The 144,179-nt window shown below is 37.2% G+C and overlaps 2 protein-coding genes across 5 annotated transcripts; one reads left to right on the forward strand and one right to left on the reverse strand.

The window, feature by feature from the left end:
* Positions 1-24,220: 24,220 nt before the first annotated feature.
* On the reverse strand, positions 24,221-40,709 carry APIP (APAF1 interacting protein). The gene is made up of 8 exons (XM_013959321.2): positions 40,415-40,709; positions 35,197-35,297; positions 32,591-32,639; positions 31,111-31,228; positions 30,470-30,605; positions 27,650-27,817; positions 26,947-27,069; positions 24,221-25,665 (listed from the first exon to the last, which is right to left on the reverse strand). The coding sequence occupies exons 1-7, from the start codon at positions 40,475-40,477 to the stop codon at positions 26,970-26,972; spliced, it is 735 nt and encodes a 244-aa protein (XP_013814775.1). The 5' UTR covers positions 40,478-40,709; the 3' UTR covers positions 24,221-25,665; positions 26,947-26,969.
* A 70-nt stretch (positions 40,710-40,779) lies between these two features.
* Positions 40,780-112,047, forward strand: PDHX (pyruvate dehydrogenase complex component X). Of its 4 annotated transcripts, XR_010884134.1 has the most exons (12): positions 40,780-40,918; positions 53,797-53,880; positions 58,825-58,925; positions 70,030-70,235; positions 72,934-73,032; positions 78,150-78,333; positions 79,904-80,051; positions 88,904-88,962; positions 95,203-95,361; positions 99,969-100,033; positions 101,512-101,841; positions 112,034-112,047. XR_010884134.1 is itself a non-coding variant. In XM_067296291.1 (11 exons), exons 1-11 carry the CDS (start codon positions 40,780-40,782, stop codon positions 101,774-101,776), a joined length of 1,509 nt encoding a protein of 502 aa, XP_067152392.1. In that variant the 3' UTR covers positions 101,777-104,097. The 4 variants fall into 4 exon arrangements, 3 of the variants coding, with proteins under 3 accessions (XP_067152392.1, XP_067152393.1, XP_067152394.1); XM_067296291.1 differs by lacking the exon at positions 112,034-112,047 and having other exon boundaries at positions 101,512-104,097; XM_067296292.1 differs by lacking the exons at positions 40,780-40,918; positions 112,034-112,047 and adding an exon at positions 41,459-41,636 and having other exon boundaries at positions 101,512-104,097.
* The last annotated feature ends 32,132 nt before the right edge of the window (positions 112,048-144,179 follow it).

Raw genomic sequence — 144,179 nt, forward strand, 5'->3', positions numbered from 1 at the left:
AGGTCTCTTTAAAGTATCTCAGCTTGGGTATTCAAAACACAGGACTTTGAAATTTCTTGGTTTTCCTTCATTCTTCTTTGGCTCCAAAATGTTGTGGTTTGATGGGTCAAAATCAACTCTCAGATTTTTCTTAAGGCCATCCTACACTGTCTCAGTTAGGTTTTAACTGAAAATGGCGTTCACTGCCATTCCAGTGATCATCTAAGAAGCACTTACAGGGTCTTCCTGGACTTCAATCTGGGAATTACTGTTTTAAAGTACTCAGCCAAACTCACCAGATACTATAGACCAAATCTTTAATCTCTGCTGTTCCTGTCATTGGACTTATCAGAAGTTCAGTCCCTTAGTAACTAGCACAGAATCAGGCTGACTTCTTTTAATACAGAGCTTTCGCTTTGCTTTTTCCCCCATTGTGCCCTTGAATGTCAGGAAAGTAACTAGTTTTTGCACTATAGTGATTATTTAATCACAGATTGTTCACAAATGTTTCTTCTCCCTTCTCCTCTATATTGTGAGCATTTTGACTAGCTTCCTCTTGGGGACTTTGCTACTTCCTAGATAAGGTAACTTTATCAGTTTTAACCTTTAACATTTTACACTTTCAGATCACTTCTCTACAATTACTTTTATTGGATAGAGTTCCTTTGGTTATTTCAGCTAAGTGCTGCACTCAGTCAAGGTAAAATAATATAGAAAATAAACTCAAAAGTTTGAGCTAGGAAAAATCAAACTGTCCACGGTATTTATGTAATACTCCATGTTTTCAGGGTGTGCTTCATGCCCAATAAGTCTTCAAAACTCCAGAACAGTTTTGTGAAGAGGAAAAAAAAAAAAAAAAAAAAAAGTAGCGGCCTCCTTTCTTACCGTTCCTAATCTGACTATAATGACAGAGGAATGCAGGACAGTATGATGATGCTTGTACTGGAGAGTTTCTATTCTATGTGTAAGATAAGAAATGTCACCTGGTCACAGAAAAGGAAAATAAGAAAATAATGGGCCAGTTTTCCAACTTCATGTTAGGCGAAATTCATAGCATGTCAGCAATGTAATCTTTCTTTTTTTTTTTTCCAGTAGGCATCACAACTAAGGAAGACAAAAGATTCTGTGTGAATGAGTGAATCTTTTCTATATTGTTTTTTCTTCATGCTATATCTGAAGAACCAGAATAGCTAACAGGAGGTTAGCCACTACCACCTTTCCATGGGAACTGGCATTCAGGAGTAGATGATTCCTACATTTAAACCTTGTTCTTTGTACTAGAAGTCTGTTGATACATCACAGAAAGATTGAAAGGAATAGGTCTGTGCAGGTGCTGAATTTGGCTGCAAAGCCTTGATGACTGGTGACGGTATGCAGAAGGGCAAGAACCTATGCTGTATTTGCATAACCGACAGTTGAAAAAACAACACTTTCAATTATAAACTGAAAAGATAGTGCACAAGAAACACTGAGACAGAGATTCTTTTAATCCCACACTTTCAGTCACATGATGGGACAGGACCACACTTTGAGCCAATCTGATCATCTTCCCATAGATATGGGATTCTGCTGTGATTCCCTAATTGCTGTGGAATGCTGGTAATAACAAGCAGGGTTTATCACTTCATCTGGATTTTACAGTATTAGAATATTTTACATTTCTTTAGTCTCATTTACCATGGGGAATTTAAGTAACCTGACTAGTAAATCCACATGACCAATATTTCCTTTTCAGGAGTACACTGTAAAGACTAGGAATGCCTGAAAATGGCTTGCAGCCTTCAAATACTTAGTTATTTACTTTAACCCTGAAACTATCTCTACAGCTTGTGCAAAAAGTCTTCATCCTCACTTTCAGTAGCTTGGACGGACTCTGAAAAATTCACAGTAGAAATTTCTTTAATGGTCTAAACACAGAACAAGCTTTCTTAGGCCTTCAGAATTGTAATATATGCACACAAATATATTGCACTTTTAAGAAATACTTAAGAATTTGTATGAATACTGAGAACACAGAGAATCTCTTTCCCTGATGCTTGTTTTGTGAATGTTCTTCAGGCTCTCTGAATGCTAGCGTGGTTATTCGAACGTGCAGTCCATAGTTTAACCATTCTTTCCAGGAGCCGCTTCTGTAACATAAGGAATTCACCTGCTCCTTAGCTGATGGCACTGTGAGACTGCAAAAGATTTGAGCCAAGGCTTATATTTAGTCAAATCTGTAATGGTATAAAATCAGATTATTTATTAATACCACTTTTTTGAGTAAAATGTACTGGGATCTTTACAACAAAATGCTGGATTTCATAGTTTCGCAGAATCAAGACTTAAGATGTTAGCTTTGCTGTTGTTTCCCTGGTGAGATTTTCCACAATGTGAGTGAAAGTGTGTCATGCTGACTAATTATAAATGCTATATTATTTATCTATTTTTTTCATTCACAAAGAACAAAATAATACACGCTTGGTCTGGATGCTGATTACTAGACAGTGGCAAGGAAAGAACTGAATACATGAAAGATAAGAGGACTTTGAGTGTGCCTTGAATTCTCTCTGAGAAAGGTGCTTCACATATATGTAAGGGACAGACTGATTCTGCTTCTCATGCCATGTACCTTTATAAGTGTACAAACTACATAGTGTCCTGTTGAGGAAGAGGGAACAACTTCATAGTTCCATGAATATTCTGTTTCCTAGTAGCACAGTTACCCTTATTTCCATAAATGTATTATACATTATGACCCTAAAAATGTAAATCGGGCTCACAAAGAGGAAGTTTTGGATGGAATTGCAGCAAGCAGGTTGGTGGGAGCTTCGGATCCTGGGGGTGTCTGGATTTTGTCTCCCCCCTCACCTCCCTGTTATTCTGAAGGATCTGCACTAAAATAACCAGCTCGTTTCCCACAGTTTATTGGCCATGTGAAGAATGCTACTGACCTTAGCTGGACTGGAATGATTATTTAGCCGTTTAGCTGTGGGAGGTGACGTTACTCCAAGTTCCTTCTAGAGATCCTGGCTGTACTTCATCAGATTCCATGCTAGTGCATGTATGCATGATGAACCTATCACAGCAGTGGTTTAATGGGTATAAACAATTAAGTAATTATAAATTAATGAGCTCTGTAACTCTGGTATTATAATAACTACATTTTAAAAGGCACTACTTAGTTATAACTCGGAGATTATTTACAGGCAATAATTAAGGTCAAACTGACTTCCTCCTGTTCCACAGAGTATTTGTATGAGCAGCATGTCAAGCAATAATTAATTTAAGGCAAACCTAATTGCATATTGTACTGAAGTGTGTCATTAGCCTAGAGAATATGATCTTGTATCTATCACTGGTTATATTTTAAGCAAAAAAGACATATCTTTAAAAAAAGTGAATTGACAGAATAAGTCACACCTTAGTTATGGTATCATGTGCTTCAGGGTTTTTTTTATTCAGCCCACAGGAAAGGGAATAAAGTAACAAGAAAACAGGAAAAGGAGTATGGCATATTCCATATATGAAGCAATCTTACAAAGAAAGAACAGATGGGAAAAATTAGTGCAATCTTTTTACAGGATTATTCCCTACAGTATATTTCCCAGTGCTTTGTCTGGTCTAGTTTACAAAGATGCAAATGATGTCGGTTTTATTGCTTCCCTTAGGGGAGATTATTCCAGTCTAATAACATTCAGAGTTAGGAAATTTTACTGATGTTCAAACTGTTTTTCTTTACCTGACTTTACCCCATTGCTCCTAGTTGTAAACTCCCGCAGGCAATTCTAAATAGTTCCTCTCCTTCCTGGGTGTTCTGAGCCAAGCAATACCTAAGTATTTCTTTTAATCTTTCATCTAAGTCAGTCTAAGTGATGGACACTCAGGCCTCCAGTTTTGAACACAGTCTGATCACTGCCCTGCATTCACATGTATGTCCACGTCCACGCGGAGGTACACGTGCTTGCTAAACGGTCACCCAAGACAATGTGCCCCCTTGGTACCTGCTGAATGATGAAGCACGCTTTTGAAAATGGATTTCTTTTCCAGTTAGTGTGTGTGGGGGGAAGTCACCTGCAATGCTAAGAAAGGTGAATTTGTAGAACTGGCACAGAATCACCAAGATGGGAAGGGATCTGAGGAGGTCTCTGGTCTGACCTCCATTGCTGAGCAGATCAGGCCTCTGTCCAGTCAGGTCTTGAAAACCCAGACGGACAGAGGTTTCACAGCCTTTCCTGGTGACCTGTTCCAATGCTGAATTTTCACAGTGAACATTTCCCTCCCCCCCCCCCCCCCCCATATCCAGTTAGAACCTCATCTTATAATTGGTAGCCTTCTGGGGTTTCTTTAGGTTTGAGGTAGTGGCAAAAGGTGGCTGCATGAATTGCCAGTAAAATGTGTCATGAAAGACACACAGGCTTCTCCAGTTTGGGGTCAGATGAACATTGTGAAGTTCTTTCCTCTTTGCGGGTTTTGTTTTTCTGTCCACAGTTATTTTGTTTCTATAGCATTAAATGATAAACTTCATAAGAAAATGTGGCTTTTTGAATGACTCTCTGAGAGGATGTATGTTTAAAATAGGCTTGTGTTATAATACGACTAAATTCTAAAATGTTTTAAAAGCCACTTCACAAAATGTGGAAAAGTATCTACTGTTTCATAAAATACCAAACATTGTAATTATTGGTAGTCACACTGTGCAGTGTCACTGCACTGTTGGTATGAAAAGCGAAATCTTCTACAGGAAATGGTGAATCTTCTTTGTAATCACAATGCCTAAATCAGATCACCTCAGAGATGACACCTGTGAAGGCGGGTTGCTTTCAGACCCAGGTGTTACAACCAACTTGGTTGCTGTGCCCCATGCTTCATCCTTTTGAGGATGTTCGACCTGTGCTCCCCGTGAAGGGCACTGCCGAGCTGTTCAGAGTCCTCCTGGTGTCGTCTCACCAGCACAGACCTTCTCTTATAGTAGTTGGCCCTGGGTAACCCAGTCACCTCCCAGTGCCCTTTCCTGAAACAGGATCAATGTATTTCAGTTTTGGCAGACTTGGTTATTCCTTTGGAGTTGCGGCCATCCTGACTGGAGGTGACACTGATGAAGAGATAATACCCTTCCTTTTTGGCAACAGCAAGCGTAGTGAACAATCTTCTTTTCAGGCTGACAAGCTCCAGTTCCTTAAGCCATTTGAAGACCTCTGTTCTTCTTGCTCTCCTGGATGTCATTTCCAGTGACTGGCGTATTTGTTGAAGTGGAATTCTCAGCTTTAGGCTCAGTTTTCTAGTTAAAGTCCTACTAACACTGAAGACAAGCATTGAGGGTATCTTGTAGACTGTGTTCTGCTTTCCAAGTCCAAGGGTGGTGTTACCTTGCTGCTTGTTGTTGTTGTGGCAGCGTAACATTTACTGATGAGCAGCTTGTGATCAGGCACATCCCCTGCCTCCGTGTATTCAGAACTGTTTTCTAGGCAGTCATTCCCGATTCTGTTTTTGTAGTTGAACCCTTCCGTGTAAGTGTAGTATTGTGCACTTGATTCTATTATTAAACTGTAGTCTATTTTTCCTTTGGACCATTTCTCTGATTTCCTTATTGATAACTGTAATCATTTATGCTCTTTTTCTGAGGCTGTTCTCCAGTATCTTATTCAGAGGTAAGGATTTTGTAAAATGTAGTTGTAGTACTCCAAAACTCCAAAAGAAGATTGTGCAAATACTATGAAATAAAATTTAATCTGACATTAAAGTCGCAGTATTTTTAATAGGCAAAATAGGCATTAGTTTATGAAGCGATATATATGAAAAGGTAAATGGAACACCTGCTTTATGAACAGATGCTGTGGAAAAAAATGACTTGACATGTTCTTACAATATAAAATTTCCAAATAACAGGGATGAAGTATTTCACACAAAGGCCACCTATGAAGCCATTTCACATAATAACAAAATGAAACGACTATGTTCCAAAGAGACTACATTTGTTTTTCATTTAAAAAAATTGTTTTACAATAAGATTTTTTTTGTAGGGGTGTATGGGCATAGTTGGAACCCAAACTAATAAGTGAGGGATACTGTAATAGTCTTTTGCAGAAATATTTCAAAGGGGACAAGGTTTTGCAAAAAGCTTGGCTTCTGCCTAAGACCCAAAATAACTAGCAACACGCTTAGAGGTTTTTAACACATGTGGCTTTGGGCACTTCTAAAAATCTGCCTATAGAGGTGGGTGCTGAACTTTTGAAGAAAAAAAAACAAAACTATCCTTGAGATCTTTAGAAAATCTGGCTACGTTTTAGACAAATGCCTGTTCTATGATCTCTTGCCCTTTGATATACCAAAGCTTCTCGTGCTATTTGATGAACTGCTTGTCAGATGTTTATCGGTTTTCAGCTGGCTTTAAAAATAAAAGGGGGGTTTCTTTAGATTTTGTGGAGACGTAGATAGACTTTATACTTAGACTTAATATTTTTGAGCAGCCAGCCAAGTGATTAATCAAATTTGTCAGTCCCCTGAGAGGACCTGGAGCACATAGTCCAAAGGCAGGCCTGGAGAGCCTTTCTCACATTTCAATCCTGACTTGCATCAAGGCTTCAGAGCTTTACTAATATTAACAAGAAATATTTGCATATATTTTTCCACTACCAAATGGGGAGAAAATGCTCCTACCATTTACGGTAATGCAGGGAATGAATAGTCAGTTTGTAATGTACATTGAAGATAAGTACTATAATTCATACCACTGTAGAATAAATTGTTACCAATAAAAGAATAAGAATATGTACACTTAGATGAACCTGACATTTTACAAAGAGCTGATTTTTAAATATTATAAACAATTGCCATATTTAAAGTCCAATTTAGGTTTAGTGTAGTGTTCATTTACTAAGGTTTCTGGATGGCATTCATGTTTTTCAGGTATACTGCTTTCCTATTTTCAGTCCTGCTATTGGTAGTGTGAACCTGGAAGTTCTTTACCAGCCTCCCACCTTCTAAAATACATCTGAAGTCCTTGTGTATTTAATTAACAATGAAAAACTTATAGCCTTCCAGAATTTCTGAACATGTGAAAGCCTTATTTAAATCCAGATTGGATGGACAGCTGTATCTTGGCTGACCTGAAGGTGTCCTAAGTGAAACCCTAGGACTGCTCATTGAAGTATACCCTGCTCCAAACTCTCATGTAGTCAATTGGCAATGCCCGAAAGACTGCCTGAAAGAGCACTATTGCATCCCTTTTCAGCCTTTTTCAGTATGTAAAAATGGCCTAGTGTTCTGAACATATGCCTCTCGCTGCACTTGAGAAGGATGTTAAATATACAAGAGTAGTAATTATTTACAGCACTAGGTGGTTAACTTGCTCTTGTATCAACTACCAGTCTTATCCTGATTAATCAGTATTTAATTCTGCATTCCACATCTCTGTTGACCTTTAAAAATATTCTTTGCTACCAATCAGAAAATTGCATACAGTAGGAATTATTTTAGATCTTATTTGGATGATTAACTGCTTTGTTTTTCAACTCAGTGGGAGGGGTAGACATTTTTCAATGCATTTCTCAAAATTACATGAAAGTGGTTTCTGAGCCATGGAAGTAGCAGAACTGACTGTGGGTGCAGTGCTCTGGGCTTCATGATAGAAGAAGACATTCATACTTCTTTTTAGAAGTTATTTGTTTACTTATTCCTCAGCTCTTTTCCAAAGATTGTACAAGAGTTGCTTAGATATAGCAGCAAGGTAAAGATATGATTGCGTAGTAGATATGGTTTAGGTTGAGTTTTAATCTTTACTGAATCTTCTCACTAAATAATGAATGATATGTAGCTGATGGAAGAGATATAGGAAAGAAAGAGCAGCTGGTGTTTTGACTGATTCTATAATATTATAGTTATATTTCTAAGCTTGTGCCAGGTGCTATAACAACTCTAACTAGGTTTTATTTCATGTGGATGTAAATAAAGGTTGTGGTTAATTTCCCTGTATCCTGAAAAAAGAGTTTATAGCTGTTAGTGAAAACAATGTTATTTGAGGCCTAAAAAACTAGGAGACCTAACTATTGGAACTGTGCAGCTAAAGTAATGGGGCGCTTGAGAGGGTGACTGAGCGTCTAGGAAAGAGGTGAATTAGCAGGTTGGTTATTAAAAAAATACATATCCAGACTTTTGATGGACAATAAAGACATGAAAGCCAGGAAATGACCAAATATAGCCTTCAAATACATATGGCATGAACACATAGTGCGGACAATGATTGGAGTTAGCATGGTTGTATATTGTATGGGTAAGCCATTAATCGATTGAAAAATGCATTATAGATTCATGACATAAGCTAAGCAGTAGCAAATGCATGGCAAAATGTATAAGAAAGAGACTAAATGTAAATAAAAGTGGTGATGGGGAGAGAATGCACGTGAATTTTGTGACTCAGCTGCTTGAAAGCTTGGCTGCAGCATGCTTCATCCCTTACTGTACTGCATCAATAAAGGGAACCTGGGCAACAAATCTGGTTCAGATTCAAATCTGTGGTTAAAGGTGGCTGGTGAGGGGAAGTCCCTGACTGATGGGAGAAGGAGGCTCCTGGCCAGGACACAGGATTAACAGATGGGCAGTCAAACCTGGAAGAGCATCCGGGGAGGGTCTGGGGTAGGTGGGACTAGGGCACAGAGGGGAGGAGGGGGGAGCTGCAGCTGAGAATGGCACACATACCAGCTTTAGAAAGGCTTAATTATTTCATTCTTATGAGTTTATTAAAATTAAACATCTTAATTTAAATCTAATTTCAGTCAAACATAAATAAAATCAGATACAACTAATATGGTATTATCAGCTTACAAGTAATTGTTTCTTTCCCGCTTGCTTTTACACTTTCAGTGGAGAGAACTGTAGGCTGTGTTAGATACAATCTTGTGGAAAAGAGTTGAGATTTTGTGAAATGCAGTCACACTTTCTATTTCACAAAAAAGAATTGTTTATATTTGCTGGTTCTAAACAGCCTGTAAACCCATAAAAGGTTATAACAAATCTCACAATTTTCCCGTCTCTGTGATGATGGTTCTTGTGCAATTTGTGTTTCAACATCCAGTTTTGCTTTCTGGACTGCAGCCCTACCTGGAGCACAATCAATTTTGGGATAAACAACAAAGAGAGGATGTAATTATATATACTCACAGGAGATGAAAACTAAAACTATTTTCCAGTTTATAAATGTTAAATGGGCTAGAGTCAATTAGCAAAATTATCTTCCACCATATGCTATAGCAATTAATTTATTAGTGAGGAGTGGTCACCTCATGCAACTTCTAACCAGTTCAAATTCTTCCAGTGATAAACAGAAGTCTGAAATCTTTTCTCTCCTGCAGTACCTAGCAGCGGAAACTAGTTGCCAAAATCCATAAATCTGATGCCTTATCCCCCTCTAAATCCCTCCTCAAAACCTTTTGCCGCTGTGATGCTCATGAACCACTCCCATTAGGTAGGCAAGTAGTGAGCTGCAGTGAAGTCTGTTTGCTTCACAGTTATTCAGTCTTTCCAACCCACCCTCACCTTGTAATTTATCTGTTCCATCGGTCTCTTTTATCCTGGATGATATGAACTGTTAGATCTCTGCAGGAGCTCTTTCTTATTATTGTTTGCAAAATACCTAATTAGATTAGGTCTTTTCATTGGGGTTTCTAGGTGCAGTGATAATATAAATAGTACAATAACTTTGTAAGATTAGCATTATCTCTAACCCAAAAATCTGAAAGTGAGGCTTCAGGAGTAGATGATTTGCAGTGCACTCAGAGGAACTGAGCAGCACAGATGGCACTGGGGGGCCACAACCAAATTTCATCTGCCAAATCCTGCCCAATCATACAGAGGTATGCTAATAGATTTGGGGAGCTTCGCATATTTAAGCCTACACCACTCACTCTCAAAATGCCATTCAGACTAGGGAGTTGGAACAAAAAGTACCTCTATCATAAGATGCTTTTTATCACATCAATGAATTAATTTCCTCACACTTGGGTCTGATTTATTTGCTATTACTAGTCTCAGGTTGGACATCGTGCACAGCAAAAGCTTCCCACACTGATGTAGCTTAGGACTAAAATGCAGCCTGAGATCCCTCATGTTTGAGCCACGTGTTTTCAGTACACAAGCCTATTTTGTCGTGCAGTGAAAGGATCTCATAACAGAAGTGGAGCAAGACTCTTAATTAAACCTTACAAGAGAGGTTATAGGTCCTTAGAGGTGAAAGTTCTGGGTCATAACCCCAGCGTGGCATGGCTTTTAGCATGTCACCTTGGCTGTGATATCAATAACTGGGTCAAAACCAGCAATAAAAATGAATACCTTGTGCATCACTGAGCCAGGAGGAGAACATTATGTCTTTTGAGACCTCTGTGTAACTGGTCATACCTGTTCTAAAATGAGTACGTTCTCTGGGAAGCATTAAAAGAAAAAGACCTTACCTATGTGTCTAATCATAATAAATGACAGGCTGGGTTAATTATTACTTGGTAATTCTTTATTTAAACTTTGTACTAAGATTCATTTGCTGTAGATTCTTTCATGCAGAACATAAAAGATATAATTGTGTACAGAGTGGGCGTGGTGTTTCCCTAGGTCAAGTAAGGAATAATTTGTTTATATACTTGCCTTGTATGAAAAATATGCATGCTGTGCTTGTACATCCCAGTTTATAAGATTGTTTCCATTAGTGTTTGCATAAAGTGAGGCAAATCAGTTCCTTGGCATTTGGGGGCTACTCTTCTTCTCAGCCCAATATAGAAGGGAGCAAGAGACAGTTGTGCTTGCACAGTGCTGCAGCGACTTAATAAGCCCTTCTAGATGCAGTCTAGATCTTAATCCTTCCCCACTCCATATACCAGTACTTCTAAGTTAGTTGTCCATCTTCTTGTAGAGCTTGTTTAAAATATGTCAGGGGCCAGAATTAGCTTCCAGGCTGTCCATTAGCCGTCCCAGGGATGGAGCATACAGAATTTTGTTTAAGACCATTTTTGCTCAGATGACTGAAACTGTCTTTCTGCCTTCAAGAATACTGTCATAGACAGTACCTCACAGGATCACTTTTTTGAACCAAACTGTGTGTGTAGTTTTTATACATACTTAACAGATGTTGTTGTGCAAGGGAATTTGTAGCAGAGGCACTGGGCATGTGGAATGATGTATGTGCAGAAAAAGAGAAGTCACTTTGGAAAAGTCTGGTGATATTTTTATTACAAAATAATGCAGTGTCCTGAGAAAGGAACGCTAGTTAATTCTCAAAGGTCTTGCTTATTCTTCTGCTTGGATTGTAATCGAGTCTCCAAAGGAAACAATAGGATCTATTTGAGACTGACAGAACTAGATGTCAAAATCATAGCTAATTTCCAGCCAGGCATTAAGGACTCTTTCCAGCAAACTCTGCTCCTCACGGCTGCTGTCTTCTCTCCTCAAACTAGCTCTTTCTGCTTTTTTTTTTTTTTTTTTCCTCTTTACAGTGTTCTTACAGATTTTGAGTTAGAAGTCCCTGCTCTGTTTTCCTGGCCCTCACCTACTGTAGAAACTGGCTGTCAATCTGGTGGCATCTCCCTGTACTTGCTTTTGATTTTTAGAATAGCATAAAGCTCACTCTGCATGTGGATGGATGAATGAATTTCAGTCTTTCTTCAGGTTGACTCAAGTCAAGACCATTCACCTCAGTCATTGCTGGATGATGTCTGTTAGTAATATCTGGGCCAATACAGGTGAATAAGAGAGAAGACTAACAAAAGCCTAAATGCCATGGCGCTGGCAACTTTACAACTTTCCAGAGGGAGGAGAAGGGGAGAAAAGGAATTACCTTCACTCCAATGGATCAGGAATGATGTGCTTACTCTGCTTCTTTATATGTTGCCTGCCTATAGCAGTCATCCCTGCGTGACTGTCCTGTGGATGAAGGGAACCATGCTTTTCTAAGCTGCTAATCAGCAACTTTAATTAGCATTAAACTTGCTAGCCTCCAAGGCAACTTTCTTTATTAGTAGCACTTCTGTGCAAGTGTTTTGGGTTCACAGGCACCTACCCTGTTCTGCAGGGATCCCCGTGCTGCAGAACACTCCTCATCTCTGGAGGGCCCAGGACACTTGACAATACCACAAGAGAAACACAAGCAATTACAGAGGGAAGGAACTTGTTCTTCCAGCTAGGAAAAGTGGATGGTACGATGCTGGCCTGCCACAGGGCACTCTTTGTTTTACAGCATGGCCAGTGCTTTTTCTGCTATCAGCCATATTTAAAAGATAAATGTTTTTCTAACTTCTGCTGTTTTTTTGCCCTTTAGATACTCTTGTTCCAAGTTCCTTGTCCTATATTCTTTTCTAATGTTTTCACTTTCTGTATGTGTCTTAAGCTCCCTAATATCCATCCCTTCCTTAAGTCTTCATCATGTTTGATTTTTTTCAGTAGGCTTGCATCTTCCTCTTTCATTCCCTCTATTGTTTATTCTCTCCTACATATTCTTTCCCCTTTTCTTCAGTATTATACTTATTTATTAACTTCACTTAAGCAGTCTCAACTGAGCATGAGGTCCTATTATTTTGGTCACAATCTACAAAGCATGGAAGAAAGGAATTTTATCCCTTCCTTACAGATAAGGAAAATTTAGCTCTGGCCATTCAGAGTCTCGACCTAACCCACGTAAGGAAGTTGTGGTGTTTTGAGACTTGAGCCCATTTCTCATGAGTTCCAGGGATATAAGGCTATCTTCTCTCCCCCCCCCCCAATTTCCCCCCTGTGTGTATTCTCCTTTCCATTTTCTTCTGTACTTCTCCCGAGAGAACAACAGTTTATTCTCTATGGTTACTACCCCTTGGCCACTTTGCTGACTGGGTGTCTTTCTACCCAAATCAGTGGCAACGATCTTGGGTTACAGAATGTTTCATCAACTCCAGAATACCTGTATTGCATAACTCAAGAAAGTTGAACAGTACGCCCATCTTGAAATAACACTAGGCACAAAAGTTAATCGCATAGTTACTGCGGGGGGAAAAAAATACAAATTATCTGGTGGTAACGACACAGTGACTATCAGCAGTGGCTGTAGCTTGCTTGTTTAACTTAAGATAATGCATTCAGTGCTTGCTATGTATCAATAATCATGTAATTGACTGCTGTGCAAACAAAACTGGTCATTTTTGAAGAATACTTGCACATAAGCTAATGTAGCAAGAAAAGGTTACTCCTGCTACCTCCATAAACTTTACTGACAACGGTTATAGTTTCTTCAAAATTAAGAAAGTAGAAGGAAAAAAAAGTAGAATAAGTGCCTTCACTGAATTCCACCCATGCTCTGCTGCGAGGCAATGAAGAAAGATGCACAACTGGGGGAGGAGGAGGAAGAAAAGAGATGCTTGACTGACATGTATAAATGATTAAATCTTTTCATTTTTGTTCTCTTCCTCTGTGGTGAATGATTTGGGTGAGGGAAGGTTATCTGAATTAAATGGTGAAACGTATAACTATGCTTAGATCTACCTCACTCACAGAGTGAAAGGACCACTGTTCTGTCACTGAGTTATTACCACCTCTGACTCTCCCAACCTAAACTTCCACTTCTGAGAGCAAGGTGGAATCAGCTTCTGTCAATAGGAGTGGAAAGTAAATAAATAGTCAATGCATCTAATGATCAGACTCTAAGGTTTTAACATGGGAATGAATAGTTGGTCAATAAAAGGGGGGGGAGGGAAAAACTTCAGGCTTTCTAAAATTAAATTAGGAACCATTTTGGTTAACTTTTTTTAAAGCAGTTTTGACTCAATTCTGGCAAGTTCTTCTCCCAACAGATCTTAGCATCTGTGCTCGGATATGGACAAAAAAAAGGTCCCAGCCTAAGCCTCTAATATTAACTATACAGTAAACATATCTGCATAAGGATCAATATCAAAATAAAGTGAGGCACAAATAAGTGGCTGTTTATTCCAGTCCTTCAGTGGATACTCCTGTTCCAAGAAAAAAAACTAAGTCACTTCTTTAGACAAGAAGGCTCCAACAGTTACAAGGACAAAGTTATAGTGGTACAACTCCCTTGCCCTGACAGAACACTCTCATATGAGCTTTTTTCTTTTATTTTCAGTTCAGCTTAAACACCTTCCAGTCAAAATAAGGTAATACTTAATGCAGTAATATTATCATGTTCAAAAAGGCACAGTATACCTGTGTTACTATATAGTCTTAAAATCACTCAGTCATTTGTACACGTGTCTGCATTTGAATCAGGCCTGTAATCGTTTCTCCTAGGCAAATACCAGGATGCTGCATCTGGAGAACATGATGCAGTGTCTCAAGTGCTAATGTAACACAGCAGAGCTTGTAGAAATATTATCTGCTAGTAGTTCACAGCAGCTGTTGTCTGTCTGTAGTTAGCTGAGGTGCTTCATTATTAATGGCAATTCTAAGGGAGTTGTTATGCCATATGAAAGGGTAATGAGATTTCAATCTATTATTGAGTCATAATAGCTACAGGCACGGTGCTTTCTTTTCCAGTAGTAAGTGGTTGGAGAGCAACCTTTGGACATGTTCCTGCAGCAACACCCACTCTTCTAGGGAAAAGGATTATCAATGCAAATTGCATGGGAGTGTTTATTAAAGGTTACTAATTTGAAAAATGAAGAATTTGCAAAGGTGAATGATTGGTAAAAGCAGGTAGTCTGGTGCGGGACTAAGGATATAAGAATCACTGAAAGCAAAAGAAGTAAAGAAGCTTTTGTTAAAAGGAAGGCTTGGAAGCTGTAATTGCTCATTTCTTTAAATTTGTTTTAAACTGCCTATTCCTGCCACAGTCTTGATGCCTCTTTGGAGAGGGTGAGCACATCTGTGTCAGGCTCTCAATAAAATATACCCATTCTCACAGCCTTCAATTCTTTCTTCTGCCTGAGGGTCTTCAAATCTACATTTCCCATGATAAAAGCTATGCTGAGTGATAGTACTTTCACTTCTTCCTGTTGAATCATTTTTCTTTAGTTTACCCTAAAAAGTGGAATGCAGTTTCAAGAATCTATTTATAAATTAAATGGGGATTAGAATTCAAGTCTCTGCTCTCCCACATAAATGATCTGTTGGTTGCCTAGGGATTAATCAGTGCCCATTGCTATCTCTTTCTGATCCAGTGAATATTTTCAGAGCATCCTCAAGGGGAAGGAATGGGAGTACTCCCTACAAATTCAGAGTAACTCCATTTCCAGCTTTTTTCAGGGAGATGGGAGAAACTTGATTGAATCTCCACATTCCAAAATGGTACCAAGTTTTCATCCTTCTGAATGAGACCACTAACCGCTCAAGTACCACATGAAGGAGCTGGGACTACTTCCTTGTACTCCTCAGAAATATGAGAGTAATCCCTGCTCACATGCTTTCAAAGACAGTGCTTAGACATCTATCTATTTTTAGGAAAGGATCCTGGACTGAGATTTCTCAAACAGGAGGAGGCTCCTCTCTGCTGTGTTCTAGTCACCTAACACCTGGATAGCGTTTAAGATTAAAGACTTACCCTTGTTTGTGATGTTTGCTAGTGGCTGTTTATTCTACTTCACACCTGGTTTGTATTTTAAAAACTTACACCTTTGAATACAAAATCCTTTACAAGGAAGTTGATTACAGGCATCATGAACCTATCTCCTTTTTTGGATGGGGTATAAGTGCTTGAAAGATGTATGAGGAAATACAAAAGCTTAGCCCAAAACCTTCACAGAGCTTAAGAGGATCATTATGAGTCAAAGACCTGATACTACTTCTCTGAACAGGAGTTAATTTTATCCAACAGGGAAATCCCACCTTTATCCTCCAAAATTTCAAGCATGGAAGCCATAGTCTGGGGATGAGAGGGAGGCTGTTGGGACTTTTATACTGCTGTGCTTGCTTGGAGCTGAAACGACTCCATGGAATGCTTTAGGTGGTCCCAAGAGACTGTTCAGGTTATGGAAGCCAGTTCCCAAGGGCACCTACAAAACCTTGAGGAAGTCTTGTACCCTCTGCCCCAAAACCACTGTCTTCCCTCAGCCCCTAACACAGAGTTTGCAGCAGGATTCTCTAAGGAAGGCTTCAGCTACTTGCATTACTCCCTGTCGCTGGGAAATCATCTCTGGGATAATCTTAGCCTTTATGATATTTTAGTCCTTGTTCCCGATGTAAGTAGCCTTGAAGATGGAATTTCTTCCAGAGTGATTAGTAATATTAAAAAGTATAATTTCAGTGCACAGGTGAGCAGGTGTGAAAATACAACTCAAAAAATTATCCTGATATTGTCCTTTCCTGGCTAACAGTGTTTTAGTGAACCCTGCTATACTCCAGCTGCCTTTGTTTCTTTTAAAACAAGTTCCTTCTCTTATCTGCAGAATTTGAGCCCTGTCATTTCCATTGGACTGACTTTGGTAGAATAAAAAAAATTCTTTGAAAAAGATATTGAAAAATTTCATATACTTTTAAGGAAGAAAAATGTCCTGGTCAACAGCAATTCAGAATAGTAGCTTGAGGATTTTAACAAAATATCCAGTGGAGAAATAACCTGACTGAATCAAATATTATTTTTTTTATAAAGAGGAGGGTAATTTCAACTGTAACCACACTGATAGTCTTGGGACAGGCCATAAAGTTCTTGATCTCTCCATTAGCTTCTGAGCGCATTAAATTTGCATCTACGTCTTACAGTTTATTGTGTGATAAGCTTAATCCTATAATGGGCAATTTTCTTTTGACCTAGCTGCCATCTGCTGCACAAGGCTTAAGCCCAGGCACCCACCACTGCTTCTGCTGCAGAGCAGGCAATGCTGCTCCACAGCTATTCATCTGTCATCTTCACAAAACTTCTCCTGAGCTCTTTACAGTCACTTTTCTCTAACATGCGATTTCTCCTTTATTCATGTGCAAGATTAATTTTGTTATCTTTCCTGGTGTATTACTTTGAATACCTAGGCTTATACCTATTTCACACTGTTTTTAGCCTTCTCCTTCCTGTTTATCTTTAGCATGTTTCTCTGCTCAGCAGTCCTAATAAAACCAATGCTCATTCCTTGTGTTCATGGTGCAATCCTTTTGCCCATGTAATAAAATTTTGTGCTCCTTCTTTCATCATAAAGCAGCTACTATGTGTGGACTCTTTCTTGGAGAAATCCTTGTAAAACTATCCCCTATGCTGTTAGGATCAGTTTTGAATATGGCACAGGAAAAAAATTACAGAGAACTAGAAAGATAAGTAAGGCAGGCAGGAGCATTGCAGAGATGATTTACAGAGCTTTGCAGAATTTCTTGAAGTGAAGCTGGGAATGGCCAGCTGTTAATAGTGGTCAAGCAAGGTAGTAGTTTGGAGAAAGAAAAAAAAAATATATATTTTTTTCAGTAGACTAAATCTCCTGATAATCTATCTAGACAAGAATTTTTTTTTTGTATCCACATATGCAAAAACATGATTATGGATGGCTCAGGACTTGTGTAATGCTTTACATGACATAATGCCACAATTCTGGTCTCAGTGTTGCAGCCTAGGACCTTTATCAAGTTGGAGTTAAGCACAGACTATATATTATGGAGAGACATTAAATTTAAATGTAGCAGGGGTGAGTGTCTCCCATCCTTTGTCTCCTTGCAGGAACAGATTGGAATGTATTGTCACTTCATTTTATTGCGCAAATGATTTTGCGCAAGGGGAGTTTCAGGTTTCACTAAGTTATCAATTATTGTCTGGCCTCTGGTCTGGTCTAATTTGATTTAGTTCATTTTCTTCAATATTTGATAGTTTTGTTCTTAATATTTCCCAAATTTTAGCTGAAGTGAAGCCAGTGTTGTATTAACTACTTAAAATTTATGGACTTTTTCTTTTCCCAAATATAGCAGTCTTCCTTATTGAGTATCAGACATTTCATATAGGACAACGTATCTCAATGTAGGTTAGTGTGTGACTTCTTTCATCAGGAACATTAGACTAACTTTCCAGTCTACTGGGCTTGCACTGTTTTAATTGTAGTTAATGTACAGTTAAACACAGTACTACTTTTTAGTACATACAGTGAAGTTATTTTATTAATGCTTCTGTGGCAATAGATAGCAGTGATCATTCTGTTCATCTAACTCTATTCATCTACTAATGTTGCTACCACTGCTACTAAATGCTTTCTTATTTAGGTGTCTGAGGTGTTAATTACATTCTCTTTTCTTGCTTTTACTACAATTAAGTAAATCATTTGCTATCATAATGTTTGTCCTTCCCTCACTTTGTGTTAGAAAGATTATTCCCCTTATTCTACGGCTTGAGGCTTGATACCCTGAGCTGTCACTGAAATGTTATGGGGACTGGAGCATCTCTCTTATGAGGAAAGGCTGAGAGAGCTGGGCCTGTTTAGCCTGGAGAAGAGAAGGCTGAGAGGAGATCTTATCAACGTGTACAAGTATCTGAAGGGAGGGTGTCGAGAGGATGGGACCAGACTCTTTTCAGTGGTGCCGAGCGACAGGACGTGAGGCAACGGGCACAAACTGAAACACAGGCAGTTCCATCTGAACATGAGGAAAAACTTTTTCACTGTGAGGGTGACAGAGCACTGGAACAGGTTGCCCCGAGAGGTGGTGGAGTCTCCTTCTCTGGAGATATTCAAAACCCACCTGGATGCGATCCTGTGCAATGTGCTCTAGGTGAGCCTGCTTGAGCAGGGGGGTTGGACTAGATGATCTCCAGAGGTCCCTTCCAACCTCAGCGATTCTGTGATTCTGTTATTGAACTGTTCCTCCTCCCTCTTTTCTGTCTGTTCAGAAACAGCAGCAGCTGTCCTTTTCCTGCTCCTATGCATCTCTTTGCGTTCCCTTTCATTCTAGCCGCGGTAGGCAAACAGGACAGTAGCCATTCACTCCAGTGTGTTGTGTTGTTGTTTGTCTTTTTTTGTTTTGTTTTTTGTATTTTTTTTAAACTAATTTCCTGGCAACTGGGCATTCGGGTTCAGAAAACTTTCTCATCCAAGCTGTGTTTGTTTTTTTTTGTTTGTTTTTTGTTTTTTGTTTTTTTTTAAAAAAAGCTCCCAACCATGAACCTCTAAGCCTGTTTACATGGAGGAGGTATCAGGTGACAAGTGTGATGTACTTTACTTTGGCAATGGGATTCTCCGAATTAAAATTTAAAGCATTCAGCTGGATTTAAAATCAAACTCGGACATCAAGCCATGACTAATTATTAATCAGTTCAGAATATTTAAGTGTTGATTGATTTTTTAATTGCTAATGTACTTTCTCTTGAGGTCCTTCTGTTAAACTCCTACATGGACACTCCTTTATTTATATAGAAGTTGAATAAAATACCTGCATTATGAAATCTCATTGTTTTTGGCTATGTTTTTCATAGGTGTAGTCCTGAACCCTTATTTTTGTGGTGCATTAGATATTTCAGAAGTTATCACAACCTGAAGGCAAAGACATTAAACAAAATGATGACCCAAGAAAATGTGGTAGCTTGATTTTGAACATGTGACAAATGAAACATGTGAAAAGAATAATTTTTTTTTTATTGTATGAATTCATTTGCAGGGATTGTTAAGTTAAACTTAAAATAACCCTTTTAAAAGTTGTTGAGGATAATGAATTAACCAGGAAGAGTTAGAGCCTGCTACTGCCAGCTAGAGTGCTTGGGGACTTGAGATAGAAGCGAATGATAAGAAGCAGCTTTCATGCATTCAAATAAATTACATGTTGGGCTTGGCTTAATCCTGGCATCAGAATGATCTCTGGGGTTTTCCCTACATTATCTTAGTCTATGATTATGCAAATTTCCTTTTAATGTAGCGACTCTGTAACAGGAAATTAGTCTCATACTCACTCATATGTTCTTGCAACCAACAGACATTTGCTTGCAAAATCCTAAATAGTGTGTCTGAGGTACAGAAGGTACGTTAACCCTTTAAGTACCAACATTTAGCAAACATGCAAATAACAGGACATGCTCAGATATGTCAGGGATGTAGCAGATGAATCAGGGAAGGGATAAGTTATTTGTTGCCTAATACAAAAATATTCCTGGGTTTGAAAGTTCAATTAGAATGCAAATGGGATTAAGTTTACATTTAGTTTTGAAGATGGTATGGAAAGCAGGTGAGGGAGAAAAACATCTTACAGCAAAGCAGGATTAAAACAGAATAAGACATGGAAATGAGACAAAGCATAAAGACAAAAGAAATGTAAGCATCAGTGTTAAATACACAGCAACCAGATGAGCCCAGGTAGCTGGCCATGATCATTCATGCACGTGCATACACCTAAATTTATTGCAGTGATGTTGTTTTCTGGAACCGTATCAAAACAGGGACTGTGAGGGTAACCTGCTTTGTCTGCAGAATTGGAACTTAGGGATGGGCATCAGATGTTTTGTCCGGAAGGACAGTTTATGGAAGAATGGCATCCTTTGGGAGGGGCAGAATTAAAGTTGCAAAGGTTGTGATATTTTAGTTACAGTAGTATTAATGTGCACATTTGAGTCAGCAGGAAAGCTCAGTTCTTGATTTCTTGCTTTTCTAATACTGTGCCAGGTGATGATGTTGTGAGGTAATCTTTTTTCTTAAAAACTATGGGTTTCTTGTGTAAGAGTTCTTTTTTCAAGAAAAAAAATAGCAGGCATTTGATGTCTACCTGGAACATGCTAGTGATGAGCTAGAGACCACCACGCTAGCCCCCTCCTGCCTTTCTCCCCCTCCAGATTGAAATGCACAGAGCTAAATCTTGGGAGTTCCAGGGGAGCTTAATGAAATTCCAGCATCTAACCCTCCAGTGGGATATAGGTAGTATCTGATTCATTCAAGCTCTTTTGAAACTCCCATCAAAGTGAACAGTTTAAGGCATGACCTTAAGGTAACACTTGAATCAGCCACACAATCTAGACTTCCAGCTCTTTGCTTTAAATATAAGACCTATTCTTTCTTCTATATCCAGTGTATTCTGTTTGTAATTACCAGAAATTACCATTAGAGAAATCAGAGCTAATCTGAGGCTCATCTATGAGAGAGAATTTATGCCCAACTATTTAAATTAATTCTTGTTGAGCTAGTTTCTGGAGATTAAACTCTGTAATTTTATCTGTCACGGATGAGAGAAACTTGCTAGTACAATAGCACAATGTCTTCAAAAAAAAAAAAAGTGCTTAACTACAGAGAGAGAGTGGGTGTTTGCAAATGCTATTCAGTCAATATGAATTTCTATGATTCTGCATCAAATCAAACCTAGTTGAACATGTTTAGTCCATTTTTGGTATTACACATTAGCCAGTCACTACTTTTTTCTGATTGTGCTCTAGCACAATCTAGCAGAAAAAGTCTGAAGACAAATAGAAAAATTAATAAGTTTACTATTTGGAATTTATTTTGTTTTAAATAAATTAAAATCCTTAGATAAAGCCAACTGAAATAACTCTATTGTCATGGTTTCACTAGCATTTTCACCTCCATAATAATTTTGCAGTAGTACACTCAATCTGCTGAACCACGAGCATTCAAATTTAGTAGAAACAGGTCCCCATGCTAATGACAACAACTGAAAAATAGTGCAATTTTATTTACTGCCAGATTTATGAAGCAAATCTTTGGGCACCACCAGGATAAATGCCTAAGAGTTTTTTTTTCAGCCAGGGGGACTTAAAAACTTGCTCCCTTTGAAAATGCCAGCTAGCATTCTCCTGGGGTAACACGACTCCAGGACATGAAGCTTTAAGAATTGCCAGTCATCAAGGGACAGTGTTGGCTTAAAATTAAACCAAACATACTGATTCACTGACTTCTGTGAAAGCTTTGATTTAACTGGTATCAAAGCTCAGTCAAAGGCACTGTGATATTGTTACAAAAGTTGTCACAGCTCAGAAGGTTGTATTTGTACATAATGTGGACCTGTGGGTCACGTCTTGTATTTCGCCTTATGTGCAGGGAAAGAAAACAAACAAACCCCACAAGGATTCACCTTCCTTTCTTTAAAAGAAAAAGGGTGTGTGTGGGGGGAATCCCAAATCCATAGTAACTTACTGAAATTAGGAAAATGCTTCCTTTTTGAAGTCACTAACATATGAATCTGTGAAGCATATGACTAATAACTTCCTTCAATAGGGATAGCTTAATTTACATCAGGTCAGCGTCTTTCTACAATCTGGAAAATGATATAATCTGACTCAAATTTTAATATCAAACCATACATTTTTTTTCTGTTTCTTGATACAGAAATAATGCATCTAAAGTGCTCCAGGTTTTCTGCTGATTTGCCGTCTTCTGTAAAGATTGCTAAAAATTGGTACAAACATATTTGCCAAAAAGCGTATCAACAAAGAAATCAGGGAAAGGCTACTGATTTATCTGTGTTGTTCCACTAGTCTTTTTAGATATTAATTTTTAAACGTAGATTTTACAGTCAAAGAAAACAGAATTCCAGTTTTTCAGGCATTATAGCATAGTAGAGGTCTTATATTGGCATCATTACCTGCTTAAAGTAAGTTACAGCTGTATGACTCAATATTCCAAGATGATGCATTCTACAATTTTATTTCCTTCTTGGAAAGCAAGCATGATGTTTGCTGGGGAATTACTTTTATTGGGAAATATTGGAACTTTAGTATTTTGGATGAGCCACTTGAAATGGGAATTATGTCACTTTTACATAATACTATCTGGTGATACTAAACTTAGATAATCAGCTTCAATGCAAATGGTAAAAATATCTTGCCAGCTTAGTCTACAATTCACATCAGAAAGTGATCTAGACTTCCAAATGATAGAAATTTAGAAGCTTTAAATCATTTAGGAAACTTTAACATTTTTGTTCTACATAATTGGAGCTGAACTGTAAAAGCCTTCTGAACACTTTGGGAAACAGCGATCATGTCACAAATATATGAAGATAACAAGGTTGTGACTTTATTGATTCCTTTGTTGAGGGCCCCCACAAACAAACAGACACGAGGACAGTATATTTAGCCTATTTCCATACCACTGAATGGCGATTCTGAGTATCTGAAAGTCCCATATAAAGTAATCTAATAATAACCATAGAAAATTTGTGTTTCATGCTGATTTTTAAAAAGAACAAAGTTACCGATTGTATCTGGGTAAGGAAGTATATATTTGTAATTAACATATGACCCCAGAGGAATATATTTGGCAAAAAATACTTTTCCTTGAGTCTTCTTTTGTAGTCTTTCAACATGCACGTAGAACAAAGCAACACCAAGAAGCATAAAAACATCTTTATCCTTACAAAACATCATTATCATGAAATGAAATAATTATGTCCTATTCTGACAGCATCATCAGAATACCACAGGAATTCACTTTTTGCAGAGATTTAGCAGTTTAAAGAAAGTATCAAAGGTCACAATCAATAGATGGCAACTAAATTTCATCACTAAGTGGATTGTCACATCAATAGGTAATTTTTTTATTTTTTTATTTTTAGTAGGACCCCTAGGAAGAACATTAAGGAAAACACAGTCTGCTTTCATATCAATCATGTCTGTTATGCCTTTGAGATCTTACTTAGATGTGACTTGTGCCTGACTAGAGCAGCGGAGTATGCAGCTTGCCCCGAGCCACACTCTGATCTAAAACCCAACACTTTTAATGCAAGTTTCTGCTGCAATTCACATACCATCACAGGATACAGAGACACTGCAAAATATTTATCATTGACAAATAAATGTTTAATAATGAGAAATGTGTCAATTAAAAATACAATCAACAGCCTGAAGTAACTTAACTATCATTTCACGAGAATTAAGACCCCCCCACACACACTTTAAAGGATGCACATTGCAGGCACATCACCACTTACACCAGGGAAAGCAAATGTGTCTTAGTGTTACAGGACACAGTTCTTAAGGAAACCTGCCAGTCTGTCAGCGTAGCACTGAATATTACTCTTCTCTGTGAATTTTAAGAACAAGGTAGAATGAGCATTTGGGAAGGGACAATTGCAGGTGGACTCTGAGCTTAAAAAAAAAAAAAAAAAGCGCATGTCAGATGTGTAATGAAGCAGTAATGGAGTCTAATAGGACTCTCTCTTCTCTCAGTTTGATTTGCTATACTCCCAGCAAAGTTCAGAAGATAAACTGAATGGCAAAAAATGCCAAACATATTCAATGCTATACTTGCGTACCTAACATGTAAGGAAATCCAGAAAATATCAAAACCTGGTTACTCCTTTAAAGTAAGAATGTAACACGACAGCAGGCACTTAGCTTACACCATGATCTTTACTGCAGATGAGTTTTGTCAGAGTCTAGTGACAGATTGTTACATGGGGACACAAATAGCCACCAAGCCAAAACAACGTTTATTGTGTAAGTTCAGCACGACACAATTACCAATATTCTAACAGTATATGTTGTGCTATATTCAGTAGTCTGGCATACATAACTAAAGCAAGTCAATGCTATTAAATGGGAGGGAAATATAAGAAGTTTATTTCTGACGTCTTGATTTAGCAGAATACTTATAGGATGCCTTTCCACGAGTAGCTGAGTAAGTTAAACAGTCATTGCCATCAAAAGGAGGAGGGTCTCCCTCTTCTTTCTTCATCCCCTGTTTTAGCCATCTCCACTTTTGTCCCATCTCTGGTACTCTGGACCGATCTCTGAGCTGATTCAACTTATCAGTGACTGATAAGGAAGCAATATAGTTTTCTTTTTTTTTCCCCCCGCAGTAGTTTTCTCTTGGGTTAATGAATGAATTCACCTCATGGAAGCTCAAACAAGTGCCAGACATGATGCAAGGGAGGTGGTGGGAATGCATGGCCCCCAGCAGAAAACAGGAGGGAAAACAAGACCTCTCCCTCTGGCAGCATAAGTTGGCCAATTGGCTCTCATTCACTCTCATGTCACCCTTGGGACTAGAGTCTCAATATTCAGTCAGAAAGCTGGCCAACTGAGGCTTTGATTGCTTCCGCTGGGGGCCATTCCACGAGGTTTTGAAAGAAAATACATAGGTAAAATACATAAATACGTGAGACTGTATTTTAATGAGCTTCCTATCAGAATCATAACGTTAGATTAAATCTACTTTAGGCTGGGTAATCATAGGACATAAAAAGCTGTTTCAAAATCATAACAGTCTTAAAATCTTATTTAAAGGGTAAGGATTTACAAAGGTAAAAAATAGACAAGACCCAGAGTATTCTTTTCAGTAATAATTTCCAAATACAAGCTATAATATTGTCTCCTACTCCCTATAATGACAGTTAAAAGAGGATTAAAAATACATATGCTTAATTTCATAGAAATCTTATTAACATAGTATAAATGAATCAAGAGTTCAACCAATACTTTAAACTTTATACCAAACTTAATTTAAGGGGGGGGGGAAGGGAGGGGGGGGTCCACTTTTTTTCCTAAGTTTAAAGGCTACTCTTTCTCTCAGAAATCAAGATCCAGAGCAAGTTAAATGATCTAGCAGAGGATCAGGATTAAGAAACATGAATTTTTAAAACATGCAAACAAAATGTCACATTAATTCTCCATAGCTTTCTTCAAAGACAGTTTTTGCATCTGAATTTTCATTTCTCCCACTGTAGTCTTTGACAGTATTCATAAATAGCAATGACTGTTCAGGATTTTCTTCATTTCAACTCCCCTTTTTCTCTTTGATCGTCAAAACTGATGGGTAGCATCTGCCAATCAACTGAGTTTAACAGCACCCCCTTCTGGTTTCAGTGGTGTGACATTGAACCTGGAACTCCCATAATGATATAAGAAGAAACCTGTGTGTGAGAAAAAAAGTAAGAGAAGATATTCTGAAGCAAGGTATTTAGGCATAAGAAAAAAGTAAAGGGATATTAAAGCTATTGTGCTAGTCCAACCTTTTCAACTGTAGGGCCTGAAGAGCAATTTTGGAACCTGTCTCATGGGCTGTGTGGTAGCTCTGTGCAGGTGTGGCAGGCAGTGTGTCTTCATCCCCGAACGCAGTGGCAGCCCTCCAAATATCTGATCATGCAGAGACTCATTTGACAGCAAGCCTCCTGTCCCACTGCTTCCTCCTCCAGTGTGGGCATAATGGCTAAGGCTCCGAGTGCCTGGTTGTTCTGTGCTTATGCTGCCTAAGCAACCATTTTTCATCTCTTCTGATGCAAACATGGTGGGTGGATAGAATTATCTGATGGGCCAACTTTGTGCAGTGAGTTAGCCCATCCTGTTTAATTAGACCATGAGTTTGGTCTAGCAACTCCTTTATCATGTCAGCACTGCTATCTTCAAACTCTCTTAGATTTTCAGGAAGAGGTGCCCCAAACTCTGAAGCATTACACTACCACTGTGTTTTGCCATACTGAGCTGTAAAAAGCTTATGTGAGAATTGTTTCAGAGATCATTTTCCATCAGTTATATAATATACTGCCTGATCATATTATATATTTGCTTTTAAAAATATTGGTTCTGGGAAGTTTCTAAAATGATAATTGCTGCATTAGAAAACAAATTCATGGTAGTATCACTGTAAAAGGTAAACACATGACACTAATCAATGAAACTTAATTAAGTTGCAACCAGTCATTTCTGCTGAAGGAAAAAAAGCCACCAAATAAATAAGGAAAAATCCTCAACACCACTGAGACAGACTGAAACTGATGCCTGATCCTCCAAGATAAAGAATGAAAGTGAGTGTTTAGATATCTTTGTATACATTAGCTTCCTAGGTTGGAGTCTCTTTCCTTCACCGGCTTTTTCTTGTAACACTTGAGATACTTTAGTTTTAAAAAGATGTAAAGGAATTGCATTCTGTGCAGTACATAGTTGCTAAAATACGCACAGGACCTACTTAACTATAAATACATATCCTTTTGTTGCACTGCAAGGTAAGGGAGCATTACTTCAGGCACAGGTACAACTGCAATGTTAATAGAGCTGGGGGTGGGGGGTGAGGGGAGATGTGCAGTATTGAAGTGTCTGATCTGTACCTGTCTGGGAATGCAGACTGAATAGATGTCATCATCTGCAGTCTCTCCCTCCATATAGACCCCTTTTGATCTCAACAGATAAATTCACACCTGGATATAAATGTTGTTGCCATTTACAGGATCCCATTTTCTCCTGATGAATGTTTTGAAGGATCTAGCCCATGCTGCTTCATCTGCACTGCGATGTCGAACAGGTAATCATAACACTCGCACCTTAAAATTAAAAGGAGAAAAAGGAGAAATGTAAAGTTATGTTCAAGCTGTACCATGTTCTATGAAAATGAAAAATTTTTCTTCCTTGAGCTGTGTATCACTAATGTTATGGTCTGACTGGACAGCTTTATTATTGTTCAGTTCCACCTCTACGGTATGGGAAAGTCAGCAAGGACACTCTGGTGCCCAGCATTTTTGCTGCAAGCTCCTGACTTTCTCCATTTCCATCAGCAAATGAACTAGATTCCCAAAGCAAAGGGGACTAGGGAAGACTATACAAACAGTGGAAGGTATCATATAAAAGCAGAGACTGTGTGCAGGTTTCATATGGGAAGAGACTTGTCCATATGAAAGAAAAGTGTTGTGAACCCTATCAGCCAGTATTACTGAGAGAGAGGAAAATCAAAAGGTGAAATTACAGATGAATCCATTACCAAAATCTCCCTATGCATTCAGTGAGGCTAGAACTTATGAATGTTCTGAATTATCCACAATAGGTGAGGGGTACACACAACTTTGAGCTCATTAAAATTTTGAAGATATAATGGCAAAGGATACAGTCTTCCTAAATTGTACTCACATCGTTTTGGCTTTTTCCCATGTTTCTCCCCATACATAAACTCCATGACGTCTGACCAATACAGCACAAGAGTCTGGGTATTGTTCCATTGCACGTGCCATTCTTTCCTTGAGATCTTTCTCTTCTGGTGTATTCTCAATAATGGGAACCACTAGTGTATCATCATATCTAAATAGGAAAATAGGTGTTTGTGCATTTAGATGATACTTCCAAACACATCATTTTTTATCATAGACTTAAGATTTTCCCTGTGAAGGAGATTCTCCTTTGATTGCTTACAGTTCTTAACAGATTCTCAGCACTAGTGATTTTAAGCTCTTCTCTTGTGAGTCACTCTGACATACAAACTCTCAGCAATATCTTCCACTCCCAAACTTATGCTATGCCTGCAATATCTGAACCATACTCAAGGCATAAAAAGAAAATAACACTTTAATGTATTAGGTGTAGCTGTTTGTTCACATATCACTACTTCGTAGTCCCTTTGCAATTTTTTCAGACTTTCTTCATCCTGTATTGGCATTGTCTACAAGCTTGATCTCAGATTAAATTATTTAAAAGAATCACATCATGAAGAAGGAAATGAAACTGTTTGCTGGAGAGCAGAAAAAAATTAAATTCAGGTAGTCCAAAAAGCCCCTGGAAATAAGATTGTCCTGCTAAGGCATATAAATAGAATGAAGAGTCAACACTTGAAAAATAAATTCTCTTCTGTGATAGTGATTGGTGGGCTATATTTGATCTTAAGAGAGCTTGAGAACCCCTGTTCCAAAGACAAGATGATGCACGTTACTCAGGGAACTTGCCTAACAGTTTCTTGTGAAGGAGGACTGGGATATTTGGCATTGTTTGAACCTTAATTAACACTGGCAGAAACTTGTTTAAATAGTTTTAATAAGTCCCCAGTTCAGGTTCAGATTTATCATCAAGATCACATAGATATTTCATGGGTAGATGCTAGCACAACTTACTTTTAAAAAACACAGATAGGAAACAATGCTAAAAATAATACAACTTATACTTCATATTAGATATTCACAAAATTAAAAAAGTCTGATCCCTTACATTTTTAAATAATGATGCTTTCCCAAGGAAGTCTATAAAAATAATGAATAAAGAAAATGAAATGTTTGTAGTTTTACTTAGAATCTCATATATTCTGGCCATTAAAATTAGATTTGGAGTGTTTGCTACTCATGAGGCCAGAACAGCTAAGGGATTGGTTTCCTAGATTTTGCTTTCTGTTTGGATATGAGTTTGGAAGAACCCCACATTATTCTACATCTTGCCTTAGATAGCATGTATAAACACCATAAACTGATTCCTAATCATAACCATAGACTTCTTAACAAAAACTAATATCCATAAAGGCCACAGAAGACTGAATAGGTTTAAACTAAACAGGAATCAAGTATTTTATTGAAACAAAAGGAGACCACGTTCCGTCAAACTCTCCTATAAAATATCTTGGGAGGATTTGAGGGTAAGACTTTCAAAGCTTTTTTCCTATGGGCCTGATTCTTCTTTTTTTTCTGAAGCTGAAGGTAAAACTATTCTGGCTTCATTGGAATCATATTTAGGCCAAGGAATACTTCTGATTATCCTATCTGTAACATTTTCCTGGGCAGTTTCCAGAAAAGGTTTATGTAATCAGAAGCAATGTATTCTTAATCCCTTTTTTGAAAGATCCTATTCTGCTCTATTCCTTTTGAATTCAATTAGAGTTTCATGGGAGACAAGACAGTGGAATCAGAATCTAGGATAGACAACTATGTACATAGTGGCAACCAACTTTATTAGGAGCTTTGATTCCTTTAGTTTTTCTGTTGAATTAAAAGGGTGAGAGAGGAGAATGTGCAGATATGGAACCCAATAAATAAAATGTCTCCTGACTAACATTTAGGAATGTTTGAGAATTCAGAATGCAAATCCAAAAAAGGAAATTGGTCTTGATTTTTAAAACCAGTGTTGTTTAGACAATTCAGCATATGCTAGGATGTTTTGCCACATTAAAAGTACAAATGTTAATGCTGAGAAGAAGGTAAAACTGCAAGTCAACCAAAACTCTGAATATGCACCAGCATAAAATCTCAAGCCAAACATTTTGCTCCCTTGCCAAAGGGCAATTGTTAGTTACAAATATTAACATCAAAAAGTGGAAAGAATTTAGCATTTCAATTTTTCATCTAATTGTCCCATATTATATAGATGTTGTTTGCTGGTCTCAGTTCAACACTCTGTGGGTGGAGTCCTCAAAACAAGCCATCACACATAATTTGGAATAACTCAGCACTTACCTCAGAGTTCATCCTTGAAAAGTAATAACATTATCTTTAACGAGCTGTTTATTCTGAATTTTCTTTCAAAGTCTGTCAAGTAAAATCTGAAATCCTCTACTCTCTTAACTTGCCCTAAACTAGCACAGGCAATGATTTGTGAAGTCCACCCAAATGCTGTTTGTTCTTTATCAATCCAACCTAATGTCGGTTGGCTACCGTTTCAGCCTAACCTTGTATAGATGTGTTAATGACTCTGTTCTTGAGATTTTTGTCAGGACATAGCTCTTTATTTTGGTTGCTTCTGTAGATCGACAGACTGCAGTAACTTTGACATTACAAGATTTTATCTTGTTTCTCTTCCATAGGAATGAGACCTTCTCAGGGGAAGCCAATGACTGATTTATTACAGAGGTCATGTTACTTCTTATTTCTAATACTTTATATTACACACTTTAATGCACATAAATTACTTGTCATCTACTATTTTGATTGATACAAGTGATCAAATAGCATGTCTCTGTTCTTAAATATATTGAAATACCGGTAATATCCTCCAGAAGTACACTTCCGGATTCCTTTTATCATCTCCTGATGGGTAATACTGAACTCACTCCCTGGGTAAAGAAGGGTAGCCATAACAGCAGCCTTGGAATGAGTATGGATCACTGCACCTGCTCCTAAGATGAGAAAAAGACAAAAAAGAATTATTTTGTAATTGATTTTAAAATGTGTCTATTAAGAATATTTTATTCACATATTCATTTCCAATGGCTAGGCATCTTAGCAAATGTCATCTACTGTTTTTGAGGGAGAAAATACATAGCAACCTAAATAAAGGTAGGAAATAATCATTTATCTATAAAGGATAATTATGAATTGTTTTAAGACACCAGTATCAACTTTTAGTATCAATTCGAGGAGAAACACTAACTATAAATTGGTGCTATAACTATGATCAGAGATACAACTACATATGAAGGTTAAAGTATGAATGAACCACCTCACACAATGTAGCCATGGACTATTTCCCAATCCATTGCACTCTTGTACAAATGAATTTAGTTCACAGTTTCATGTTTTTAATGATAATTTCCATGGATAAAGAATCCTGATACTGAATTTTGATTTTGTGAATGTATACATAGTGTTTTAGACCTTAAATTAAAAATATTAATTACATACCTCTCATAGTGTAAGCATTCATAAAAAGAGGTGTGCACTGGCTTTTCTTTAGTTTCTTGTGTGGTGGAGGCCCGCTGATGTCCTGTTCTTTTATGTCACAAACAAACATATCTTCCGGCTGTAAGAGAGAAGAAATTATTTGTGATGACCCAGACAGTTTTGTTTTCTTTCTAGAGAGAAATATATATATATATATATATATATATACACACAGCATATATTTAATACAGAATGCAATTTTAACTCTGTAAAATCGATATAATGCACTACGTTTATTCTAGCTTCTAATACTAATTACCATCACTGCGTAATGTGAAAGAATATTAGGTACCCTTTTTGTTCAAACTGCTGCCAAGCAAATGTTCACAAATGTAAAACTTAACAGGAAGGGAGAGAGTCCATAGCTAAGTAATATGCAATCCATCTAACAGAAAAAGTAGTAACTTATTCAAAGAAAGAAATGTAGATGTACTCTTTCCTTCTTAAAGAACCAACAAAGACTATATATTAAACCTACATAAGATATATTTAACTTGTAGAACTATTTTTTTTTCTTAATTTTGCTTTTATTAGCTTTTCACAAATGTTACCTTTGCGTAAATCAGCTATTTGTAATAGTACAGAATACAGAAAATTGTTCGGGGTAAAAATTTTCTTCTTTAAAATTACTTACAAAATCAGCAGGAAATAGAGTTGCAAGAGATCTCCTTGCTCACTGCACTCAATCCACTGCTGCTGCCATCAAAGAAAAGAGTATCACATCTTGCCATACTACGCCTTTGCCTGTCTAACTTGCTAACACTCCTATCGAGCTTTATGCAAAACCTCAAGTTTCTATCAGCAAAGAGATCCCTTTCATTTTTCATTGTATTAACTCTCAGAGCTGTAAAACAACAAATCCTTTCGACATATAATTCCTTTTTGGGGGAGTTCCTGCTGTCATAAAATAGTTATCATTTACTGTTCTTCCCTCTGCTTACATTTTGTTTTTTTGCTCTTATGGGAAAAGAACTGAGATAGACAAGGTCACTTTGTCATGGGGAGAGCCTATCTATTTACTGAGAAGATCAAGACAAAGAAAGATTTGTAATCGCTCAAATGAAAATAAATAGAAAAGAGGTGTTGATGCTTAATTTGGTATGTGCCACAGTAAGTTGAAACTGAAGCCAGCCAGCAAGAAGGCCATTTAAACTTGACAAAGAATAAAGCTGTCTAGAGTGACTTTCAAATCCCATAGTCTTCTGTGTTAATTTAAAGCAAAGAGATCATCAAGACTAATCTATACACGTCACTGAAACAAACAGTGGCTTGCTATGCTAGCAGAGTACTTAAACAGTGGGTAAATCCACAATTGTTTCAAGAAGGCAGTCAGTAGTATAACAAATTTCAAACTTCACATAAGGAAAAACAAAACTCTAAATAAAGGTAATTTCATCCATTTCAAGATGAGCTCCAAGGTAAAAAATACAGTTCAACATACCTGTATTCTTTCCTTCTGGACTCCTGAAGGAGCGATATAGATTTCATTCCTAAGAACAGTTACAGATAGGAAAAACTATAAAAACAGGGCTATTTAACTGCAGGGGTATTAGAATGCTAGATTCACTGAAAAGGAAATAGCAAATACAATCCATGATAATTTAATAATTTTCTTGCTCCTTCCACATATTCACATGTAGATGGTTTTCAAAATACAACCAGATCATACAAGGGCACATCAAATCTCTGTAACTCATATGGGTTCAAAATAGTGCTTTCAACTTGCCAAGAGATCTGAAACATGCATAGGAAGCACAGCCTTATCTTAAGAAAAACACTAAACTTTCCCGTGCAGTAATTCCAGACTCATATCTCCAGAATTCAGAATAAAAATGGAGCAAAAAAGAACCTGCAAGCAGATACTGCTCTGTCCTGAAAAAGTGACAAAATTATTATTTAAAAAAATCTGCACAAGCTATCTATAAACAATATCAACTGTCTATGGCATTCTACAATGTCAATACTTGTGTTTTTGTTGGAACAGTGTAACTTATATATTGTTTTTAAATGTATGCATATATTTATTTGAATGGATAAAAAATTTAACACTAATGCAATGCAATTAAGTGACTGAAATTTAAGTAGAAGTGCATCACTTCTTGCAAGGTTTACTTGAACAGAGAATATAAAGAAAAGATTTAGACTAAAATGATTTTAAGATGGGATGTGAAATATTTTTGATAACAGCAAAAAAAAATAGAATCAGATTGTTCTCCCTTTTCCCTCATATCTGTAATCATTACTCAGTTGCAAAGGCAATGAATTAAATTCAGAAGCACAGAGACATCTAGTGAATAGTTAGTCAAGTTACAGATGCATTTCCTAAGGAGAATGAAATGCTTATATTTCTGGACCTTCCAAAAAATGTAACTGTTAAGGTGATGTACTTTTCGTATAGGTAAAACAGTTGTGAAGCACATCAAAATGTGGCTTTAATATGTTTGTAATTTTTAACACTCATGAATTAACATTACTGCCATTTCATTAATTTAGTTTTCCTACCTTTGCATGAGCAAGATGATTTAGAGAGCAGCATATGGAGAAATCAAGTGGTAATTTGGTTACTAATAAAAGATGTATTTTTCTAAAAACAATTTTATTTTTTTTAGAAATTAAATGTGCAGGGAAAAATCTGATGACGAAATACAGTTTTTGAACTATAGGGCACCTGACAAAGAATTATGGATTGTTTTTAATATGCTATCCCTTATCCAAATTGGCATATTTATTCTGAGTAGTTCATATGAACTGTCCAATGAGTAATGCTGATTAGAATAGCTGGTAAGATTAGTTGCTAGAATTTCAAGCAAATTTCAATTGTTCTTTACTTATCTCCTATGTAAAAACTCTAAGCTAGTCCACTCTTTCCATTACGCCTATTCATTTTGCAATATACCTACTGCTACTGTAGGTATAAAAATGAGTACAGTCACATATATTCCTTTTCTACACCACATAAGATATATCGGTACCAACTCAAGTATGTATTTCAGTATACCCTGAGCAACAAAGTGATAGAGCTGCTGAGGAAAACTGTACATGTTAGTGTATTTTCTATTGACATTTGTTTTGCCATAACCTACATTTAGCTATTGATCAAAAATTAGCACTAGACAGATATTTCCATAGGCAAAGAACTTTAAAAACAAGAACCCTCTTAACGTTTCTCTGATTATTATTGCTGTTGCCTTGTTTGCAAAATTAGGCAGAGAAGTGAAACGACCTGCCAAAGCTAGAATAGCATGAAAATTAACATTTAGAGCCTGTATTTCATAACAGATACTTGAATGGCAATGTTCGTGTCTGCATGCAAGTTTATGTCAGAAATGAGAGAGATCAGGCAATGTCAAGTTAGTGTTTCAACACCATTTGACTGTAGACAGAATTGCATACGCTATACAAAATACCTATGGCACAACGAGTACTTATTTCTCAGTGGCCACTAAGAGGAGCTCTGTATCCATTAAAAGCTTGGAAATTGTGAATAGAGGGCATGAACAATTGAAGAGCAATGCCGTGCTTCTTAGTAGTGGATGCACACCAAATATTGTTTTGCTGTTGCCTGTTCTACTTCAACTATATGCCATGAATATCTCTCTGGAAATTATCTCAGTAGAACACTAATTCCCTTACTAAAGGAAATAGCATCTCCACAATGTGTCTAAGGTGCAAGTCATCTTATCTAACCATAGGCATTTGAAAACTGGGTGCCTGGTATAAGCTAGTCATCTAAATTCCATAGTCAATGGAACAAACGGGAGAATGAGTCGCTCTCTTGAAGACAATTCATCTATCTCAAAAGACAAAAGATGGAAAAATCATTCTTTGAAGCTGCCTCTTTCTCCATTGAAGGAACCCCAATGGTTAACTCGGACTAGCCACCCTCCTTTCCCTATGGTTAAGCTTGGCGACCATTCATCTTTCCCTCTACTTTCTAATTCACTTTTGATTTTCAAACATTCTTCATGAAACTGGCTTCACCAACTATTAAACACAGCTATGTTCTCTATATAACCATCACATTCAATCTCTCCCATCTTTACTTACCCATGTTTCAAGCTGATTCCTCCACCAGTTCCTGTTACCCAGCCTAAACCATAAAACAGTCTACAAAGTTCTGGGATAAGGTTTCTTGGATGCAGCTTTTCCTATAAATAAATTAATTAATTAATTAATTAAATTAAAACCACCACAAACATCACAAAGCTTAGAATTTCAATTCTGGAATTGAGTTTAAGGGGTAATACCTTTATGCTGCAAGATGATAATCTAATTTATGTTTATGAACTTCAATTACAAAATGACTGTGTGTTTGTACAGTGCGCTTTACAATTTGTAGGGGCCACTTGCACCTTGAAACAAACAAACCAACCCCCCAAATGTGTGCCTCATCATCCTTCACAGGAAAGGTCTCAGTTCAAACTTATTTGAGTTCAGTGGCCCACAGGTCATCAAAGAGATCAAGTCATAAACTACTGTGATTACTGTGTATTGTGCCTACTACTGTGATTAAAAAAAGAAAAATAAATGCATCTAAATTCATCCACCTTGAAAAGCTCAACCAAGATTTTTTCTTATTAAATCAGTTTTCTGTAGGCTTATTTTGCTAGATTTGAAATTTTATAGTGAAAATCTGAGTTGTAATAAGAACTTATGCTTATAACTGCTACAAATCTCAGTGGAACATATTTTATCTGTTATATATTATTTTTATTTAGCAGTCAAAAATACCGTAGAAATGATCGTAAAAAATGTGAGACTGTGAAGTTCATCAAATAATTTGCCAATGAGAGGCCACCTGATACATAGTTTAGCCAGAAGGCAAATTGCACTATTTTAATATTTCTTCCAAAGGAGAAAAAGTCTTTATTTTTTCTGTATTCCATTGTTTATTTTATGTATATATACATACACATATAAATAGCGTGTGAGTATATTTTTTTTACCTAAAGGTATTTGTAGTGTCAGAGATTCATTCATGGTTGATCTAAAGAACAGCTTTACAATTCAAACCAAAACTGTTTACTGGAAATCCTAAACACTGCTCTGCTCTGCACTGAACATGTAAAAATAAAAATAGTATATAACAGAGAGCAGCCTTTGATAAGGTATTACACTGGAAAATCAAAAATTTTGAATGTTGGAACCATTTACATGAGACATATAACTGACCCACGCAGAGAAAACTGCAATAGTTTAATTCATAATGTATTCTTGAATTTACACATTTGCATGTTGTCTTGAGTATTTCTTTTAGCTTACTTTAGACAATAAAAAATAAGCCAAAGTCCTTGCTCTTTACCAGTGTAAAAATAAAAATGAGATGTGTTTTTACAAAGATCCTGGTACAACTGCACCCATCAAATAATCAATCAAACAGCAAAAAACAGAATAGTATTTTTATTTATATACATTCATTTACCTGGCATGAGGAAAGATTTCTACCTACAATACCATGGTAATACAGTTGTTTTTGTGTTTCATGCATGGGTGTGTGACAGAAACCAGAAATTATGCAGAATGTAGTGCCCCCTTATATTGTTTTCATGAAAATAGTTGCTCAATTTCTGCTCAAAAAAGCCAGTTTGGAAAAAAGCCTTTTGACATCAAATACAGTCTCCTGCTATTGCAGGCAATTCTCAAATAATTCTTTTTATATATGTATTAAGCCTGTTCAATACTTCCATCTTCAGCTTACAGTGACACTTGTTTCTGAAGCTATTATTTCTGAAGAAATGGCATTCACTTCAGATGTTATTTTTAACTACTCTGATTTTGTTTCTATTCATTAGGGTCTCTTTAGCTGAAAATGAAACCACTCCTTTTCAGTTATGCTCCACTGAAAACAGTAATATACGTGAAGTATATATTCTGACTAGCTAAATGTTCCTCAAATATTAATGCCTCTGAAGTGTACTGTGATTCTGAGAATACTAGTACATGTATCCTATGTTTACAAATATAAAACAAGTGCATAGTGTGTGTGTAAATTACAGGTCCCCAATTTGTTGTTCAAATTTATTTATACAGAATTAAAGGTTGTATATGATTTTTATCAATTAGCCTGCTACAAAAATTTATGAGTCCCACAATATCTTGTTTTGTCTTTCATTCAAAATAACATCACTGCATATTTCTAACCTATGCATACACTGATATTTTTCACTTCTTCAAAGAAAATTATCCCCCTTCTACTTTTGATGGAATAAACTCATGTTAAACAGGTTTACATAGCTATTATTTATTGAATGTATATAGATATAAAAAAGTTAGATTATGACATTCTTCCAGTTGTTTCAGATTCTCCCTTGCTGGTGAATCTGGACAGTAATTCATGGGAGAAGATGATTGCTTTTCATCACTTTAAAATCATTAAAAAGTTTTTTTACAGTTCATATTCAGAAGCTGCTTTCATCAAAAGCATACAAAACCTATGTATCATTAAGGAATTCCAACTATTCTTCTGAAGAATTCCAGGATTATAAATCAACCCTCAGCATTTAACAGGACTCTTCCAGGATCAGCAGATACTACTCATAACCACAACCTATTTAATTAATGTGTTTTAAAACAACTGATAATACAGATGACAACTTTTCATAACTAAAAAGGCTATTTGCTGTAATAAGCTTAGGAGTGAACATGTATAAAAGCAGTTGGCAAGTCAACAGGATTATTCTTTGCCAAATCTCAATTAGCGCTCATTTTTTAATTGATTTTCAAGTTAAAATACAGATGCCATTGGTTTTCTCTTTCTTCATATCTCCAACTCAGGATCTTGCCCACTAGTTTTCTGATACAGACAATATGAACAATTTAGCTTCTTTTTATGATCTTAATCTAATTTTTCAACATTAGGTTTGAAGAAAAACTTCACAAATTTCCATGAGCTAACAAAAAAAAGACTGATTTTTCAATCCAAATTATTCTTTTGAAAAACAAGTTTGCTGTTTTCAAAAGAGTGACTGAAAGCATTCACTTAAAATTTATATTTTTAGTAGTCAAATCTTTTGATAAAATTATTTTTTAAAGAAAAACTGTCATTATTCAAAGAAAATCATTTTTTCCCTTTTTTATTCAAGTGAATATACCTAATACTATAAAACCTAAAATAACAGTAACAATACAATGTAAAACTAATATAATGGAAATCAAGGTGGACCCAGGCTACTTGTAGAATGAGCCAATTTGCAAGACTTTTAGAGATAGTTTTCAACAAGATATGAAACTGAACAAAAATATAGTTGTACAATTTTAAGATATTATGGTAAATAAATATTTACCATAAATAAACATAAATATGTACCTCCCCTTCACAAAATGCTTAGAAATAATGTATTTTCCTGAGAAATAAGCATAAACTGCATAGATGAAATCATGGAGTTGCTATTTCATACTAACCTGTAGTAAATCATCATGAGGTTTCTTTGGAATAGCTACATACTGTTAAGTTTGATGTCGTAAAACACAATGGTTCTATACTATATATATGAAGTGAGAAAAGTACCATTAATAAGCTGGTAGATTACTATTTACAATCTGTACATGGCACAGAAATTGATGATATAACAAAAGCAGGAAAAATAATACAATGATCCTTTAAAAAAGTCTATTTTCTGCAATGTCTTCAACACCATATAAAGATTTTATAATTCAGAAAGAATTTTTTATAGGTAAGAAAAAAGGAAATATTTGTGAGGGAGAGACAGGAAAGCAGCGTGGTCAGGATTCCTACACTGTTTAAAAGCCTCAGACTGTCAACCTTCACAGAAAATATAGATCTCCAATTGAAAATTATCATTTATTGTGTGCCTTTTTTTCATTTGAAGTTTTATTTATTACAGCAATTAGAAGTTTTAATAGTTTTTAAAAATAACAAGTGATTAGCAGCTGTGCTGCTCAGCTTAGTCATTTGTATCCAGGAAATGACATTTCCAAGAGAAACAAGTTTAGCAGCAGGAACCCACATTAAGGGGGCAGTCCATAAGCACCCACAGAATAAGAAAAGCAAAAAACAGTTAGGAAATAACGAAACTGGTAAGAAGGTAATTACTGAGTAGTGATAGTCTTTCTGAAACATAAAGAAAAAATGCTGCTGTCATCATTCTCTACCTTTTCCCTCCTCCAGGATAGTTCAGTGACTCTAAAGTTGAAGATTACTAAACAATTCTTGATGGTCTAAAGTAAGAGTTGAAGACTTAAAGGGGAGTTGGGACTTGGGGTCCTGAAGGATCGTTTCTGGGTCTTTAGAAGTACAGCACGCAGAGGCGTGCATTTAGTTCAGCCTCTTTGGATGGGTGGACCACTTGCATTCTGCTGCAGCTGCTAAGGAGGGCTGCCGGCTGCACGGAAACGCTTCCAGTCGGTGCCGGCCTCGCACAACCCAAAGTGAGGAGGCAGTGCCGGTCGGCTGGGAGGAGCAGACAAGGGTGCGAAACGAAGGCAATGGTGCTGAGGCAGGACAGGGAAGGTGAAGTCATGGACAGAACAGTCTGGGGCAAGTTTGAGAAGGTTTGGAAACTCCTACTTTAGCCTGTTCTTAAAAACTGCCTGTGAGAGGCAGTCATGAATGCCTTAGGCAATCTGTTTAACTGTCCTAAGTTAGAATATTTTCCTATTGTCTAACCTATATCTTGCTAGCTGAAACTTAAGGTTGTTATCTCTTATCCAAACAACTATGGACACAAAGAAAAGGTTCTTCCCTTTCGCCTCTGTGACAGTATTTTACATACTGGGATTTATCTCTCAGTTTTTTTATTTTTTTTGACTAAACAAATCCTTTCATTCTTTCCTGACAAGCCCTATTTCCTAGTCTGCTGATAATTCCCATTGCTGTCCGCAGCACTCTGTGCACTCGGTCCACGTTTTTCTTGATGTTCAGACTGGTCTCTTGACCAGTTCCGTGCGCAAATGGAATAGGTATTTCCAGCATCCTCTAGGTGATGCTCCTGTTTATAAACCCTAATGTTATGCTTGCTTCATCTGAAGAAGCCCAGCAGAGCTGACTCATGTTCAGTTTGTGATCTGTTATAGCAACACGCAGTTACCAAATAACGCGTGGCCAAGAGTCACGCAGCTGCACTGTCAGCCAGTAACACACTGGGAAAGCTAGGAAAGGTTCTTTTCGCAGCCGTTTCTATACGCTCTGCTGCTTAATAACTACGAGGGTCAACAGCTGATTGCCAAGGCTACAAAAACGCTCCCAGCCACGGCGGTCGCAAACTGCTGTCCCGAAGCGCCCGTTTAACCATCCCCTCGCCGTTACCTGCGCGGCGCCGCGGCCGTTGGCGCGCTCGAGGCAGGCTGCGCAGCTGTTGGTGGCGGCCATGGCGGCGGGCAGCCCGGGGCCTCCCTTAGTCTTGAGGGCCGGGAGGCGGCGCGTTTAGCCCGGCGGCGGCGGCGGACTGGACGGGGCGCGATGGAGAGGGGCTGGGCGGGCGAGCGCACCTGGGGCGCTGGAAGCAGCCAGGAGCGAGCCGGCGGGTGGCCGAGCGCCCTGCGCCAGGGGCCGGACGAGGCCGGGGGCGTTGGCGAAGCCGCCTCAGGGCGCCGCTTTCCGCTCAGGCAGCGCGAGGGGCAGCCCCGGCGGCGCGGCGCGGCGCGGCGGGCGGGGCCGCGAGGGGAAGCAAGATGGCGGCCTCCCTGTGGCTGAGCGGCGGCAGGGGGGTGGCGCGGCTGCTGCTGGGCGGGCGGGCGGCCCTGGGCGCTGGCGCCTCTCGCCTCGCTCGGGGAGGCTGGAGGCTCCTGCACGGGAGCCGCGAGCTGCGAGGTGAGTGTTTGGGCTGGGCCTGCGCCCTTGGCCCGCTGCAGGCGTGAGGGGAGAGCAACGGCATTAAGCGGGGGGGGGGGGGTGCCGCGGGGCCGGGGCGGCGGGCAGGGGGCAGCGGCAAAGAGGTGTCGGCTGTTACCGGGTGGCTTTAGGGCGGCAGCGCCGAGCAGCGCTGTTGGCGCAGGGGGCGGGAGAAAACGAGTAGCAGAGTCCTGTTGGAAAACACCTAAGAGGCTATGGAGGTGGAATAGTTTGGCCTGGTCGCTGGAGGTGCAAAGCGCAAGGGCGTTCTGGCGATTTTCTCATAAGTGTTGCCCCTACTTCTGATGAAAAAAAACCTGTTAATTTTTTCCTGCTGAATAGCTCCCAAATTCCTTTTCTAGTGTTTCTAGTTTCTCCTCAGCTTTATTCTCACTCTTTCTTCTTTGTCCTTCCTCTCCCACATCCCAAAGGGTGAAGCTGAATATAAAAGTCTAAAGAAGACAAAACATTCCTTGCATGTTAAGTGGTCAAATTAGCATTTAACACTGAAATGCTGTTCTTCATTTTCAAAGAAGGCTTCTTGAATCCAAGACCAGATGAAGGCTGCTGCACTGAGGTTCTCTGTTAGTTTGGTGGCCCAATCTAAAGGGCACCACGTTTGTAATCTGCTGGGAGTAACTCACTTCTTATTGCCAAAGTTACGTTTGTTGTCAGATTCTACAGAATGCACGCTTAGGTATTATTTTAAATAATTTATTTCCTAACTCTCATAGGAGCCTAGATAAATCTTTCCTTATGGCATCTAGGAAAATAGGATTAAAGACCATAGCATCTAGGCTTAAAAAAAAAAATTGACCAATTTTTAGAAAAAAACAAATGCTATGTTCTTTGCTCTAATTGATGTGGTACTACATATCGTCAAAAAATGAGGTCTTCATGTAATAGAAGAAGAAAAGAAAATATAGGAAATGGTCAATTTGAAAAAAATTATAACTCATCAATAATTTTGAAAGGAAGAAAGCAAGGAAACAAAAAGCGGAAACCAGGTTAAATTACTAGGAGGAATAAAGTTGAAAAGGTAACAACATAAAATGATGTAATTCTTGTCTGGCAGATGCAGTAAAGAAATATTTTGTAAATAAATTAGTACAAGAAAGAAGAGTTAGCTTGTTTTACAATGGAATGTACCCAAGACTGAAGTCTGTATTGCTGCTGCTTTTTCAATTAAACCATCACAAAAAGGTTACACCAGTGCCCAAAACTATTGGTAAGTGCTAGACTTCGTGAAGGAAAAAAGTTATTCAGATAAGTTAGATGTCAGGTGAATTTCAGATAGGTGAGTATCAGATATTAGTTGAGAAATTGTGGAGGATGAAGGAGATGATGGAAGCTGCTTTGTTCTTTCCCACTATCTTTCTCATATTAAAAAAATGAAGAAATTATATGCAAGTCTCCTCCAGTAAAGAGAAGAGTCTTTTCAGAGACTGCAGTTAACCATCGAACCAGATTTGTAAGCACTGACAAGGCCTATCAAAACCTTGTTTTATCAGACCAATCCGATATGCTTTTGTATTATGGTACAGTATTGTCTGTATGGGAAAGATGCAATTGGTGTTTTAGAATCATTTATCATAAGGTTTTGACATTGTCTCATATATCTTTCTTATAAACAAGCTATAGAAACATGGCCTCAAGGAATCTCTGTAGGGTTGCTCAAACTGGTTGGGAAGGCAAGGACTAATTATTAGTTCTCTGTCAAACTGGAAAGTTGTATCGGATGAGATCCTTCAAGGACCTCATGTCTGGAGTTGCATTTTAATTGCTGTTTTTGTTAGAAGCCTAGATAATGCAATTAATACCTCCCTTCCATTTGGGATACATCTGAGATGGGAGAAATTGCAAATGTATTTTGAGGACAGGATTAGACTTCAAATTGATCATAGCAAATTAGGTAAAACAGCCTGAAAAAAGTAGCATGGAAAGCATAAGGACAAATGCTTCATACAGGATAAAACATGACAGTCATGATGTTGCAAGGGAGATCTGGATTTTACAATGGATTGTAAATTAAACGAGTCTGTATCATCATCATGCTGCAAAAATTATACTGGGTTGGAAAAGCTAGGAGTGTTATGTGGAGGACACACGGTAATCCTCCTTTCCACTCTCCTTTGCACTTGTAATGCCTCAACTGAAGTTTTGCCTCAGTTTTAAATACTGTATGGGAAGGATCCCAGAAGGATATGGGCTGCTAGAAGAGAATTCAGACAGAGGAGCGAGAATTATGCGGGGTATACAGAAAGTGGAAAGGGGGACAGGCCACTTGGGAGGAATATAGGAACGTTGTCAGAGTACGCAGGGATGCGACGAGGAAGGCTAAGGCCCGTTTGGAATTAAATCTGGCGAGAGATGTCAAGGACAGCAAGAAGGGCTTCTTCAAATACATCAGTAGCAAGAGGAAGACTAGGGAAAATGTGGGCCCTTTGCTGAATGGGGTGGGTGCCCTGGTGATGAAGGATGCAGAGAAGGCAGAGTTACTGAATGCCTTCTTTGCTTCAGTCTTTACTGCTCAGGCCAGCCCTCAGGAACCCCAGATCCTGGAGGCAAGAGAGAAAGTCTGGAGGAAGGAAGACTTTCCCTTGGTGGAGGAGGAGTGGGTTAGAGATCATTTAAGCAAACTTGACACCCACAAATCCATGGGCCCCGATGGGATGCACCCACGAGTGCTGAGGGAGCTGGCGGATGTCATTGCTAAGCCACTCTCCATCATCTTTGAAAGGTCATGGAGGACAGGAGAGGTGCCTGAGGACTGGAAGAAAGCCAATGTCACCCCAGTCTTCAAAAAGGGCAAGAAGGAGGACCCAGGGAACTACAGGCCAGTCAGCCTCACCTGCATCCCTGGAAAGGTGATGGAGCAGCTCATCCTGGAGGCTATCTCCAAGCATGTGGAGGAAAAGAAGGTGATCAGGAGTAGTCAGCATGGCTTCACCAAGGGGAAATCATGCCTAACCAATCTGATAGCCTTCTATGATGGAATGACTGGCTGGGTAGATAAGGGGAGAGCAGTGGATGTTGTCTACCTTGACTTCAGCAAGGCTTTTGACACTGTCTCCCATGACATCCTCATAGACAAGCTCAGGAAGTGTGGGTTAGATGAGTGGACAGTGAGGTGGATTGAGACCTGGCTGAATGGCAGAGCTCAGAGAGTTGTGATCAGTGGCACAGAGTCTAGTTGGAGGCCTGTAGCTAGCGGTGTCCCCCAGGGGTCAGTACTGGGTCCAGTCTTGTTCAACTTCTTCATCAATGACCTGGATGAAGGGACAGAGTGCACCCTCAGCAAGTTTGCTGACGATACAAAACTGGGAGGAGTGGTGGATACGCCAGAGGGTTGTGCTGCCATTCAGAGAGACCTGGACAGGCTGGAGAGGTGGTCGGAGAGGAACCTCCTGAAGTTCAACAAAGGCAAGTGCAGGGTCCTGCACCTGGGGAGGAATAACCCCCTGCACCAGTACAGGTTGGGGGTTGACCTGCTGGAAAGCAGCTCTGCTGAGAAGGACCTGGGAGTGCTGGTGGACACCAAGTTAAGCATGAGGCAGCAATGTGCCCTTGTGGCCAAGAAGGCCAATGGTATCCTGGGGTGCATGAGGAAGAGTATTGCCAGCAGGTCGAGGGAGTTGATCTTCCCCTTCTACTCAGCCCTGGTGAGGCCACATCTGGAGTACTGCGTCCAGTTCTGGGCTCCCCAGTACAAGAGGGATGTGGCACTACTGGAGCAAGTCCAGTGGAGGGCTACCAAGATGATTAGGGGACTGGAGCATCTCTCTTATGAGGAAAGGCTGAGGGAGCTTGGCCTGTTTAGCCTGGAGAAGAGAAGGCTGAGAGGAGATCTTATCAATGTGTACAAGTATCTGAAGGGAGGGTGTCAAGAGGATGGGACCAGACTCTTTTCAGTGGTGTCAAGCAACAGGACGCGAGGCAACGGGCACAAACTGAAACACAGACGCTTCCATCTGAACATGAGGAAAAACTTTTTCACTGTGAGGGTGACAGAGCACTGGAACAGGCTGCCCAGAGAGGTTGTGGAGTCTCCTTCTCTGGAGATATTCAAAATGCACCTGGATGCAATCCTGTGCAATGTGCTCTAGGTGACCCTGCTTGAGCAGGGGGATTGGACTAGATGATCTCCAGAGGTCCCTTCCAACCTCAGCGATTCTGTGATTCTGTCTAGAAAATGTCATCAGTGAGGAAAAACTGAAGAAACTGGAGTCCAGAGGGGAATAAAGATTGTTGGGAGAATAGGTCTTCAAATGTATAAAATATTCTGTTGTGGATAAGGACAAGAAAAAAAGGATGATGACAATTGAGAACAGATGAGTACTTTCTTAATTGTAAGTATAGTTAAGCATGTAAATAGGGGCTGTCTAAATTAAGTGGGTTTTTTTTGTTTTTTTTTTTCCTCCTAGTGACTGGCAATTCCACCACTTCTTTATCATCTTTTTGTTCTACCAGTCAAGTAGCTGGAGAAGGATGCAGGGGCCTTATTTCATGTATTTTTTGCTGGTTCATTTTAAATAGAGAAAATGAGCTTAAATTTATTCATTGCATGCTTAGCAGAAAACTGCATAGCAGTCGACCTGTGGGGTCAGGGCAACATCCTTTCAAGATCCCATTTTCTATTCCCAGGAGTTTGTTGTTAGAGAATTACTAGGCAGATCATCTGCTTACCTTGCATATTTTCCTCTCTCTGAGAGATGTGGGAAGAATTTTGGATGCCCAAGTGAAATTTGAGCCTTTCTTCCCCAACTCAATTTGTTGTTACAACTTGTAAAACATTAAACAGTATTCTGGCACATTTCTTGAGGTACTGATGTGACACTGAGCATAAAATATCCGAATTCTTCATTCTGTTTTCAGTACACTTATAAAGAAGTGAGTTCTTGTTAACCTTATCGTAAGATGTATGTAGTTTTATTACATAAAATTGAAAAGTAGTTTGGAGACTTGTTAATCACTGTCTTTTTGATCTCAGTATACCCTTCTTTTCAGCACTCATCTATTCTCCTGCTTTTCTGTATGAAGATCTTTTTCCTTTGCAAAACTTGGTGTCAATGATCTAAGGAGGGTGCCATCTCTGTGCTTGGAACAAATATCATTTATTTTCATATTTTAAGATAAAAATTTTGCTTCCTTCTTCATATAAGTAGGTCATCTAGTCTGTCTTCTTGTCTGAGGCGGAATTAGCTGTCTGTACATTAGTCCTCATGTTATCTGTTTAACTTCTTAAAGACAGGCCTCTTGTCTACAGTCTTCCCAGGCAATCTATTTTGGTAATTTATATCTTGATGGTGGGAAAGTTTTATTTAATACGTAGCCTGAGTTAAATCTACTACTTTTGGATATGGAAATGAAGAGTGGATTATTCTTCCTCCATTGCAGCAAGCTTTTATGTATTAAGGCTGGCATGTCTCACCTTTAACTTGTTCGGTCTTTCCTCATTGATGAGTTTCTTGAACCTCTTACTATTCTTACTACTTTTCAAGGTGAAATGTATTTTAATGACATCATCTTTCTTAAATGTGTATTGTAGCTTCTAAAATGGTGGGGGGATATAAAAAAACCTCCTAACTTCTCTGGTAAAATCCTGCTCTTTAGGACATAAAGCTCACTCTTGGTTCCTTGTTTGAGAATTAAAACTTTAACCTGGTTCCGCTTTAGCGTTGACTTATTTCTTCAGGTTTTTTTTGTTTCTGAAAATGCCACCATTAGAAGTACAGATCTGTTTTTGTTGGACTTTTTTTTTTTTTTTTTGCTTCTCTATTTGTTTCTGTCCCTTTCTTTGGGAGGGGTGGGATAAAGTTGTTTTGCATAGTCAAAACTCTTTTTGACTTCAGTTATGCATTTTGAGTATATCAGAATTGGACTCCTGCTTTGTCAGTTAATTACGTAACAGAGGGAACAGTTAGAAGGAAGGTACCTGTGTGAGATAAGAACTGAAGTGCCAGCAAACACTACAGGGGCAGGGAGGGAAAGGTGAACAAGTTTCTAGATGAAATGCTATTGATGGCATAATCTGTGGTTAACCTCAGTTATGACCCACTTGATTTTTTTCAGATCTTTGCCTTTTGCCTGTTCTGCTTAGATGGGTAATATTGTATTAGAGAGAAACTTTCTTTCCAGCTCCACCACTGGAGATGTTACTTGCATTGCTGACCGATGTTGTTAATAAACAATTAATGAATCAAAGACATAAAGCACAGAGCATCTTTTGAAAATTCCGAATTCATTAACAAATAAAAACTGCAAATAAAAAGTCTTTGTGGATTAGGTTGTGAAGGTTGTGTCATTTATAAACAGATTAAGAGTCACACTCATGTGGAACCAAAGGATGTGATTTTTCTTTTAGCAAAACCACTACTTAAAAAATATTCTGTTGGAAATGTGATTTGGCCCAAAGCCTCTGATGAAAATAGAGGATTAGCAAATTGGCTTAGGTTCATGATTTATTTTTGAATGCTTCTTTATTTATCTGAGAAAGTGCAGGCTATCAGCAGTGGGTGACCAGATAGCTTTTGTTCAGGGCTAGCCTGCAGATTGGATCTGGTCCATCAAAAGAAATAGTCTGCTCCTCGCTGCCCTTTTTCCTGGGTGTTTTCAGATGCTGTCCTGTTACATGACTGTAAGGCCTTTGACCTCATCACATGATGGAGAATGCCAGTGTTTTCTTGTGCTGAATGCCTTTTCAGTTATATGGAAGGAAGATGGCAATATTGTGGCATTTGATACTTCAGTGTCTCACTAGAAGACTTTCTTGCTGTAGTTTAGCTTGGGCATAACAGATGTTGTGAGCCCTTTCTGGAAGACAAGGGAAGAATACTGAGAAAAACAGCTTATCTTTAGTTGTCTTCTGATGCTTAGTTATTGTTCTTCCTGCACCTTTTGCCTAAATATATGCCTACAGACGCTCCAGTGGCTTGCATTTGCTGATAAACAATATTGTTAGCATGTAAAATCAGACTAGGGTTTTGATATTACATTGTTTGACTGATTTCTTCATTTAAAGGATTTTCCTTTTATAATATGGCATTTGAAGATTTAAGATGGATCCTAAATCAAAAGTAGATTAATTCAAAATAAGCCCTTCTAAATAAACATAACAGCTCTTTTCCTTGTAATTGATAATTGCAACAATACAGCCCAGCTGGGGGCAAGAAATGTTAGTGTTGCCGGTGATATGTCCTGTGACATCTCTATTTTGTCAAACCTGCAGATGGTGCAAGTGCATTATCTTTCAGTGATTTGAACAATGTTGCATAAATTCAAATTTTATATGTATTTTTCGAAGTGATTTGCTTGCTGCAGATGACTAGAAGTTTGTGAGGCTGTTCTAAGTAATTCACATTAGCGTTATGCCATATACCTTGGTTGCCATTTAAAAAAATCATCATCTATCTATAATTAGCACAGGCAATCAGATTTAAAAAATATATAACTTCCATATGGGAGAATATGGCAGAATTTCAAAATCTAATACTTAGCAACTGTAAGTATAGTCTTATTTTCTTTTTAAATGATGACCTGTGATACCGATTGAGTTCTTCTTGATTTGAATGTATCTTAGTAAAAAATGTTTGCAAATTATTTTTTAATTTAAGCAGTATTACGAACTTCCAAATTAATAGTTTAAAAGAAAACATTGACATCAACTGTCTTCCTGCAATGCATTTTAAGTCTGGAGGGACAATCTACAGAAATTTACAGCCAGATGTTTCTGTTCAGAATGGAATTATGACACAATTACATAGGAATATTATAGTACACGATGTTTTGCAGTAAAATGTTAGTTAAAGGTTACTACGACCTGGAAGGTATCTGCCACTTGCAGGGTTTTATATTTTAGCATCTTCACAGAAAATGGGATCTTCAAAACTTTTAAATATTGTAAAGAAGCATAGGGTTAGTTTTCTCAAGATTAGTTTTTCTTCTTACAGTTTCTGAATAGTTGCATGCAGATTCAAGAGGATGTAATTACACTGAGGTGTGTTCATAATCCCAGAAGAGAAGGAAAGCTAGTTTAGTTATTGCACTACATTTATTGCCTAGAGCATGGGACTAGAAGTGAGAAGATGGGTGATCTTCACATTTGTTTTGATTGGTGATGCAGGGCGAGTCATTCAGGCCTGCTACCACTCAGTTTTACATCAATAATATGGAGGTAACATTGTTAATCTATTGGGCTAAGACAGTTTATATTCTGTTGTCTGCAGAAGGATCTGAGCAGCCTTCAGCTCACCATCTCTTCCCCAAAGGGGCTAGCAGAACTCTTTAGGTTTTCTTCTGTCCGTTCCCCCCCCCCCACCCCGTAAGGATTTCCCTGTTCTTGCAGTTATGTGATTTTATATTGGTCTTTCTATGTAATAATAAGCCTTTGTTAGTTGCTAGTAACTTGCAAATCAAATATTCTGTGTACCTGGTTGAAAGTTGGGGAAAGATGAAGGAAAGAATTTCTTTAGTTACTATTGTGAGTGTTCATCTGACCTCCCACTTATTGGAGGTTTTGCTTAGCTATTGTCTAGTGACCAATGGGTTTATTCTTTGTGTGATAAGGTTTTTCTTTAAGTGTGACTGTGAGTAATAAGCCTTTAAATGCCTAAGACTGGTAGCCTACTTTATTTCTGCCTATGAAAGGCATAGCCAGATACCTTCTAAAACCCAGTTTGAGTGCTGGCTGCTCTTCAGCTGCAATTACCATTATTGCAATGAGGCACAATAATATAGAAAAAAGCAGCTTCTCATTTTCAGATTTGTCACATGCTTTGATTTTTTTTTTTTTTTGGGGGGGGGTGGGGGGGGGAGAGAGGGAGATCTTCCTTTTACTTCATCTTCCATTTACTTTACTTCATGTGTGCCTTGCTGCTGGATCTTGCCTCTTAACTTGATCAAAGGTTCAGAAGGAACTGTGTGGTTTGTGGTAGTTGATATCATGAAAGGGAAAAAGTTGCGCACTGAATTTGTTGCCCATTTGGGGTTTATGCCAAAGTATGGAGCATATTCTAGGCAATGGGGCACTCTTTAGTAAGTGAAATGTTTGAGCCACCATGATTAAATACTAATTCCTTCTTCATTAGAAAAATAGAGTGCTTTCATTTTTTTTTAATGAAGGATGTTCACTGCTTCTAGTTATTCCTAGATGTTTGTGGGATATACTTTCAAAAATCACATTTTCATTGTCAAAGTTTACTTGTCAAATTAAATGAAGCAAAGCATTTCTTTACATCATGTAAGTTTTCAAGTGGTTTAATGCATTCTCTTCTACTTATTGTTATCTATATTTTTTTGAGTGAACACAAATACTGCAAAGAAAATTGTGTACCTGTACTTTAATTTGCAGTATTTCAAAGATAATGTTCATAGATAAACACGATTTGATAAACGAATGCAGATATACATTCACAGATTAGTATGCATTCAGAATGTAGTTCATTTATTTATGTGTTGGTCCAAGATGGGAGGTTACAAAAAGGAACTTTATTAAATTCTTGGAGGCAGTTCAGATGAAAATTACCAATGTTATCAGGAACATTGGATAAATTTCTAAACATGAAAATAATGAGTAATACTGAACTGACAAGTGTTTGTGTCACAGAAAGATCATTTCTGTGAATGATTTGGGAATAGAATATAGAAGGCTGAAACAAATATATGTGTATTTCCTCATAAAAAGTCTTCTGGGAACGTGAACCATGCATACGCTGGGCTCATTTTCACAGTTCCTGTGTTTTGGGGAGCATGATCCTGATTGTGTTGATCTCCTGGAGACTTTGGGGAATAAATAACTCACTTTCTGATCTCAGACCATTTTAAAATGGCAAGATCATTAATGGCTGCTGAGGTTATTAGATCTTTGCTGTAATGGTTCCAGTTTGCCTTAAAAGAAATGCATTGTGTCCAGGAAGAATGGAAAAACTGTACAGTTTCTTTAACTTTACCTCACCTCTTAAATATTTATTGCTAAATGCTTCTTTATTCTTTCATAAGTGCTATGATTTATTCTTTCATAACCCTGTAGCAATAAGACACGGTTAAGATTTATGGGATATATTAACATTAATGAATTACAAAACAAGGGTGTACTTTTTTAGTTCCCTTAAATCATTGTGTATTAATTGAAGTTCCATTTCTATGTTTGTTTTCTCTGAGATCTTAACCAAGGCAACTCTTACGACTTAGATTAGTGTTATATAGAAGTAAGGATAAGAAATATTCTCACTCTGGGGACCATGTGCTTTTTCAGCTCAAACATTTTCTAGTTTCCTTCCTTATACTTTCTTCCGGATAATGAGAATTTGGGGGTGGGGGGTGGGGATAGTTTTGAGTTTTTAAAGCTGTTACTGCTTGCTTTAAGCAATACAGCAATTGGGATAAATACATTGTTGCTTACTATTGAATCGGCAGTGAGCCTTAATACTGCTGATTGGTTGTATAGAAAAGGGAATATGAAGCAGAATTGATTCTTGTCTTTGTATGAAATATACTCCTTTTTTTATCAAGTTATCCTCTGATTCAGTACAGATTTGGATATAACAGGGCTTCAAATTGGTCAGGTGCTGGAAAATTAGCCTTACAACATGGTGCCTAAAGAGCTGAATTTGTGGCCTTGTAAGTGTTTTTAGAAAGCTGGTATCTCTCATATTGCAAGCTGGATGTCAGAATACTCTGGCGTACTGGGTCAAGTGGCAGGAGAGGCAGTGTGCTACCGCATGGCTGAGCAATGTGCTGTCTCATGAGTCCTGTGCTCAAAGAAATCCTGTTTACGTGGCACTCAACCTGCTGGTGTGCAGTGCTGCAACTTCTCTTGGTGTATGGGTTCACTGAACAGGTGCCCATGGCTGGCAGGCTGCAGTGACGGGCTGGCCCGCTGCATCTGGAAGAGGGTGTTGCATAGCAGGAGGGGCTGTGGGTTTGTATTGCTTAAATACATTGGACTTTGCAGATCTTTTTGTTCAGCTTATCAAAGAAAAGGTTGAGAATTCATCTGGTCCCTGTATATGAGCATTTCTCCATGAAAAAGAGCTCTGTAATGAGAAATCCTTCAGTCTTTTTAAGAGATGTAAGATTCAGTCACTGAAATTTGAAATTGGGCTCTATCAGCCTGCAAATTAAATGTGGTTTCCTAGCAGAAAGGTTAAGAAAACTTTGAAATGGTTTATCTGTGGAGGAGTTGGGTTGCCGTTGTCTGGACTACTTAGGATTAGGGGTTTTGTTATTAATTTAACAAACAAATATAATCTGGGAAAAATTCCACAGCCTGGGGCAAAGAGGAGGAAGAAGATGTAGTGTTTATGGCACCTTCTGAGAAGACCCACAGTATTGCTGGTCATGGAATTCAGGACTCTGAATTGCCATTTCTTTCTTTAGCTTTTGAACTTTGGGGGAATGGGATTACATGCTTTGCCTTGTCATATTCTTAACGCTGCAGTTGAGCAGTGATCACAATCAAGATATGAGTATCTAAACTTTGGTTAAAAGTCAGGAAGGATTTTAACAACTGGCTAAATATGGTCTGTTTTTCTCCTCTCCGTCCCCACACACGCATACCCATGACTAGAAGACGGGATGGATAAGTACTCTGAGACAGATGAGAGGATGCCTGGCTGGTACTTTGCTCACATGTGCAAAATTATACTGCATAACTAGGAAGAAAAATTCTGGTAAAGGGTCAGGAATCCTGTGGGTGGAGTTTACTGTCCTCTGCAACACATCACTGCTCATCACCAGGGAGCTCACAGCTGCCTTTCGCCCCCTTTCCTGCGACGCAGCAGTGCTGGCCTCCCTTGAGCACCGAGATGCGCGTGTGCATTTGGTTTTTTCCTGTGGGCTTGCTCAGATTTGACAAGTCTTACTGCACGCTTTGAACTCCCTTTCTTACAAACTTGTCTTTGAGCCTTGTCTCACTCATGTACATGTCTTGGAGTGTTTGAGAGGCCGCAGCACAGCATTTTACCCAAGGTTTTGCTTAAAGAGGATATGACAGGAGCAGAACTAAGTGTATGTAGGGCCACATATGGAAGCTCAAGAAAATAGAAATGTGGTTTGGCGTAGTACTTATGTCTCTGATGCACAAGATGCTTGGGCCTTTAAATTTTTCAGTAGTAGATATTGAGGGTGTTAGTTGGCTCAGCATTTGAAGTTTGTGGCATTTCTGTGGAGGGGGAAAGAACGACACCGCGTTGTGTTAGCCGCTGATCTTTTCTAATGAATATTTGTATTTCCTGCCTGCTTTTTCATTCTCCATCCTATAGCTTGCAGCTTGAACTCCGAACAGGTTGTTTTTTTTGTTTTTGTTTTTTCTCCTCTCCCTGTTTACGTTTCTGTTGGAGAAAGGTTCTCTAGCCTTGCTTCACTTCAGTCCACCACGGTATTGTTCAGTAGTTCAGGCTGAGCTGAAGGTAACTTGAAATACTAGTTTGTATTATTTTTAATAATGTGATAAGACTGGGTCCTAGGGAAAGTTTTAATTAAAAACTAATTGTATCAAAGCTGAGGCAACGTGAGTATCTGAAGCTCCCAAGTGTTTATATTGTATTTTTATTTAAGACAGAGTTTAATTTGCCTAGTAGTTATGTATTATTTGTGAGTTCATGTTTAAGTTAACCCTTTCTCTATGCATAACAGATGGGATTTATACTTTGTGCCTTGTTTTCCTTGGTGCTCTTCTGAATTTCATTTACAGTGCATGTTTGTGTCTAACCTTTAGAAAAGGAGCATCTTTTTAGTGAATGATCAGCTATCTTTCAGATTCGTGCATTGCTTAAGTCTTGTTTCAGTTAAGCAGTTAACTAAGAAAAAATTACACTGGAAAAGAATCTAATTTAGATAATCATGTGCTTGTTTTACAGGTATGCCTGCTATTAAAGTTTTCATGCCTGCACTTTCTCCTACAATGGAAGAAGGAAACATTGTGAAATGGTTAAAAAAGGAAGGTGAGACATAACTTTCTATTGCCACAGTTGCTGTATTTTGTTAGCTTTTTCAAGCTAGTCTGTAAGAATAAGATCATTCTTTCAGGTTGCACCTTACTGCTTTGAAGCAAAAAGTTTGGTACATGAATGTTCTCTTTTTGAACAGTACCCTGCTTTAAAACTGTTGATTCTTTAAACATTCTTCCTTGAACTATCTTCCAGAGGGTTGCAATGATCGTATTTTAAGAAGTCTCCACTAGACTGTTCTACAGCGTTGACACTGGAAAATCACCTGGTTGTTCTCTCTGGTTGGTCTGTTTTCCCCTGCCCCGTCTCTCCCAGTGTTGTCACGGTGCTCAGTAATTTTGAGAGCCTTTGACTTTGGGGAGGCTCTCTGTTTCATTATTCCAATGTGTTAGAAAGACATAGTATTTTTATAGTTATTATTTAACAACTATAAAGCAAGCAAGTAACGCAAGCAAGTTATTACTTGCTTCTTAATACATAAATTATAGTCTACTCTTAAAGCTGGCAGGAAACCTTAAATTTGTTTTATAGCCCAATTTCCAAATAGGGGAGAAGAGGCCTGTTTCCAGAAAAAAACCCCTCATGATCTAATTAATTTTCATTAAGGGATATTTTGGAACCTCAGTTATCTTCAGCTGTCTGTACTTTGACAACTGAAAAGTAACTGACTTCTGTTAAAAATGTTTTGGAGCAGCTAGATAAATAGTCTGTGCAGTACTTCTTGTCTTCACATAGGTTGTATGTAAAGAAAATTCTGCAGAATCTGTAGAAGATTCAGCCCTCCCTGTTCTGTTAGGAGAACTTTCTCCCCCTCTCCCCTCCCTTTCTCCTATCCAGTTTAAAATTAGGGCTGGATTTTGACTTTAGTAATGGATTGCTGGGAAAAATGGTTATCGTAATGGTGGCAGTTAGTACGGGATGCACTGCAGAGTTTTAGATGACTGTAACAGTGTATCTTGTCCTCCACATTTTTAGCTTTATTACAGAGAGCTAAACATACTTGGAGAAAAGAAAATCTCTTGAAGCCTGTTAACTTTGATAGATACAATTTGATGACCTAAGTGTGTGTATTAACTTTTCTGCCTGAATAAGTCCTTTCTTTTGGCTTACCTTATAAATGTTGGTATGGCCTCCATCACCATATTACCAGAGCACTTTGCTTATGTGTGTTTTAAATATGTTGCGGGGAATGGAAAGACAGTGACTTTATACCTCATAAGTCCTCTCATAACGGACACGAGATTTTGCTTGTAAAACTTCTGGTAAGAATTTCTGAAGAACTTACAAGGAAAAATACAGCAGTGCCAATCTGTAAAAAGTAATTGCTCCGATGTTACCAAAACTTGAAGCTTCAGTTAGTAGAGTAACAAGTCCAAGATTATGCAGAGAGGAAGGAACAACTGGAAGTCCTTTTTCTGTCCATTAGTCATTATTAGTTTATCCATTAAACATATAAAACAATTCAGTTTTTAGTTTTAAATTAAATATTTAAAATCACAAAAGAAAACAAAGACAGCATCAGAGGAGTTGAAATGAATTCCAATTTGCTCCACAACACAAACAAATTAAGTTTTCCTTATTAAAAAAATCTTAGGACACAATGGCTATACAATGATTCTTCTTACTCTTCTTCCTCCTACCCCAACCCAAAAGAAAAAAAAAAAGTATTTTAATTAACATCAAATCTTATAGATGGCTGGACATTAATATAAACCATTTTAGGATTTTCATTGCTCTACTTTCTATTTAGAAACAAGACCAAAACTGAATATAGGATGTTGTCTTATTTGGCACATCTGTGACCATAATTGGTTCCCATGAACATTCTTTTCTCTGTCGATCTGGAATAAATATAATGACAACCTAAGAAAATGGGAACATAAGTTTTGAAGAAGAAAGCTAGGTGAGCTAATGCTTCTGCTCTTTCTGCAGAGCAGAACTGCAGCATCCTCCAGCGAGTTGATCATCTATGCTTAGCGGCATTAGTGAATATAAATGTTTGATAGTCTTATATATGAGAAAATAAATAAGTACTTCAGAGCAATTGAGAGAAGAAAGCTGATGGTTGCGTATGACCAGCAGGGGCCAGTAGAATACTACTGTGATCATTTTTTCTGCTCTTTGTGTAAATACCAAATGTTTTCATTTTATAGTTTCACAGGACAGGCAGATGATTTCACTACAGCAGAAGGAAAAACACTGCATTTAATTGACAGCTTTACTATTTTCCTCTCGTTGTTAATGCTGCTTCATATCGATTCCTCTGGGTAATAAAGACCATTGCTTAAAAATAAAACTGTGTTTCTAAAAACTTCTATTTATTATGTATGAATTTAGTGTTGATGAAAGATGATAGTTTGACAGCCCTGGAGACTAAAGTCCTCTTGTTATCGTGGGCAGAAAACAGAATAAACAATAGTACTAGCTGTTTCCTCATATAGTGTAACTTGACCTTATTCTGAGACATCACCTCCAGGAACTTCATTCTCTATACTCAGTCAACTTTCATTTGGTTTGTGAAGAGTACATCAAGAAATGCAGTTAGTCTTGTGATTTGGATACTTGTCTGCTAGTACCTGGATGGAGGCTATAGGCTGTTGAATGCCAATAGATATGATCCCCTAGAGGGAAACTGTGCTTTAATAGAGATCCTAATCATTCAATCTAGCTATAAGAAATTAATCACAGTGTGCACATGCACACACATGTGTACAGGATTTTTAGTGTTTTATATATAATAGTTCTCAGAGAGCTGCTGTCCAGGCAAATCCTGTTGCCAAATACTGCTTTTTTTATTAGAAAGCACAAGAACAAAAACTTTTCTCAACAAACTTCTGTTCTTTCTAATCTTCTCTATTGGGAAATCTGATTTGTAATTGACATAAAATTTGTGATATCTCCCAATGCCCGTTTTTGTCATCTCTACTGAGAAAACTATAGTCCTTTCTATTGCAGTTAGATACTGAAACACACGAGATTTTTTGTTGTTGTTGTTTTTTTTGAAGGCTACTGTGAAATAATCTTCTTAAAACTGCATTTGATCAATTTCCTTCCCAATCTATGGCCACTTCTTGCTGCTGCAGTAAAACACAAACTAACAGAAAGGTAGGGGAAAAAGTGGTTTGTCCACTGAAGACTTCCTCTTTTCTTCCCTGTGCAAGTCCTTAGGAGTCTGTAAACAGCGTGGTGCACCCAAGTTAGGAGATACATTGTGGGGAATGAACGCATGTATGAAGGTATTTATTTGCTTTGGCTAACTTACACTGTTGGAGTTACCACTGCACGTTATGTTTAATACTGAGACTGCTTTGAGTGGTGCTAAACATTTACAGGCCGATTGCAGGCTGGGGAAAGACAATGACTGAGATATGGAGTTAAGCTCCTTTATGCTTGCCTATCTTAGCTCTGTAGGTTTACACAACAATTTGATTTCTTTGTGTCTATGAAATACTTGCCTAGCGGTCCGATATACAGGCCACTTGAATTAATCATCTAGTGGAATTAAACCACTGATATAAACCTTGGAATTTTGGCTTTCTTTCATAAAATGTTTATGCTCTAATTATTGTGAAGTATGGTGTGGCAATTGGATTATTACATTAAATACTCAAGTGTTTGTGTCCTCCCTTGCCAAGTTCCAGAATAGGAACATTTTTGACTTCTAAAAATATGCATTATGTAATTGGCTGAGGTTTGAATGTTTTCATTGTTTACCACTGCAGAGGTCACAAGAATCATATAACACTTATTTTTTTGCTTCTTTCCATTCAGGTAGTCCTAAATCAGGAAATAATAAAAAGAGATGAGTTTATTTCACTTAGTTAAATATAGGTTGTAACAAGTAAACCTGTAAATACAGTTTTTTTTTCTGATGCTTAAGCACTGCAGACAGTGACAGGAAGAATTAAATGAAATGCTTAAACAGATAATACTGTTGCAGCGTTTACGGTGCTAGGGGATTATTAAAATCTTACTGTATATTAAAAATACATTCATGTGTTAGGTTTGTATGTATTGTCCTTCTTTTTCAGTACTCTGTAAGGAAAAGTGTATCATATTTTGTTGGAGGCCAAAATATTCAACAAGGTCAAGGTTTTCCAATGTAGTTTCAATTTAATGTTGACTGTCTAGTCAGTATTCAGCTGCTGAAAGAATCCAGACTCATAGCATTTTTATCATGCACCAGCAGATAGATATAGTCCTCAAAAGCGGAAGGAAAGTATACTTCAAAACAATTCTACTTATAGATTTGTGTAATATAGAAAAAGCTACTTCTAACTTTTAAGCATATTCTTATTTCACAAAATGTGTGTTTTTTAAAAAGACCTTTCTCTGGCTGTGTAAGAGGCTTAGGAAGCAAGCTTGTGGGCTTGCTGCTTGAAGTGATTCAATTTCTTGAGATTTTTATTTGTATATGTTTAATAGCGTACATACAAATTAGGGAACTGTTAACTGTGTCAATCTTTGTTGGAGTAAAAAATAATACTTAGTAACAAAAATTGTTGCTTGTGACCAGTATCTTAGAAATCATAGCTTTAAGTAGCTTACTCTGATTTATGGCTAGCAATGAATATGGAAGGCTGAGGGTTATATTCTTGGTTATGCTACTGATTTGTCATCTTGTGCAAATCAATTTCATTGTGTGTGTGCTTCCTCTTGGAAAACCTGCTTTAAACATGGTCATTTGAGATTTAATGAGTTATGTCAGTGTTCTGCTGCTGCAGTCTTTATCTCTGAATCTTAGTGTTTTTATTTGAAAATGAAAGAGATTATATCAATTAATGATTTTTTTCTTTTTTTCTGGATATCTACTATCCAGGGAATGTATTAGGAACGTAAAATGTTGGTAGTATTTGGTTAAATGTCTCTCTTCTGTAATTAAGTAAATCCAAAAGGAAGTTTAGACTAAGTATTCTTAAGTTTTGTTGTGTTTTGCAGGTGAAACAGTGAATGTTGGAGATGCTTTGTGTGAAATTGAAACGGACAAAGCAGTGGTTACCATGGAATCAAGTGATGATGGCATATTAGCTAAAATACTGGTAGGAACTTTGTCTTTCTGAGTAGGATGATGTAATTTGTCTTGATTATGTCATTTCATATGAGCATATCAGCTCAAAAATAGTTAACTTTCCTTCTTTTCAGCTTTCAAAATAATGCACTTGTTTGCATTCCTAATGAAAAATAATCGCGACGTTTATATCAGTATGAGTACTGGACTACTAAATTTGCTAAGCTAGATATGTTTAATGGATTTTCAGTTAGCAGGACTGAGTTGCATCATTTTGCGTTTTGTTCCTTATGAATTTTGTCCATGAAATAGTGCAGTTTATTACAGCTCTTGCTTTGAGTTAGAGGAAAACAAGTTGCAATCAATTAGTTGTAGGGTTGAATATTGGCTTGTACTTTACCCAGGATGCGTGGTTTTTCCATACCAGATTCTCTTGTGCTGGCCATTGCTGAAGCTGAAACGTCATACTAGATGGACTGACCCAGATGGCAATTCTTTAATTTCCTACATTTTTAAAAATTGCATCGAAGAGGTTTAATATAAAGAACGAGGACTGGAATCAATATGAAGTTCTCTAAATATCATTTTGGAGTGCATATGAATTTGTGTGTATGTGCATATATAACAGGGAGAAGGAGGCAATATATATGTATGGGTTGCTTGTGTTTGGCTTTAAATCCTGTTCTGTACCAAGACGGAAGCAGTAACAACTGGACTGCATAGATCAGGATGAAGGACTTAGTTCTAGCCCTGCGTTGCCTAAGGTTTGCTTTTTAGTCCTGTGTAATGAGGCACTATCTTATAAGTACTGTATTGTAAAATTCTTCAATTGGGCTTTATCGGGTTTTTTTGCAAGAGCTCTGACTACAGAGCAGTGTAGTGCTTCATTATCCCATCTGGACAGCTTAATCAAAGTAAGTTAGTTTTAAATTGGTGACAGAGCCAAACTTGCAGACTGTTAAGTGTTTAGAGAGTGTCCGCACAAACTGTTCTGATGGAAGATTGATTGGGATAGAGGGCAGTATCGTATAGTTGCTGTGTAGAACACCTGCCACTGACAGCTGTCTGTATATTGGCTTGACAGCCTGAAAACAACAGACAATTCCTATAATGTAATACATTTAAAATGAGCTTTTCAGGAATTCTATCTGGTGATTGACAGATCCTCCAACCACAAGAGTGAGAGTCTTCCCTATTCTCAATTCCTTTCTCAGATCCCTGATTCCTCTGTGGAATTTCCAAATAGCTTCTCTTACATAGTCTTGGCACTGGTTGATCTAGTAAAATAAAAAAGGCATAGGTAAGTAAATGTGGAAGGTATATCTCTTCCTGGGGAAGACTGAAACTCTTGTAGTTAATGTAATCTGACAATCAAGGAATTAAATTAGTATTGTTTATGAGCAGGGCAGAGATTGGTCTTGCTGCCTCTCTGTAGACAAATTACTGAAATCTGTGTCAGTTTGTTTCTCTCAAAATGGGAATTACTAGGTTTCATTTGTGGTTGTTTTTTTCTTTTAAATTCTTGACATTTCATTACTGAAATAGATTCACCTGATAATACCACTTCAGAATGGTTAACCTCTCTTGTGGCTGGTGGTGGCAAAAGGCAGGGATGCATGTGACAATACTGATAACTTTTTTTTTTTTAATTAAACAGAAGAACCTATATTTGCAGTTGCCTTTATGGTGCAAGGCTTGATCACTCATGAGAAATACACCACTATTAACATTCTGCTTGCTTTCATATGTTTTTTCCATCTTTCACATGCAAAGCTTAAAAAGATCTTTTAATCTATTATATATTATAGTTCACAGTATTAGTCAGACCTGTATATTAAAGGGTTTTGTTTTATTTCTCTTTCATATTGAGTTAATTATGCTTAAATAAGAAATAGTAATAGGTAGTCTGTGCGGTCTCAACCACATTTCGGTAGGCAGATCTAATTACCTTTGGGCTGGATCTGCACTGTATAGTAATGAATGTCTTCTAGAATTGTTAATATTTTTCAGTTGGGTAGTGGGTAACATATACTTTGAATTGTTAACGCTGTCAGGAATCACTAACCAACAATTCCTAACACCTCAGGAAGGATAAAACAATTCATAGAGCCATTTCAGCAGCTTTGACAGCCTGTGCTTGTGCTGCTTGTAATGTGAAAATTGCTCTCATTGCAGAACAGTGGCATACAATTAAAAAGAACGTTAGTGAGTAGGTGGTGAGATGCATGTGGGCTTCTAAAAGTTTTTTGTTGTTTTATAATTAGTTTGGGGGTTATATTTTGCCTCACTGGAGTTTTGAGCTTAAGAATTGTTTCAGTTTTTAAATGGAACGTTCCTCCAGTTTAGGCATTCTGTTCATATGGGTGTTTTCGTAATTGCCGTTGCCAATTTCCTAAGAGGTAAATGTCCTGCTCAGGGGAACTTACTGTATAGATTTTCATTAACTAAATGCTCATTAACATGAACTGGGGAGACGCGTGTCTTCACTGAGTTTTCTCTTCTTCCCTGAGATCCTTTATGTTCTATGGTAGAAACACTTTTTAAAATTACCATTTAAAGAAACATTTTACCATTAAAACTCTACCATATGGTAGAAACATTTTACCATTTTAATTTTACCATTATTTAAGATAATATGAAAGGTAATACTCTTTAAAATGGTTTTGTTGTGCATAATCTGTTTAAAGGGATATTAACTCATAATCTGCATACCAGTGTTGCTAGTTTTTTCTTAAAACAGTTTTTCAGAACCTAATGATAAAATAAAAATCTGATTTCAAAATGAAACATGATTCCTTTTAGGCTATAAAATCTTTTTCTTCTGAACGTATGGGGGTCAAATATCAAATTATAAATATTTTGTAGAATACAATGCATCTGAAATGCTGGAAGAAAAAAGTAAGATTTCCACTGTGTTTATGGGGAAATGTACTTAAAAGTATTTTTAGTTTTAGTTTTTCAAAGTTGTGTAAAGACCAAGCAATGATTTCTTGTCAAGCTTAAATGAGATTTTAACTAATCCATCTCTTTTTTGAAAAAAAAAGTTGTTCTTCATCCATTTTAGGTCTATATAATCCTGTCTTTTGATCCAAAAGTAAATACAAGAAGCTTGAGATTTTTCTAATTCTGTGCAATACTCTAAATCCTTATGTGGAGATGATATCCAGTATTTCAGTCATGTTCCTGAGCATGAATGCTTATATTAACAACTCTACGTAGTTGTTGGACTTTATCTAAAAATCAAATTTGATTGTTCTGTAGTTCCACATTAAAAACATGTATCAAACACTGCCCTGCAAATGTTGCTTATATACATGTAATTTTTGGTAATGAGACTATTAAAAGCTTAATAGCATTCAATTGAAATATAATAGGATTTATGGAGAGATGCTTAGTATATTCAGAAAAATGAAATAGCTCTGAAATTTAAATATCCGTTTTCTTGATCTTTGCTGTGTTCCACCATTTCATGTGTCGATACAGGTATTTCACAATCAAATTAAATTTGCATGGAAAGCTGGAAGAAGAATTCAAAACCTTGGGACTGGCTTTCCGCAGAAGCATTAGGGTGTTTCTGAAGACTGTGGTTTTGTTGGGTCCACAAGTGTTACCGGTAAAGTTTCTCCAGAAAATATTGCAGTTGTTGTCCTTGGCACTTAACTCCATTTGTAGTTCCGAAAAGTAGAGAGGTTGACTCACTTAGCCTGCTGTACAAACCTGGGAAATAATGCAGAAGGTCAGAATACAATCAGAATGGGAAACAGCAGAAAATTCTGATGACAGGATGGATAAAAAGGGATGAAGTTTGGCAGTGTAAGGTGTTGTGTCCAGGAGCTATAGATGTGTGGGTTTGAAAACAACAAGTCATTACTAATGCAACTACCAATACAGAAGATGGCTCAAATTTGCCTAGACCATTTCCTGACAGAGAGTCCTTAGGTACTATGACGCTGTTTTATATTCATATTAAAAAAAAAAAAAAAAATCATTGAAAGTAAATCATTGTACAAAAGTAAGCTGACTTATGTATTCTCTTACTGCAGTGGCCACAAAGAACAGCTGATTACTATTCCATTTATCACAGTCATTTATGTGGTGAAAGACTCTTAACGTATCTTTGCATGTTATTCTCTTTTGCAAGATTGAAAAAAACTAAGTTTTTCAACCTCAAAAGGATTGTTTTTAAAATCTCTTACTCCTCTATGTTCCGTTATGATTCTCCAGGCTCTCTCTAACAATTTGTGTTGGAAGTATGGTTCTCTAAACTGGATTAAATATTCTATCTAAAGTCTCTTCAGCACTTCAGAGGGTGAAACACTTCTTGGATAAATGTAACATATGCCACGCTTCTTTTGCCCTTCCCTTTTGCAACAGTGTCTACAATGACTCCTGTTCAGTTTGTAATCCTATGTAATCTCGGAGCCTTTTCTGCCAAAGAGATCTGTCTACTTATTTTTCTTTTTGTGTTTGTGAATTTGATATTTTCTTCTTGACTGAAAAAGGCTGCACTTTTCTTCCAGGAACTATATCCTGTACTTCAGGGACTAATAATGAAAAAATCTATTCTAAATTGTTAGAACATATCAGGTAGAAATAACAAAGGAGGAAATGATGTCTCTCATCATGTCACCAGTGTGATGTATTCGTGATAAAAGTAAATATAATTCTAGTCTTACTTCTGTCAAGATGTTGCTAGAAGAGATCAGAAGCTGTTAATGGCAGTGTGCAAGGCACTGGTTAGATCTCATTTGGGTTCCTGTAAACAGTTCTGGTTACCCGCTATCGCAAAGGATAAATTTGCACAGGAAAGGTGCTGAGCAGAACTAATCAGGAGTTGGCTGGGGCTGGGGGATCTTGAGCCTAGCAATGTAAATAAAGGGTCTGATTGAACCCAGACCAGGGTGGGGGGACCACTTGCTGGGCAGCACGTGATAAGCCTGTGGAAGGTGTGGTATGAAGAGGTACCTACAGAGACAGAAGCATGAATCCTTCCTTCTGAAATAATTTCTAGTTCTAAAACAGTACAGTTGCTTGTTTTTAACAATTTTGGAATTTTTTTAACTCCCTTGCACTAAGATAGTATTTTACAAATGGGCATCTAAGGAATAGAGAACTTGGATTACTTCAGTGAGGTCGCAGAGGAGACTCATGCACAGGCAGGGATTTGAATTCCCTTATTAATTTAAGATCAGTGGCTTAATCACAGTACCATCCATCCTTTGCTATCCATTTCTTAACATCTTACGAAGTGTGAAAACAATTTTCTTACTGAAGGTGAATAATTATCCTAATTGTTCTTCTATGCTCCTTTTTTTAGGCTAGATCTGTGAAAGTTGGATTCTGCTCTAAAACAACAGTTTAATTAAAATTATAGGAGATAACCTACCCATATTATCGGTGTCAGCTAAACGGTGTTATCCTAGTAACTGTCCTACAATTATAAAGAACTAAGATTATGCTCTGAAAGAAAATATTGTTGAAAGCAAGCTGTTTTATAGAAGATATTATGTTATTTGGTCAGGTTGGTCTTTTTTAGGGAATATCTGCACAAGAGGCGTGGATTGCAGAAGTATGTGCAGACACATTGATATTAGTTGCAATCTAGCTATATTGGAGAACATAGAATGGACATAACTAAGTACAAGTTTGCTGAGCAGGCAGTGGCCTGGACAGACTCCCTGCCTGCCCACCGTGAGGCTTGTGGTTCTGCTGCTGTCGCACAAGCTAGCTGGGTTGGTACGTAAGGTTGCTTATCCCTGCTACAGCTGTGTTTTCTTACAACAGCATGTATTTACATATTTATCATTTGTAAAAAGGAGAGTACGTTCCTCTGTATGGGAGATTTTTAAGAAGAGATGGTAAGTTTAGCATCTTCCTTTTTTGTGTGAACGAGGGGAACGTCATTTGCAAAAGGGAAAACATCAGAATAGGTGCTTTTGTGGAGAGGGGGATGTAAGATGCAACAGCTGTAAGGGAAGCGTGCTAGCCTAGCAGGACTTGCATCTCATAAGAAATTATCATTTGAGTGTAATTTCTGCAAGATAATTTGCATTTTAAACACTAATTTGTATAAATGAGTAAGAACTTCTTAAAACTTTTCATTCTTTTAATTTGCATTGTTTAATAGTAATTTTCCCCAGTTGGACTTTTTGGGGAGTTTTTTGTTTGCTTGTTTATTGGGGTTTTTTGGCACCTTGATGAAATAGACATTGAAACTCCTGAGTTCTTGTGTTCAGCTGTGGAGAAACTCATCTAATAATTTCAGAGTATATTTTGCTATTCCAGGGAAAAATCTCACATCAGATTTTCAATTTTCAAATCTATTTTTAGTCCTCATATCATTATTTTAAGAACTGCTAGGTGGGTGATACTTCTGCTGTCTTTAATTCTCTTCAATTTGGAATGTGTCTGAAACTTATTTTGCATCTAATAGCCTCAGCAGAAAAGTGTGTAAGCTCCTCTTTTTTTTTTTTTTTAATATATATGAAGTTCCTATTCTGCCTTCACAGATGCTGTTTTGTTAGATTTGTTAGAGTGTTTCCCTGAGAGATGTTAAGGAAAGAATAGTAGACACCGGTACTGATGTGCCAAGTGTCTTTAGCAAGTGTTTCCCAATAACTAGGGGTAGCATTAGTATTTCAGAAGTTGTATTTTTCCTGTTTCCTCTTTTATATTCTAAATATATTCCAAATTCCAAAATTTCCTTGCATGTATTTTGCTGTTGTGGTGTGCTTTTTTTGGAGGGGGAGAGGGGAGAGGAATGGATCAAAACCAGACTTCTCCAGCAACTACATGATGGAGGCAGTATCGTGGAGCAGTGATATTCAACCTTAGTCGAGTTATCCACATCATCCAGTAACAATCAGACACTGAGAGCTGGGTCTGAGAAGGAGATGGCGAATAGCTATAATGTCTCTCAGGTTGTTTAGGGCAAGAGAGGCAGCTTTACTGGAGTAGCATGAACAGATTTTTATCTAGACCTAATCTTTAATGGACTCTGCTAATCATCCTTTCGGGAATCTAGAAATGGTGAGCTTTTCAAATACCTTGCATATTGGAGTATGGAGTAAATGTAGGCACAGGTCTTATTCCAGTCTCTTGAGAACTATAGAATTACATAAACCTGGTGTATTTGGGAAGTGAAATAATAGGGGAGCAATAGGATCTGAAATTCTCTGAATTTTTTTTTCGTATCTCAGGTATGATCCTTAATATTCCTTCTGCAGTATCCAGTGCTGTATTAGGTATTTAGTAGATTTTTGTGTGATATTTATAACATAAAGCTCTTAGGTTTGTGGATGGGGGAGACGATTTGTTGTTGGAAAGGAAAGCTATCCTTCCAAAGAATGCTCAGAAGTTTTAGATGTGGTATGGAGAAATTAGGAATAAGTGTAATGCATTTGAGTTGACAGCATTTGCTCAAGTTTACTCATTTCCTAAAAGAAATGAAAAACAGTTTTATGTCCATTGGTGCCAACTACAGTTCTGAGTTCAGAACGGGAAAACTGAGTCAGATAAACACAAACTGTTTGCCTAAAGCTCTGTTTTATGCCGTAAAAGATGTAATGTTCATTAGATTAAGCTAACTTAGAGTTTCATTATTTTTTAAGTTTTTTTTCTTCTTGACTGTACAGTGCAGTATGTATGGTTTAAGAAAGAGCAAAATAAAATACATACACATGCATATATTCTATTCCTTTTCTCTCTGGAGCTCTTGTTAATGATCAAATCTGTTTCACTATAAAATGCAGTAAAAACTTAAATGAGTGAAGGAAAGTTTTAGGGCAATTTCAGGATGGTGATTATTCTTTCAGTGGAGTTGCTTCTTAAATTAACGCTGCCTATTTTTTCCCTAAAATACTTCTTAGTTCAATTTGGACTGAGAACAGAGGATGAATGATTGTTCTGAAGATTTAATATCCATTACTATTTTCTCGATCATGCCTTAAATGTTTCATGACAATGGGTATGAACTGAAACTGCTTTGTATAAACCTTCATCTGTAAAGTGGACCAGTGTAAGTTCCTGCTGTGTTTCTCACCAGTACAGGGGAAAAACATCTACCTTGATGTGTGTGTCTGTGTCTAAAGCACTGTACTGCTGTGGCAACAGCTCAGAGGGAACTTTAAGTATTCAGAGGAATAATCTCCTCCAACGTTTCTCTCTATCCTGGCTCATCTATGCTTTGTTGCTATGTCAGCAAAGTTACGATCCTTTTGACTGATCTTGGATATGTGGCTGCACAGAGGAAGTAGCTTCACAATACTTCTGTTTCAGCTCTTTCTATATCTGAGATTCAAGAGTTTGTGGAGATTTTATGCAGAGGGGGTCTCCTTCTGGTATTGTGAATTCTGAAAATGTAGAAGTCATGAGTCAAAAATCCAGGAGGTGAAAAATTAAGCAAAATAATAATTTTTTTGTCTCTTCTAGTTCTTGGGCTGCAAAGGCTGTGTGTTTAAAATAAAAATATACGTGTGCACACAAACAGACTTTTTTTAGTATAAACTCTGCAATCACAGAAAAATTAGGAAAACTGGAATTTTCACATAATTATTCATCTTCAGGAGTGGTGAATATCAGAAAAAGCACGATAGGCCCACTACAGAGAGTGAGAGTTGACAGTTGATGGCTTTGAACGCTCATGTAATGCTGGGTCACAAAAAAAGCCTAAGTAGTAGAAACATTCCTGCACGTTTGTTCAGCTCTCTCTGAATTTCTGCATGTGTCTTCGTAGCACAGTTAAAGTACTCTGATATCAAAATACCAATAAAAGCATGACACCACAAAGGCATCATAATGTTTATTCGTCTATTCAGTTACAATATGTAGACTGCTTATAAAAATAGAAGTGTTCTTCATTACATGTACAAGCCTTTGTAAAGAAAAGAGAACACATGCCAAAAAATATTGGTTTATTCCCATTCTGTTTAAGAAAAAATATAAATTTATATATATAAATATTAATGTGTTATGGAAAGTATTTTTAAGTTATGGGTTTTACCTGTTTTGCATTGTCATTGGTATGACTCAGTATCAAAAATCTGAGCATTATGCTGATTTGATACACATTTAGTTTTCTAAATGCCTTGTTCAGTGCAAAGTATGATAATGCTATAAAACTAAAGTGAAAAATTTTGGTATTTTGTATGTTGGTTTCTTTTTTTTCCCAGTTCTTGTGTTTTGGTGATTAGGTCAGGGAGATTGTGTTTGCACTGGCTTCAAGCTGCTGTTTTATTTGATTATGAGTGGCAGTAATTTGATATGAATAGCTTGCAGCAGTGTGTGTTTTTTTTTTTTTTTTTTTTCTTTTTTGTGGAGTGACACATCTGCTTATTAGTGGGTCTTTCTGTGATAGGATTCTTCAGCATTAGCCTAAGCAGTTCAGGATTTTTGGTTGCCATTCTGCGTCCCCAGGTACTTTAAACTCATCTCAATAAAAACAAAATACGTTCAAGTCTTGACTGACACTTCAGACTTTCTTTTTCTCTCAAATCAAGCTAAGAAGTTCAGAATATTAATGAAGAAGAATGCATCAAGAGATCAGCACAAGAAATGTTGATTTAAATCTTAGGGATTTTTCATGTAATAACTGCTGTTAAAGAATAAGAGTTACACTAAAATTAACCTGGTGTTTGGGGGCGGGGAGGGAAGGGGACTGACAAAACTGAAGATGTGAAATGTTTTATCAGAACATACTCAGATTGGCTTTCCTGTTCCTACTTTGGTCTAGTGTTGACCCTTCCAAGGAGAGAGAAGGAAAAGCCTATGAAATCTGAAACGTTCTACTAGTGGAGTTAGTATCAGAGCAATGTGCAGAGAGCAAACCTAGATAAGAGTAATAAAAATCTTGTGTTTGCATCTGCCTATGACAGCTTCTACGGTTTACAGCAGTCTGTCTTATTTATTAGACTGCTAAGCATCTAGAAAACCTGATTAAAGTAATTAGAACAATAGGCTCCCTGATACTCTGAATATTTTGTGCTTCGTGTCCGTTTTTTAGTTTAGGTTTTGCTAATGTCTACTAGTAATTTGTAAAATGTCAGCATTACAGATACATACCAGCCCCCTTTGAGACAAGGGTGTGCTCAGTATGGCTTTATGGCAGAGATTTAATGTCTGTTTCCTTTGTTTAGAGGTCAGTTCTATCTGGCCTGTACGATCTAACTTGTATCTGGCTACCTGTGGTCCCAAAAGGCTATTTTGCCATCTGGCCAGATGCCCTGGGAATGTTACTTCTTTTGAGGGCGTGGAGAGTTGCACTTCTACTGCCATTCTCCTACATTACTCTGTTGAGGAGCCCTTCATTAGGTTGTTAAATTGATGTGGCCACCATGCTTTGATCTAAAGCATCACAGGGCTATTCTGGCTGTGATGCAGATGCATTTTTTTTGTTTTAAAGGAACATCTAGAACAAATCTGCCTTATCCCGTCTAATTACAGCATATTTACCTTTCTGTCAGATTTCTGTGCAGATGTTCTCCAAAACAGTGGTTTACGTATCATAAAAGTGCTAGTACTTTCCTGGTGGACTGACTTCTTATTTGGCACGAGTTGTGTTAAAATAGTCATATTTTACAGGGAGAAGTTAGAACAGGAGTCAAATGTTATCTTTTCAAAAAGAAGTAATGGGGCACTACTATTGTTGTGGTTTTTGCAGGTTTTGGTCTCTTTTTCTTTTTTGCTTGTCCCTTAGCTTCTGAACTTACAAGGCTGTGTTTTAAAGTGCAACAATGCTAGGTATGGTGTAGATATCGCAAGATACAGTTGCCCTATCTAGCTCAAAATTTTCAAACTTAGTTGCCGGAGATTCAGCATTCACATTCATTTTCAGTAGCTAGTGTGCATTCTTAGAGGTACTCAGTAGCCTGTAACTTGCTCACTTTGAATTCTGAGTCCTAACTTCAGATGTATGGGATTTTTGGGGCATAAGTTAATATTTCTCCATACTTTTATAATAGCAACTGTTGTTAATTTCAGTCACAAGTTTTCATTATTAATAGTAGAGATAGAACTGGAGATATTTTCCTGACAAAGTGTCATTAATATGACTGAAATTTTCACATCTACCCTTTTTTAGTCATACTAGTCTAGACAGTGCAATATATAACTTAATGTTCTCATTGCCTTAAATTTAGGTGGAAGAAGGAAGTAAAAATGTACGCTTGGGCTCACTAATCGGTCTGCTGGTAGAAGAAGGACAGGACTGGAAGGCGGTTGAAATACCAGCTGATGCTGGTGATCCATCTTCTCTGGCTCCACCAGCAGCTGCGCTTACCTCAACTCCTGCAGGTCCTTCAGTTTCAGCCCCTCCTAAGCTGGAACATCACCCTGGAAAACTGCAGTGAGTTTCTGTATTCACTATGAAATGGAATCGTTACTTAGTTACATCAGTAGAGCTGCACCAAAAAGAATCTTTTGAAATCAAAGAATCTTTGTCCCATTTCATTTTGTGTTAAGCTGTTATTTAAGAGGCTGTTTAAGTGCATATGAGTATTAAAACTTGCCTGCCCAGAATATTTCTTTGTTTATAAGCCCAATAAATCAATTCAAACAGTTTTATTAGAATGCCTTCTATGGTATGCTTTTATTTTGACATGTGATCGCATTATGAAGGATTCTAAACTTGAGATGAGGGAAAAATTGTGTTTTTGTATGATGGACCCTAATACTTATGCACCAGGTCAGTTTACCTACAATTACCTATAATTATAAAAAAGAACAAACAACAAATGGCACACTCCAAAACCTTTCCAAGCTCTCATGCTTTCTGATATTTAAAACAAGTTATTCTCTCCCTCCCCCCCTTTCCCCAATAGAGTAATGTGGAAAATGCAAGCCTCTGGGTTTATTTGCCCTTTGTTAGTGTTTTGTTAATTTGTCAGGGCAACATGAGTACTGAAAACATCTTAGAGGGGGAATAAATTAAGCCCAAAGTGCTAGCCATGTATCAGGAATGTATAAATCACTGGTCTGTGTTGTAGATTGTTGCTTAAAAATTGCTGTAGATAATACTAACTGAAGAGTTTTATTCATAACCACAATATGACTTTAGAATTTACAGAAGTCTATCGCGAAGATTCTGACTACATAGTCATGGTGGTTGTGTCATTTAGAATCAGTACCAAGTCAAACAACTGTGTAATTCCCATTTAGAGCTGATTGCATTTACATCTAAAAGCTGTGAAATCGTAGCCTATTAAAGGAAAGAATAGGGAACTGTGATTTTTGGTAGCATGTGCTACTTGATGAACTGTTCTGTTTGGTGTGTTGTGGGGGGGGGGGGCGGGGTGTGGTGTGTGCGTGTTTGTTTTAACCTCCTTGTCTTTATATGTCTGGATTGCTATGTTTTCTTCTGCTATCAGCACGTACACTGTTCTAATGCAGGTGGAAGACATGTGGAAACTAACTGAGGTCATTGCCCAAATGTTACCTGTAGTAGGAGGAAGATAAAAGCACTTGAAAGGATTAAGTCTTGTATTTCAGGGCTAAAGAATGTCAGGGCTGCAGCTGTTTCTCTGCAGCTGTTAGAGTTATATTGGCGTCTTTGGAATGATATGATCATTAGTGACACTTTTTCTTTTTTTGACAAGGGCTTATGGACAGTTTTTAAAATTCAATGTGGTGCAAATATTGTCTCCTTTAGGAAATAATGATTTGGAGCTACTTCACTGGACAGCAAAGAGCCAGTAAGATGATTAAGGCACTAGAGCATCTCTCATATGAGAGAGCTGGGACTGTTTAGCTTGGAGAAGAGAAGGCTGAGGGGGGAATCTTATCAATGGGTATAAATATCTGAAGGGAGGGTGTCAAGAGGATGGGGCCAGACTCTTTTCAATGGTGCCCACTGATGGGACAAGAGGCAGCAGGCACAAACTGAAACACAGGAAGTTCCATCTGAATATGAGGAAAACTTTTTTACTAAGAGGATGACTGACAACTGGAACAGGTTGCTCAGAGAAGTTGTGGAGTCTCCATCCTTGGAGATATTCAGAAATGGTCTGGATACCTGAGCAGCCTGCTGTAGGAGATCCTGCTTGAGCAGGCGGATTGGACTAGATGCTCTCTAAAGGTCCCTTCCAACCTCAACCATTCTGTGATTCTGTTCTGAAATCTGGGTGAAACACTTGAAACTAAGTACTTGCTACTTTATGAAAATGTTGCCACTTTTATATCTAGGAGTTCTGAAATCTGTTGATTGCTTTTTTTTATTATTTTATTTTTTCCCCCTCATATCAGAAATCAAATTATGATAAAGTAACATATGATACTCTATAGCTTATGTACAGTTCTTTGTAGTTGAGCACTATTTCTGCCTGGATTGTTACTACTAACCATATCTTGTCTAGGTCAAGATGACAGGCACAGGTTTACTAGTATATCTTAGGTATATGATGAATGAAATATTTGACTGCAGGAGGGTTTGATATTTAATCTTTTAAAGTAGATACTGAATCATGCAACTATATCTGTATGACTTTTGCTCTCTAAAAGAGCAGCTGTTTCATTAAATCAGTCCTATAAAATAAATGCAGAAGGTGAAATTGAAGCTAGAATAAAGGTAATGGCATAATTAAAACTAGGCTGCATTAATGATGCAACTGCAACTACCCAAACAAATAAGAGATGAGCAACCCTCTTGTCTGAGATCCTGAAACTCATTTTTTTTTATGTTACCATGGACAAGCTGATCTTAAAGCATGTATTTGGCTCCATACTGTGACCCTTTTTCAGAAGAATCTGCCAGTATATTGCATTGCTGCTGTAAGATGGAAATTTGGAGATGAGTTTTCTGCTATTTATTTTGACCCCTTTGGAGTCATTGTTCCATGTTTTGAATTCAGTTTTGCATTAAAACTTGATGAAGGGGTTCAGTGTGACTTCAGTGTTAGGATCACAGCCTTTTTACAGATCTCCTCTTCCCCAGGAGCTGCTCTGATTCTGAAATACAGCATATGGTGTATCATTTCTGTTGATATACGATAGATGAAAGAAGTTAACTTTATTGTTTATATAGCTTATTTTCCTCCTCATTTCTTTAGGATTCGCTTAAGTCCTGCCGCTCGCAACATTCTGGAGACTCATGGACTAGATCCGAGCAATATTACACCTTCTGGGCCCCGAGGAATCTTCACTAAAGAGTATGTAGATATTGCAGTAAAGCTACAACCTTTTGTTCCTTTACTTCTTCCTTTGAACCTAGTCAATTTTCATGAACTTGGAAGCCCAAAAAATTAAAACCCACTTTTTTTTTTTTTCAATCTTTTATGGAGTGATTGCTTAGTAAAATTTGACTTAGTCAAGAAGATGTGGAGAATAGGTTGGAGAATACTGTGAGAAGCCTGTAACTTTTTTTTATTATTAATTACTTTTATTATGATCTTCCAGCTGAGCTGTATGTGCTGCTGCCACATTTCCTCCAGCTCAGCCTAACAGTGGCTGTCAACTCCTAAACCTCACTGTTATTTAGCGTTGTGGGTCTAAAGAATTTCACTACTCAGAGATGTAGTTGGAGACAAAAGAAAACAAATGGCCTGTTTTCTTCAGCTCCTTTTCTTTGGTGTGTTTGGATCCTTTGCTTCCTTTGCTGAAGTTCAACTCTGAAATCTGTCGGGCTTTAGTTTTTCTTTTTCGTTGAGCTGGGGCAGAGCAATAAAATGTAATGGTATGAAATCCAGAGTTCTGTGTTGCTTCCATCTTTTGTTTGTTCTTACCTTTAGTTTAAAGAATGCTTGCTTATGCCTCTGGTTTGCTGTGATCAGACTTCTAGTATTTTAATATACCTGTGGGTATTCTGATCTAGGGATTGGCCTTCAGCCCTTGGAGTGAGGAGCTTGTGTATAAAGACGTACTGTGGTAGATCCTGAACTTTTAGCCTTGAAATGGCGTGTTATCAAATTTCTCTTTGTGTTAGTATATATGTTATTGGAGAAGAGGATTTTATTCAAGAATATTTATTTTTATTCTCAGTAAAATTTTTTCTTTTGAACAGTACAATCTTTTGAACAATCAGAATTTCACCTACACAGATCTTGTTAGCTGCTGTAAGTTTGGTTCCATGTAAAGAGAGACAGATTAGTCTAACTTGCAGTTGAACAGAGAAGCAAACAGTGGAAGTTTGTTGCTTTTTCCAATTTTTTTCCTATAGTCTTTGGCCAAATTTGGATAAAATAGGGAGTTGAATGGATAAAATATCATGTGCAACAGCAGCATATTATCAGAAAGCTTTCTTCCTAATTATATAAGTGTAATGGTAATTTATGGTGTGTCCATGGCAGGTGGAAACCCTCTAGGACTTTGAGCCATCTAATTAGCATTCCCTACTTGTCATGGAGATGTAGTAAAGATTTTTCTGTAGCTGTAATAATTATCTAACTAGCAAAATCTTTTTTTTCCAAAAATTTTCTTCCATACAAAAGATTTTGACTTTGAAATGTCATTTTAAGATACAGGCTGCAATTTTAACCATTCCTTTGAAATAATGTTAGTTAGAGCCTGCAGGCTCTGCTATTATGTACAGTTTGAAATTAAACGTTTGCTTGGTGGGTTTTTTTGTTGTTGTTATTTTTGTTGAGCGTACTACAGATATTTAGTGAAATACTCTTTTTAACGTGAGTCTCAAGTTAGCAAACTGTGTGCCATGTTATATAGCTGAGTGACTCATTGCCTCATTTCCAAGTATACTCGCAATTGATCCTTTGTGGGAGTGTTGACAGTTCACTTTTCACTTTTCAACAATGAGTTTTCCTATTGAGCAGGGGTCACTAGATTGCAAGAAACAAAGAAAGATAATATGAGTTATGTAAGCAAGTAGGGTTCTTCCCTCATCCCCAGCTTTCTATCTTTAAATTCACTGTAAAACTTACTGTAACAGCATTAGGAGGTCTTACCTGATAGCTTTCTCTGTCCTAGTGTGCTCCCTTAGTAAGCTGATATTTCATTTTTCTACGCATCTGAATTTCTGTGCAAGACTGAATTATTGCCTTCTTCTTGCTTGTTTTTGTTGTTTGGAGTTGGTTGGCAAGGCAGTTTTTCTCCCCCCGGCCCTTTTGTGCTTTTGTGGCACAATGGATGCACGTATTGAAGACTGTGCTCGGTATTTTATTAGTCACAATTAAATTCCTTTGACTTACTGATGTTTTTATTTTTGAAGCTGTGACTTCTCTCATCATTTCAAATTATCACAATTATCCTTGCAGTGGTAATAAGCCTTCTCTTCTCATCTCTCTCAGCTCTCTGAAGGCTGTCATTTCTCATCCCTTCCAAAATGCAATATAGATAATTATTCACAGCCTTCTCAGTATAGGTGACCATTACTTACCTCCAGCCCTGCCTGCTATCCCTCTGGATATTACAAAATAAGCTTCCTTATAATTACATGCTTTGCTTTTTTTTTTTTTTTTTTTTTTTTTTTTTTTTTGGATACTTTACTTGAAACTGGAACTATTGAGTGCTGTTCTTGTTTCTGTCACTGAGTTCCCTGTCTGATTGTGTACAGAATTCCACATCTACTAAGTGGATTAATTACTGTTTGTAATTTTGTACAGTGAGAAGGTACCACTTTTGAACAGTAAAATAATATTAAATTTAACTTTCATGGTGCTCTGGATGAGTAGTAATCTGTTTCTCATCCAAATTAGAAGGGAAACTTCCTAATAAAATTAGGAATATAAATATTAATTCTTTCTTTCGACACCATATACTTTGGGGTTGACCTTGCATCTCTGTTATTGTTTGTTTATACCTTTAAAGAATTTGTATAGGGCTATAAATGTAACAGAGCTTCTTGATAGGAACTTTCGGGGCTTTAGGCCCCGCTTATAACTGATAACAGATTTTCAATTATGTGTTGCACTTGAAATAATTTTTCATTCAACTTGAGTAATATTAACTTTGTAACTGGTAACAGGCACAATCAGTCTTCTTCCCTAATGGCAATGAGGATTCTTAAGGGGCTCTTGTCTGTCCCTGAGGGTTTGGCCCTTATCTGCCTTTAAGCCTGCTTCTTTTTAGTACTCCTAATTCTCACAGAATTCCTGGAAATCTTTAAAATGGATGTCTCTTGAATTCCTTTGGTAACTTCTTTGTTTACAAGAGTGACTTTCAAGCTTCCATTCATCTTATTCATTAAGAGAGGAGGCTGCTGTGAGATATCTTATAAAACTCATCCCAAAGGTAGCTTTAATATTTTATTACAACTTATCTGTCTACCGTCTTCCTTACCATGTGCCTGTTGTGGTTGGAGAGGAGAATTTGTACACAGTGTGTTACTTTATAGTGTTGACTGAACATAGTATTTGGATTGTATGTGTGTTCCTAAATTCCCCTCCTGCTAGTTTGTGTTCAGAATATAGTCTTGAAAATGATAAGGCTTATTCAAAATGTACAGTGAAATCTGTTTGCATGTATTCTTGCTTAGCAAGTCTCTTCTCCACCAAAGGCCATGACTCATTTTACCAAGGTACAAGTAATATCCTCTGCTTTCTTCAGAGATACACTGATACTAGAAAATCCGTAAGTGGCAGTTAAGTTTCTATTGCATAAGGTTTGCTCACCTTCTCCCTCCCTCTTTGTCCATTTCTGTGCTGTGTTGACAGGGGGCTTTGTTGTTGTTTGGCTGGTTGTTAGAGTGGTTGGAAAGGAAAGCTGCGCCCAGCCCTTCAGAATTCTAATGAAATATCTACCTGCTTGACTTGTACAGAAATCTGTTTAATTTAATATGCTTTTAAGTATCCTCCAGCTCTTCTTATTTGCAGCCTCCCAATCTTGCACCTGTGACTGTCATAACATCACTATGCCTCTTTTTTTAAATCGGTTAAATCATGTGGAATCTGCTGTAAGAAATTTAGTATCTTGTACTCACTGAGTTTCAAAGACTAAATGAATCTTCTAATCTGAAAATAAGTTCAATGTTGCTAATAAGGTTTTCAGTTAACACAGTAAAAGCTGAGTTTTATTATTTATTATTTTATTTATTTATTATTAAAGCATTTTGACTTGGCAATAATAGGTAGGACTCTCTGTTTGCTATGTCATTTGCATAATATATGAAAGTAATTTAAAACACTTCCTTTGCTTTAAAATATGTAAAAAGTTACAAAAACTTTGTTCTGTGTATTATGTAAGTGATACAACAAGCAGATGGTCCTACTACTGTCAAGTTAAAATGCTTAAATAATCTTTGGTAGCTTCTAATATGTTAACCAGGAAAGTTGCAATATGTTGTGTAATTACTTTTTTTTCCCTTAAATTGTAATGCTATAGGATGATTTTCATTCAGTGAAAATTAGAATTTTTTTCCCAACATAGTAGTTGTATTAAATACTAAACACTTATTTTACACTTGTTTTAAAACCAATTCTGGCTAACACTTAAATTGGCAAAGCAAGTAATAACTTTATTAGCAGTGATTTTACATCCTGAGGTCATTCTGTTTTTAATATCATTTACTGAAGTATGTATTTGAGGATGCTCATTGGCACAAGTCAGCTCCTGTGAGTAATAGGTATTGCATAAAACAAAAAGGGCTTCTTTGTTTTATCAGCCTGTGCCCACGAGAGGAAAGTTTTGTGGTAGTAGCTACATCAGTATAAAGACCCTTGGAGAATGCTTATAGAGTAGACAAGGTTCAACCATATGTGGAACTGAATTAGGTGCTATTCAGCTGTTGGTATTGGTTCTTTAGTGTGCTGCTGATATCTTTCAAATTGCATATGATATGCTCAAACATATTTATTTCAGAAAGGTGTAAAGACGTGAATGATAAATGTATGACAATTTCCTCTGAGCATTTTTTTTATAAAATAGCATTGGAAACCTATCACAACTGATTAATTACATAAATGCAAGTGATCACAAATAGCAAATGAAACTGCTTTTGTTTGAGTCTCAGAGACAGCCTGAACAAGTGTACTGTGATATTAACGAGAATTGTTAACATAATGCACAAATTACCTTGGACACTGACAATTAGTGATGATGAATATTATGTGTCTCTAACACAAATGCTTTTTGTTAGGGCGTATTCTAGATCTTTTATTCACAGAAATTGAGAATTTTTTTGATGTCTCTCTCTTGATATCTTGAATTTTTAGTAAATTATTATTGTTTAAAAGTAATCACCTTTTTAATGTTTGGTTTGACAACAGAATTTCAAATATAACAAAGCTGCTAATTAGTTAGTGACGAAATAATAATACTTTGGTAATTTTGAAAAGCTTCCTTTTTGTCAGTATTTCACTGTATGTTTAATCACCAGGGATGCTCTCAAACTTCTGCAAGAGAAGCAGAAGGGCAAACCCAGTGAACTGAAACCCGTGGTTTCTCCAGCTTCTCCCCAGCCTACTGCAGTGCCTTCTGCTCCGTCAGCAACATCTGTGACTTCTGCTTATCCAAGGCCAGCAATTCCACCAGTTTCCACACCAGGACAACCTGCTTCACTGGTAACATTTCTGTTAAGTCCTCAACTTTTTTACAGCTAAATATTGCTACTGCTGCGTAGAAATCTCTGTGAGATTTCCAAAACTGGAGAAAGGAAGGAAACTGAGGCCATGCAAATGCCAAGTCCAGTTGCTTGCAGTTTTCAGCATGTTTTGAATGATTCTCCAGCAGTGTAATTCAAACTGCAGAACTCTCAGAATTACGATCTACACAATACTTTGTGTAACTTGCAAATTGAAGCCATGAAGCAGTTTACAGTGCAAGCTGTTCTGCCTGGAAAGGGTCAAGTCAGCAATTTATTTCAATCTCCAAAGAGGAAGATGCAACTGGTTTGGAAGCCGACAATACGCCCCTTCCCCAAATACCTTCAAGAGCAGCATGTCTGTGTGTATTTCCAAACTCTGGAGAAAAATGAATCCTGCTTTGTTTTCATTTCATTCATTCATTTTCATGCAATACAGGTAAATGTCCATTGAAGAATTGTCAAGAAGCAAGGATGGGAAGGGCTTAGGGGTGATGTTGAAGAGTACTTTACACGCTCTAGCACCTAAATACAGCTTGTGTGTTCATATGAAGTATTAGAAATATCGGAAGTTATTCCATAAGGATTAAATGCCTCACTGAAATGCATCTCAGTAAAAATTGAAAAGCTTTTTTGAAAAATTGGAAAGAATCTTTCTGGCTGTAGAGCTAAACTTGAAGTATTTTTGCAGGCTGAATTTTATGATGTAGCTACAATTCATAGTGTTTAGAAAATGCTATATTTTTCACACTGTAAAAAGAACCAGACAAAACTCAAGAAGCTCAGACTTAGATAACTTTTCCATTACCAAGAAAAATCTGTTCTGCAGTTGCACCAGAACATACATATTTCAATTTGCGTGTTGACTACCATTGAGTATATAATGTATATACTATAGAATAGTTATCTAGAATAATGTTTTTCAGAATCACTTATTCTCTTCCTTTCGATCTTCACTGATATTTTAAGGAATTTGTTGAAAGGTAATTTGCTTCTATGAAGAAGTTGGGAATGCTTCAGTGAAACATGACTGAATGTATCTGGAGGAAAGGAGAACAGCAAAAAAGATATGCAGTGAACCTGTCTTAGGCAGCTACTCTGGGAACTTGAAAAAGCAACAGTTTACTGAGGAAATATTCTGCCATAATTAAAATGGAACAAAGCATGTTCTAAGCAATATGTCAGGTCAGGCTGTCAGATGGAACAGTACTTTTACCCTGGTCGAGTCTTAAGGCCTGAGTATTTAGAAATATTTTTGAAGCGGTATGCTAGAATTGTAGGATTAATTCTATACTGTAAAGTAAACCTATCTTGACTCTATATTACCTGTTGCATTGATCCAAATTCAATATACTGGAATTGAATGTTCACTGATATGATTCATATCAGTGAGTCAGTAGTTGAAATATATTGCTTTTTGATATATAGGGGTTGTTCTAAGTCAGCAGGAGTCACTGATGATAACACCTCAATGCCAGAATCCTGTTTCAGCAAAAGGGAAGTATATTTTCTCTCTTGATATCTAATATACAGCATATGACTTTTTTCAGGGCACATTCACAGAAATCCCAGCTAGCAACATCCGAAGAGTTATTGCTAAAAGATTAACAGAGTCTAAAACTACTATACCTCATGCATATGCTGCTGCTGACTGTGACATTGATGCTGTTTTGAAATTAAGGAAAGAATTGGCTAAAGGTTAGTGATTAAACTAATTTACTATAATACACGGGACTAGTATCTACTTTGTTTAGTTTACATCATCTCTTGTCCAGGATTTATAGATTTTGTTTGGGCAGAACATGACACATTCAGATGATCTTTTTTTGACATTCCGTATATCAGAAGCTATAATTCCCTGTGTTTATTGGAATCTGAACAGCTTATCAAGAGATGGGAAGACAAAGGTATTACTTTGCCAACTAACACAGTGTTGCAAACAATTGCAGTTTAACACAGGACTACTCATTGTCCAGTAGGTTCTTGTTTCCTTCTATCCAGATGCAGTTTTCAGATGGCACAGAACTTCTGCTTAACAACAATTCAGCCTTTCAATAGTTAAACTCAAATTATCCATGTGAAGGATAATATTGGAAGCTTTAAATGAAAATATACTCATGTTCAGTCCTTTTAGGTACAATATTAAAGTTTAGCTTTGCTGGTTTGTTCATTGAATTTACTGGAAAAGAAAAGCTAATCTAGTCTCTCAAATACTGGATGAGTATGGCTTTATCTTTGGTTAGGAAAGGAAGCAGGTTCTTAACACATGGCATCCAATGCCTAGTAAACTCCCTGTTAGGGCAAAGTAATGGTTTTAATGTGAGTGAAGCGGGGCTCTGTCTCTCTCATTGAAACTTACATCTGTGCTTAAAGCAAAGTTAAGCTGTTAGGAGAATGGAATTCTGTCCCACAGAAAATTGGATAATTTAAAAATATCCATTCAGAATTCAGTTAAGCTATAAATCCTAATGTGTAGTGTGTGGTGTGGGTTTTTTTGTTGTTTTTTTTTTTTAAGTGAATTCAAGTTGAGACAAAATGGGAGAGTTTAAGTGACTCATTTAGAAAATTTTCTTGAAATTTAAGATAATATACTTCCACAAATTGCTTTGATATTGCTAACACTGTTTCTTCTTTTGTTAAAATCAGCTGAGTATACTCTGCATTAGGAAGTTTTAATAGTTTCAAAATTAACTATTCGAACTAGACTCTTTTCCAATTCTCAGTTCAACAAAGTAAATGTGGCACGTATTTAAAAAAAATATATATATATATATATATATATATAGTCAGTAGAACACTCTTCAGGCATGTATTTAATTTTCATGCAAAATATCATGAAAGGGTTGTTTACTTAGTTTCTTTCTGTTTAAGGACTCCTGCTTAGTTGGGTAAAAAGCCTGAGTGCAAATCCTTTCTTCTGTAACTTCATAATTTCTTTAATTTAAATCATTTTTATTACATCTAGAAATATTTGGTCAATACGCTGATTTTAATGTTGCATACAGGAGGTGGCTACAATTTCATAGTTCATGAAATTGTTAAGCCAAAAGGTAATCTTATACTTACTGTGGAAAATGTTTACAGAAGTATTGTTTAATATTAATGTATTATTTGTGGGTAGGCCAGTTCTTGCAGTTACATACAAGTACTAGTGTTTTGGGTTTTTTGATTTGGTAGCCAGTTTAATATTCTGTTTAAAAAAAAAAAAAAGGCACCAACACAGTGCAATCTGTTTATAAACACAAGTGTTAGAAATTTGGAAACAAATGCTTTCATAAGGCTTTGAAATTTGTAAGGTAATTTGATCAAGTCAGACTTACAGCTCAGTGGTTTATGGGCTTATCTTCATCTAGGGTATCTTGCTCTTTAGTAGCACACCTTTATTTAAAGTATTTCCTAAAAATTAGTTTAGCGCACTCATTAGCCTTCACATAAATTTAAAGCTGTTTCTCATGCAACGTATTGTATCCCATCACAAGCCATCTGGCAGTTGAATTAGACCCCCCCCATGTGTGCTTGAGCACTAGCCTCATGGCAAGTCAAAATGGTTAATGATATGAGATTGAATGTAACCTTTAATTAATATCCTAGCTTTCTGGTTCTGTGGACAATATAGCTATTATAACTATTAAAAAAAAAAAAAAAAAAGCAAAAAACCCCCAAAAAAACAAAAACCCAGACTCTTCACTGACAATAGATTATGAAGTGTAGTCGTGCCCGAAGCCTAGTGGAAGTAATGAAGTTGAAAATGGGGTAATAACTGAACTCCATCACACAGAAATGCAAGTAATAAAATTCAATTTCTTTCCTGCAAAGAGAACTGTCTCATTGTTTCTGCTCTGTGACAGGGAATACCAAATACCTAAAAGCATACCTGACTGACTACAAACACTTGGTGTTTATAGAGAATGTAAAGATGAGGCACATGTGAAGGAAAAGCACATTGCTTCCCACTTAAACTGTAAATGGATTATTTGGCAGTATCAGCATACAAATTTTGGGTTACCTTTGAGCACTCTTTTTTTTTTTTTTCCAGTGATACCACTAATTAGAGTAATCCTTCATTATTTTTTATGATACTCTCTCTGGAGAGTCACATTGCTTCATTATTTTGGTTAAAGTATGTGAATATTAAGATATTTTTCTCTGAAAATACATGAATTGCATACTGGCCACAAACAACTCCACAAAACATGAAGCGGTGTACTGACCTGAAGGAAGTTCTTTTTAGTTGTTAGCAAAAATGGATTTGGGACAGAGAAAATGCCATTTTCTCCTGTGAAACCATTGTTTGTTCTTGTGCAGATGATGGATGCAGTACGCTCTGTATTATTTACTGAGGTCAGTGAAGAAGCCCCCACACTCGCAAGCTTTTGGCCACATGATGAGCTCCAGGAGACAAATCCTTAAGAGTTTGCCTCTTGAAACTTGTTGTCAACTAATGCCATTAGCATTCATTTAGCTAGGCAGTTGAGAATTGAGAGTTTTGAAAAAAAACTGAGCCATGTTGCAATTCAATGTATTTGCTATGTTTTCACTTATGAATTATTGCCAACAGAAATTATATTCATTTTCTACAGCATTATAGAGTTTTCAGGCAGTGGTCTCTTATAAGCAGCAGGCTTACTTCATTCTGTGTTTTTTGCCATGGTGTAAAAGCAGTGATTCTAAAGGCATTTCCTCTAGCCACCAAATTCAAGGCCATGTGAACTTTGCGTTAAGTATAGTATTGCAGAATAGTTTTAATTTACTTTTTTATTGCTGCAGTGCTTGAGAAGCTGAATGCCTTCTCTCTTGTTGAAGGACTTAGAGCATGAAGGTTGGGGCAACCTAATACTGATGTTGCTGTAACTCTGTTTAACGTGTACAAATTAGGTCCAGTCCTGAGAAGTGCTGCACACCCTGAAGTTTAATTTAAAACTGACATAAATGGTGGAAGTAACTTAGAATTCTGAATGCTAGATCTGTCCTAAGTATTACTAATATCATATGCAGCCTCTGGAAAAAATTGTTCAGTTAAAAGTTGTGATTTGAGTTGAATGAATGTACAGTAAATACTATTTATGATTAATAAAGTGTGGTAACAACTTTGAAAAGTCAGGAAAGAGTAAGGGGACCTGACTTTTCAATGATAATATGGGTATGTTTAGTGAAATCTCTGAAAGGATGAAGAATCAAATATGAGTTGACAAGGAAGAGAGCTTGAAATAATGATGGGGGAGGAAATATGAGTTACAGTGTATTTGCTGTGCCTCTGAATGCTGTAGTTGTTGAAAATAATGACAAGGAAATAAGACTGAAGAAAATGGAGAAGATGTAGTCTCCTGAGGGCTTTCAGTAGCTTTAGGGAGAGTGAAGCTGGCAGATCCCTAATCAGTTCTGGGGGTCTGTTCTGGAGGGTAGCCCCCTTGAGGTGTGTGTCTCAAGTTGCTGTAGCTAAGCAATGTCTTAGAACTTAAGTGGTAGCCTGGAAAAAAAATTATATAGATTTAAAATTTCATTTTCTTACTTTAAGTTTATTCTTTTGTACATAATTAGAAACACAGAGTTTTAATCAATCTGATCTGGAAAAATAAAACTTGGGTTTTTTTTTTTTTTTTTTCATTTGAGGCTTTGCTGGTACTTGAAGTGAATTAAAGTGAATCTGACAGATGGAAAAAATGTTGCTTTTACAGAAATGATGAATACAAATAGTGCTTCAGATGATCTTTAGGGGTATCTACAACTTGAGATGCATTTGAGGATCCCAAAGGTAGAAGATTCAATCTGAACTGAGATCAAGTAAGAGAGAAAAGGAAGAGGGTTGTTTTTTTTCTAGCAAGGAATTAGCAGTGATAAAACAGTCCATGGTTTTGTGAATAGATGCCTTAATGTCACACCCATTTTCAGTTGTTGAAAGAAAAGACTGGTTACAGTTGCATCTGGTGTCTCCTAACTTTTGAGTAGTATTATTTGCAGCTATAATGTCCTCTGAATGTAGCTGTTCTATAGAACATATAGTAATTTGACACTGTTTTGTATCTGTTTAAAACAATATATGAATAAAAAAGAAATACTACTAATAATAGAAAAATGATATTTTTATTTAAATAACTGTTAATAAGTTTGTTTAAACAATAACATATTAACAGTCAAAAGTGCCTTCATGACTTGAGTCTATATTTCATTGACTTGAAGTTGAGAATTAACTTCTCTGCAATTAATAATTTGGTAGAATAAAATGATAGTATTTGATCACTCAAGAGTCATCTAGTGCACATTGAACATTATTTGTGGATTAGTAATCTCAAAATATTTTTTTATTACTGTAGTTCTGGGTGATGTTCCACAATTGGCTGCTTTTCAAGCAAATTGAGATGATTTCATTCAGTGATGTGACCAGTAAGATATTCTTGTTGCTATTTATCTGTCTTTATTTCTTCTTGGTGTGTGGGGTTTTTTTTTGTTTTTTTTAACAATATGAAGGAGGATAGTGTTGGAACAAGAGTAAGAAGATATCTTGGCCTTTGTTTTTTCAAAAAATGGGGTCATAGTTGCCTTAGACAATGCCCAGGTCTTCAGAAGCTTTCTTGGTCTGATCTATAAGCACATTATTCAACAATACCAAGATCAGCTCAAATGATTAATTTTCATGTCTTTGGGGAAAGGCATCCTGTCAGTCCAGTACGGTATATTAATCCATGTGCAGCTTCCCCCCACCCCCTCCTCTGGAATGATATCATAGCTTTTATATGTGGCATTTCTTTCGGCTTAAATCTTTAATTGAGTTCCGCCGCTGAGATCATGTAGATGCTAGCACACATTAACGGAAAGATTTTGATTTACTGGAAGCTTTGCCTCTGTGGCAAGGTTAAACAGCTTTGTTATTGTCGCAGTACAACAGCAAAAAGAATCTTCAAGGTCCAGGTTAAACTTGCATGAATTGGTTATCATGTGGATGTGTCTGGATAAGGATTTTCAAGGTTATCTTAATTAAGTTAGCCTTGATAGGTTTTATAGGCAGAGACATCAGCTAGGCTTTGGACATGAATAAGTATTCATCTAGTGATATGCTTGTCTTGCAAAGAATCTGATACTCTTTCTCTCTCCTTGACCCATCTTTTTGTCAATATAATAAAAGATTTGCTTGCATCCAGCGATTTCTAAAATCAGTAATCTATACTGTTTTGTTTTTCCTACAGGTACCCAAATATAGAGGTCTTTTGGTGTGACGTTATAGTATAAGATATAAGCCCTTCATGAGTGTTAAAGCACTTCATAATGATTTGCTATTCCACATGCTTTACTCTGTGAGTGGATTTTCTCCTGCGTGGTGTCACGGACCACCTAGGAACTAGGATGCAGACACTGCGGGGGGCTACTGTTATGTGCTGGTGACTAGCACACACTCTTTTCTCTATTTGTGAGGTCCTAAATTAAGGATTTACTAGATTAATTTTCTAGATTGTGATGGTACAGAATGTGCTGCTTTTTTCACTACTTTTTAGTGCAAGAGTATCCAGGTTGTTCTTCTGCCTGTCTTTTTGCATAATACTGTATTCACAAATTAATGTCTAAGACAATTTATTATGTTGACATTTTATTTAAACAGCAGCAGGTCTTAAAGTACAAAATTATTTTGTGAATGTTTATTTAGAAATTTTTACACACCTTTACTGCTGCTGTGGATTCTTATGAAGTTTAAGTGTGCAGGAGTGGGAAAGAGCCATATGCTTTAACATAAAGTTAAATTGAAGAGACAGTTCTGGTAAAATTGTTTTAATGGAAGTGATGGTGGTCTCTACTATATGATGATACATAACCTGAAAGCTTAATGCAGCATTCCGTACTGTAAACATTCATGATTTTGGGTAAAATATAGTAGTCACAGCTCATTTAACTGTACTACTGTATTTTCATTGTCTTTTTGCCCTAGTGGACAGTGACACCTCTGCCCAAAGTTAGGAATATAATATATCAATCAAAATATAAAATACCAAAAATCTCTAAAATATCAAAATATATTTGACAGATACAGGTTTGTGTCTGATATGCAATTCTTAAGTAGATTGTTAATCATAGTAAGCATCACAGGTCAGTTATGTGACAAATGGATACTTGGATCAATCCTCCAAATTAATGATCACGTAGGAAAATTTCACTTAAGAATTAAATTCAGATTAATTTTCCCTTCATAAAAGCATTTCTAAAGACATGTATATTATGTGCAATAAACTATTCTCCAAAATGAAGTGGCTGTGCTTTTTGAGGTGTTCAGCTGACAGCAGTCAGGATGGCAGTAGACTAATATAGCTTTTTTTGAGGATAATGCATTTAATATTGTGCAAGTATCTTATGTTTTCAGAATAGTGCTATAGCAAGTATGAAATTACTCTCTAATGTATCTGTAGGCTTTGCTTCTGTTGTCAGAGCTGATTATACTTAGTTCTTCTGGTCTCCTGAAGCTTTTAAAAAATAATGCAGAGCAAGTATAACCATTTTTTTCACTCCCTGCTTTCTTCCATGGTCCTATCCATCGGGGAACAGGAAACAAATGTATTAAGTGATAGTCAGTATTCCATAAGCTCGCACTGAAAAAAATCCAGTCCTTTCAAAGTTACTGTATGTGCCTTCTAGCTAATACTGTGTGTTTTGTGTGTTGTTTTTGGTTTTAATTTATTAACTTCTTAATTCACATATTATTCAACCTGCTTTAAATGTACTGTTAACCCAATTTAAGGATTCAAGATGCTTTCACCTTGCTAATTCTTCAATTAAGAGGCCCTGAGGGTCACTGGAGAATGACATACTTCTGATTCATAGCTGAATACAAGCTGATCTTTGTGATTCTTCCAGTTTGTGTATTGCAAAGCATAAAGAATAATAAAATTTGTAGTATTGTCTCTTTAGATCCTCACGTAGATTTCTACTTAGAAAGTAAATGTGTAAAGCAGATATGGATTACTTCTCATAAAAATGAATAGCAATTCTTGTACAGTACACACAGATTTGGCTCATTTAAAGAGCATCCTTCTGTCTTGAAAAAACTAAAATTTTAGTTAAGTAAAATGACTACATACTTTTACAGTAACTTTAAAAGGAGCTTTCAAAGGTGTGCTGGCTGGTTCTATTATTCATTCACAGTTATAGTTAGTGGGGAGCTAGGTTCTTTATGGTTCTTTAAAGTTCTGAAAAATACCTGCTTTGTTTATAAATTCTTCCATTAGAACCTGCTGTAAACCAGAAGGCATCCTGTTTATGTTATAAACTGCTAGATAGCTTTTCTTCAATACATTTTCTTAAACTATTAAAAAAAATCGTCTACAGAAATTGTGTAGTATAAGCTACATGCCTCTGTGGTGAAAATTATGTAAATTAATTATGTAAACTATGTAAATAAATGGTCTAAGGGATGTATGTTCAAGTACAAGAAATCATCAAGTAACAAAATAATACAGAAAATACTTAGTTGTATTCATAATTGTACCTTAATTGCAAAACCAAAAAATATATTCTACATTTTAATAAAATCAGACTTTGAAACTACTGCACAAAGTTTATTTTTGTATACTTTACATAATTTTTATTTTTACATTATTTCCAATAATACATTATGGATAATAACTCATGATAGTATGGCTTGATACACTTCCTGAAGCCTGAAATACTGAGTAATTGGCATTGTTTTTCTTCATTTTTAGGTCAGCGCTGCTTTTTGCACATATTTATCCAGTATTCACTTTGGGGGAGTAAATTATCATCCTTCTGTAATAATGAGTCAGTTAGCAGCACTGCTTTTTTTTTTTTCCCTCCTTCCACTGATATATATATATATATATATTTTTTAATTGTTGTTTCCATTCATATTTGAGAGTGGAACATAACTGCCTCCTCCTGCAGGCTAAATGTGTGCTTGGAAGGAAAGGTACACATATCATGCAGTAACGAAGTTTCTTCTTAGAGAAGGGGAATGTGAAGAATGGATTGTCTGTATGTAATGATGGGAGATTTGGAAGGAATTACTGTTAATGTGTTACTTATCAAACTACAATATACTTACTAATCTCTCCATTCTTTTCATAGTACCCAGCCTCTCCTACATCCTGTTTTGCTTTGTCATTTCCCTGTCAAATATTCAACTGCAGTAACAGCTGTTGGATGCCAATACTTCTGTCCCATAACTGTTAAAGTTGGAGTCCACAGGAAACCTAGGTTAGGGTTTGAATGAGGGCCAAAGAATAGCTCAATTCCAAAAAATAGCTCAATTCCACTAATTTTAGAATTCCTTCCCCCCTCCCCCCCCCCGAAAACCAAACCAACCTCAAGCATGCAGCTTTTCAGCCTTATAGCAAAAAACAGGAAGAATGTCTGTGCTCAGGAGATTTTAGCTGGATGATACTTTTATTGTCCCAGGGGAGAAAAAGTATCCTTTGAAGATGAGTAACTGCCGCTGTTTATATACTTTTCTGATAATTTTTCAAAGAAACAGATTTGCTGAATCACTGGAATCTTGTGTCATAGCACAATGGTGGTAATCACTGCTCATAAGATTTTTTTTTTTTTTTTTGCAGATGACATTAAAGTATCTGTAAATGACTTTATTATCAAAGCAACTGCAGTTACTTTGAAGGTGAGTAAATAACGACTATCATTAATACATTTTATAGTAAACTATTAAGGAGACAAGAGAAGTATTTTGTGAGCCTATATGGAAATATGAATGAGATCATAGCAAAGCTTCTGATTCTTCATTGCTGAATGTCAGTTCTTTTGAGCCCTTCTGATAACCTACAGCATGAGTACAGTTCTTCACATTGCCTATGGTGTGGAATGTCTGTCTTCACACTGTAAAAATGAGAACTTGTTATTAAACATCAACTTGCTGCGGTTACGAACAGCAGTTCTGCAGGTTATGTAACAGCAGATACTCTGTTAGCAGACTAAGGTGACTGGCAAGATAAGTCATCTCTTCTTTGCTGTTGTATCTTATTTCCTCTTATAGTTATAAATAAATATTGTCCCTCTTGCTCCAAGTCCTACACCAGCGTCATGTATTACCTCAGACGTACTCTGATATGGGGAAATCGGTGACCTGTGGTTTGAATTAAAAGTTCTTCAAGGAACCAATCTGCTCATTGCTGAGAGTTGTCATTGTTGCCATTGTGAATGTGAAGGTTAGATTATTGCAATAATACATTCTGAAATTAGACAGATCTCTAATTTCATTTAGAATCTAGATGTTAGATGCCAAACTACAGAGGCTTCACAGTCTCCATAAGTTACTTACCCATTTTCTGTGTAGAACTGGATGCATTGCTGTCCAATTTGTGATGATTGTTCTGCTTGGAAAATGCTCCCTGTGCCACTTAATTTTTTGAAACTGCAGAGTTTCAGAGATCCTTCTTTAGGAGAACTCCCATGCTTTGGAATTTGCTCCTCCTTAGTCCAAAGTGTCTCAAATACGATCACTTTAAAAACTTATTGCTTAGTCCATCTTCTTTCCAAACTGTAAAAAGAAAGGGCTGTGATAGCTTCACTCAGATGTGGAGTGTTGGTTTTAAGTTTGGTTCACATTTAATTTTAGAAGAAGTCACAGGTGGGTGCTTTTACCAGGCTGAAGGCCAGTATTTGTAAGGTTCAGAAGGAAATAACAGTGTCTTTTGATAGCCAGAAAAGCGCTCTGGCATGTAAGAAGGTAAGTGTGTGTGGTATGGGGCAGGAGGGAAGGAGGGGTAACATCATACTTGGTCCCCAAGAGTCCCATCAGAGTTTGCGGCTCTTTGGTATTGCTGTGCATTTATGTTACCTTACACCCTCTTGATTTCTTAGTGATTACATGTTCTAGCTATACAGCTCTGCCTAGAAGAGCTATGCTTTCCTGATGGCATTGCATCGCACAACACCCACTTGGAGATGTTTTACAACTATGTATGTACTGCAGCACTTTCCTGCAGCTCTGCAGCACTTCCTTTCTATATTCTGGTGTTGAAGAATAGGAACGGACAGTACTGGTATACCACTTTTCTCTAGGGGAGTTTAGGTGGAGTTAGTTTAGAGATTGTCATATGTATCATACATATGTTGCTGAGGTTATATTGAAATAGCATCGGATCCAAAACCCAATGCAATAAAAGATTATAGAGTGATGATGCAAAAAATAAAGCTAATAAACCAAATCCTTCTGGGTTTTTTATTATTTTTTAATTTTATACAAGTTCATTAATTTGATTAGTGTTAAAGTCAACAAAGCACCTGGCTAACAACTAAGTATTCATTTGTGTATGTATTCTATTGCTTAGTATATCCCATATGAGTTTTTATATAAAAAGTAATTTAATATAATGCAAATTTGTTAGTAACAGTAGAAGAAAAGGCAAAGAAAAGGAATTTCTAGTCACTTAAAGTTGGCCTTTTCACCTTTCTATGTTGTTTAGCTCTACTGTACTTCTACATATCCTTAGCTCTGCTTCCTCTATTTCAATTCACATCACCCTAAAACATTATTTATGACTTGATAGGCATAGTAATAGAACAGATACTAAATGAAGGTGAGAACCTCAAGTAACTGTTGAAAAGTAAACACATTTTCTCATAGCTGCTCACATCACGTTGTTGTATTATACTAAATGTTAATACTTGATCTATATATACACTTAGTCACTGAGGACAAACACAATAGTGGGATTTACACTTCCACAAAAGCTTTTACTTTGCATGTGAAAATTCTATTGAGTTATAGTTTTATGTCTTCTGCTTTAAATAACTTTTTCTGTCGTAATGTTTTAGACCTTGTTGCTCTCATTCAGGGATAATGTTTCAAATACTCAGGTTTCAACATTGTAGTTTCTTTTGATTATTTGCTTTTGTTTTCAGAGAGAAACCTTACCTGTAAATGTATCTAAAATAACAATGTAGTTTTGAGTAAATGTGATTCACAGAAATTCAGAATTAAGCTCAACTTCATATACAGGCAAAATAAGTTTATTATCAACAGCACCCTATGTGTGTTATTAAAAGATCTGCGCATGGAAAAATCTCTGCCTCTGTTGGGTAAAATGTTAAAGCCAGTTTATAAATGTATAGATTAGATAATCTAACCTCCTTGAAAACAAGGCTGGAGGTTTAAGTCATTGTAGTTGAAATAGATGTCTTTCTAGAGAAAAAAAATCTGTCATGATTTTAAAAATTCTAAATGATAATACCTATGCTACAACCCTCAGCAACCAATTTTAAGATTGATTATCCTTGTTTGTTTGTTTTAAGGCACTTGATTTCAGTTAGTAATGTTCTGATTTCACTTTTCAGCTACAGGATTACCTGTTGGGTTACAGAGCATTCCAACACTGGTTTATATAGCTTGTAGTACAAATATTAGTGCACATCTTTAGTTTTATTAAGATAAATGTTATTGTTACAATCTGAGCTTTTTTTTTTTCCATAGATACAGCAGGATAATCTCTGTCACAGCTTTTCTTATCTGTAAATCTGGATTATTCACTTTTTTGTACATACTCTTCTGTTTTTATACTATCAGTATTTAAATTTTACCAATCTTAAATCAATCTTATCTCCTTTTCTAAAGTAAGTTTAGACTTACAGTGTTCATTACCCTTTTAAAAATTCCTTTACTTGGGAAGGGAGCATTTCTTTCTTCAATACCAAGCATGAAAGGATTCAAACTCTTTGCACCAGTATTGCACAAAAGAAAAGTTTATTCGGGCAATACTTATACACCTGAGAACAGTCCCCAATAAATGTGTAATAAGTTTATAGTGGTGTGTGTTTTGGGGTTTTTTTTGTTTGTTTGTTTTGTTTTTTTTTAACATTTTGACCAGATAAAGTAAGGAAAACTTGGAAGTCAGAGCATGCATTTACTGCAAAAAGTTAAGCTTTAAGAGCAGCCTTTGTCTTCCTATTTTTATCTCCAGAACAAGATTAATGTCTGAAAGAAATTAGAAATCAGCTGAAGAACGTTATAAAATTGTGGAAGTTTGGATATTTGTACCTTGCTGTTCTGAATTATGCCAGTGCAAGTACAGACTAACCCTTCCATGTGAGTTAGCAATGCAAAGCAAATCTAGCATAGTTTTAGGATCTTCAGAATGAGAAGGAAGATCTGCCATAACTCAGCAATCCTATTCATTTACAGCAAGCCAGATGAACATAGAGACTCTGAAGCCCTAATCTGTATATTTAGATCGACAGAAACCACGTAAAGTTTTTTCCAGAGGTTTGTTTTTTCTGATTTAATCAGACTGTGAAATGTACACATTTTCTTCACAAAGCTTGTTTTCTGTGCACAAAACAACTTTTAATGCCACTGTAACAGTCAGCACATAGTAATTACATTAAAATGATATTTATAAATCAGTAACATTGAACAGCTATTTTAATACAGTTGCAGTATATTTTTTTTTACTAAACTGGATCCAGTTCAGTTTCATATATTGCTACAAAATTTCTTTAAAATTATCTATACCCCAGAAGCCATGTATTTCTGTTGATGTATTTTACTTAAGAAAAAACAATATACTACTTACATGTCTTCTGTGTTAATTTTTATAACCTGGTCTTTAGAGATTTCCAGTTCATTAAAGCTTTTTGTTCAGTTCACTGACCCTGTCTAAACACTTAAGAAAAACTAAATGAATGTTATCTTAATCTCATATTAAAGACTATAACTAAAGGACCTGGATTCATATCCCAACTTTTAATACTGAACAAAACTGCATATCCAGTCCTGAGCTTCAGTTTTCTATCAAAATAGTTCCATCATTATTAACAAGGTCAACTCCTTGTTTCGCCTGTTTTATCACGTGCTTTTCCTCCTGTTCCTCCCCCTTCTCCATTTTCCCAAATGTAAATAGTTTCTGTAGTATTAGCACATAATTTCAGGGATGCCATGCAAACTTTCCAGTGTAAAGCAAGCTAATAAACCAGAAAGTGAAGACTTTGGAGTCTTTAGGGGTAAAACCCCTGATGAAGAATGTGGGGAAAACGATAAGAAGAAAATACACTTTCCTGAAATCTTTCAGACATCTTAAGGCATTTTACTTGTGTATATGTAGACTGTAGCACCCTTAGAAGGAAGTCATTTTTAAGGCAGGCTGAAGTGCGTATTTAAGAGGTAGCCTGCTGCCCATCCAAGGGCCTGTGGATTAAGGATACAGTAGCAAATTTGTACTCTTCAAAAAAGAGCTCCAAAAGATGTACAGAAACCCTGTGTACTGTGAGGGAATGAGCTGTGCTGGCTTGTAGTAGTTAATATTTTGAAAACTTGGTGCTGAAGTGGTTGTACTGTTCATTTGGATAGTAAGATATATTTACTATGAAAAACCTCTCATTTTTAAAAGCCAACAGAGCTTTCCGTAAGATTCTCCAAGTATGTGTAGGATTGCAGTTATAGCCTACTCATCTTAAAAGGAGGAAAAAAACCTACATTCACTCCCCACTTGTTTCTTTCTTCCCCGATTTCTCTTCCTTGAGTTCAAAACTAGAGGTGTACTTTTTCTCTCCTAATAGCATTTGAAGTTCAGCCTGAAATGTGTAGCTTATAACCGGTTAGTATTATGTGGCCAGTATTGTTCCCTTATTCATTTAGTATTGTTCTTAATCGGGAGGGTTTACTACCCCCAGTGCTGCAATGAGGACATCACTTTGTTCTGTTGGAGAAGAAAAACTGTTATAAAAATGGTCTGTGTGTCTGTGCACAGAATGGATGTAGATTCAATTTTATATTCAAATTTTCTTCCTGTTTTTCACTGATGAAATTATGCAAACCTATCTGACAGCATCCCTCCCATTCTTTTTTCCGGAATACCTTCTGCACTAGGAATACAACTTTAATTCCTCATTTCATTCAGATCACTGAGTACTAATCTTGGACTTATTAGTCCATAGAAATAGGATCTTTATGCCAGCCAAGGTGTCTACATCCAAGTTGATGTCCTCCAGCAGTCTTATATGTTAATACTCCATCTACTTCCCTTTCTGTAGGGCAGGTCCACAGCTTGTAACTGTTAGGTCAGTACTGAGCAGAACTGAACAGTAATCATTAAACTACCCTTCCATCAGTTACCTGAGACTTCACCTGCAGGCTTCCTTCCCTGAGCTCATTCAGCTTTATATGGTAAACTCAAAGGCCTCATTGAAGTTATCATCCATGTTATATGAATTTTAGTTGTGAGTCCATACAAAAAGTACCTGAAGCACTCCTAGTTCCTTGTCCCAGCAGTGAGTGTACCTGCAGCATGTTCTACTTGTAGTTTCCTTTGTTTAGAGTCATGCCTGAGGCGAGACTGGAAAGCAACCTGTGGGTATAGTAGGAGCTCCATTTTCCATTTCGTTTTCTTCTGTTTGATTAAAAAAATAAATTAAAAAAAAGGCAATATCCAGTGCTGCTTTGTTTTGGGGGAGGAAATGACACTGCTTTGTAGTTCTTGCGTGCTGGGCATCTGTAAGGTGGTATCTGAGAGTCCTGAAGGAACTCAGAGGCTTCTGTTAATTTATTGGTTTTCCAGCTGCACTAAAAAATCCTTCTGGCTGCAGTGCTGTTGTGCGTTTTCAGTTCCTGCAGCATACATTCACACTTTTTGACAAAATAGATTTAAGTAGATGCAAGCTAATCATGTAAATCTATTCTTAGAGCCTCATAGTGATTTTCTTGTTTTTCTTGTCTTACTAAGTGCAGTCCCAGTGACAGATGTGACCTGTTCTTTTGCCTTCATTTGCAGACAGCAGTCTGTGATGCACTAATTACTTCCATGAATGCCTGTATATAACTATGCATCTTAAAGGATTTTCCTTTTCTTTGATAATTGATTGCACCATTATTCTTTTAACAGCTGTATCTTTTTCTCCCCTTTTCTAGCAATTGCCAGATGTGAATGTGACCTGGGATGGAGAGGGCCCCAGGCAGCTGCACTCCATTGACATTTCTATTGCTGTGGCAACAGACCGAGGTCTCATTACACCAATCATAAAAGATGTTGCTGCCAAGGGAATACAGGAAATTGCTGCCTCTGCAAAGGTAGGTCTTAAATGTACAGTAGGTTGAGGAATATAATAGCTATGTAGTTTCTTGTAATGGAAAATGTAACATGACCCAGATACATATGAATAGTAACAAAAGCAGTTTCAAAATGGATCAAACGCTGTTTCCGTATTTCTTAAATTTCAAAATCATTATTCATTTTGCAACTCTAATCATTTTTAATGAAAGATAACTTACCCATCATGTTCTTTAGTTGTGTACTGGCTGGGCTGTTTATTTAAAAAACAAAAAACAAAAAACAAAAAAAAAACCCTGTAGAGTTCTGTGTTTTAATACCATTGCAGTTTTTTTGTTGTTTTTGTTTTTTTAATCTTTATGAGAAAACTACATAATGTTGATTTCTTCAGTATTTGCAGTGTTCTGGTTCTGATGGTTTTTTGGGTTTTTTCTTTCCTTTCCCAGAAATTGTCTTGTAGCTGCTTGTGTTACTCTCTGAGCAGTTATATTGCGGCACTTATTTCTTTTTGCAATTTTTCAGTATGCAATGTTGCCCTAAAGGTGACGTTAAACTCCTCAGACCAATGAGCTTGTATTTTGCATAGCCTAGGTGCCCTTTAGAATGACTGGAATTTGTAGCAGTTGTTAGCCATGAATGAAGATTTTTGTGGCAGGCAAAAAATACAAGGAATAATGAAATGCTCCAACCTGAGGGTTTTTTTTTTCTTTTCTTTTAATGAACTAAGTGATAACCTAAGCCTATGGTATTTGGAGAGTGCAATGGAAGTAGCTATTTATTAGGGCATAAGACTGCCCCAAAACTGGACACAAGCTGCACTTTGTAAATTTTTATCTTTTACTGAAAACTACATAAATAGTCTGTGAGAAAGGAGAAGGGGAACTAACAAAGTTGTTACAGGAAAGACTTAATGTCATCCCACAAAACATTCCTAATAGGATCTTTATGAGATTTTCAAGTCATTTTTCCCCTTCATGTTGAACATGTGAAAGCAAATCCTTCCACTACTATGGCAGTCAGCAAGGAAGGTCAGCCAAGATTGTTATATGCTACTTTTAGATCCCCCTAAGTTGTTTGTGTGTTTTGTTTTGTTTTTTGTATTCACAGCAGGTAAAATTGTACTCTATGATTAGTAATAGAATAAAAAGAAAAGCATTATTAAAAGGATAGGACATGCTTTAACTTCGGTATCTGTAATACGGTGATGCAGTATTACAAACCTGTGTTATCAGAAGATTATCCTACAGTATCCTATGTAGGCTATCCTACAGTTCCTGTGATGAGAATGTACACTTGCTTTATATTTAATAGGACCATGCTAAGGTAAGCATTTCAAACAGAACATGTGTAACATAGGTCACACTAGTCTAGATGAATGCCACTGAGTTGAACAAATTACAGTTGTCCACACCAGCATAGTTTTTCTTTTCAACTTCTCCACTGAGTTATTGAAATAAATATGTACTCCACGTGCACATGTATACATACGCATGCACATACACACACGTATAGAGGCTGTGAAACTGCAGCTGCTTTTCTGTCTCAGGCATTTGACAGATGCTTCCTCTGTCTGGTTTGCTTTATGTCCCCTTCTGCTCCATGTTAATTCTAACTTATTTCCAGGTCATGTGCATCTAATCACCATATTTTCATCATTTCAGCAGTTTTATTGCACGTATGCATTACGCTTGCACTGACCCTATTATGTTGATGAGCACTGTTCCCATGGCTATTGCATTCTGGTTCACTGATTATTTACAGATAAATTAAAGCCTAAAATAACATTCAATATATCCTTATAACCTATAAATTCATAGCAAGGGTTTTGAAGTTTTATAAAATTTGGTGTAAGCTTGAATTGTTTAGTGGTTCATTGATTCATTAGAATCGGATTCCCTTAAACTTACTGCTGCTTGTTCTAAGCTGAAGTCATTGCATTTGTTAGGCTATCGTGGCATTCCAGAACCTTTGCCTGAAAGATGCTTTGAAGTGTATACAGGGAAGAAAATTGTTTACCCTAACCGCTAGTCATGGATGTTGCTGTCTGTGTACTAGTTGCGCTTGCCTTAGAAAATGGGTGAAGAAGAGGGGCGAGATTTTATTTCTGGTAGAAAATACCCATCAAGAGAATTAAGCAAGCTGTTTGTTTCACTTGGTAGAAGTTGATATAAGCTACTGGCAGAAGTGGAAACTGATGGAATTAACTGTGGTGTTTTTTTTTCTCATGTGGATTGAGGTAGAATTGCTATAAGATAAACTTCCACACAAATAATGAGTTGGTTAATAATTATAGTTGTGACATAGATTAATTGAAATGGTATTTCACATCGTAATTGAAATCCCTTTACATGCTGTAATTTTTGTAGATTTTTTTTGTAGATTTTTTGTAGATTCCAATAAATCTTTGTAGATTCTTATTCCACTAGAAGCTGTGTATCACTGATCCATGTGAGATTCAGTGGCAGCTGGAATACTTATTTTACAATTCCCAAGTATTTACAAATGCAAATCTATAAAGATATGACCACCTTAAAAGCTGTTTTAAGGATTATTCCATTAGTGTTTAAATGTAGGAAGTCTTCTGACAGGAAATGCTGTAGAAATGCAAAGAACTTAAACAGAATAGTGTCCACATTTAAGTTTACATTTCTGCACAGCCAGAAATTACTTCCTCATTTACCCTCATTTGGCGGGTAGAGCCCTTCTGGAAGTAGGTGAAATCTTTCACGGCTGACAAAGGCTATGCAGATATGTCATACTGTAAAGTAGTACCTAATTGTAAACACACTGTTTTTAAGCTCATTAAAAAATTTCACTGTTCAGTATATTAAAGCAAGTATAGCTTTTAAATTTTTTGCACCTGTGAGGTTTTTAAAAAGTGTAATCAATAATCAGATGTCTTTAAAGTTATTTCATTATCATTTGTTAACATATTACTTTCAAATCCTCACCTAAACAAAATATTTCCATGTGTAAAATGCTTTTCTTGCTATTTATAGTACAACAACAATACCCTTTTCTCTTAGTGTCCATCTTAAATTTTACTATGATGTTGTCCCATTGGAATTGCTGTGTTGTTAGGGTAGGTTGTATTTAAATTCTTCTTTATGAACTATTTCATCATGTAACTGTTTCCATTGTTCAGAAAGTGTTTTAGAAGAAATTTTCAAGGAAACAAAAACGCTTAATAATTCAAGGGGGATTGCCTGCTGAAAAAAACTGAGGACATATGTGATGCCTTTATGAAGCCACTGGTTAAATTCAGCTGACTAAGCAAGGCAATTTGGCATGTGTGAAATGAATTGATTTTTCTTGGTTTATGTTGTCGGACAATTCAGGTAACCACTGCACCAAAAAAATCACAGTATTTGGACAGCTGGAATTATTACAGTTACATAACAAAGACTGAAAAGTTCTGTTTGATTGGACTAGTATTTTTAGCCACAAAAGAATGAACTACGCATTGTTATTTCCCAAGGTTTTTGTAGGACTTTTTGTCCAGTATAGTTTTAATTTACATGCACATCATTTTCACTGTGGACTATTTTGGAGACTAATCTGTTCTGCTGAATCTAAGACTTCTATCTAAGCACTAATGTTTTTGACTCATCTGCTATGTTTTTATTCTAGACCTTTTGTCCTCAGTATTCAATTGTAGCTATATTACTACTTTGTTAAGTTTTCTTAACAAATGGCCAGGGTAATCCTTCCACCTGGAAAACAGAAGAGGATTTTCCTAGATAGCAGAGGGTGATTTGTTTGAAAGCAGATGGGGGGATTTCCTGGATATCAATTGGGGAATTGTTCAAAAGCAGAAGGGAGAATTCATAGAAAGTGTGTGTGTTGAGGATGGGGATCTCTTGAAAGCATGTGGGGTTTCCTACAAAGTATGTAGAGAATTCCTAGAAAGCTGGGGGGGGGGGGATTTTTGAACAGAACATGGAAAATTCCTAGAAAGCCCATGGGGTAGGGGGGTCCTAGAAAGTCCGTAGAAAACTCCTGGAAAGCAACAGGGAATTTCTTTGAAAGCAGAGAGGGGAGTTCCTTAAAATCAATTGTGGAATTCCTCTGTAGCACAGGCAAGGGTTCCTAAAAAGCACATGTCTGTATGGGGGTATGTGTTGGGGGAGGAGGGGAGGGCAGATTCCTAGAAAGCCTTTTTAAGGTATTTGAATGCTTTGCTGGAAGAATTACACTCTCTCCATCTGCTAGAGAGTTCTGAAGCGGTACATGACAGGTTCTTCAAACAAATGTGTTGGGGGAATACTATGAATTTGTCCCATCAGTATATCACTAGATATTTTTGTAGTCTAAAAACACCTGGGAAAAATGACAAACTGATTCAACTGGTTCTACTGTGACACAAAGGTTGTGAGGTGAGAGGACATCTTTTATTAAATAGCCACTGTAGCTGGGAAAATGAAGTTGTGTGTCCTAGTCTGTCAAATCATTGCAGCTACAGCAGCATTGTTGCTAAAGTACTTGCTTAAGGTGAAAACCAGAGGTCTTTTTGCTGTGGCTGCGTGGTGCTTGTAATGTCTTACTGAAGTAAAAAGAATGAGAGCCTGGTATGATGTTTTCATTTCGTTTCTGTCTCCTTTTCTTTTTCGTCTTTTAATTTCCTTAGGCTCTAGCGAAGAAAGCAAGAGATGGGAAACTGTTACCGGAGGAATATCAGGGAGGATCATTTAGGTAAAACTCTCTACCAGGATTCAATGTATGCAGCGTGGGTTTAGAGCTGTCTTATCCTCGAATATTCCACTGTGTGTTCATTCACTGCCTTATAAAATCTTGCTTCATTTAGAATGAAACTGCATGTGATTATTCTGAGTGCCAAACCTAAGCTTGTATTGGGGCGGGGAAAAGATTATCTTGGCACTATTTTTTAGCAAGTTTATTTCATTAGAGCCTGCTGTGAAATTCAAATATTTTATACAGAGACTGTTCTGGCTTTTATTTTTGCACCTAATTCTTCCCAATTGCAGAAGAACCTGTTTTTATTGTATTCTGTAGTTATGAAAGTTCACTGAAAAAGTTTTAAAAAAATTTAAAAAGGAATTGTTTGGCAAAGACATATAACAGCATATCATGATGTTCAGTTTGTCTTTAATCCCCTCTTCAGAAGAATGTCTCTAGAGGGGGAAAAAGCTACAACAAAGTTGGGGTGTTAATTCTCATAGTTTGTTTATTTTTAAGTGAAATGGTAAAACCTGTATGGATAAATTTTAAATAGTATGTGTTTAGTAAATATTTTTTTCTATAAAATGAACTGAGCAAAAAGAGCTAGTGAACTCAGCAATAAGAATTAAATGGCTTTTATTAAACATTAGCATGAATGTAGTGACACAGTTGCAGTTATTCAGCTCACTTTTTACAGTTTTAAGTTTCTAACTTAATGTAGTATGTTTGACAAACAGTAGCATCAAGCAACATTTTAGTTATGCAAATTTTAGCTTTGTTCACTTTTTGTGAAATTTTTGAACCTAATTCTGAAAGCTTATCATTAATATTCCTATCTTCTGTAATGGATAATTTGTGTGGAGAGTAATACTAGAAATAACTATCTTCTGCACAAATACTGCTATAACATACAGAAGTGTGCCCAAGCTTCTGCTCTCTGGAGTATGTGGTTGTCTCATGCTGGAGAAATGGTCAAAAGAATCTCTCTATCACAAGCCTTTCAGCAGAAAAAGATCACGAAAACTTGCAGCAGTGGAGGGGCTTTTTTGTTTGTTTTTTTCTTTTTATCTGTGGTAAGAACTCCAATGACAGAAATTGCATATGAGATGTTCTGTGTAGCTTCCTAGTAACTTGCAATGTATCCAGTGCCTCCTTGGGAAGGCAGTATTTATCTGCTTAAGGGACACTGTGGCTGTTACTACTTATTCCAAAGTAGCAGAATTGCTGCAGCTGCCTGTGCCTCTTATGCTGCAATGCAAGAGTATAGTCCTATAAACAACTAAGATGTATAAAAAGGTGGATTAGTTGCAATTAAAAAATCCCAAACACGAGTCTGAATGTGTCCAAATTAGACCCAGTTTGGGTCTATTATAGTTAACAGGGCTGGCCTTGGGACAGAAATTAGCCCATAGTAGTCACTGAATATAGATTATTTTTTCTTGTAGGGGACATAATTTTTGATATTACTAGTGCTTTTCTTTTCTGTTTAGTATCTCCAATCTGGGCATGTTTGGCGTCAGTGACTTCACTGCAGTCATAAACCCTCCGCAGGCCTGCATCCTAGCTGTGGGCCGAGCAAGACCAGAGCTCAAGATTGTGGAAGATGAAGAAGGAAATGAGAAACTTAAGCAGCATCAGCTCATGACAGTGACTCTGTCAAGTGATGGTCGGGTGGTAGATGATGAACTGGCTTCAAAGTTTCTGGAGACCTTAAAAGCCAACATAGAGAATCCGATACGACTTGCTTTGTGTTAAACTCGGTGAAGATTGCTTCCTGTTTTGACAACATTTAGAATTCTGTTACAGAAGAACAACCTCAAGTATGTATAGAGGGAAATTAGTGTCAGATGGACAGTTTAAATACTTAATTTATTTGAAATAACCTGAAAAACTGTTAATTTTCATCTTTTTGGTCATTTCCAGTTCTTGGATTTTATATTGTGAAACTAAAAGACTTATAAGGTTAACATGTTATAGTTCTTTAAATGTTTAGTACTCATGGCACATAATGTTTGAATAGAATAGTCAATCTCCTCTGTAAGGGGAAGTTTAAGAACACTTTATGAAATGTAAAAGGCAATGAGATGCTTTATTTAAGCACAGCTTTTACAGTAAGGAATGCAAGTATCATAACTGAGTAAAATCCTGCTATGAGTTGTGGTCAATATTGAGATCACTGAGTAGCTAAACTACACTGCTAGAGCAGGATGTTTTTCAACTTACAAAATACTTTTCTGGCATGTTGTACCATCTGAATTAGACTGAAATAATACTGAGATTTTGACAGAGATTTCAAAGGTTTCTACGTAAGAACAAAGAAGTTAGAAACCAAAATAAGTTTTGGTCTGGTTTTAGTTACATCAGACTTGACTGTTCTATGTTTATGCTTTTCTGTGAGCTGTAGTGAGGAGAATAAGATTGCTGTGGAGATAAATGGGGGAAAGAAATGGCAGGAAATTCTGACAAAGGCTATATGAGATCCTAGATAAAGATGCAATGTCTCAAAATATTGACAAGTATCTGACAATCTACAGCTGCATTCATAAAATTAGATCTCATTAAAACAAGTTTAAACTGCAGACACATCTTTTTTTCCCAATGTTTTAAGATTGCTGCTTAATCTAATACCCTGTAGAAGGCAGAGAGGAGAATAAACTTGCCTGAATAAATATATTCTCCATAGAGGATGAAATATCAGCCTCATTGATATCAGTGTTTGATAGAACCAAAATTTAGTGAAAAACGAATTTATTGTGTAACAACTAATAATAGAGGTATTCTAATTAATTTAAAGAAAAAGTAATTGTCTCCAAATTTAGAAGTTGCCCCAACTCAAATCTCTCTCTCAATGCCACAAAGCATTAAAAAAATGTTTCTTTTTTTCAGGTGCTCTGAGGTATATTTTGTATAACTTAAAACTGAAGTTAATTATGCAGAGAGTACTAGCTTTGATCTCTTAACCTCACAGAGGTTCCAGTATGAAAGGTCAAATTTGCATACTGAATATTTGCTGAATAAAGCTGTTCTTTGAATGGATAAAATAAAAATGTAAGTACCAAGTGTTTCATCGTCAGTTGCATATTCAATTGTAACTCCATTGGAGGCTTATGTGCAGCAGCCTGAAATTCAAATGAACAGAAATGGTGATTTTGTTCCTATGTATAGATGCGGAACCATGCATTGTGTGTGCTTGTAAGGAAATAACTTCATTTATAGGACCTAGTGAGAATATAAATTGCCAGTAGAATTCTGGCAGTTTGTGTTATTCTGTTTTGTGTTGCTATTATTATTATTTTAAGATTCAGAGGACTTTATTACTTTATGGCTACTGCCATAATTAAAATTCTAATTGCAAGACTAAATCTGCAGTTAATACTGAGTTAAGAGTATTTTGGCTTGTTCTGATATCATAAGTTTCAATAAAACATTAATCTAACAGTAGGGAGAGAAGAAACTTTTGATTATGGAATTTGTTTTACTGTGCAATTACTGACATACCATTTCTGTATTTACAGAACTTCACTGATAAATTGTATTCAAAGTTGGTTGCATAAGATTAATTTACAGTTTTAGATGGTCAACCATGAATTTTTCCAAAGTTGTCAAGCAATTTCAGACTACTCTGAAAGGAAAAAAATATATATATGTTGTCCTTAATAATATAACACAACAAGTACTTATTGTTTTTATAGCTGAATCTACTCTGCCCATCAAAATTCCCAGTGTAATTTAAAATCCGATACACTGTTCTTCATTTTCTGTTCTTGGTGCTCTCTAGTGTTGCTGTGCGCTCCCCAGCATTCTGCTGTTTAGTTGGCCACAGTAAAGGGCTGCATGAATGTTTTTATATGCAAATTTTTAATATATAGTGCAAGTCAGTATATTTTACAGATTTCTTTTGGAAGCCACTGGAAAGCGCTATTGTATATAAGTATAGAATATTTATCATGATGTCTCATTCATGTGAGTGTTAATACATCCATTCTACCTTCCCTATTCTATGCAAATAGATGAAGATAATGCAACTTTTTCTCCAGGTTAAATAAACATACAAATTTTTAAATTCAATTTCTTTACACCTGCCTGTTTGCAAACTGGTTGTCACTTGATAGAAAGACAGTTAGACATATCTGATTTATCAGTCAGCCTTTGAAGGACCTCTGTGAAATTCAGAAACATTGTGACATCAGTCAGCTCCCAAATACCTCCCCTTAATACAGATTAATTGTACTATTCAGCAACATCTACTACTTTAGCAGAAATGAGACAAGAAATAGTTGCTCATACAGATTAAAATAAAACAATTAATGTATTCTTGGAGACCTTTGGGATTTTGAGATGGGGGCAATGGATAAAATGGCTCAAAAGGCAAACCATAAAAAATTGTTATAGTGGTTACATTTGTAGCAAATTTGCCTGAAAGTAAAAATTTCACAAATGAAAAATATAACTTTTCATGTTTTGTTCCTTAAAATGTCCACTGTCAGCATCTTTTTGACATACCTAAGCAAGAGGTACATGAAAGCATCTAATTTCTTGAAGAATTAAAAAACTGAAAATAAAAATTTGAAGAGTGTGCTAATGTCTGCTGGCAATATCTGTGTGTAGGATTTGTTTGGGGAAAACTGCTTTCTTCATATAAATTTTCCTTTGAAAGAGGCGTAGTTAGAAAAAAATAAAGGGTAGCTGTTTGTTTCAGATAGACCTGGTGATCACTGGCAAGTCGTGAACTGCATGTGTCACGCTTAAATCCTGAATTATGCTGTCAGAATCCGTGACTTCTTCATTAGAACTTTTTTCCTGCAGTATATTCCTTATGAAATAAAACCTCTGCAATTAATCTCCTTACCTGTAATCCCTGAAACAACCCCACTCCTGTGAAGTGAATGGACAGTGCTATTTTCACCTGGTGCTTTGTCCACATGTTCATCTATGTGCATACAAAATAGAACAGACGCTCTCTTTTGTTTCAACTAATGATTAATCCAGTTGAATGCAACAGAATTTGGCGGTTGAGCAGGAAGGCAAAAATGTGACAAATAATGATAATCCAAGAAACAATATCTGAACCTATGCTTTTATTTATGTACAGTGGTATTGTATAGGAAGTTGCAGTGTTTGATTGCATTAAAGTATATGTGATTGCAGAGTGAGTTAGGGGAAACTGTAATTCTGAATCATTGGAAGTAAGTGTATTGTTTGACGTGTGTTTTCTCATGCAATAATTTATGCCAGAAATGAAGGAAAATAAAGAAACAGGATGAGGATTGATCACCTAATAGTCATTTTTTCCACTGAATTTTTGTCCTGGATTACATCAGGTCATAGCAAGCACCTTTTTCCTCCCTAAATCCACCAAAAGTGTTGTGCTTTACTGTAACTTCTTTGAAAGCAGCAGAAACAAAGCATAGTATGTAATGGTTGCACAATGACCCGTGCCAACTGGATTGATTGGTTGGTGATTTTGCAAGCCACTTTCTGTGCCACTTAGATTATCGTGGCAATATCAGATATGGGTTAGTCAGAGTAAGAAAAATAAACTACTTGAATTGCTAATCAAAAATAGGCAAGAGCAGGAGCAGCCGTTTGTAAGCTTCATTCCTGTCACATAGGCTGTAGACGTTTATGAAGAAGTTTGGTCTCAGATAGACAATTTAGTATCTTTCACAACCACTGCACTCACTAAACTTCAAGGATATGAAAAGCTGTCGCATGGGACTAATCACTTTGCATAGGGAAAGACCCAGTTAAGAAATGTGGCAAACATGACAGCGCAGACAGTTAAAAGCTGTAGTGGCTGAAGAGTTGAAAAGTATCCCAATAAAGTCTTACAGCAGAAGGAAACCATGTTACAAGCAGTCCTCTTGCCAAACACTTGTCCATAAACAAACAGATCATACAACACTACAGGGTGTATAGGTTATTGAACAGTAGCTCCACAATAATTTTCTGACTTCACTCTTTTTTCTCTTTGTTTTTAACTAAGTTTCTTGGGCCTGCAATGTTGGTAATGAGATTCCCCGCCACCACCTCCCTAAAATGTAAAAGTATCGTCTTAAGAAATCAAAGAAATGCACATCATTGACTTTTATAAGGAATGCAATGTCTGTATGTTCAAAACCCTTTTTGGTCTGTTTTCAGACCAAAGGTTTTTGTGCAGTTCTTACAGCTGCATAAGCTACAAAAAGAGACGGCCTGGCATGAGAGACAGGCTCACTCTTGGTATTCAACCAGGCCACCCCTTTCTTTAAGCCACAAAGCTGTTTGTTGTGGTAGTGCTGGATCAAGAGCAAGTGTTCTTTGAAACATGTAGTAGTGTTGGTGTCATTTGCAGACTAATACAGTACTCTTCTGTCTTACACAGCTGAAGGATCCTGTATCATTTGAATGCAGGATTGTAAATTGACATTGAATGTTACGGCAAGATAGGTTCTATTTTTTAAGAGGGAAATATTAGGACTCAGACCGCATGAGGAATTTGAATAGACCTAATTGTATGGGAGTGACTCCCAGTAGCATAGCACAGCAAGCGATTGTCATTCAGAGGATCAGGCCGCATAAATATTCTCTTTATTTACTTGTTTTTATCTGAGTGTATGCTGGTGATTGCTTTTGCTGTTATGAGATTGTAATTTCTGTACCGTTTCCATTTGGTGGAAGGGTGGAAGGACTGGTTTTCTGCCTCCTATTCATGGTTGACTTGCTTTAACTGCTCTGATTCATGGTATTTAGTTTTTGAAATCAGGGAAGGATTTTTCAAGGATTTGAAGTAAAATCCTCATTTACTTCTTTTCATGACATGCCATACAGCTAATAAAATTTTACTAGTCATCTAGCCATCCACCTGATCTTAATATTTTTCTAAGTTTTCTGGTTCAGGAGAGATGCTTATCTGGTACCATTGTGTACCGCATATCAGAAATAAGTAGCTATTGATTTCCTGAATTCTTAAGGTTGGTAATAAGCAATGAAGTATCAATCAAGAAGTATCCTAGCACATACAATTTCCTTTTCTCCAATACCTATTTGTAGGCTGCTGTTTGCATTTCCTTTTTTATTTAAAGTATTGACTATAATGTGAATAGTCACATAACATTGTGTAAGTATTTGCATAAAAATGGAAAAAATAAGGTTGTTCAGTGTATACCCTTGTTTGTATGTTCATTATCATGATGGTGGTTCATTATCCATAAAGTTTCCAAGTGTTAACTAAATGACAGTCCAATAAAATGAGACAAATTTTTTGATAACTTGTCCTGAGCAGTTTAAACATTCTCATTCTTCACTCTTAGTCTTCGAATTAAGTTTTTAAAGTTAAGTTGTAGAAACTTCTAATTTATAAATAATTTTTTCTTTTTTAATTCAGCCACATGACAGAGTTGGTTTCTCTATTGGTTTTAAGAGGCAGGGCCAAATCCTTTGAGAGTTTGTCATTTGAAGTGTTAGCAAACATTGCAAAAATGTGCCACCTAGATATTGCTCCTGCAGAAAGGAGTGTATCTAAGACAAGCATGAAAATGATCTTAAGATTGTAATGAAGATGAGCATTGTTCTTGCAGCAGCAGTGAAGGGTGCTAGGCACAGCAGAGAAATATCTTCCATGTCTCTCTACTAATTCTATTTATGACTATAATAAGGTAGCATGAAAGAATGAAATACTAGTGTGCAGAGCACTGTTCTACAGGAAAGTGTGAAGATTGACCTTTTTTTGTTTTGTATTATTTTGTAAGTTATCAGTTAGAAATACAACCATATTTATGCAAATTAGTTTCCAAGAAAATACATTAATCGGCTAATAACCATTCATATCTGCACATAGAGCAGTTCAATGAATCGTTCTTCAAAAACAGGAATGAAGGCACTGACTTGCTTCTCACTGATGGATTTGCTTGGTGTAATCCTTGATGCTGGTACTTTTTTCTATCATTTCAGTCAAGGAAAGAATTTCTTTAAAGGGAAAACTGAAATATAGGAAGGCCAGCAGAGGGCAGTCTGAGCAGCTTAATTTTCTGACATTCTGTCAACTTAAGTTTTTTATAAATACAGGCAGCAAGTTATTTAATTGTATAGGTATTTTACTTGAATTTAAACTATAGCTTTATGGTTCAGTGTTTGTTTTTGAAGTGTACAGGAAGCATCTGACATGAATAAAGAAGGAACAGTAAATACTAACTTGCTTGATCTGTTGGAATTAGGATCAGACAGAGACCATGGTTATCATATGGCATTTCTTTCAGAACTGGATATTGTATTCTGTTTGCCCCTAATATGTTGAAGGCATAGAGAGCAAGTTCTTCTATGTCACTATACTAATTACATTTGTGATAGATTAAACAGGAAAAAATGGATCAGCACTTTAGTTGAAAGTTTCTTTCAGAATAATTCCTTAGTTAATAGGAAGCCATAAACATAAGCTCTTGTGATTTCTGTCTTTGTAATCATGCTTGAGTAAAGCAGGAGGATGTCCAGGATAGCCTGCTGGAGATTTGTAGAAACACGCTCACCAGTAAGTGTTCCAAGAAACACAAAAACTTAAGATTTGGGAGAATACCCATATGTTAATTAACCCAGGGTACAATTACTGCAGGCTTGGTTGGCTGCTTTGCCTGATCACTTTCAAAATCTGCCTAACCCATGACCATGAAAAGCCATCACTGTTTGCTTGAATTTCGTTTAGACTTCTCCCCTTTGACATCAGTTTTGCTTTGACGTGACGGTATCATGGTGGATAATTATTCAGATACAATAACCATATTGTTCTTCCCTCTTTCCACAATAATGGTCCTACCTGGCAAACTAAACATTTACGTCATTAGCAGAAAAGACTGGTTGGAAAATGACAGACTTTTCTGTTTCTTCATTACCTGTACTAAGGAAGATGATTCATGCTATGTCAATAAATACCATTGTTTATCTCCTTAAAGACTAGATATTAAGAGAAGATTCTTTGTATTTTATACCTTAAAGAGTTCCTCTCATGTGTCCTAGAGCTAGATATCAAGAAAAGGCAGCTGTGAACATTTTTATTTCTGTTCACTGTTGTATACAAAATGCAATGAATTATTAGTGCAGTAAATATTCTCTCTTCTGTAATTTCATGATTTTTGCATTATCAAAGTAACATTCATTACAGCTTGCTGTTCACTTTGCAGGGATCCAAGCAATAGAACCTTATGGAATACTCTCTGATGACCTAGTCATCACCCAATTCCTGTTTCAGGTGTCTATCTTAAAATATGTGTAATTATGTTTCATTCTGCAGCCTTGGTGCACTTTGAATATCTTTCCTGCCAAACAGATTGTACGCACAAATACACATGGAGGCTCTTTGTCTGTGCGGGCACTCAGTTGCTGTGTCATGTCCCAGTGCCCATTAGCAGCATGCTGTGAGCTTCCGTAGGTTTCAGCAAAAAGCATCACTGTTTCCTCTGCCTTGTATGAAATACAAGAACTAGAATGGGTCCCCAGCTTGATCAAGCTTACACCCTCTTCTGAAACTCTTCTCACACTCTTAAGACTTCTAGTTTATAGTTTAAATTTCCAGTCACGTGATGTGTAGTACATAGCTTACTCATTTGCTCATTTTGACAAGGATTCTAGAAAACTTTCACTTCACTTAGTAGTAGAAGCAATACAGGGATTCAGATGAAAATAATAACTTCCACACTACTTTTTTTTTTTTACTAAGACTATAGAGACAACTTGTCTATGGACGTCTCTTGGAGTCAATTTACAAATTAAGTGGTCATGCTTATAGGACTTTATCAGATGCAATAGCATCTTGCATTTCCCTATAGACAAATAAAGAAGTGTTACAGCTTTTTCAGACATATTAGGAGTGCTTTCTCTATCCATTCTTATTTTGAACCTAATCTAGCCAGTCTTCAAGTGCTCAAACTTATAACAAGGGCTAATGATTCTGCATGACTCCCAGCCTGGAGCTGAGCAGAAATCTGGGGATAAGCCAAATCCCCCTAAACAGTGCTCCAAGCCACCTCATTGGCTGCTTTCCTTATGTATTTTTATGGTATCTAATAGTTTCAACCACACTGACAGCTGTGGTTGAAGGCCACAAACAGAGAGCCTAGGCCCTCTTATAGAAATGACTAATACTAATAAAGGAGGAGGAATATGATTATTGGCCCGTTTGCACAAGATCTTTGTTAATAGTTCCATTCCAATGCTTTTAGCCACAAAATGGCTAGTTTCAGTGGCTGTAAGTTGAATGTAAAGAGTTGGTAGTTTTGCTGGGACAGAACTACTGCCATGCTAATACTTATGTTTTTGAACAAGACAGTTTTTCTCAAGTGTATGTTGGTATAATTACTGCATTGATCATTAGTCAGTGACAAACTTGGTTGTATTAGAAGGAAAGAATATTGCTTTTGAAAGTCAATACTTGCCCTGTACCTGGAGATTAGCAATTTTATTTTTATTAACAATAGCATTGGTGCTGCTACAAATTTATGAAACTAAGTTGATGTAGCAAGAGTGTCTTAGATAATATTCACACAGCTTAGGTTTGTGAAATCTTAGGTGAAATCTTCCCCTGAGCCTAGAGAGAGAGAGAAATGTTTTGGTCAAAGAATATATTTGGGCAATGGCAGGAAGACGTCCTTTGTTTTGAAAGACAATTCATACTGTGTATGGAAAAGCAGGTGAAAGTAAGTCAAAAGAAAGCTGTCTTTTTCACCTATACTTGATTATCTTTCTTCATATAGCACAAGATCTCTATTTTATTAATAATCAAGATTTGCCTGTTTTTTTGAAGCAATGAGTGAGCACAACTAAGTATAAACAGATGGTCTCTGTCCACCTATTAAATTACAGATACTGATCTTTACTAAATTCTGAAGGAAAAATAACTTCAGAATTTTAATATTCTGTAACAAATTTAAACAAGGGAAATCTACTTCTTAGACCTCTTTTTAAAGCACGTGCATATACATTGTGTGTGTGCATGTGTGCAACATGTATATCTCTATGTGCAGCAGCTGAGATGGACTGGCAAAGAGAGCCAGATATCCTGCCGTATCCTGCCAAAACATATCTGTCAAAACCTCCCAGGCTTGGGCTGCAGGATGAGTAGAGAGAGATTTCTGAATCTCCCTGCCTAGGCTTCAGCATTTCTACTTCAGTGTATGCGTGTGAATGTATATGTACATGTGTAGCATTGAGGAGGCCTAAGCAAAACCTGCCCTGATTACATTTGAAGAAAATAATTGCAATATGGCATCTGTTGCTCAAACACAATTGGTGAGACAATTGAAATGATAGCTAGAAGCAGATATGCTTGGCTAAGAGATATACCCTGAAGAACCTATGAAGCAATCTTTGTGTTTGAAGGCAGATTTCCCTTATACAGATTACAGTATTTTGGTCTGACGTATAAATCCTTTCGGGAATGAATCTTCCATTCTTGTGTGATGTTTTAAATATTTCTTTTTGTATTAAAAAAAAAAAAAAAAAAGACAATCAACTAACCAACCAAAACCCGCAGCTGTTAACAGATGATCCTATTAAGAGTGCTGAAAAACCTATGAATCCAGAAAAGGATATCCTAGAAATCTTACGGTACTAGGACTGATTTGGGCATAGGCTTAGCCATCATTTTTTCCAGCCTATTTTAAACTTGAGATCTATTTAATTTTTAAACTGTTTAATTTGGTGATTGCCTGCTTGTATGTGTGTATTGTATCTGACAACAGTGGTGCCTGTTGTACTGTTTATATTCAAATCACTAATTGCAGAAGATAACTATCAATTTACTTTTGACTTCAGAATTGACTAGACAGGCATCAACACCTCAGCAAATACCAGCTTTTTAAAAGCTACTGAATAGTTATAGTGGTTAATGCTTACTCCACTGAGATAGTTTGTCTAACTAATGACAAAAAGCAAGAGCAATTAGAACAGGAGGACAATAACTCTGCACAGAAATTAGTGGTAAAAAATCATCTAGATTCTTACATATCTAAATTTTTTTTCTTAATTCCTTTTTTTATTTTTCAGATTAAATGAACACGGGAAATTTTTACTTTTCCTTATTAAGTGACAAGCAAAAGAAGCATCTATGAGAGGAAATTCTTTTTCATATCAACCACAAGTTCTGTTTGCAGACTTGAATATATTTTTCTGACTCTGGAGTTTTTAAGGGGTTCTTCTGAAGTGCTTTATGATATTGAACAGAAATATTTGCATGTGCTTTGCTATTATTGTTGTGGTTATCTAGAATGCTTGACAGGAGTTTTATGTGTGAACAGCAGATCAAGCAATTATAGAATGTAATTCTAAAAAGTGTTTGCTCAAGGTATGCACCCCCTTGAAATGTTTTATGGAGTAGATCCCCATCCTGTCCGTGGTAAGAAATATGAAGATGTCCTTTTTCTAGGCTTGCAACAAGGTGAGAAGAACCTCCTATTTTCTTTTTCTCCTTTTTTTTTTTTTTAATTTAAACATAGTTTTTCATGTACTGAAAGAATTAGTGGCCTAATTTATCAATAACTGCCTTATTTTATAAATATGCTGGCATCTTTGCAAAACTTTTGACATATCTATAGTTAAAGAAACTGTTTTCTTTAGAATTGCTATGGGTTTTTCAAAAAAGTACATTTGAAGAAGTTTGATTTAGATGTAAATTTATATAAAAATATAAATTATGTCTAAAGAAAGATTATTTTAATACTAACCACTGCTTATTAAAATAAGAGGTCATATATGTGTTTGTCATTTAAATCATTTGAGGAATTTCTTATCTGGCAATGCTTAGTTAGTTTTTCTAGGAAACCCAGAAAGCCTTGGCTCACCTCATCATGAATTGCTAAAAATTTGTTATCTCTGAAATCATTAAGCAAAAAGATTTTTTTAAAGGCTCCTGTAAGTTTTAAAAGACTAATTAAAAAATGATTTCATATACAAAGAAATCACATTTGGATTTACTTGAAATGAAACTTCAACTTTTGTTGAAATCTATGAGGACTAAAAGATTACTTTAGAAAAACATGTAGGAAAGAGTAAAAATTTTTCAGATTTTTTAAATATTCTTTCCTCAGTAACTGTTTTTTTGCTTATATGTAAAGGGAATGAAAGAGTCATGAAATGAAAATGCTATGGGTGTGTTCACAAAGGTGTTGACTCCAACTAAATCTTAAACTGCCTTCTGCTTCTAGTGACACTGTGAAATGTCAGTGAGTGAAGCACTTGGCATACTGTGTTTATGCGTCTCAGGTCTCCTGGCACTCCATCACATCATCTTCAAGCAAACTATGAGAAGACAAGACAGAAGTCATGGTACAACAGAGGCCTGAAGCAACCATCCACCTTAGAACATTAGAAAGACTCTATGTTTTAAAGGTGAGAGAAATTTTACCAGATAATTAGATTTACATTTCACTTGTGATGATTTCAACAGTATCTCAATACATTTAAGATAACAGTTTCTCCAGTTCAGCCATCATAATTATGAAGACTGGGTATTTCTGGAGAAGACCTTATTCCGACATTGGTGTGCTGGAGGCACTTTAATCTTGTGTGTTCGAAGCAACTCTTGAAATTCCTGAATCATGTGCTTAAGGAAAAAGGAAAAGAAAAAAAATAAGGCTCTGTTGCCTCCTTGCCTGTAAGCTGGGTTGTCATCCATTCTCAGTGGATGGTTCATCTTCCCTCTCACCTATCCACTGACTTAGACTAATACCTGCTAATTCTGCTTCTCTGTGGCCTGTCTCTAGGCTTACCAGCCCTGTGTCAGCAACTGGTTGGTGTCTGTCTTCACGGATTCTGCAAAAGGACAAAAGCAGAGACTTTGGGTAAAAATCTGTGAATACCAGTTCATTTGCCTATCTCAGAAAATTCCTTGAATGGCTTCTTTTGAAATAACTTCTCTTAAAGCCTGTGAAGCCAGAATGATTATTTAATTAAGATTACTTAATTTGCTCATTTGTAAGCTGTTCATTACCCCTTGTAATCCAGCAGGATTTGTCACACCTTCAAAAGAACTCCTTTGTCTGTTTGCAAATTGTTTTAATTCTCCAAGATTCACTAAAGCAGGACTCATTAATTTAAAACACATATTGTGTCTTAGAGTTTAGAGCAACGTACCTGTAACTGTTGCCAAATCACTGTTAGAAGCAGTTTACTGAGATGTGTAAAATACACCATTACTGAAGCTAGCATGGTTTGTAATTTTCTTATGCTGTTTTAATTATTTTTCTCCTCAAGTTGCTTTTTGTGATTGTTTTATTTGTCTCTAGCTGTGGTGCCTCCTTAGACCTGGTTAAAAAAAAATAAATAAAAGAAAACTAAACAAAAAAAAAACCCACAGGCCAAAACAGGAGGGGACAATAGCTGCCCTTCTGGCAGCTGGAGGCCAGGTGGGATACCTGAGTGTATCTAAAATAACCCTGAGGGTTGCATGTACATGACTGACTCTCATCACTGAGTAAGCATGGAGAGAAACTGTGATTAGTTTTCGGCTTGCTGTTTCTTCTTTTACTAGAGAATTAACTTCAACAATTTTTTAATCGAATGTTTGGTTTCAACAGCAGCTTTTGTACTCCCACTGTAATATATGATATAAAAAGAATATATTTTCCTTAGACTTGGGGACATGTTTCTAACAACACCACTAGCTGTGCATGTCCTGAAGATAAAGGTACATACAGAACCCTTAGAACTGGTGTGTTCCTGGCAGAGAGGTGCCTTGTGCACAGATCATAAGTCAGCTTGCAAGCCACCCTCAGAATGAGAATTGAAGGACTTGCAGGAGAATGGCTTAGTTTGATTAGCTTTCTGATAGATTTCAGGTCATGTATAGCAGTGGACTGAAGTTCAACAGCAGGAAAGAGACACTTTAATCTTCACTTCTGATTAAATCTGATCCAGTCTTCAGCATCCAGCATCAACTCCTGTTATCTATAATTTGGAGATTTGGAACATGAATCAGAGGAGGAAAGTCCTGTCTAGTAATTTCTGGCACAAAGCTAAATGTTTATAGATGACTGTTGAGCTGTAAGAGTAGGTTCTCAGGAAACTCCAAACTGCAAATACAGTCTCACCCCAGAAATCCAAGGGTTGACTGCTTAGCAGGTGATTACAAAGTGATTTACTGAGGCATGTGGAAAAAAGATAACTGCCACCAAAAATGAGTAAGATGTCTGCAAATAATAAATTAGAAGTGCATTCTGTTTTTAGATCAAGCACACCCAACCATCAATAAGACTGGGACTTCCTTATTCTGCTTTTAGAGTGGATATAAAAATTAAACAATGCTCCTCAGGATAACTACATTACATAGTATATTAATATGAAATATAGTTACTTCCTCTATATGAATGTTTTTTGCTCTTTTTAAATGAAAAAGTTCTTAAGCTGGGTACAAACACAGAAGAAAACCCTCTTTTCTGTTATAAGGATATGGACTTTTCCCAGTATACATGACTTTCCAAAACAACCCAAGATTAATTTGGTAGGCATCTTCTAAATCTTTTGCACATACAAAAGGAAACAAGAATGTTCAGAAACAGAACACTCATTTAATAAATAGTAGGCCGACACAACAGTAGAAAAATAGGGAAAAAAGCAAGAAATGCTGGTACATGTTGATGCTGATTACAGCATTACGTTTGTCATTTTAAACCAAGAGATGACATCATCAAACCAATGCCTTTGATCTCAAAGACCAAGGCAAATGAATTGCTATAAAAGGCCATGCACTAGGTTTTTCCCAGTTCTGTTCCAACTGATTATTTGGAATAAGAATTAACAATTAATTAACATGATTGCAAGTCATTCAGATATGTAATTAAGTCCATAATTAGGCCTGAGTTTTAGAACAGATGAGCATACAGTTCCTATTTTATTCCAGGGAAGATAAATTGGCTGGAGGGGAAACATGTACCAGCAGGTAAGCTAAAAGGTTACAGAAGGAGACCATGCTGAAGAGGAGTATGGAGCTTGCAAGAGGAGTTATGTATGCCAGAGAGTAGAGATGAGTATCAGAAGTAGAGGTTTCATGTCAAGTGGGTGGCACTGTAGGGAGCAGGGCAAATCTGGTGAATGGAGGAGGGAGGGGTCATCCGGTCATTCTCAACCAGCCTTATCTCTCTGTTTCAGGAAATGTGCTTTGAGCTCCAGAACAGGGTACTTACCTTCTAGGCCTCTCCTGCATTCTGGGTTGTTATCCCCAGTAACAGTTAAAATTTATACAGCTGCCTTCACTCCGACCATTGTGAGTATATAAAGCAACAATTCTTTGAGATTTCTTATATGGCTTTTATTGAATACATCTGTGATCAGCAGGATAGGGATGGAATTATTCAGTGGCTTGTCTAGCCTAGTTCAAGTATCCAACAAGGACAATTTGTCTCTGGGATGCCAGCCAGGCACTTTTTCGGTTTGTGTTGATGGAAAACAACGACTCCTTGAATACGATGTACTCAATAAAAATAAAACCATTTCAGTTCCAAAGGAAACGACTCTGATTCTGCACCCCTTTCCTGCTCCATAAAGTGGTGTCACTGTGTGAGTGCTGTAGCACTTTGTTGTCAGGTTGTAGGGTATTATGAGAGGTTAGTTTGATGTGGCTCAAATAGAGGAAAATTACAAGTTATTAAGTACAGACACCCAATCTAAACCAAATGATATGTTATTTTGCATATTATTATTATTATTCCTTTTTTTGGCTGCTGATATACCTCAGCATTTTTGGTGCCTTGTGTGTAATGCATTAGGCATACATATTGTATTGGGGAACAGGTAACCTCCTCTAGAAATCAGTGGAGAGCTCTGTGAGATGCCTTGTTCTCTGAACGCTGCCGTGAACACATGGCATTCGTTCCAGATTTTATGGGCCTGTTTCTGTGGGGAAATGAAAAGGATAAATTTCCAAAGCATTTTGATTAAAATCTCAGAAGGAACAGGTCACATCTTTATGCCTCAGAGATACTCGAGAGATCCAGACAGGAGATCCATTTGTCTTTGCTTGTGTAATTTGAATGAAACCTTTTAGAAATCTATGAATGCTAAGGGTCTGTTAAGCCTCTACATGTGTGACATGATGAGCAAGGATACAAGAATCTTTTGCAGTTTTTTCTCTCTCGCTCTAAAGGAGTATAGTTTTTGCCTTTTACTCCACTCTGAATAGGCTGCAGTACGAGATGTCACCCTACCACATGTGGAGGACAAACCTGCAAGTCAAATGTACTGCTTTCTCTGATATGCCATTGTGCATGGCTTAAGTGGTGAATATTCCCCAAGTGAGCATCTCTTGCACTCCTTTTTAACAACTTACAGGCAACAGAACCAGGGTTAGTTTCATTGTTCATTTGCCGCTTTTAACAGCTACTAAAGCTACATGAGTTTCTGGTCACAGTATCACATGCTGATGCCAATGCTGAAATGCTAGCAACCCATCTAAGCTTACTTTCCTTTGATAGGAAAGATACTTGCTAGTGGTCTTGATCAAAAGTTGTTTGCTTCTGTGTAGTTTACTGTGCACTAGTATAGTGTTCTCATGGTTCAATAATTCTATGCCGTAAGCTTCTCTAGCGTTTTTATTCAATTCTGACATTTCAGAGAGTCAAATCCGTTATCCAGACATCCATCCCCTGTAGGATGGATTCTTTTATAAAATAGCTATGGCTCTTTAGTTGGAGAAAAAAATCTGGATTTTACACAGAAGACAATCTTATAAGGATTATTAGCCATAGGGTGGGTACTTGAGAAGGAAAGATTTTCTTCATAATAACTAAATACATGTTATTGTACGTTATCCCTAAGGTAGCATGATTAAACTCTAGTGGGGTATCAGTCATTCTTTTTGGAGCTTTAGAAACAGTTGTAACTTTCCAAACTGCATTTCTACAGTACATTGTTTATCATGAATCTGCCTGAATTTTAAGCAGCCCTACCCTAGCATTCTGATGTTAGAATATTCTGTAGCACTACTTCACTAAGCAAGTTCAGTTTAATTTACTGTAAAGTAAGCTTTAGTTTCTATAATGAATCAAGGTGTGGAAAATTGTCTAAAATTGCCTATGCTAGAGACAGAAGGGGATTAGACCTAGAAGGAAGAAAATTGCAGATACTAAAGGATGATCTTTAAAAATCCACATGTTAACTGATTGTGTTACCTTACAACTGCAGGAGTTGCAGATGCAAGAAAGCATGGTTGGAATTTGAGAGCCATTTGCAACCAAGTATGGACATAGGTATTAGACATATTACTTGTAGGCGTTCAAGTTCCAGTATTGTGAGAAGGAAGCAGGAATCAAAGCCTGTAATACAACCGTCCCCTAGATCTGGAAGAATATTGCCTCTTACTGTGATATGAATTTTCCACAGGCTTTTTTTTCCTTCCCCACATAACAGGGTAAAACATTTACTATCCCCAAACTTTGAGAAAGTCTGCATTTCCATTCCTGACATTTAGATCCACTGCCAAATCAAAATAGCAAATGTTATCTTTGAAGTAGTACTGTCATTTCTATGGCAGTGAACAAGCTAAAGAAAAAGTAGCAGTGTTAGAGAGAGGGTAAATATTGCTATTCTTTCTTGAGAAAAGTTCCATTTTATTTCATAACCCGTAGGCCTCACCTCTACGTTTTACTACAGTATTACTGCATCTCACTGAATTGTTAATTACAATTTGTTTTTAAGAAAGGAAGGTGCTAGTAGTGCTGTTGTTCAGTAGCAGAATTATGACTGCTATGATACGGCAATGTGCTTGGCAGCATGCTAGCAATTTCAAATTCCTAGGAAAGCAATTGCAATACAACCTGCACCAGAACACCAGGCTCTTCTCCTTTGTGGTTCTCATAAACATTCATAGACTACAGAAAGAACAGGAGCTTGCTTTGCTATGCCTGCCAGATGAAGACATTGCAATCAACCATAGCATTGTGGCTGTCAGCTGCAATTAAAAAGAGACAAGAGCTACCAACTCAGTCCCCTACCCGGGGGTCATTGAGTGCAGGAGTAGAAAGGTGGAACAAGGGACACACTTCCGCTGAAAGCAACCAGAGAATGATTCCCTAATAATTCATTTTTAATTTGTGTGGAACTAGCCACAAGGCCTCTGTTTGCAGATTGCTTTGCAGAATCTACCTGTCACCTGTTGCTGGCCTTTCCAGTTCCTACAACAGCTCACCTTGCAAACCCAGTGTTTCATTTTTATTTCCTAGACTACCTGGCTTTCTCTTCTTATCTCTCTACCTTGCTATCAGAGTAGTTTCATTTCCCCTTATCTTGTTCCCTTCAGGCAGTTTCCTTCTTTTCCTGTGTTTTGGCATCTGTGAGCATTTTGCTGGATGGATCTCATGCTTGGAGATAATACAACACATCCTGAGGAGCCATGGCAAATGGTAAACGCCATATTGCTGAAGGCCTTACTGGAGGCTGCAGGAAGACAGTGTCCTTATTTTTAAAAATCTGGTCAGAAAAGAACTCTTAAGGAAAAACATCTTTTTCAGAGTGCTTGCATAAGATTTCTGAGGATGTAAGCTCCCCAGGAACAGCCTCAGGTTGACCAAGAAGTGAGTATAGAGAAAAGATGCAGAAAATAATCCTGCTGGGCAACTTACTTGGAACAAAGTCTTTACCAGGAGAGAAAAGTTCAAAATTACATGTATTAAAGGATGTATTCCACGTGAAGCCTCTCGGACTGCAGAGAACCATTTGTTAAGAAAAGTGAATTACAACTGTGCTCCATGAACTCTATTGCAGTTTAGTTCCAACCTAAAAGGTTGGTTTCAGCTTTAAAATATCTGTGCATTTTGCATCCTGAGTATCTGAGAGGCTACAATCTCTTAGAATCTCTAAACCAGCAGCAGATGTGATTTCTCAAAGTATTAACAGCCATTTGATTTAATTAGGAGGAGCTTGGAAGAAAACATTCATTATGAAGGTTAAAATTCCCTTTGGTATAGTTGAGTGACTTCAGAAAATAAATGACTCTCAGAAAACATCCTGCCACCAAATTTGCAAAATTAAGTGTTGCTACCGGGTCCCTTGATTTTTGCAATTGCTAACTTGGGTTGGGTTGACCAGATCCTGAATTTTCTGCGAGGCAAGAAACAGCAGACTCTGTCTGAAATCATCTGAAGTCATTCCTGAGAGCACAACCTGTGTCATAACCAGACTTTCTTTTTAGGCCAGTAGAAAAAAAAATGGGAGTACCCAAAATGCAGAAACATAGACCTTAACTTTTCTGAGTCTCAGGTTTTGAGTATCCTGTCTTAGAAGTTTGTATGGATCAAACATATTGTTGAGGTTGTAATGGGGCATTTCTGTTAACAGAAAAAAGTCGAAGTGAATCATAAATTATATATTTTTTAAGTCTAACACTTGAGGCAGCCTAAAGCTGACTTGTATGTGTTAACTGAGCTGGAAAAGAGCAGGTGGCTGATGTTAATATAATACTGAAGTCATAAATGCACAGCTGCAAAATGTATTGTTTTTTATTTGTTTAACTGCCAAGTATTGGATTTCTCCCAAATGCCATTTAGTGCCAATTGAGTCTCCAAAGTATGCTTGCTCTGCTTGGGCAGAAATTATGCTTTATGCTGTCCACTGTCAATGGCTCAATCTATAACACAGCCATGAAAAATTAAGTGCAATGTTTCCCATCTCCTCTTTCCCTCTAGTCTTGGAGCTCTGGAGCCACCTCGTGTGCCCCATGTTTATACCATACCCTATGGTTATGAGTATGTTCATCTTCTTGTACTTTGAGATCCTCCCTCTGTTCACGCCATGCCCTGTGCTACTGTACACAGTTCTGTGTCACTGGAGACTGTATTTGTATAGACACTGAGCTGACACCACGGCAGAAGAGGCAATGCGAGTGTCAGGGCCCTGAGGGCACTAAGAGGCCTTAATGGCCCTGAACAGCCTCACCCTGGATGGGCACCCTCTGCCCCTGGGTGCAGCAGCTCCATTTAAGCTCAGGCAGGAGAGGGAGGGCCTTCACTCCAGGCCTGGGCTGTGTTGTAGCTCTACCTGCCTCCAGCCCTGTCTCTGACACTGCTTCCCAAATGGACTTTGGATCTATGTTGTCTATGGCTTATCTCCTGGAGAGACCCCTCAGATATACATTGTAGCCTTGTCTCTGGCCCGGTCTCCTTTTGCTCCTGACTGGACTCCCTGGAGGAGACTCTGGATCTGGTTCATCACTTGCCTTGTCTGGGACTGTTGATGGATTCTGCTAGCAGCACCTGGCTCTACCTAGCGTGTTTGGTCTATGTAGACGTGCGCTGGCCCTTGCTCCCAACGAGTCATTTTTTGGAGCAGCTTTTAAAGAACTCAAAGCACGGTGACTTCCATGTGCAGTGGCCTGTGCTGCTGCTTTACTAAGGTGAAAATATATTCTGAATTCCAGATCAACTTCTTTTAGTTCCAGTCTTTTATTAATCTCTGTTTTTATCTTTGTTTATTCAATCTTATCTCAACTTTTACCTAAGATTAATCATGGGCTTTTTTAAAAATATATTTTCTGAGCAGAAAATCAGCCTTTCAACTCATCTTTTACTGCTTCAAGACTAAGATCTTTTATTTTGATTTTTCTCTTTCCTCAAAAGTAAAATAACCTCTGACTTTCTGTTTCTATGAAATTCAAGATTTTTTTTTGGTAAAAGCCTTTTTGTGTTACATAATGATTTTTAACTAATGCTTCATGTCTTTGGATAACGAAACTGGCCATCTCTTCACTGCAGATCCTTATCAGTATAATAAAGATGCACAAACTTTGTATGAATAGGCCAGCTTTGCTTTGTGAAGTATCAACTTTTTTAAATCGTGTGATTTATCTCCACATTTACACCATCCTTGCACCATGATATCTCTCCTCAACACCTCTTCTTCACATGCTTATCTTGCATCCAGCATGGCTTACTGTGAAAATGAACCTCACACAGAAAGCCATTGACCTGGGTCTTTCATTTGACTCACTGTAGCTTTAGCTCTGTGTGCAGAGATAGTGGTCTAGTAGCTACCTGGAAATGAAAGCTTGATTGTTGTGTCCTGCTACAACTTTTAAGTGAAACACTACAGGGTAAAAGTGTTGAAATAAATTAGGATCCTGTTAATAACTAATGGGACTGGAGTGCCTAAAATGTATTCTTTAAGAGCTTGCTTAAGTCTTATTATGGGTCAGTGGAATAGAAGTTCCTAAATACCTGGGTCACTGCAAGTTGTACTCAAAGTTATTTGAATAGTTTTGGAATTTTTTTTATGGGAGTTCAGAATGAAACCCTAGTATTAAGGAATGAGCTAAAACCATTAATTTATATCTTTCTGTTGCCTGATGATCTGTACTGAAGTGATTAAATTTACCCAGAGTTGTCCTAGAATGAACCTTGTTTTGTGTAGGAGCTGAATACATTCTTTGAAGGCTGTCTCTGCTTTGTTAGTCAAAGTCCTGTTTTGGATCTGAAGTACGACCAGTTCAAGGCATTAATATAAACACAACTGGATCCATTTGTAATGCACCTATTTTTTCACTTAACAAATGAGTTTTCATTTTAACCCAAGTTGCATGCTGTATACTTAGTGTATTAGAACTAGCATCACTGTATCTCACCATTATGCCACTGTTGTAAAAGCTACAGGTGTAGCAAACTCAGGATGGGATTACTTTCTGCCTTGCTAACTTTTAGGCAGATTCATGAGGCTCATTTGACAGACATTAAGCAACACAGACCTGGCCAGAGTAAGAAGAAATACACCAGATTGCCAAGTGTGCTATGCCTGGAAAAAGTAAGAATAAATCCAAATTCATTTTTAGGAGGTTGCAGTAGGAGATCATCCTTTTCTTGGACAGCTGTTACTTGGATAGGATGCAACAAGATCATCTTCAAGTTGTGCCCATAAGTGCTGAGCATCAGGCTTTAATGTTGGAGTTGTAAGCTGTTTTAGAGGCTACACAGTGAATGAGAACACGAGTGCTCTCAAAAATGGGTAGCCCTTGCTCTCGGTAGCTTTGTGGATGGTGGGGAAGCCTGAAAAACTTTGATGGCTGAGTCCAAAGAACACATCATTTAGCTGAAAGATTGCAGGAGGTCATTGTTGCAGAGATTAATGTTATCTATGGTGACAGCAGTTTTGCAATGGCAGACCCACTTGGTAGTCAGCCAGCAAGCTAATTAAGCTCTGCAACTGGGAAAAATATGTAGAACTTTTAGCAGAATACGTACAACAAGTTCACAAAACTTGCAGGTAACCCATTAGGAAGACTAGGATTTGCAATGTGATATTTGCTTTGTAAGACTCTCACTGTTCAATGCTAATACCTTATCTCATGCTTTCCCTTCCTCATGACCTTGTCTGTCGTCTTCTCTTGATCACGTCTTCCCCCCCCCCCGCCCCTAACTTTCCTCCTTACTATGTCTCATTTCTCTTTTTTTTTCCTCTTTTCTCCAACTTTGTCTCCCTGGCACTCTGTCTCGCTTCTTGCTGGCTTTCTCTGGATCTCCCATCATTCTGTTTTGTTTGCCTCTCAATTTTCCATTCTCATTTTCTTCACATTTGTAAGTGTCTTTTTTCACCCTTATTTTAGGCCTCACCTTTATTATTAGCCAAATGCTGTGTATTTGTATTATATACAGTGTATGAAATATGAGAGGATTTGAATAGAAGCAAGTAAACTTTCACTCATGACATCATTAAGTATACTTACTTTTGGCTTTTCTGCCATTTTAATAGTGGCATTTTTTCCAGTACTTTGCATGGGTGATTAGATCTTGAATGTTAATTTTAAATCTATTCCAAGTCAAACATCTCACTAAGATTTCAACTAACCTGTCCCATGTGAAAGGAGAGGCAAAGTTTCCTCTCTCTGCACAGTGCAAATAGTGGCATGAATAGTTTCCAAGGCTATATAATATACTACAGCATTTGGACTTTAAAGACTGTGTTGGAAAGTTAGCCAGAATTGTCACAGTAGAATGGTGGAATAAGCGGAGGACTGGAAAGGGGCTGTATAGCTCACTCTACTTTGGGAAAAGTTCCAGGTTGACTAATTGCCTCCAGTCTCCCCAGAAAGTTCCTTGTACAGCTTCAGGTTGAACTGCTTCAAACTTATTGTGCCATGTTACTGCATGCTGCTGAGGAGCTGTTGAGATCCATCTTGGAGGCTGCAGCACTTTAAAAAATAAAAAAATAAAATTTTTGCTTGCATGCTATTATTAACATGAAAACACATAGTTTTGGAGATCTCTTGGTAAAGCAGTGGGTGTAGACAGCAACATAGAAGCTATGAATTTTGAAAATGCTCATTACTGTAGCAACCAGATGGTAGTATTCAACCATTGTCATGATCTCATTATACAAGAAACAAGATTATGATCTCTGTTTTTTTTACACTCATGGCTTTTCCTTTTTTTACTTGTTTAAGTAAATAGTACAGTTCATTTTACACTAAGTTAAGAGGCACTCCTTGAACTGCTGTGTGTAACTCCCTTTGTACAGTCTGATGATGGACCAGTTCTCCACTAGTCTCAGCCTGCACAAGTCTATTGACTTCGATAGGGAGCTTCAGCCTAAATTTGTGCTCTTACTGCATATTCAGCAATGTGTAGTAAAATGACTCTATCAGACAGTCACTTGAAGCACCATTCTTATTAGCTAGCAGGATCAAGAAAGTTTTGCCAAAGCCATGTTTTCTAGAATGCTCTAAGTGAAAACCCCCAAAAGGACATTTAGCTTGTTATAATACATAAAAATAGTATTATAAAAAGGGAAATCTTCTTTTTAGCTATTTTGCATTTTTTTCAGGCACCAGCTGGTCCATCACAAGTCTGTCTGGTCTGTCACCCCTAGATACAGTTTCTAGCTACATTATTTCTTTTAATAACATTCTTTGGGCTTTGTGGTTAACTTTTAAAAGGAAGCAACACGTTATCTACTTGGTGCCTTTGATTCATTGAAGTTCAAGGCATTGGGAAAGAGATTGTCCTTAACCACTTTTGCTTGATGACTCAATGGCAGCTGCCATTAGAAAAAGTACTGTATTTCCCCAGGCAGGACATACTTTATAAGGCTCCTCTGTAGAGCTTGAAAGTCTGAGCTGCTTCATGCAGAACCATCAGCTTCTGAATCAAATTAACTGCAAATCACAAAGTCTGTCAATCTCGGGGACATGCTGTAGACCCTGGTGTAGGGAAGGGATAAGGAACATGTTAATTGCAATATACTAGTTGTAGGATAGAAATCAATTATAGCTGTATGGTTTACCAGGAATTTAGTGTAATATGGATTTAGATAATAGAAACAAGCCCATCATGTCAAAGATGTTTATTTTTGCCATGTAAGTTTTCCTAAAGTAAATTATTAGTAATCAAATCAAGTAAAATAAAGGGAACATATCTGGCTCTGAGTTTCTCAGATATTGAGCTGGAAAAATTCTCAGCCTGATAGCTTTTTTTTCCTCAGTATCAACCAAAACACGTTTGCAAAGTTATTAATGGTGAGATAAGATTATTTTGCTATATGTCTCACCTGTTCTCAAGGAACAGGTGAGAACTGCTTGTATTACTCTTTTCTCCCTTGTAATGACCAATGCCATGGTTGATTTCCCCCTCTTCCCTCCCTCCCCCCCCCCCAAAAAAAAAAAAGAAATTTGCTGGTAGTGATCTAATATTACAAGTGTGCTTTGGAGAAAATGTTGCTAGTAGTACAGCTACTTTACAATCGTTACTGATTTCATTGCAATGTTCATTCATCAGGGTGGACTTATTCTAGAGCAAGTTTTTTTGTTTTGGGTTTTTTTATGCACTATCCATGCATATTATTCACCTAGCACTACAAGTCAGTGCAGGGTTTCCTGTATTATAATGATTTTCTTTATTGTTGAGGCATATTTTTACAAAGCCAAGTGTTTCAGGGTTTCTTCTTAATTATGGTTTTTCAAGCATAAATGTGATAATGGCCAAGTCCCAAAGTTTGGGCATACATTCTCTTTTGCTTGAGCCCATTAGCAGGTGCAGGATGAACAAGTCTTTTCAGCTTGCTGTGGACCCAGCTGCCTTGTAGTTAGCCACAGTAACCCTATAGCGTCTTCAGTTGCTTCCCTATCTAGTCAATCGTGCAAGGCTGTGGTTATCGTTCTAAGCTCTCTCCGCTACCTTGTTTTCTAACACCGGTCTTTGGCTCCTGACAACTGGGTGTGTTTCCAGAGCTCCCAAGCTATTGTTCCTTCCTGGTTCAAAGCAATGTTTCCCTAATTCTGAACCGCAGGAGATGGTTAGCAGCCTTCCACTGCATTGCAGCTAGTCCACGGTCTCAGTTAAAAGCCTGATACAGTCTGCCTCATTATCTGCTAGCAGTTCTGTAGACTGATCAAAAACTGGGTGACATTTACCTGCACAACACTAGGTCAATATTCTGTCTATGTTCTCTTATGGCTCCCAGCCTCTGAGTATAAAACTAAATTGATTGATCTTTGTAAAGTCTTTTAAGGGTTCAAAAATATTCAGGCACTTGGAGTACCAGTTCACTGGGACATGAGCTCCAGTCTCTTCTTTACAGTCTGGGAGATAACAATTCATCTCTGCATCCTGTTTTCAGTAGTGTTGTATGGTTGATGAACTAAAGGAAAACAGGAATAAGACATAGTACACTGAGGAATCTATTCAAACTTATACACAGAGGTGGGGAGAAGAGGGTGGGAGTTTTCTGGTGATTACACCCTGGCCCATGAGACTTAATTATCCAAAATAGTTGATAGCTAATGTAATTTGTTTGCATAGCTAGCTCCCCTGATTAGTTTTGGGGAGGTGTGCAGCTTTCTTTCCACTTTAGGGAGTTTCTCATAAAATTTTCTTCCAAAGGTGAATAACATCACGTTTTCCTAAGTGCAGCTGGCTCTGAGAATCCAACTGCATGTACAGCAAATGAGTTTTCAATCTCAGATGTTCTGATGGTTGCATCTGCTAGAGGAGTTTCTTTCTCCTTTCCAATATATACCTTGTGCAAGTTGCTAGCTCACGCTTCAGCCTATGCCATAATATCTTTTAAAGCACACCTTTTTTAGAGCAAACCCATTCAGATGTTACACCTTGTTCCATAGTTCATCTAGGTAAATATCTGGCAGTTTATAAGAAAAGACAGAATTAGTATAACAACCAATTTACAGAGAGAAAACTCTTGAACACTGGTGTGTCCTTTTTGTTCAGAAATTACCTGGGCTGTCATCTAAGTTTGGTTTTTGTTTTTCATACCTCAGCAAATAGTAGTATTCATGAAAAGTGATCTGGACTATCTGTTGTTCTGTACACAGAATAGATCATCAGTAGAAAACCCCCAACTCTACAGGTCAGTTAGTCTGAGACTTCTTTGATATTTACTTTGTTTATCGGGACACATGTTTCTAAAGACTTAGGAAAATAATTATTTTTTTGAAAGTAAAGGGCCAGCCCTGGCATGGCAGGAAAGTTAGGTAGGAAGAAGAGCTGTTTGAAACCAGTAGGTTCTGCTATAAGCAAAGAAAGTAGAACATAATAATTCCTCATTACACGTGTCATGTCTCCTTTGTTGAAAGTAACTACTTGAAATGCTCACTGCAGCTCATATTAACACAGGGACAGAATTAGAGTTCAATTACCACTGCCACTGGCTTAATGTCTTGCTGGACTTGCTGCATTTAGACAAATGGAACTCTAACATTTCTAGGATGAAATATGCTGCCCCAGTTGAACTACTGGCTAGTCATGAATAGTAATGCAACCATTGCCAAATTAGATGTGTTTCTGCATGTGTATTGCACTTTCTGCTTCCATAATAGATTTATTATGTAATCATCAGGACGCCATTATCTAGTGCTGTTATCTGATTTTCTTACCTGAAGCTGCTGGTAAATGTGGATATGAACCCCAGACAGAAATGAGGTGTTGTTTTATAGGAGCTGGGGAACCTCAAAAACTCTTGTGCTATATTTTTACTTCCCAAAGACATACAGAAGAAGAACTCAGCCCTTGTAAGGAGAGCAGGATGTGAGGCTTCCCAGACTCTAAGATCAGAGATGCATTCAAGGAGGTTTCTCACTCCAGCAAAATCTTGTGAAGTAAATGTTAGCTGTACATGATTGAAGAATACATGTGTTCATCAGGTTCTTATTATTATTGAAATGGTCTTGCCCAGTGAACTTTGAATTCATAAGTAACTTTCTCTTGGCAGACAGCATCTGAATATTGTGAAGAGGCAAAGGAGGCATCCCTTGGCTTGAGATGATCTGCCTTATAGATTTTGAGAGAACATGGGAATCCGAGTAGGGCAATCCAATTCACTCTTTCTTTCAGAACAGAAGGAAGAGAGACACTTTGGTGCATGTTTTTGTGTCCTGATGTGACTTTTCTCTGATGTTGTCTTTACTGATATCTTTTGCACACAGCAGCCCCAGTGTTTGACTTCCTAATTCAGGCCCCAGGATTTCTGAGTCTCTTAGACTGTTCAAATTACTGAAAAGCTTAGAAGTTAATGATACTAATCTCAGTTGAAAAAAGGACCTTATGGATGTTAATTGCCTTATAATGCATGGAGAGTTGGGCCGGAAGTCAGACTGATAGAGGCCAATAGGAAAGTCATTCTGAAACCTGGCCTTTTTCCTGGGCTTAGAGTTCTACTTTAGATATGACTTGGTGTATGTGCACATCTGGAATTACCAGTGAGAAACCCCCTTCTAGAGTTGAGCTCAATTTGTCCTTTCAGTCAAGGTGTCGGCTCTGTTATTGTGGGATTTTTACCATGCAGTCCTCTGAAAACAGGCTAACACTTAGATTTGCTCAGAAAGTAGAAGACATGGGTTCATTGCTCTCCTCTGAAAGATTTTACCCTTCCAGGAAAAAGGCCATAGATAGCCTGGAGGATAAACTGGGGCCTGTTTACCTATACTTGTGAAAACAAGCCACTGTGTAGTCAAGAACACCACGTTCAAAAACAAAGATATTCAGCAAGGGAGGCTAATCTGGAAAGATGCTCTGGACAGGTGGTTCTCAGGAATTAATCGGCATCTTAAATTATCACTTACCATAATTAGAGATCATCTAACTGTTCAGTGTTACTTGAGCAGTAATCAGGATTTCCCATCAGTGACAAGAAATCTGATCATGCTTTGTAGTTCTTGCAGTCCCTGTGAATTTTGCACTTAGACTCTTTGAGCATGTTTAGTAGCAGAAATTAAAGCCATTTTACTGGTGCAAACCAGAGCTTTACAGGATATCAAAATATTTAGACGAGATTGCTGAGGATCACAAGCCTTGAGTTTAGACCCCCCTCCTGGTTTGCACTTGAGGTATATCAGAGTATATTTTTGGATCTGGTTCTTTGTAGGCATCCATTTCTTGTTTTGCTGTCTCACAGTGAATTAGTACTCTGTCTTTTCAAGTTTCAGAGAAAGGAAGGGCCAACAGCTTATCGGCGGAAGCAGGCATAACTGTACTGCCTGCAGCATGTTTTGCAGGGGGAAGTGATGTCTCCTGTAAATGAAAGGTGTGAATATCTTATTTTCTTCCTTTAAGGCACTAACACTTAGTGGGAGAAGGTGAAAGTGCTGCCCTTTAAATGATTGATGCCACTTTCTGTAGGTGTTCCCTTTGTAACATTAGACAAGTTAAAATTTGAAAGTGCCAAGGGAATCACAGAATGCTTTGGCTCCACTGTCTATCTTTCTAGGTAAATTCATCATGGCCAGAGATAAGATAGATGCCAGTGAAGGAATTTGCCATATACTGTGTGCGATAGTTCATGGCAAGTGAAACCAAGGGAAGTCCTGAACTGGGGTGAGCTAGGCTGAGATAATAAACCCTGTATGCTTGAATTACATGAGCATGATTTATCCCCTTGTCACAGAGTTTTCCGAGGTTATACTGCATAGTTACAATGCATGCAAACGTTGTCCTGCTATAGCAACATGACTCATTTGTTCTTTTAAAGACGTTTTGATTACATCAGGGGGACATTTTTGGAAATCTGACCATTTTCACTGAGTCAGTTAACTGCCTTTTCTTTTCCAAATGTGCCTGATTATCTCCTGAATAAGCTTGCAGGATGTGAGGCTGAACGACTGTTGGTGGGTCTGTTTGTCTATGGGCAGAGAATACTCTGACTGAATAAGTGGCATCTATGCCATGCCTGTATTATTCATGCACATACCATCTAAGCAAGACGGCAGTTTAGCAAATCAGTGATTATTTCTTCTGACAATAAACTGAAGAATGCACAGCAAGGAAGGAAGAGTTCCACTTTTTCAGAGGACTTTCCCAGTTGTTTGAACTTGCAAAAATATTCCTAAAATCAGTAGAGAATAACTTCATAAATAAAGCCTCAAAACTTCTTTGTTATATGCAAACTGCACTTTAAGAAAAAGCAACTTTTAATCACAATTCAGAAATAATAGGTCATAAGATTTCAGAGGATTTCAAATGTTGATATAATAATTGTCCTTGAAAAATACGAGATAGTGTTGTGTTGTCTATTTATTTCCACATGATTTTTGTTTAGACCATATGGTTCAAGGTATTGTCACTGAATTCCTGGAAACTTTTTAACTAGAGATTTTTAGCTGAAGTCATCAGAAGAAATCAAGATTATATCTCCTTTTATTTTTGTATAATTTTATTGGACAAGATTATGATGGAAAGAAAGTTGCGTCTGTGTGAGAGAGCATATAGATGTGTGTGCTACTTAATAGAAGAGACAGAATTTCCTGTTTATGAAAAGTTGGGTCTGCAGTAGTCGCTTGATATGAACCAGAAGGAAAAAATCTTCCGGGTAAGTTATGCAAGCTTGAAGCCTAGCAGGCCCGCACTGCCTTTATGCTCTGCTGCCAGTCTGGCTCACATTCCTGTGACATGACTGGAATGCTGCAAAGTAGGAGGTACAGTCAGCGTCGCAGCAGGCAGAGGCAGCTAAGTTAATAACTTCTCAGTTATTAATTCTACTCTTACAGGGTCACTGTAACCAACCTGTAAGAAATGAACAAGTCTCAGCTTGCTGGGTTGCCTTTAGTTTTACTTTCCTGCTCGCAAATGCGGCTCTCGCCTACTGCAACCAACAGGAGCGTTCTGGGCTTTAGATTAATCATGAAATACTCAAATTTTATAATGAAATGTTTCAGGAGAGAGTGACATAGACTGAGAGCTTCAAAGACTGAGAGAGTCCCTGTTCTAGGACACTCACATTTTTATTAACCTTTCTCCGTTTGCTTTTAGGCAAAATGAGACAAACCAAACACCTCTGCAAACTAGAACAGTAATTTCAGGAGCACATAGTTATATGGTATATACTTGGCATTGCACTGCAGGTATGTCAAGATTAAAAATACAGACACAGATGTCCTAATTAATACATGCACACTGTTTTGACAACCAGCAGCTTTTGAAATCACGAATTCACTGGATTGTTTTCTTTGGTGCCAAACCTTGTCTCTGTACTCCAGCTGTATGTAAAAGGCACATCTGCTATTTGTTTTCTGCATTCACTTGCCTTTTATTTATTTTTTTAAAACATTTATTATGCCCATTCTCTACAAAGGAGTTTGCATTCAAATCGCCATTAAAGATTCTGTTTTTCTAAGAACAATCTTGGATCTTGGCTAGGATCTGGACACAGAGCGATTGTGAGAGCAAAGTTAGAGATACATCACCTTGGATTTTGTTCTGAGGAGGGTACTAAATAGAGACCACATGCTTCAGCACTGCTGACTTCTGATGCCAGCCAAAAAGAGATGTACAAGTCTACAACAGGACACAGAAGCAGCCTAGAAAAGCGTAGCATAGGGAGGTAAAGGAACCTCAGGTACCAAACTGTGTATGTATGTATCTGGGGGCAAAACAAACTTTACTGCATAATACTCTTCCAGAAAATGAGACCAGCTAGGATCTTGATCACTTGAGGAGAACATCACTTGTTTCCTACGTTCTTTATCTTTTTTTCCCCTCAATGTATCATAAGCCTGTCTTAGAAAGAACCTCCCCCTCCTTTTTTTTGCTGGAAAAATTGTTATGGGAGTAGCCAGAAACAAGCAATAATTATAGTAATGTATTAAAAACTACAGTACTGTTAAAAACAGAGATGGGTAGGAGAAAGAGCTGAGGGCATGACTGGGAAGAGCAGGTTTATGCTATGCAATTGTAATCACCACCAACAACGAATAAGGAGCTGTTGGTTAATTGGCAGTAAGGTTTTAGGGTGCAGTTGGCTAACAGAGGACATAGTTTCATTCTCTGCATCCTGCCACTGACTGTGAGAAGGACTTTTTATCTTTTTTTTTTCTTTTTTTTTTTTGCCCATCTGGTTGTGAATTTGCCTTTAGTTAGCATTAAACTGATGCATATACAGTGCTGGTAACTACCCTGCTGTAGCTACACTTATAAATGTTCCTCTACATTTAAGAACAAGACTCAGAATTCGAGTCAGATTCCAATCACTGTGTTCTTCTTCCTTGAATTCTCCCATATATTCATCTGGAATAAACATTTGTCAAAACAATATAGTTTCAATCAATTGCTATATTTCAGTGACAAAGTTATCCTGAAATACAGTCTGCAATTAGAGTCAAATCATGATGTATTGCTAAATAAATAGCAATTGTTGTCCATTATAAATATCCATATTATGAACTTTGACTAGATATTGCTGTGTAAAATTGGTGGGTGGAGAAAATAAAATTGGTCTATTCTGTATTTTCCTTGGTATTTTTACAGTTGAGATGTAAATTAGATAGTATATCTGGTACAAATGCCACACAGCATCATAAGATCATTTGTTTTGTGCCAGTCTAAAGATAACAAAATCATGTGAATTCTCATTAGCTATCAGATATGAAAGCAACTAAAATAATCTTTCTGTTCCTGAAAAAGGCAAAATTCATGGTGCTTGGCACATAGTGATCAGGAAGTAAAAAATTAAAATGTTGATAGCATGGGAAGTAAACTTAATAGAAAAGTAAACTGCACTAAAAAAGGCCACTATGTTAATTAAGTTTCCTGCAAATATTGCTGGGTTGACAGCTTAGAATGGGAAGGCTCATTTGAAAAGTACATGAGAAATGGCATAGATTAGTTTCCTTGAATCTTTTAGGCAGACTAGATAAGTAGCTTATTGATTCTTAGCATTTGAAAGACTACATATTACCAGTGTTTCCTCTCTTACCTTTTAATGTATCGTGTCTTGCTCACTCAAGGGCAGAATATTACACTGGTTGGCCCACTAGCCTAGGGTCCTACCTCCTTGATTCCTTTAAAACTTCCAAGTACTCTCTCAGAATTTTATCTGAAAGCACAGGTATGCCTGAATCATAGGAATCTTCACCAATTTGTATCTTGAGTGGGTTGTTACCAATATGTAACATAACTGCTCTGCTTTCATGTAGTGGATGTGATTTAAGGAGAATACCATTTTTTCTGGATTTGCACTTTGAAGATCCCAGAAAATTGTCTTTAAAAAGCTGTGGCTGAGGTATGAAAGTTGCATTTTAATTTGAAAGGGTCTCTGTTGCTCTGCCCAGCAGTGGTGCCTCAGAATGAAATTCTTCTTTTCTGGAGAAAATCACAGAGATTTCTAAGCTTGTCTGGAGATGGTTGAGTGCAAGTGGAATTTGTTAGTTTTAGCCCTTTAAAGAGAAACTGTACTACACTCAAGGGAGGGGAGATAACAGGTTTGCTGGTGATGAAGCATCTAAGAGATGCTCCAAAGAAAGTGGTGTTTGTTCGACTCCGTATTGCCAGTGTAGAGGTTGTAGAGGATGCAGCCAGCTTGACTGACATAGGTTGTTTTGTCCAAATGTGAACTTGGTAAATAATCAGAAAATTCCAGGGAGAATGTTTTCTTTTCTCCTTAGCCTAGGTCATCTGTGAATATTCGCTTCTCAATAGCTTAATACTCATTGCTCTGTCTCCCAATAGCTTATCTGCTGCCTCCTTCAACAAGCCACCATCATTAACATAGTGGGAGGTATCCATAGGCCCATCTCTGGGCATCATAAGAAATAATTAGATCAAGCCATTTGAAATAACAGGGAAAGGAAATAAGCTGATAACTACATAGGCATACAGTTTGAAAAGAACAGTATGATGATTCCAAGGTCAAACAATCAAAAGGTAGGAAATACCAGAAATAGGTCTGTCTGTGCAACCCCGATTTTGGCTTCTGTATACATCTTATTACAGTGCCTTCTTCAAAGCATGATCACATGCTTCCTCCTCTCCCCACCTTCCCAGGACCCCAAACTCAGTGCATGACATACAGTGCTCACTTTGTGAGCATCTTTTCAGTGTTTTGTTTATGCCCCATTATTCCATATTTGGCATTTGGGGCCTCTGTCTGATGACCAAGAAACCCTCGTGCTTTTCTATGATTCATCGCTATAGTGTCTAAATGCTTCATAAGCAGTAATTTGTCTTCACAAAACTCCCTGAGACAAGAAAATCACATTACTTCCAGGAGGGACACATGGGGCTTATGGTCAAAATAAATGACTAACTTTGGGTGCCTAATTTGAGACAGTGCAGTTCTATTTGTTAGCACCGCATACAGTTCTGACAGAACTGAGACATATAGGAAGGATTTTTTTTTTTTTTTTTTTTTTTTTTTTGAGTATGTAGGAGTAAACTGGACTTCATACATTCAAAGTTCATCTCTCTCTAACTTCAGTTGCAGCTATGAACCATTGAAATTTCTGGAGCTGGAGCTGAAGCTTCAGGTCAGACCCCCAGAAGTTCACATAGAGTCTTGTGAAACATTTGGTTTAAGTATGTTCTATGCAATTTTCTAGGTTTTCAAAAAGCAAAGTGAAAAAAGCCACCAAAAGTACCACCTCGTAGAACTGTTTTATGTTATAATCACAGTCTGTGCCTCAGCTAACAGTGATGGTTATCTGTAGTAGACTGATGCTTACATACAAACCATCACTAGAGGGAAAAGAAGAGAATGGTCAATGACCACGAGGCTTTGGAGTAGAGTGGCCCTATTTCTGGAGTGCATTTACTGTGCATCTAGCGTGACAATGCTCCTGGGCAGGACAAGGGACATGTCTTGAGTGAAATTATGTGAGTGTGGACATGGCTGCTGTTTTTATTTCTGGCAACACAAAGCTGTTTTTTTTTCTTTTGCTTCTATTCTACACCACAACCTGCCCCCACTTCCTGGTCTGTTCCCTTGCTGAGTCAGTCCTGATTTGCTTCTGTCACAGCCAGGTTTTGACCAGGCTCCTTTTCACAGTCCACTTACATATGGTTCAGCTCTTGACCTCTACTCATTCACTCTGATAGCTTCTTTATTTCTCCGGGTTTTATGTGTGGCTATCCAGAATTTGGCAATTTCAAGGAAAGCTGTGCTTAGCCCCATGCTTGGGCATGTCCTGTGGAGGTGGAATATTTGATAATCATAGCTGCAAAGAGTCACTGGGTGTATATGAGATGCAGTTATTACTCTTACAATTTTAGCAGCACTCAGAGTGTTGGGATATGGCATGCTCCTGATGCAACAACCACTCCCATGTAAAGCTGTAAAGAATGTGGGTGTTAGAAGAAAGAAAGAAGTATCAGAATTTTGGAAGTTTGAGTAAAACAATATATTCCTTTTTTATGTTCAGAAATTATCAAACTATTCTGGTTGTCATTTTTCATTTAAACTAAATTCACTTTAGCACAGCAGACATTCAGAAAAATTTTAGTTGAAAATTTAGCAGAGCTTTAAAACAGGATTTTAAAAACAGGTATTGTTACATGGCTTTAATAGGTGGAATAACCAATAGTGGCTACTCAATCACCAGCAAATGGAAACATCTTTCTATCCATACAAAACTAAGCAGGGATCCAAGCGGCAACCTAAAATTATAGGTCTATGGATTGTGTTTCCAATCTCAGAGCCTTTTATTATTTATTTTTTTAAAGATTCTTCTTTCCTCAGTAGAAGGGATTTCCCTACACAGTTGGTCTCTCCCCCTTTCTTCCCCTCTCCCTGCATATAATAGAATAATTTTCTTGATCTGAAATATTGAAATGAAATTGATCCCTGTCTGGCATGCTTTTAAGAAGAGTTAGGGAGCATATTTGAACTACTAGCTAAAAATTGTATATAAATTTTTCCATTCTCTTTTAATAATGCTTTGGCATTTTCTGAGTGCTTTTTTTTTCCTCTTAAAAGCATTACCTAAAAATGCTTCATGAAAAACTGGGCTAGATCTTAGAATGGATGAAGAAAAAAAATTCTTGCAGAGCTCGGGAACGTACAAGCAGAGGAACTGAGCCAGATTTCATTCTCCTTCTGTAGATTTTGTTTCAAAATGGCAGGCAAAGACAAAAAAAAAAAAAAAAACTTGAAACTTCTCCAAATTGCTTTAGGATTTCTGTGAGCTGCCAATGTTTCCTTTGAATTGCCTGAAGTAATTTCAAGAGGGACCTGTATGCTCTTATAACAAGAAAAGTCAAATAGACAGTAGTGCTAGGAATCTGGTATTTATTGCAGTTATTTGTACACACATGTGCTCCCCTTATGGCACTCATTGGAATGTTCTTGTATCCTTCTTTTTCTCATCTTTGTTTTTATTTCCCATTTCTTCTTTTCATAAATTTCTCCCTTTTTATTTTCTTTCTTTCTCCTCTACAACTCTTCACTTCCTCTCTACAACTCATTTTTATTACTCACACTGAACCATAAATTAGGTTGTTGAGTTACTATGCCATTATTTGCAAGCCAGAAGGCTGCCTCTTTGTTAATAAGAAAAAAAGGGGTGGAGGGAAAAAAAGATCCCACATAGAGCTCTTGAAGGGTTTATGTTCTCTTCCGTCATGTTCGCACAGAGGCACATGCCAAATTTGTTTGCATATCCATGAAGGAAAAATTGGACTTGTTTGGAGGAAAAAAAATTAACAATGCTACATTTTGTATTTTCACAGCTGATGACCACACAGTTCATGGTGAGTATGTCAGGATCTGCCTTTCCAGGTCTGTGTGCACAGTAATAAAACTGCAAGGAAATTCATAAAATCAAATGCTATGTGAGAAAAGGACAAAGAGACCCTTTCTAATGCTCTCTCTCTGCCAGTGTCCCTGGAAAGGAAAATTAATTGCAATCTGTAGTCTGCTTTCTGAGGCAAAGAAACTTGGAATGATTTCTCTGTAAATCAACACTACAGCTGGTCATTAATGGAAGACCACAGGCCCTCTTTTTTAAGCCCAATGGTCTTTGTCAAATGTTTCTGAAGGTAATTTTCTCACAACAATGATGATGTACTTTTCATTCAGATACCTAGTATTTGTGTGTGAACCTTCATGATGACAATTATTCATAATTTCATGACAAGAACAAGTTTAGGGGCAAAATTTGGTGCTTCTGAATGCACATCTTTACAAGGATATTAGACTTGAGTTTTGATGGGCAAATTTAGAAACTCTGGATCATTGCAAAGTAACAAACTGTTCATTATACTTTCTCAGTTCCTGCAGATAAAAAGTTACCTGTGCTACTTTTTTCCAGCTATATTGAGTTTTTTAAAAAAAAAAGAAGAAAAGAAAAAGTATTCGGTCTACTACATTCATACAACATACTGTGCTGCAGACATTATATATTCTTCCGTGGTTAATATTTGTGATCCCACTCATGTTTCAAGGCATCCATTTATTATCTGCTGCACAGAGGCATTGTAGAAAAAGATGTTTCCTCATCCCCAAAAGGTGAACGACACAATGAGAAACAAGGCATGACTAAGGCTGCGGGGAACAATCAAGTTAACAGTTAAGTTACTTGTCAACGTGAAGAGTATTGTAACTCTGTAACTTAATTCAATGATGTTGTAAATCATAGATACGACATTGGAAAAATTTTAAGTGTTATTTTTGAGTAATGCTGTTTGGTAAGGCAGGATGAATATTCTGCATAAGTCAAGGGCTCACATAAAAGACTTGATAAATTGCAAAAATTCTAGAACAAGGCAGCAAAACGACTACAGTCTGGAAAGATTGACTTAGGAGGAAAATGTAAAATGATAACTCAGAGGGAGTCATGATAACAGTCTGCAAATGCTGTAGCATGTGAATGCCAAAGAAGGAGAGGAATTTACTGCAGTGCAAAGGAGGTATTACAGGCACTAATGAGCTGAAAAAATTGGAGGAAGCATGTCTGTGAGATTGCAAAATGTTTTAAAGTAGACTTTAAAAATAAGACTGGAAAAAATACCTAAAAAATATAATGCAGGAGCCAGTTTGAAAATTGGAATGGAATAATCTACTGTTACACCCTGAGCCATGTAGACTTCTCACCACCACAGCTTTTTTTCTGCCAGTAACCTCAGTACTTGTGTGGAGCAGGTATCTTGCCTTTCTGGCTGTTTTTTTTTTTTTTTGTGTGTGTTACTGATTATGAACTGTGCTAGAGCAGGCCATGTAAAAAACATAAAGACCTAATGGGTGACCTGCTTCAAATCACATTCTATCCCGTTACCTAGAGAAATCTCTGGAATGGTAATGAGACCTGTAAGGATTTTAAACTAAGGAACAAGGAAAGAATGTAGGAAGAGACTTGCGTGATTTCCAGGCTTAGTTTTTGCTTGCCAAAAGAGGAAAAAATAGATAAATAAGGACACAATAAAAGATGAAGGAATATCACTGGATAGAGAGACAGCGCTGGGAATCGCGTAGATGGCAATAGGGATCAGTGTAGGTACTGAAGGAACTATGCCTCATCTGAGAGACTGGGTGTGGTCTGTGAAAAATCAAATATTTATACACTAATACCGCAGCCTGGCAACACAGCGGAGGAACTTGTGCTGGTAGAGGATGTGAAACTAGACAGAGTGGGGACAACAGAAACATGGTGGAATAAGAATTGTGACTGGAATGTAGGTAGTGAGAAGTATGCAGTGTACAGAAAACCTCTTTACACCTTTAACCAGTGTTAATGGCAGCTGGATAATGCAACACGCTCAGAGTATGATCAGATGTAAAAAATAAAGAGTTGCCATGGTTTAAGCAGAACAGGTTTGGATCAAGAGGAAATCTAGATAAGAATGGTAAAATAATATATCGTTGGACAGTACTGGAATCTGTATGGAATTTTTCAAATTTCTGATGGTGTTAGAGAATACTATGGGGAATTGTATGACTGAAATTTTTAGCTTCTCAAATATAAGTTACAAAACAAGTGCAACTTACAACGGTGAGTCTTAGACATTCCAAGATTTGATAGCTAACACGTTTTTTTCATATTCCCTGTATCAAAAAGGGGTGATGTTATTTAATTTGCTTTGGGTGTGTAGTAAAACAGTGTATAAAACTATTATAGAAAAGTTGGCCATAGAAAATATCTGACTTGAATGATGGGATTTGATCCACTATAAATTAAGGAAAGGATAAACAAAAGCAGACTTGTAAAGGAGGCCTTCAGTTTCAAGAGAGCAAAAACAAATAATTTCTTTGTATAAAGGATGGGAACTGGTCAGTGAAGTTACTTGGGCAGGAGAATTGAGAGGCTTGAATGTAGACAGTCCTGAAATTCGCTTAATTAGAATGCTGTGAAACTCTCAGGAATTCCTGTCTCACGCAAGGGAAAACTTACTCAAGGGACCTGTTCCTAAATGGATAATAACTACCTCTAAAAGGGGTATTAGAATAAATAGAGAGCAAGGAATGAATGGAAAATGCCTGATTAACAGAAAACCTGTGTCTTGAACATGAAGAAGTACATGGGTACAATAACAATCACCAGAAATCTAATTCAGTCAAACTTTGCCAAGAACATTAAAAATACATTTCAAGAGGTCCTTTAGCCATATAAACAGAAAAGGAACAAGGAAGAAAATTCAAATGCAGTGAGGGTGTGATCAAGATTAAAGATATTTATCTGTTATGATTCAATACCTAAATGTATATCAATCTCTTTTCCAGATATCCAAGTAGCGTTTGGAAATTTGCAGGGCCAAGTTGCATTTGTTTATTACAAAGCTGTTCAGATTAAGGTTGATGACATGTCCTTGAAGAAGAGAAAATGTTTTATCAGCACTTACAGGGGATGGCATATATCTGCATATATGTAGGCCCATTCGTTTGACCTCAAAGAGAAGAAAGACATTATAGCAAATCTGAAGGACAGGATTACTTATAAACATAGCAGCAAATTGAAACAAGGACACAATCAAACAATGATTTTACCAATAGCACATTTTGCCACTCAAATCTTTTATCTCTTTGTCCAGAAAATCAGATAATTATTTGGCAGTGCAGAAAGACTCATTAATCTGAATTTAAATACATCATATATAAGGCCATATTAGAAATTATCAATTAAGAAGGAAACGAGTGCAAGAATTACAAAGTGGAGAAGTATCTGGAAAAAGTGAAAGAAACAAACACCTTGGGTATGGAGGTTTGGATGGATGATGACACAAGTAATAATCCACTGTCCTTACATGATAGAACTGGGTCATCACCCAGGAAGGTTTGAATGCATTGAGGACTGGTGTAATAGAAATGAGATAAAATTCAGCAGTACAGCAAGAAAAGGACTAATAGACTAATAGACTAATCACAAAACTACTCTGAGTTGGGACTACCACAAGGGGAAACTGCTAGAAAGGAGAAGAATTTGGGTGAAAGAATGGACAACTATAAGCTGCCAACAGGATACACCCACAGGGAAAAAAGAAATGTCCTGAGAGATACTGGTCAAAGTATTTCTAATAGAGGTGGTAGATATGCAAACAACTGATTGAAACTGGAAGAGGTGCAAAGAAGGACAAGAAAGATGATTAGGAGAATGGAGATTCTCAGGAGAAATTTGGCTTAGAAAGATAAGCAGAAAAGGTGACACTGCTCTCTGCAAATGAATGAGGAGGATAAGCGCTATCAAGAGACATCTTCTTAAACTAAAGGATACAAGATCAAGCAGATACAGATGCTGTGACTATATGGAGTTTGAAAATGAGAGAAAGAAGTCTCTGGGGGAGCCCTCCATTAGAAGGAGTGGTCCATAGTATTTGTGGGACTTTTAAGATAGGGATCAGAATAATATGAAAAGGATTTTGTGACTAGATGCCTGTTTGAACAGGGAACTGCACTGCATCAACTTGGAAGATCTTTCTAAACTTACAATCTAAATGTCTATTCAGTCTTTGAACAGCGAGCCCCTGGTTCCTCTATCCAGTTCGCTTATTCTACAGTGCAGAAACTGCTTACCTCTTCTATATAAATGCACTTTTCAGTAAACACTTCCCAAGGCTCATCTTTCTGAACAAAGCAGCAAGCTGTACCACAAGTGAGTGACTTGAGTAAAATTTTCTATAGCAGCAGCAGGGAAAAAAACTCTCTTCTCACCTCTACTGCTGTGGGAGGAACCAATAAGTAAAAATCTTGCATTTTACTTTATTTAGGGGGTAAGATTAAATGTTAAAATGACCTTTCATCATTTTAGATAGTATTAACCAGCAAAATACCAGCAGCTCAGAGAGCTGCTGGTCAGATGTATCTGAGTAACTGCACTGCTGAAAGTTTGAGAAAGGGCAGATGACATAAAGATGTCATACTGCTGAGCTTATTTGAATTACAAGCAAAACAGCCTGTTTTCAGACATTTAATAGGTATTTAATTTTATAGTCTTTTAATGTTGTTCATTTCCTTCCCTCCCTGATCCCATCCCCACCCCAATTTTAGATATTGTTTTCCTCTTACAAGAAGTCACCATGTGGCATCCAAGCATAACTTGCAGAGGTGAGGAAAGGGCTGACTTTCCCATACCACCATAGATGTTTTGAGGGATTTGAGTCTGCAGAAATTCTACTCTAAACATTTTCCACCACAAACCAAACTATTTATCACCTCTTTGATGTAATTATCTTGTCTATTGTAGGCATGTACATTATCACTTGGAGACAGTTTTCCAGTCTTAGCATCTAAGTCAATGGCCTATCTGGGATGGCCAAGTCTGCCTGGAATTTTGATGTGTAAATGGTGTATACAAAGATGCACCATATAGAAAAGATGAAATATGTACCCTATTGCTCTATAAAAGTATCTTCTGTTTGTTATTGCCCTGTAGTCCACTTAAGAATAAAACACTTGTAGGAGATTCCAGATTATCAGTGCATCACATTGTCAGTTAAGGGACCTGCATTATTAGCCAGTATTGAGTTGTTCTGGGGTGGATACTGAGTAGGGGAGAGCATTTTGTATGACGATGATAAAATGAGAAAGTAGCGGTATGGCACAGCACTGTCTAATTCCTTCACTGGAGGAAAATATAATCAAGGTATGCAAAAGGAAACAGTCTAGGATGGTTGTGAGGAGGATTGAAATAAACAGGTCAGACGTAAGAAGGGTGTACAGAATGCTACTCGGACTTGCCTGCTCTGATGTTCCACTGAATGTATCCTAGTACAGAAAGGGATTGTTCCAAATCTGTGGCTAAGGTTTTCAGCTCAATGTTGAAACTCCATGTTAGTAGGAGAAAGGAGGAAGCAAATCCACTTATACTAGGGCTGGTACTTTTGCAAAAATAAATACTGTAATATATTTTGCAAAGCATTTTGCAGTTTTTCTTTTTGATTATTTTGTAATCTAGCTTGCCACAAAACTTGCATTTTCTCTGTGGAAGTGAAAAATCTGAGATTCCTAAGTTTCAATGCAGTAAATTTCATACAAGAGGAGTAATTTAAATTTATATATATGAAAACAGAAAAGCTGTATTGAAAATTGAATAATTTTTTCATGCAGCTACTGAAAATTTTCTGGAAAGTGCTAGAGGCTGTTCTCAAAATGTGACCATTTTAAGGGTTCTGAATGATAAATCTTAGCCATCAACTTTATGCACATGGGAAACTTTCCCATAGGAAGTATGCATAATATTGGCTAAAATGCTATAGTTCTTGTCCTAAACCAACATATCCAAATCTACATGTAAAGCCTGGAAAGTACTTTTTCACCAGTTATTTTGCTTTGATAGCTACAAAGTCCTATATGATGGTATTTCTAGGGGACCAGTGATATACAATTTTTGGTAGAAGAAGGAAAAGTAGCTGTTCAGAGAATTACAAACAGTATTTTCTCTTTTTTGGCTCTGATTGTCGTTCTAGTAAAGGCCTAGCAGTAGGACCAGATGGATGTTCTATAGAGGTGTGGCAACAGAGTAAGGAATGGAAAATGGAGTGCTTGCAGATGCACACATCTGACTGCCTCAGACTTTTCTAAGTGGAGAAGATTTAAAGCAGTAAAAAAAGTTTCCAGTCTGTTCATTATATTTTACTCTTCATCAAAAATTTCAGTTCCTCTTCTGGAACTCCACCTCAACTCAGTTACTTTTAATAGTTATGCAAGTAAGTTTCATCGAGAGCAAGTAGTTGGACCATATTATGCGAGGGGACTCAAAAATAAATTAAATGTTCTTCTTGTGAACGTATGAGTTGTTACAATGGGAATTTCGGTGGTTTTATATTTATAAATAGTGCCGAAATTCTTTGCGTGAATCTGCATAGCAGGAGGATTCAGTCATACTTACAGCTGTTGCAGTCAGACAAGACAATGCTTGCTGGTTTTGTTTTAAACGTGATTGTTTTAGTTCCCTGTAATACAAGTAGAGTTGTGTTTTGACCTTTAGTCACTTCCGTAGGTCCAGGTGGAAGATTTGGTGGAATTTTTTATTTTATGTTTTTGATGGAATTTATCCTATCTCCCTTCTGGCCTATTCATGTCACATGAACCTGTTTCTAAATCCATGTTTAAACTAGTCCTGGTTAAATGCTTTCTGTCTGATCACCGATTATGCTTGTGTACCTTTGGTCTGCTCCATGAATGGGCAGTGCCTGTTTTCCTGGTCAGTCAACCTAGGACAATCTGGCAGGATCCACAGCTGGGCTCATCTCTGGCTTGGTATCCTGCAAACCTTTGCACTTTCAGTCCTTTGTAGCAAGTTGTGCATGCCATACTCAGCCCTTGCTCTGTGCTTGCCATGGTACCATGCTGGTTATCATCCCATCCTTAAAGCAGGACTAAGTTCCAACTTGGGATTGAGCTTGACTACTGCAATAGGACATGCTGTGCTACGTCAGATAAGTAGCCAGAGAGATTCTGAAGTCGCAACCCTTTCTCCCCCAAGCCTAGCCCAGCACACTGCTGTTTTAATGGTAGAGAATGCAGCTGGTAAGGGAGAGCAAGACACAGCTTGTTCTTACTCATACTACCTGTTGGA

The sequence above is a fragment of the Apteryx mantelli genome, chromosome 4, assembly GCF_036417845.1.
Source record: "Apteryx mantelli isolate bAptMan1 chromosome 4, bAptMan1.hap1, whole genome shotgun sequence".
Classification (NCBI taxonomy): domain Eukaryota; kingdom Metazoa; phylum Chordata; class Aves; order Apterygiformes; family Apterygidae; genus Apteryx; species Apteryx mantelli.

What these genes read in the sequence shown, in the direction of transcription:
- APIP (XM_013959321.2), bottom strand. Translation starts at nt 40,477, where the DNA reads ATGGCCGCCACCAACAGCTGCGCAGCCTGCCTCGAGCGCGCCAACGGC. An exon ending in ACGGCCGCGGCGCCGCGCAG is followed by an intron (nt 35,298 to 40,414) that starts GTAACGGCGAGG and finishes ATTTATTTATAG; the next exon opens with GAAAAGCTGCATCCAAGAAA. An exon ending in GAATGCTTACACTATGAGAG is followed by an intron (nt 30,606 to 31,110) that starts GTATGTAATTAA and finishes TTCTCATCTTAG; the next exon opens with GAGCAGGTGCAGTGATCCAT.
- PDHX (XM_067296291.1), top strand. Translation starts at nt 40,780, where the DNA reads ATGGCGGCCTCCCTGTGGCTGAGCGGCGGCAGGGGGGTGGCGCGGCTG. An exon ending in CAACTGCAGTTACTTTGAAG is followed by an intron (nt 88,963 to 95,202) that starts GTGAGTAAATAA and finishes CCCCTTTTCTAG; the next exon opens with CAATTGCCAGATGTGAATGT. An exon ending in TATCAGGGAGGATCATTTAG is followed by an intron (nt 100,034 to 101,511) that starts GTAAAACTCTCT and finishes TTTTCTGTTTAG; the next exon opens with TATCTCCAATCTGGGCATGT.